Here is a 144,179-nt window from a genome sequence, read left to right as displayed (position 1 = left end):
CTCGCTTGCGCGGAGCTCCTTCAGTAATACAAACTTGCCTTACAGACGCCACGCTGCTAAGGAATTGTTCCAACAGAAACCCCCCGGAAACCGCCGCCAGAAAGGGGAGGTGCGGTGCTGGTGAGTGGCGTTTAAAGGCCTTCTTTTCTGTGCAGTTCGCTAGTTTCAGGAAAAGGAGCAAAAGGGAGGGAGTCATTTCCTTCACCGCCATTTTGTAATAACAAGATGCCCGAAACACAGACAAGATTCGCTTGAACTCAACCTTTAAATCGGGGGAATATCGAAGCCCGCCGCCGTGTATTACCATTATCCATCTATTCAAACAGCGGGAACGGTGCAGTTAGCGGGCGACTGTTAACATTACTTCGGTATCTATTTCGTGCTAACTGCTAGCTGCCACACTAGCGAGGCTCCTAACGTTGTGTGTTCGCCGGTCGCTTCACTTTGCTTTTACAGTCACGATTCAAACATTTTGCCTCTGTTTCAAACCAAACGATAACCATAATATCAAAGACGAGCAGCTTGGCTGAATTGTAATGTGTGAATCAGTTGTTTGAACGTACTAACTAAACTGTTTCCCCCCCTCCTTGTAGAGTCACAATGACCAACGAGGAGCCTTTACCTAAAAAGGTGAGTCTATATTGTCCTTTAGAATAATTCAGCTACTATTTTCCAATCTAAAATCTATTGAATTTCGACTTTTTTGTTTCCTAATCCAGGTTCGCCTCAGTGAATCTGACATGAAGACATTGACCAGAGAGGAGCTGTGCACAAGGTAAATATATAGTATATTTGGGCATAGTCAGGGCTGTCAACAGATTTGCAGGGGCTTGGGGACAAGAGACCATTATATCCCCCCACCCCACCTAGGGTTGCCACCTGTCCCTTGAAATAAGGGACAATCCGTAATCGGGAATTAAATGTTGCGTTCTGTTTTGAACCAGTACGGAATATATATGAATAGATACATTTCTATGCATTTTAGGAGTTTTGTGGATTACCCTTTTTTTCCCTTCTGCCTGTACAGCTTTGGGTGTGAGGGGTGGTGTCCCGTACTTCTAATTCTGAAAGGTGGCAACCCTACCCCCACACTACCCCTGCCACCGACTTGTCACGACAACATCCTTTAACGCTTTGCATATAATGACAGTGTGAATTATCAAATTATTTAATTTGAGATGGACAGTTAAATTTAACAGACCTTAATGTGATGTGACACAATATAAACAAACAATTTCCATCTATTGTCCCATGTAGGTTACCATACAATACAACTGAGAGTGCTATGCCTGTCTGCTAAGCAACTAAACAGTATAACTAAACATCCTGTGCCTACCTCCTCCACATCCCTGGGGTTATCAAGCCCTCAAACAGTGATAAGCCTAGATTTTTTTGACAGCATCAGGGAAATCCAGTTTTTGAGCAAACTCACACTCAATGGAGAGCATGGCTCGGTTGTTATTATTTTCATTTTACTGAAGGCTCGGTCGCCTCAAGCCACAGTCATTGGCAAAGACAAGAAAAGGCATGTGCGAGTCTGTTCAGCTTTGCGCACCTGCTCCCCACGGACTAACATATATCCCTGATCTCCCATCACTTTCTCTCTCCTCGGTTTAACGCGAGCAGCATGTCTTGCTATACCACAGCTAAATAGGCTACAAGCAGCCGGTGACAGACTGGAATCGGGCTTTGTGCACTGTGATCGCGAATGTAAACATTCAGTATTAGCGCTTAGCGGCTGTTGTTCACTTATCGACATCACCGTCCACAGCCAACTCTAGCCTTAATTCTCTGGCTTCTTGTCCCTTTTTTAAAAACGTCATTTTTTTCTCATTCACCTAAATGATCTTCATTTCTTTTTTTTTTCTGCGCACCAGATTTATGACGACTCGACATATTTAGAGTTTATGACAATTACAGATTATAATTTCCCGCTTCAGGGCACGTACGTAGTATAGCCTTGAGTGCGCCAGAGCGGGGTCAAGCCATTCTCTGCTAAGACAGAGGGGGTGGGGGCGTTGTGCAAAAAAGGGAAAAAAATATATATTTGAAATATTTAATATGTTAAAGTTTTTAATTATAAATCGAGTAGAACATTATATTTAATCAGACAATGATTTAAATATATAAGTGTAACACCATTCACCATTTACCATAAATACAAAAAGGAATATGTAAATGTAAAGTAAAAAAAATTAAGGGTCATTCAGAGGCCCCTATGGTCCTGAGGCCCGGGTCAACATACCCATATAACCCCCCCCCAAACAAAAAAAAATTCGTGCTATTGCAAGATCAAATGTAGAATGTGTAATTTTTCCTCACTGACATGTTCAGAACAAGTTTAAACTTGTTGAAATACATTTTGAAATATTTTGTAACCCTGTTAAATTCAAAGAAGACTCACACTTGCAGAGTACGTACTCTCCACTAATACAAAAATATAAGAAATGTTCTGTTGAAAAATTGCAACATGGTGGCAGTGAAATCGTATTGCGTCACAGTTGGGTGTTTTAATGTATTAGTGAGAAGTTCAAGCAACTGAATGTCACGTGCTCTCTTGTTATCAGGTGGAAACAGCACGAGTCATATGTGCAGGTCCTGGAGGCCAAATATGCAGAGCTTTGTTGTAAGTTCACACATTACCCAGCACATGATCATAATGTCGTGGGTTGTATTTTCCTGATGTTTTTGCTCTTTTGGACCGTCAGCCAATGACGTAACAGGCCTGAAGGAATCGGAAGAGAAGCTCAAGCAGCAGCAGCAAGACTCTGCACGCAGGGAGAACATCTTGGTCATGCGGCTTGCCACTAAGGAACAGGAGTGCACAGTATGTACATGTTTTTGCTTTTATTAAGTGTCATTGACGGTTGGACTGGGGTCGCTGTTAGCCCCCTCACTTCAAATGGATAGGCAGAAATGAACAAGATGAAGTAAAATCAAATATAAAACATACTCGCCATTCAATGAAAAACTACATTGCTATGGCGCGTTTGGTAGCTTGAGCTGTCCTGGGACCGAAAGGTCAATGGTTCGATTCCCGGCTACGACTGCCCACTGTTAAAGTGCTCTTGGGCAAGGCACTGAACCCTAATTTGCCCCCAATGGGTTGGAGTGCCTTGCATGGCAACAGCACCTTTTGTATTTGAATGTGTGCATGAAAGGGTAACTGTGTGCTCATGTAAAGCGCTTTGGGCACGGTAAACATTAGGCCTGAACGATATTGGAAAAAACTATTCTTGCGATTTTTTGGGGGGGGTTTGCGATATATTGCGATGTTATATTGCGATATTAAAATATATATATAGATATATATTTATATATATTTAAAGACATTTTCACTAGATGACTTGAATAGCTGTTTGGAAAGACTTTGGATGACTCACCGTGACTACAGTGATCCCTCATTTTTCGCGGTTAATGGGGACCAGAACCCGCCGCGATAAGTAAAAAAAAAAAGCAAAGTAGTGCAAGCCCCCCTGCCCCCCAATTTTTTTTGGTGTGTGTTCAATGTATTCATTCAGATTTAGCTTTTGAAAGATATAATTAAGACATGTTATTTCGCTTTTTCCCCCAAAGTATGATTTTTAAAAAATTATATTTTAATAAATGCTTTTTAAGCACGTCAAATGTAATAATTATGATCAGTTTTAAACATAACTTTCCTACCGAATCATTTTTAAACAAGAATAAAGTACTGTAGTAGAAAAATGCTTGGCTTTTTTATAGGGGCGCACGATATCCATTTTTTGAAACCGATATCGATAACTTCCTGCTCCTCTAGGCCAATACCGATAATATATATATATAAATTTTGAATGTATATTCACCTGAGTTTTTGAACACCTGTAGGTAAATACTAGTGGTGGATTCCGCTTAGATTTGCCTTTGAACGAACCAGAATTTTCATGATGACATGAACATTATTATAATGAAAAAAACGGACAGTAACAAAACTTTGCATACTGGAAAAACAGGAGTGGAAACGCACAAATCCCAATCCGACAACGTGCCAAAAATATTATTAATAGGGCCGATAATATGTTATGTTATCGGATTTATTGGGGTGACGTCATAATTCCTATTATCGGACAGATAATTATCGTGCACCTCTACTTTTTTTTTAATGCTTCCGTTTACCTACCGGGGCTGTGACTCTTGGAGTGACATGCGGAAATTACAAACTCCTCATGATCACTTGTGGCGTTTTTTGCCACAACACAACAGGTCCAGCTGCCTCGAACCTCTCCGCCCCACACACACACATTCATTCCAGCCTGCGCTTCCTTGCCGCAGCAACTATTTAACAAGTTAAACGATGATTGACAGATGCAGCGGTGTGAAGTCCGCTCCTCTGGCAACATCAAAGAAAACCAGCAATCAACATCGTTAACTTTAATAAGCAAGTGCAGCAGTGACTGAGGAACAAAGAGCTGAGGGAGGGAGGCTATGCGTACTTTTGTGGATTAAGAAATAAAAAAACTATCGCACGTCCTTGCAATGGGACTATCGCGCATGCGCACATCACAATGGCGACCTTTAAACGATATATCGTGCAGGTTTAGTAAACATGTAGATAAATGGCTATATAAGTACTCTCCATTTACCGTCTTACATTCAATGCAAATTGATTGTCTTTTTAACGTCGCAAACATTGCAACCCAATAACTCTTGTTTCCATCCCCCTTTGTAGACGCACATCCAGTACCTGAAGCAGGCCCAGCAGCCCAGTGCAGCCCAACTGCGCTCGTCCATGGTGGACCCGGCCATCAACTTGTTTTTCCTCAAAATGAAGGCGGAATTGGAACAGACTAAAGACAAACTGGAGCAGGCCCAAAATGAACTGAGTGCCTGGAAATTTACACCTGATAGGTAAAGACAATCAAAATAACACCCCCAACCACCATCTCCCCAATAGAAGTCAAGACTTCTGCACGCCCCCACCAACCTCACTCTCACTACAGGAACCATGGTGGGGGGAAAAGCTGACAAAAACGAGTCAAAGTACCCTAAAAAACAAAAAAAACTTTGGTGTTTTTCTGTGGCATCCGCACATCATTAACTTTACTTAAAAAAAGAGAGAAAAATGACCATACGGTCAGGTGACATTTGTGTCCTCCCCAACCACCGTCAAAGGAGTCCGGACTGTTCCTGAAGACTGTTCCTTTACCACAAGGACCTGGCCCCCTCAGACTCAGATAAAATAGGGGGCAGCTAGCACAATTGGAAGCCTTTAAAGACTATTGTCGTACACGTCTTAAAAAGACACTAAACTGTGGAACGTGCCACACGAGAAGTAAGACTTTAAAATTAAGACTATAGAAGCGCGGGCAGAGCCCCGCCCTTGTCCACTATGTACTTTTGGTTCAAAGCGCGAGGGTCCACTCGCTCCCCCCCGCCGCCGCCGCCGCTCACGGTAGTGTGTTTCCATGTTTTCTGTTTAATTTTGTGACCTGTTATCTTACCATTAGCCTCACTCGTGCCGATCCGCGCACGGGTACGTAGAAGGCTAACTGAATGATCATGTTTCGGTGGCACTGACGGCGATAGATGTCCAATCTGCTTCCACTGGCTCCCAGTGGAAGTAGATTGGACATCTATCGCCGCCAATGTGTTTTATGTCTGTCATGAAATTTTGAGTAATTGTTGTGAACTCTAGTTGCAGTATTGTACATATTAATAGGACTGTTTCAGCATTGTTTGTGTTGTTCTGTGTTCAAAGCCATGACCTCACAAAGCCAGGAAAGAATTCTCAATAGAGTAATTGCCATACATTTTTTTGGAATATGGTGATTTGACCGGACCAGATTGCAACATGTTGAATATTGAACAGAATATATTGAGGTGTTAACCATCATTTTAAGTGTTTACTAGCTTGTTTGTGGTTCTAGCTAACACAAGAGTGTTGGGAATACATTATTTTAGTTCAATGCTAAAGTGTTTTAAGTTTATTTGTTTGCTAATGATTGCAGTTCATGGTGTTGTGAGTCACAAGGGATGGTACATGTGTCGGTTTGCCTTTGCCGCCCTGTTTTTGTCTCCTGGTTCATCATGTGATGTCAGCCTTGTTTCCCTTACAGCCAGACGGGGAAGAAACTGATGGCCAAGTGTCGCATGCTGATCCAGGAAAACCAGGAGCTGGGGAAGCAGCAGTCGCAGGGACGCATCGCCCAACTGGAGGCCGAGCTGGCCTTGCAGAAGAAGTACAGCGAGGAGCTAAAGAGCAGTCAAGACGGTAAGAACGACATGCTCGCTTTTCGTTTTTCCCGAGTCAATCAATGATTAAAAATGCTGGTTTCCCCCTCAGAGCTGAATGACTTCATCATCCAGCTGGATGAAGAGGTGGAAGGCATGCAAAGCACCATCTTGGTCCTGCAGCAGCAACTCAAGGACAGTCGGCAGCAGCTCGCCCAGCCTCCTCAGGCGGGCCCAAGCAGGACGTCGCCTGCCACCGAGCAGGCCGCCGCGCCCTCCGACCCCGCGGGGAAAGACTTCGGGAGGGTGTCCAACGGGCCCAGCAAGCAGGCGCCTTCTCAGAAAGGAGGCGCCGCGCTCTACCGGGAGGTTAGCAGCACCGACGAAGACTTTGCCGTGTCGCCTGCCGCATCCAGCCCGGGGGAAGCCGAGACCAAACTGTCCAACCACTCTGAGGAAGTGTCGGGGAGTCAGAGCGGCGGAGCCCGGGCCGGAGCGCCTGCCGGTTTGAGCGCGGGGTATGAGAGCGTGGACTCTCCGACTGGCAGTGAGACCTCATTGACTCAGCACTCGAACGACACGGACTCCACCGCCGACCCCCACGAGGACAAGGCTGCTGCCCATGTCACCAAGGGCACCAGGACTTCACGGCACGCTCAAAACGGCCTGGACTCCACCACAAGCGACGGCGCCGTTTTGTAATGTACCTTTGGAGGGGTGGAAAAAAACAATGGTCTCGCTTTTTTTTTTTATACAGAACAAGATGACAAATGCATAGAGTGTAATGCAGAACTGCTGTCGGATGTTTTGTTTTCCTGCCCCTCCCCTTTTGCTTCTTGTGAAAAACATTTGGGAACACGGGAAATGGTTCATGTTAGACACAATTGAGTTTGATTTAAAAGAACAAAAATGCAACAAAAGTATGTTTCATTCTGCTGTTGATTTGAATCGGCCGCTCACAGCCGTTGTTGTAACAAGTCAAGTTTAAAAAAAATTCTGCGGCATAAACATCTCACTTAGATATTGACCTGTGTTTATATTTTTTATTTCAATTTTAAAATTTCGTTTTAAAAACAATTCAAAAGGTTCTGTGAGTAGTTTATAAGAGATGTTCATCTTCTGACTTCAGTCCTTTTCATGTACTGACCAAATACCAATAAAGAATTTTAATACTAAGGAAAGCCAGTTATTATGCTTGATCAATATATAAAATTTATAATTGCTGTTAAAACAGTGCTATTCTGACTTTTTATCAGAAAAATATAAACTTGTTCTCCAAGAACTACGTTAGTAGCAATCATTAAAGCAATTTAACGTACACGTAATTACATCATTGCCATAGGAACAACATAAATCCCCGTGACTGTTCCAAAATGAAGGCTGTAGCAACTCCGCTACACACGATGGCGCTGGCGGGACGTTCAACTCCATTAACAGAGAGGCAGTGTTAAACAGGATTCTGCAGCAGTTTACACGCAACTACTCATTACTGAATTGTCATAGCAAGCAACAGTAGACTGAAGCAAGCCACCATGAACAAAGATGAAATTGTCATCGTCTCCGCCGCGCGGACTCCAATTGGTACAGTGCACATAGCTTTAGCATTCATGTTTAATGCGTCTTCCATAATTTCATGTATTCTTATTTATTCTAGCTTGAACGTAGTTTGTCGCGCACTCGTCGTCCTCTTTGCTTAATCACTTCTAAACTAGTAAAACATCTGCTGTTAAAAGTATTTAATTTTGTCAAATTATTGTAAATGTGCCGAATGATCAGCATGTCCCAATACGATGTGAATTCGTGACGTTATATCAGGCTGAGTTCCTATTGGCTGCATCATAGTGTCCGGTCTAGGTCGAGAGTTGTGATTGGCCAATTATTCATAGAGCCACAGAAATGACACTCGTATGATTGGTTACTGAATACCTGGGAACACGTTGGACCAGGATAACGTCATTAATTACCGATAATGACTCAGGACTGCTCTTTTTTAATTTTATGTATGTATAATAAAAAAAAAAACCCGCATGTTTGAATTATATAAATAATGTTTCATTAAAAAAATATATTAAAATGTATTTAGTTGAGCAACTACTGGCCACAGACCACATACATATCAGAATGCATGATAAAATCCACGCAGTGTCAATTTACATCGATTAATTTTCCCTTTCAAAGGATCCCTGAATGGTTCCCTGTCCACGGTGCCTTTGCACGAGCTATGTTCTGTGGTGATCAAAGATGTCCTAAAGCGGGCCGCGGTAAATCCGGAAGAAGTTTCCGAGGTCATCATGGGCCACGTCCTGACAGCAGGTGACAGCAGTAGCCGGGAAAACTTTTCACACAGAGAACATCCCATCACTTTTCCTTTTATATGCCCTTGTGATTTTTGAGGTCACGGGCAGAATCCAGCGCGTCAGGCCAGTGTGGGTGCGGGCATTCCCTACTCGGTCCCGGCGTGGAGCTGCCAGATGGTTTGTGGCTCCGGCCTGAAAGCTGTGTGTCTGGGGGCTCAGTCCATCCAGACCGGAGAGTCCACGGTGGTAGTGGCAGGAGGCATGGAGAGCATGAGCAGGGTAAGGATGGCAAAACTACACTCGCAGCAATTGTATGATGGAGCCTTTTTGATGGAGCAAACTTGCAGAAAGCTGGGATTGAACGAACCCAGAACTGTGAGGTGGACGTGCTAACCGCTTTCCCACCGTGCTTTTTAAACACACAGAACAGCCTCTCTCAATTACACAATGAGTTGTGCTAAGTTGCAACAGCACACTTATGACTGGGTTGCAAGTTTAACAATGTTTAACACATTAGTCCCTTTGATATCTGGAAAGATCAAAGCTGCAAACTTGTCAATCATCGTTAACTTTAAGTACCAAACGCCAGCTGCACTGGACAGTTTGTTCACACTGGTTAGCAGGAGGGAGGGTGAGAGGCTGTGGCGTTGTACAAGCATGAAGCAGAAAAACACAAATATATATTTTTTAATTAAAAACCCGATCCTTTTAACCTGATTCCGATCCACTGAAAAATGGCGCGATCAGCCCGATTTCCGATCACGTGATCTGATCGGGACATCCATAGTTTTTATATTTTTGCTCTATATGGATATATTTGAGACATTTTATATTGATAAAAGGTCATATTTCACATCAAAATGTGTTTTTGTCTATGTTCATGTATTTTATTTTTGTTTTAATTATGAATTAATATAAATTTTAAATATTTTAATGCGGTAATATAGAATTGAAATTTGTAGTATGAGAATAGTGTTGCGTTGATGGGATAAAATGTGGTAATTAGTACTTATTCATCTTTCTTAATACTATAACAATTTAAACTATGTTCAACTGTATCAATATACAGTATATGAGGAAACGAATAGAATTAAAACATATACTAATATACTTAACATACTTCTAATTAGGGCTGCAGCTATAGAATATTTTAGTAATCGAGTATTCTACTGAAAATTCCATCGATTAATCGAGTAATTGGATAAAACGTTTTTCTTAGGTAAAGAGCAGTTATAAATACACGAGAAAAGACATTTCACCTATTATTGAACCATTTTTAGACAATGTCGTTATTGTAGATGTACATTGTTGAAAACTAGGGCTGCACCTATCGATTATTTTAGTAGTCAATTAATCGATGGACTAGTTAGTTCGAATAATCGAGTAATCGGATAAGGAACATAAAAAATTAAAATACCTGAGATGAGCCGGAAATGGTATAAAAAATAAAATAAATGAGGATCTAAGTACAACAAAAGAACGATTGGTTAACATAGATATCAAAAATCCGCTAGCTTAAATGCTATAAAATGCGAAGTTTTTTTTAATTTATTTACAATGCTCTTAACATGGTTCGAACACACATTCCCGCAAAAAAACAGCTAAATATACCTAGGAACTAAAAATGCATTAAAAAAACAGCAGCTCAAAGAAAAACTTAGCTTATGTTGGTCTTAACAGGGAGCAGCTGGATTCAGCCATGTGAAATGAGTTATGTCATATTCACGGTTGCAACGAGAGGGCAGTGTATCCACACAAACCAATAAAACTAAATGCAAACACTTTCAAAACAAACCATTACAACGCCATTTTAATTAAATTAATACTTAAAGCAGCAAAATTTATTTTGAATCTTTTTCTAATCTAATTACTCAAGTTAATCGATTAATCGTTGCAGCACTACTTCTAATCCTAAATTTTTAATGCAATAAGAAATATTTGATATTATCATCTACTACTATATTTTTTAACTCACTGGCTGTCATTGACAGCGATAGACGTCAAACATAGCAAAGATACCCCAAGTAAACTTAAAATGCAGTTTTCAACTCATTTTTGCAGGCTCCTCACACGCTTCACATGAGAGGCGGAGTCAAAATGGGCGACGCCTCCCTTCAGGACTCAATGGTGGCCGACGGTTTGACCGACGCTTTTCACGGCTACCATATGGGCATCACAGGTGCGTAAAATGAATGGTTTGAGTGTTTAATCCGCAATCAAACAACAATTTGTTGACTTGTTATTTACACAGTAAATATAGCAGTGTTCCATTTTCTCGATACAGCGGAGAATGTGGCCAAGCAGTGGGACGTCAGTCGAGAGGCGCAGGACGTGTTTGCCGTCCGGTCGCAGAACAAAGTGGAAGCGGCGCAGAAAGCGGGACACTTCCTTCAAGAAATTGTACCAGTTGTGGTTCAGTCCCGGAAAGGTCATGATTCAAATGAATTAATAATTAAAAATATATATATAAGTCAAAATGTATTTGACGTCAATGGTACTGAAAGATGAGCATTTACAGCTGGTTTTCCCAGTTTAAATGAATTTGACATCTATCGCCATCACTGGCATACATTGAGTTAAATACTATAGGAAAAAAAAATATTTAGAATGTTACTTGAAGCAAAAATCGGGGTGCATCTCTGCTTTTATTTTATTCATAATTATAAAACATACATAAAACATAATATGATCAATAATAACAATATCAATGATTTTTCCGTGGCCCTTTTCTGCTCCTTTCTTCAGGCGCTGTAGAAGTGAAATCGGATGAGTTCCCTCGGCACGGCAGCCATCTTGACAGTATGTCCAAGCTCAGGCCGTGCTTCGTTAAAGACGCCAGCGGCACCGTCACCGCCGGCAACGCCTCAGGTGGGCGCTTGACGTAGACTAAGTCGTGAATCAACTGTTTTTTTCAATGCGTTGTCATCACATCGCAGGTATTAACGATGGTGCGGCCGCCACCATTCTCATGAGCCAATCGGAGGCCTCCAGGCGGGGCCTACAAGCCATGGCCAGGATCGTGTCGTGGGCTCAAGCCGGGCTCGATCCATCCATCATGGGCACTGGACCCGTACCGGCCATCAGGAAAGCGGTGAGAAGTAGTTGATTTATAAGCCTGGTGGGTCGCTAACTTTTACAAGTTTTTGGGAAGAAACCCTGTTTCGTGCTGCATTCTGACACTTTTTATGCTCATAAGTGTCAAAATCATTATGTATTGCAGAGGTGGGTAGTAACGCACTACATTTACTGTGTTACATTTACTTGAGTAACTTTTTGAGTAAAATGTACTTTAAGTAGTTTTACCACATAATACTTTTGAGTAGATTTGTGAAGAAGAAACAATACTCTTACTCCGCTACTACTTGATAGTCGTTATATTTTTCCTCTTAATTCTGCATACTGACTTTATTTCTGCCAAATACCGACAGTAGCTATCTCAGTGAGCTTTGCATGACAACTGACCTTTGTAAACTGGAACAGGAGGTGACGATAATGCTCCAATATATCTGTCAGTGAAGGGGGTGAAGATACTGATCAGTGATCACGTCAGTGCAAGCAGACAGTCCTACAGTTTAAACCTTGTACACTGCCTAACTGCGTTCAACATTACTACTCCAGGTAATCCCCGGGTTACGAATGAGCTTCGTTCCACTATCGTGATTAAACCCGAATTTCCGTGTAAGTCAGAATTAACCCTTTAATTACCCCTAAATACCCCCTAAATCTCAAAATAACAATCCAAAAACATGTACTATATGTCATTGTACTGTCCTTGCCAAGATGTTGGAGCTAACTCCGAGCTAGACAGCGAGCTAAGCTCCCAAATGACAATGTCAGACGCCCGTGTGGTTTGCGGACTTTATTCAGCTTCTCATGACATCAACACTTGCAGAATGAAACCAAAAAAGAAATTAAATCAATTTCATCTTCAATAACAGCAATTCAAATGTGTGTTTATAACAAGCTGCTGATACAGCAATAACAATCCACACAAACGATTAGCATGTATCAGTTAGCGTCCGCACATCATCAAAAACAATCACACAAACTCGCCCCAAGTATTCGACCACAATCGAAAACTCACAATAAACAGTATAAAGGTTGTTGCCTCTGTGGATTCTTCACAAGCAACAAATGTCCGCGCAGGCTTGCAGCTGCAATCTGTCTCCTCTCTCACATTCAACTGTGCGACTTCATGGCAGCAAATGCGCTCTTTCTCGTGTGTGCGCGTGTGCTCTTCTTCGTGTGTACATGCGCTCTTACTCGCGTGCTATTTGTACTACCTGCTCTACGCTTCCCGCGCCAAAATAAAAGCATGCATCACAAAAAAAGTCAACATTATTTAAAAAAAAAAAAAAGCGATTGGAGACTCCGGCGTCGTAAGTCAAAATCACGTATGTCGTAACCAGGGGACTACCTGTACTCTCATGACAGCCTGAAGCGGTTCGCCATGTTGTTATTTGACCTTGTCAAAAGTGGAAACGGCACAAGAGAAGGTGTTGGGAAACCCCTCTGTTATTAAAAGTTAGTACGTTCCATCAGCCGTGGGAGTTAGGACACAGAGGGACTCATGCTATTTTTTATGGTGCTGCCCCCTACACATCGGGATTGGGAATGCATACTTGGCAAATTGGAGTTTCCATACACTTTTGTGCTTCCGTGTGCATGCAGTTTTCCCTACACATTATGGTCTGGTAAAGGCGAACTTAAAATAGCAGCAAAAAGCCACTTTTGCGTTATTGTACACGACAACGATCTTACGCACCAACTACATTATACCATTCAGAGGTAACTTTCTACACTAGAGGGCAATCATGCTCTTTGGACAGTTGATGTATAATAGTGTGGATCTGGTCCGTTCGATGATTTTTGTGCCACCTTTTTGGCCTAATATGGTCATGTAATAAGTTCTTACAGTGGGGCAAATAAGTATTTAGTCAACCACTAATTGTGCAAGTTCTCCCACTTGAAAATATTAGAGGCCTGTTATTAATATGGGTAAACTTCAACCATGAGAGACAGAATGTGGAAAAAAAAAAACAGAAAATCACAATGTTTGATTTTTAAAGAATTTATTTGCAAATCATGGTGGAAAATGAGTATTTGGTCGATACCAAAAGTTCCTCTCAATACTTTGTTATGTACCCTTTGTTGGCAATAATGGAGGCCAAACGTTTTCTGTAACTCTTCACAAGCTTTTCACGCACTGTTGCTGGTATTTTGGCCCATTCCGCCATGAAGATCTCCTCTAGAGCAGCAATGTTTTGGGGCTGTCGCTGGGCTACACGGACTTTCAACTCCCTCCACATATTTTCTATGGGGTTGAAATCTGGAGACTGGCTAGGCCACTCCAGGACCTTGAAATGCTTCTTATGAAGCCACTCCTTTGTTGCCCTGGCTGTGTGTTTGGTATCATTGTCATGCCGAAAGACCCAGCCACGTCTCATCTTCTATACCCTTGCTGATGGAAGGAGATTTTCGCTCAAAACCTCTGGATACATGGCCCCATTCATTCATCCCTTTACACAGATCAGTCGTCCTGGTGGCTTTGCAGAAAAACAGCCCCAAAGCATGATGTTTCCACCCCCATGCTTCACAGTGGGTATGGTGTTCTTCAGATGCAATTCAGTATTCTTTCTCCTCCAAACACGAGAACCTGTGTTTCTACCAAAAAGTTCTATTTTGGTTTGATCTGACCATAACGCATTCTCCCAGTCCTCTTCTGGATCATCCAAATACTCTCTAGCGAACCGCAGACGGGCCTGGACGTGTACTTGCTTCAGCAGGGGGACACGTCTGGCAGTGCAGGATTTGGGTCCCTGGCGGCGCATTGTGTTACTGATAGGAGCCTTTGTTGCATGGAGCCCCAGATCGAGGGAGATTATCAGTGGTCTTGTATGTCTTCCATTTTCTAACAATTGCTCCCACAGTTGATTTCTTAACACCAAGCATTTTACCTATTTCAGATTCAGTCTTCCCAGCCTGGTGCAGGTCTACAATTTTGTCTCTGGTTTCCTTCGACAGCTCTTTGGTCGTGGCCATAGTGGAGTTTGGAGTGCGACTGACTGAGGTTGTGGACAGGTGTCTACATACCGATAATGAGTTAGAACAGGTGCCATTAATACAGGTAACGAGTGGAGCCTCGTTAGAAGAAGTTAGACCTCTTTGACAGCCAGAAATCTTGCTTGTATGTAGGTGACCAAATACTTATTTTCCACTCTAATTTGGAAATAAAATTATTTAAAAATCAAACAATGTGATCCCCCCCCCCCCACATTCTGTGACTGTCTCTCATGGTTGAGGTTTACTCATGTTGACAATTACAGGCATCTCTAATCTTTTCAAGTAGGAGAACTTGCACAATTGGTGGTTGACTAAATACTTATTTGCCCCACTGTATAGATGAAGTTGTGCTGAGAACAAAAAAATACCGTTATTAAGAAAAAAAAAAGATGTTGTAAGCAATAGAGGTGTGCGAAATTTCCAATTCTTAGAATATTCGGGATTCGGCCGTGAAAGATTTGAGAGCGATTCACAATCACAAACATCCAAATTCCGATGATTGAATCATACCAGGTCAAGCGGAAATAAAACACAGCGCGGTCTTCGACACGCAATGAGGAACGGACCGAGAGTAAATATCATGTTCAACTCATGCCGCTAAAAAAACCCAAAAAAAAAACAATAATACCTGACTGCGGCCGTCAGCTGCTTCAAACAGCGCCCAGTTTCTACAAACATACGGCAACATACGGCTATGGTTGATATAACATATCTCTAGAACTAGATGTGAAATGACAGACGACAGCCGCGTTAGAACATGTACCAAGAACTAGATGCGAAATGACACTTTCCCGCGCTAGTAAACAGGCGCCATCTTAAAGCAGTAGACTTCTCTAGAAGGCCCTGTTGTAGCGAACCTAATTACTTTTTATCTTAAAAAACAAAACAAAACCCAAATCGGCAAAATCTTGACTCGAATCTATCTTTAAATGATGAAACAGTTTTAAAACGTTCACATGTCGAAAGTAGACAGAAAAGAAATTATGGAATAACGGGGGCAATTTTAACAACTTTAACAGTTGACTCACAACATTAGATTGATTGAAAGTAGTTTAAAGCTGCTGCTACAGAATAGGGACTTCAGTGTTTTATTTACTGTTTTTAACTGTTAACTTTAGTGCTGCAACGATTAATCGATTAACTCGAGTATTCGATTAGAAAAAAATATTCGAATTAAATTTTGTTGCTTTGAGTATTCGTTTAATTAAAGTGACGTTGTAATGGTTTATTTTGAAAGTGTTTGCATTTAGTTTTATTGATGTGGGTGGATACACTGCCTTCCAGTCTGCTTCAATTCACATGGCTGAATCCAGGTGCTCCCTGTTAAGACCAACATAAGCTAAATTTTGTTTGAGCTAATTTTTTTTTTAATGCATTCGTAATTTATTTTATAGATATATTTGGCCTATTTCTGTGAGAATATGTGTCCGAACCATTTGTTAAGAGCATTGTAAAAAAGTTAGCATTTTATAGCATTTAAACTAGCGGACTTTTGCGATGTAGGTTAGGCAATTGTTCTTTTGTTGTACATTGATCATCATTTTTTTTTTTTAATACCGTTTGAGGCTCAGCTCAGGTAATTTAATTTTTCATGTTCCTTATCCGATTACTCGATCATTCGAACTAATCGTTTATTGATTAATTGACTACTAAAATAATCAATAGCTGCAGCCCTAGTTAACTTGATACTAAAATAGTAGTTTGGTTTAGCCTGAGAGGATTTTTGAACAATTTTGGATCTAATGTACAAAACATTAAAAGCGTGGTAGTGGGGGGGTGCATCAATAATCGATTCATAATCGAATCGTTAGATGCCCAATGATTCCCACCTCTAGTAAGCAGTTACTTACAATATTACTCATTGTGTATTTTCATTGAATACCTTACTTGTACTTAAGTACCGTATATTTTTTAATTACTACTTTTGCAAGTAACGCTACTCTTATTTGAGTTAAATTTTTGGCTACTCTACCAACCTCTGATGTAATATACTTCATTTATCACTCTAGGTTGAGAAGGCAGGATGGCAACTGGATCAGGTTGATCTTTTTGAGATCAACGAGGCCTTTGCCGCACAGTCAGTCGCTGTGGTTAAAGAGCTTGGACTCAAAGAAGAAAAGGTATGGTTTTTGTTTTTTCACCAAACGCTTCCTCATGGAACAGACAATTCAATAACTGGAGTATGAGGTTACATTTTCTATTTTTTTTTCCCCTCCATTTGTTACCATTAAACTAATTTCTCACATCAGGTAAATGTCAATGGTGGTGCCATTGCACTGGGTCATCCCATTGGAATGTCAGGCTGCAGGATTCTGGTAACGTTGCTGCACGCGCTACAGAGGACACATGGAAAGAAGGGCGTGGCATCCTTGTGCATCGGTGGAGGGATGGGCATCGCCATGTGTGTCGAGAGCCTTTGATGCCATGCCGATGTTTAGTTTTTGGAATGGAACAGCAGTGTTCACCTGCCAGATACTAGTGACTTTGGAGCTCAAATAGATGCCTGCATTAGAAGGGGGAGGAAATACTACTGTAGTTTGTCTAACTTGTAAATCATGACTCGCACTGTAAAGCATTGCTCTTGGGTAAGAGTGCTATTTCTGGGAAATCCTCATTGTTTTGAAACTAACATTCCATTGTAGTTCCTGTAACAAATGGACTCAAAACTATATCGTGCCATAAACTTGCCTTAATTAAAATGTATACTGTACTTGGGATTCTCAATTTTTGGGGGGTCAGTGCCAGTGTTGTTAATAACGGCGTTACAATATAATGGCGTTACTAACGGCGTTATTTTTTTTCTGTAGTGGGTAATCTAATTAATTACTTTTCTCATCTTGGCAACGCCGTTACCGTTACTGAGGACGGAAAGGCATGCGTTACTATGCGTTACTATATTGGTCGAAAAGTCTGAGGGAGACGGACTCACCGAGTCGACAGAGCAGAGCAGGAGTGTGGAGGAGGCAAGAAAGTTGTGACGCCGAGCAAACGCGATGCTAGGTAGCTCCAATAATACATGTTGCAGCCGATAGCCTGCAAACTACGCCCGCATGTTATGGTAGATATGGTAGACATGGTAGATATCACATGTACTGTATGTAGATATAACTAGATGCAAAATGACAGACATGGCACTAAATGTGTTAGTAGACAGCCGCCATCTTGAAGCAGTAGACTTTTTAGGACGGCTCTGTTGTAGAGAACCTTCCTAGCGAACCTAAGTAACTTTTTATATAAAATACTTCTAAATCGGCAAAATCTTGACTTGAATCTATCTTTAAATGATGAAACAGTTTTAAAACTTTCATATGTCGAAAGTAGAGAGAAGGGAACTAATGCAATAATGGGAGCAATTCTAACAACTTTTAACAGTTGATTCAGGGTAAAGAGTAAATTAGGGTAAAGAATTGGGCTCGGGCCAATTGTACCAAAAATCTTCACAAAAAACTTCACATAGTGTGGCCAATGTTTTTTTTTTTTTTTTTTTTTTTAAATTGAGGAAAAAAGAAAAAAAAAGTAATTATCACCAATTACTTTGCCAAGTAACTACCGTAATTACTCTTACATTCAGGTAATTGAGTTACTAACGCAATTACTTTTTGGGAGAAGTAATTTGTAACTATAATTACTTTTTTTCAGTAAGATTAACAACACTGGTCAGTGCTCAAAACGCTACAATTTAAAGACGATATGTATGAATAAAAATGTCGATTCACAAATTTTTGGAGCAATACTTTTTGACTAGCCATATAATTTTCCAAAAGTAATTATATGTTGCAATGAACAAGCCTTTTGTTCAATGATTGAAAACATTTATGCAGGGTTGTCTGATGGGACGCAATCATAGAGCTTGCAATAGTTCAAACTAATTGGTTTAACATGTAAGAAATGTTTATAAATGATACTTTTCAGCAGGTTGTGTTATGTCACCTACAGTGGGGAGAACAAGTATTTGATACACTGCCAATGGGTTTTCCCCATTGACGGTGTATCAAATACTTGTTCTCCCCACTGTATGTGAAAATTGTCACGTTAAACCTGAAGTTTTAAGACCTATTTAGTCATGTACTTTCTGTATGGCGGAAAACACAGACAAGTCTGAAAAAAGTTTCTGCTCTTGCACCCCTCTTTAAAATGAACTATTTTAAGCCAAAAGAACTGTTGTCTGAAACACTGTCTATATGCCGTCAAAGCAGCTTCAAGGCGCATTAAGCCCCCGAACTATTTTTAATTTGTCCGTTTTACCCTGGATATTCGTTTACAGACACCGTGCAACCGCTATTGTTTCAACCCAGCCATAAAAAGGTAATTATATTATTCAAAATGTCATCATTTTTGGCTTAGAATAAAAAAATATATATATAAAATTCACTTGCATATTTTAAACTGTCACAAATGGAAAGTCACGGATATCTACCTCATAACTATCGCTTAATTTAATGTTTGAAATGTTTATTGTCATCATCATCGGTATCATTGACAGTTACAAAATGTGGAATAATTTGCCCGAAGAAAGAAATCTTGACCTCCGTGAAGTTGGCCCCCCATCAGACGCAAATTTATATAAAAATTATGTCAATCGTTTGTGCTATGATTGTGCTGGTTTGTGCTGCAAAAAGTTTCGTTTGTGCCATCATCGTTTTGCAGTTATTAAACATTGTTTTTTAGGTCATCCAGAGTTCACCCAGCCCCCCATCTGTGGCAGAATGGAACCCCGGTGGTGTCATTTGATTCTGCCTCGTTAGTGCTGGATTGTGCTGAAAAAAGTTTTGTTTGAACTGCTACGGTTTTCGAGATATTCATAAAAATGTACATTGATGACGTCACGCGCAGCCCCCCATCAGACGCAAATTTATATAAAAATTATGTCAATCGTTTGTGCTATGATTGTGCTGGTTTGTGCTGCAAAAAGTTTCGTTTGTGCCATCATCGTTTTGCAGTTATTAAACATTGTTTTTTTAGGTCATCCAGAGTTCACCCAGCCCCCCATCTGTGGCGGAATGGAACCCCAGTGGTGTCATTTGATTCTGCCTCGTTAGTGCTGGATTGTGCTGCAAAAAGTTTTGTTTGAACTGCTACGGTTTTCGAGATATTCATAAAAATGTCTAGTGATGACGTCACGCGCAGCCCCCCATCTGCGGCGGAATGGAACGGCGATGATGCCATTTTTTTCTTCGTCGTTAGTGCTGGATTGTGCTGCAAAAAGTTTTGTTTGAACTGCTACGGTTTTCGAGATATTCATAAAAATGTCTAGTGATGACGTCACGCGCAGCCCCCCATCTGCGGCGGAATGGAACGGCGATGATGCCATTTTTTTCTTCGTCGTTAGTGCTGGATTGTGCTGCAAAAAGTTTTGTTTGAACTGCTACGGTTTTCGAGATATTCATAAAAATGTCTAGTGATGACGTCACGCGCAGCCCCCCATCTGCGGCGGAATGAAACGGCGATGATGCCATTTTTTTCTTCGTCGTTAGTGCTGGATTGTGCTGCAAAAAGTTTTGTTTGAACTGCTACGGTTTTCGAGATATTCATAAAAATGTCTAGTGATGACGTCACGCGCAGCCCCCCATCTGCGGCGGAATGGAACGGCGATGATGCCATTTTTTTCTTCGTCGTTAGTGCTGGATTGTGCTGCAAAAAGTTTTGTTTGAACTGCTACGGTTTTCGAGATATTCATAATAATGTAAAGTGATGACCTGTTTTCAGCGCTGCGGGCCGCACAATCGGTTCTTGTCTCGTGACGTTTCTGGCGCAATGCATTGTGGGTTTTCGTGTATTGTACAACAACAACAAGCCCGTGACGCGATCCTTTGCTCGGCATCCATTCTGCGTGGTAATCGTTGAAAATGGTACACTCGTGTTGTTTGAAAGACTGCCATTCTAGGTCCCATGATAGAAACGAATGCAAAAAGGATGGGATACGTTTTTTTTTTTTAGCATTCCCGCCTGGAAGAGAAAATATGGAACTCCGATGAGTTGACCAAGAGGCTTGAATGGTTGCAGCGGTGAGAAGAAAGGCCATCGCTTTTCATTCATCAACTGAAAACATGTCGGTCTGTTCCCTACATTTCCATAAAGGTAAGTAACTGGAAGTGTTAATGTTCTTCGGACGCTGATACTGACTGCATTTAAACGCTTATGGCGTGTGGTTGTGTTGCTTGCTTTGGCTAACCACGCTAGTGTCTAAGAGAGGCTAACTGTAGCCCTACTGGCTAACTGTGCATAAACCACAGGCGTTCACCGTATGATACTAGTACACAAAAAAACAGTTCAAAGGTAACAAAGTAAGGGTATTAATGAAGATGTAACAGCACACCATGAATGATTATAAGTATGGGAGATGTGTTAGAAAAAAATGCTATATTTACCTCCCGCTTAGGCTACTGATATGCTTGACCAAGCAGTCTGTGGAGGAGACTACAGATCTACTAAATCACCAGAAGAAATCTTCTGCTTGTTTGTTATGCCTAATGATCAGTTAAACTTAAAAAATAAATAATTAATAAATTTAAAAAAATCTGTTGCATACACATCAGTGCCATATGAAGGCAGTTCCCACCAGTTTAGACACACTACAGAGCTTTAAAATCCAATTTAAGTAACTAATGTTAACCTGTTGTATGACTGATACGACTTTTGTAATTGCAGGAAAACCAGCATATGAAAGAAATGAGGCAGACCCTGACTGGGCACCATCCTTACGCCTGGGACACACATGTGTTCAACCCACCAACGTGGACCGCTCTTCTAGACGAAGTAGGCATGAGAAATTGAGGATGGAGGAGGACGTTGGTGCGCTACAGGAGGAGCCTTCAGCGCCCTTCAGATGCTCCTTCTGACCTTCATGCGCCTGCGTTAGGACCTGTCTGCACTACACATTGCACACATATTCCATGTTTCCCGTAAGACTGTGTACTGAGTATTCAATGACATGGTGCCCTTTGTACATGCTAATTTGAGACGAGCAATTGTTTGGCCCAACAGAGAAACACTCTATAAAACAATGCCTCACGAGTTTGTTGAGTCCTTCAGACGCAGAGTTGCAGTGATTATTGATTTAAAAAAAAATAAAATAAAATTACAGAGAAACCATCAAATATTAAGGCCCGTGCGCAAATGTTTTCTAGTTATAAGCATAACTACACCATGAAATACCTAATTGGAATCACACCAAAGTGGGGAATTTGTTTCATGTCAAAAGGTTGGGGTGGTTGCACAAGTGACAAACATATCACCTTGAACAGTGCTTTGCTCAATAACCTTTTGCCTGGGGACATTGTCTTGGCTGACAGAGGTTTTGATATTCAAGAACACGTGGGTATGTTATGTGCAGAGGTCCAACTCCCTGCGTTCACAAACGGTCGCTGTCAGTTAGCTGGTAGAGATGTGGAGGAGACTAGGAAGATGGCACATTTGAGGATCCATGTTGAACAGGTAATTGGTAATCTTTGCCAGAAGTATAAGATCCTAACAGGAACTATACCTATTAACGTGGTTCTGCCATGTGATGGCGAAGATTGCACATTGTTGTAAAGATTGTTTTATGTTTGCGGTGCCCTTACAAACCTTTGCCCAACTGTTTTGTAGTTTGTACTGTTATACGTGAAAGGTACCATTTAGTATGCTAACAGTTTCAGCCTTTCAAATTTAGCTGTTGTTGATTTTTTGTATTTTGTTGTGACTTGATTGTACTTAATAAAACATTGTCATCTTGAATCCTATTCTTTGTAAGTACAGCATTTGTGTCAATACTGTATTTTATGTATGTATGTATATATATATATATGTATATATATACACACACACACACGCATAATAATGTTTATACAAAGGACGACAGTTTACTACTTTGGCCAAGTACTTTTAATGTTGCCAAATTGTCAGTTAAAGCAAATCACAAACTACCAATCACCACTAACTTAAGTGGAGCACAGAGAGCAGAACTGACATATGTCTTTAGCTGTGTCATGTTGTGTAGACCAACACAGGTTAAATAATAATGGGGCAGTTCTCATTATCACACGCAACAAGTCATCTTTGGTCTTCAGACCACGGCAGAAGCACCATAACTGACAAATACCGATCTCTCGCTTCCTTTTCAAGCTTCTCCACATAAGGAGTCTTGTCGTTCTTCAGGCTTTTTTCCATTTTGATGTGACATTCGCGTGGCTGCTTCCCCGCAAAACTCAACAAAACAAACGTGACTGCGGCGGATGTAGTCCAGGTCACTGAGATACACGAAAGATGGCGGCTCAGGTGGTCGTGATGACGTAGGAGACAACAACCGATAGATCAGCGGAGAACGTCACTGAAACCTGTCAGTGGACGCAATCTTATTCCTGATCTATTGTGCGGCCCGCAGCGCTGAAAACTGAGGTCATCACTTCACATTATTATTAATATCTCGAAAACCGTAGCAGTTCAAACAAAACTTTTTGCAGCACAATCCAGCACTAACGACGAAGAAAAAAATGGCATCATCGCCGTTCCATTCCGCCGCAGATGGGGGGCTGCGCGTGACGTCATCACTAGACATTTTTATGAATATCTCGAAAACCGTAGCAGTTCAAACAAAACTTTTTGCAGCACAATCCAGCACTAACGACGAAGAAAAAAATGGCATCATCACCGTTCCATTCCGCCGCAGATGGGGGGCTGCGCGTGACGTCATCACTAGACATTTTTATGAATATCTCGAAAACCGTAGCAGTTCAAACAAAACTTTTTGCAGCACAATCCAGCACTAACGAGGCAGAATCAAATGACACCACTGGGGTTCCATTCCGCCGCAGATGGGGGGCTGGGTGAACTCTGGATGACCTAAAAAAACAATGTTTAATAACTGCAAAACGATGATGGCACAAACGAAACTTTTTGCAGCACAAACCAGCACTAACGATGAAGAAAAAAATGGCATCATCGCCGTTCCATTCCGCCGCAGATGGGGGGCTGCGCGTGACGTCATCACTAGACATTTTTATGAATATCTCAAAAACCGTAGCAGTTCAAACAAATCTTTTTTCAGCACAATCCAGCACTAACGAGGCAGAATCAAATGACACCACCGGGGTTCCATTCCGCCACAGATGGGGGGCTGGGTGAACTCTGGATGACCTAAAAAACAATGTTTAATAACTGCAAAACGATGATGGCACAAACGAAACTTTTTGCAGCACAAACCAGCACAATCATAGCCCAAACGATTGACACAATTTTTATATAAATTTGCGTCTGATGGGGGGCTGCGAGTGACGTCATCACTATACATTTTTATGAATATCTCGAAAACCGTAGCAGTTCAAACAAATCTTTTTTCAGCACAATCCAGCACTAACGAGGCAGAATCAAATGACACCACCGGGGTTCCATTCCGCCACAGATGGGGGGCTGGGTGAACTCTGGATGACCTAAAAAACAATGTTTAATAACTGCAAAACGATGATGGCACAAACGAAACTTTTTGCAGCACAAACCAGCACAATCATAGCACAAACGATTGACATAATTTTTATATAAATTTGCGTCTGATGGGGGGCTGCGCATGACGTCATCACTGTACATTTTTATGAATATCTCGAAAACCGTAGCAGTTCAAACAAAACTTTTTTCAGCACAATCCAGCACTAACGAGGCAGAATCAAATGACACCACCGGGGTTCCATTCTGCCACAGATGGGGGGCTGGGTGAACTCTGGATGACCTAAAAAACAATGTTTAATAACTGCAAAACGATGATGGCACAAACGAAACTTTTTGCAGCACAAACCAGCACAATCATAGCACAAACGATTGACATAATTTTTATATAAATTTGCGTCTGATGGGGGGCCAACTTCACGGAGGTGAAATACCGGACAGTCACAAAATGTGGAATAATTTGCCCAAAGAAAAAGGAAACCGAAGACAAAGGCAGACGGGAAAAGCATATGCTTATCAATACCCGTCCCCCTACAGCCAGGGACGCATATTTTTTGTTACTGTCGCATTTTCCCCGATATTTTAGATAATCGATCCAACCTAAGAAAAATTGGGGGAAAAAAACATTTAAAAGTGTAAATATTTGAAAAAGAAAACCTCGAACACTCCTTGATGTCTGCGATTTCTGCATTGCGACCCTTGTTATATTACCGTTTCACCCATAAAATCCCCCAAAAGTCCGGCTGTGGCCATCACAGCTGTGTCTTGACACTCGGTGAGACACGCTACATGGAGTTTTTGGATCGAAACAAGTACGCGATAATATTAAAATCATGGAGTCTTTAATTATGCGCTCTCATTCTCTTACCTCGAGTTAGGGTTTAGGGGTTTAAAATTTTTTCTCTATTAATGCCCTGTTCAAAATGTTTCTTCCCCCTGAAAATTTAGATTTTAAGCTTTCCAATGATGTATCTCGCATATAGGACAATTTTGAAATTTGGCCAAATTGGGGGTCTCAGAGCGGAAATTCAAGTCACCAGAGTGTTTTCCGCCATATATATATATATATAAAAATGGGCTAAGCACCAGTAATGATAAACTTGAAACAGACTGTCATCTTACAACCATTGGACCTTTATTGTCCAAAACAAAAGAGCAAATCACTTACAGTTGAAGAGGGTGAATAGTGGGGACTCCGTAAACAGGCAAAGTGCAAAGCCTACATACACTTAAGAGCAAGAGCCACTCAGGAGCTCTGACAGGTGAATTTAACCATTCAGAGATCCAGATTCGACGGCTTCTTGGTACGACTGGCCGCCCTCTTTGGGCTCGGGGAACAGCTTGATGAGGTCGTCGATGCGCAAGATAGTGATGGCCGCCTCCGTGGCGAACTTCAGGCTCTTAGTCTTCACCATGGTGGGCTCGTACACACCTGCCTGCCGATTATCCCGGGGTTTGCCGTTCAACAGGTCAAGACCAATCCTGAGACAGGAAAAGTGTCCGTTGCTGCCATCTAGTGCTTGTAACTCATACTGTGAGGATAATTATAGACAAGACTCTTTCCACACTCACCATTTTAGATTCTTGCGTTCAGGATTGACCTGCGCCTCGTTGTGAAAAGCCCTCAGTTTTGCCACCAGGTCCGTGGAGTCCTGCGCGGCGTTGACGGCCAGTGTTTTGGGGATGACCAGCAAGGACCGAGCAAACTCTGCGATGGCTAACTGTTCTCGGGAACCCTGAGCGAACAGCGCAAAGATAAATGACCACGTTTGATTTTTGTTTGTGACCATAAAGAGAGCTTTCCTCACCATGCTGGTAGCGTAGTTTTCCAGATAGATGGACAGAGCCGCCTCCACGGCGCCCCCGCCCGGGACAACCGACTTGGACTCCAGCACCCTCTTCACCACGCAGAGCGCATCATGCAGCGAGCGCTCCATTTCGTCACACATGAAGTCGTTGGCTCCGCGTAGAACAATGGAGGCGGACGTGCGCGCTTTGGTGCTGTGAGACGGAAGAGGACTGTCAAAAAAAATGATGAACAGCCATCACATTCAATCCACAGATGGGCGTTTTACTTCTTGACAAGAATGAGCTCGTCATCGCAGATACGTTCTTGAACGACCTCCTCGGCTTGACCCAACATGGTGGCCTCAAATGTCTCCTCTCCCTCCAAATTGGATAGAGATGGGCAGACGGTGGCTGAGAAAATACAATAATAATAATTAGTGGTGGGACTCGATTAAAATTTTTAATCGAGTTAATTACAGGGTCTGTAATTAATTAATTGAAATTAATCGCATTCTAATTGAAAACCATATATTGACAAAACAAATCATGTTCTCAATAAAAAAAAGCCTTTTTGAGCTTAACAACAAATTTATTACTGTTAATATGTAATGTCATCAGCAAACAATTGGTCAAAGTGCTTATCAGCTATTCAGGTTTCAAGTGTTTCAGGCACCCGGATTATTTATGTTCTTTGAAAACATTTTTCTTTAGATATGTAAACAGTTAAAAAACACTAACTAGGTACTTTTCAGTAATTACAAGATAAAACTATGAGGCATAAAATATTGCCAAACATTTTCTTTCAAATAGTGAAATGTAAACACTGATAATTAAACTGCAAGAAAATAACAAAGTGCAAGACTTCAACATTAAGTTTTTTAACAATCCGTACCAATTGTTGTGACTTTTCGTTCAATCTTCCAGGACTCAGCTACCGAAAAAAAAACTGGTCTGCACAGTTTACTCTTTAGCGTCTGTCGTTGGCTTTTTGCACAGTCAGGACAAAAGACACCAAATGCCATTCATTGTTGACGACTTGTATTTTATGTGCGGTCACTCCGAGATAGTTAGAATTGCTCAAGAAAGTCCAGTGGTCCCGTGTCAAACCAACATACTCGACAGACTTCAATCGGTGTTCTTTGGTCTGCTTTTCGTCATCGTATAGCAGCTTGCACAAGCGCCTGCCGAGGCGGCCCGCCGAGTGCAACCGTGACCGCCAAGCCGACCCCGCTGGGACCCTCGCCGCCGCCGCACCCTGGTTAAAGGCCGGGCGGCAAGAGTGGGACGAGGAAGGCGCGCGGCCACGTCGGCAGCTTGCACAAAATGATGCTCTTGTCCATTGTCCCATCAGCATGCGTTTTATAGGGGAAAACTAGCCCCTAACTGTCCAAGTAAAATGTCACCTCCCATCACTGCTGCTGTTAGCGTTTGTCTGTGTGCGTCAGATTTACCGGCGTACCAGAAACACATGAGTAGGTAGGTTCCGCATGCGGACAAATGAAACTGAAACAATTAATTGCGTTAAAATTTTTAACGCGTTAAAAGCTTTATAATTAATTAATCGAAATGAACGCGTTAAAGTCCCAGCCTTAATAATAATATAACGTCATGTATAAAAGCTTGGCCAGCTTTCAGTCTTACCTCCTGTTGCTTTGGCGATGCGTTTAAGGTCCCTTTTGAGAACTCTCCTCACAGCCATGGCGCCAGCGTCCACAAAGTACTTGAGGCACATGTCGTCAATGCCTCCAGTGGTCAGCACCACATTGGCTCCTGCCGCCAGGATCTTCTGAATCCTCTCCTTGGTAATGTCGGACTCCCTGTAAAAACAGCTCTATGCTTTAAACCCCCCACGAGCTCTTAATCATCAATTAACCAAATACTGAAGTGTAACACATTTTCTTAAAAATGTCAACCCCCTCATAGAAGAAAACAGCACAGAGTAAGCTGCACTCTTGAGTTGAAGGGGACGCCATTGCTGTTTCCCACGCGTATCACTGCGTTAACTACTAATCCAGCAACACAGCAAACTTAAATGGGATTTCGGAAGAACGTGGAGGAATACAAAACACTTGGCCACCTTTGTCGGATCTGGTCCAGCTTCTCTGGGTCGTTGATGACGACTTGAACTCCCATTTTCATCTTGGTCTTCTGCAGGCTGAAGTCAAGACAGGCAATCTTGGCGTTGAGAACTCGCTTAGTCATTTCTACGAATAAATAGATATTGTTGACTCACTCGAGAGTTTTTTAGTTGAATGTTACCTGTGCCACAAGGTATGTATGTTTGTGTTCCAAGTAAGGCCGCAACAACTAATCTATTTATAAATTATTTGCCAGCAACTATGAGCAGTCACGTTTGGGCCCTTGTTTGTGTGTAATGTGAGGATGCGCGCGCGCGAAAATTAAGAGTTCCCTGCTGCAACTGCTGCTGGGTTGCTGAATCAATAATAGTACGAAGTGTTGCGAGTTCAATATTCTTTTGTGTTAGAGCCAGTCTGCCTCCGTCAGAGGTGAGTAAATGAAGCCAACTGTATTGTTTGTATTCTTTGTTGATGAGGCGTTACTACTTAGCACGGTGCGCTAAGCTAGTTAGCAATTATGCGAATTGGTGTCTTAAGCAGTGTTGTCAATCTTACTTTAAAAATTAATTAGTTACAAATTACTTCTCCCAAAAAGTAATTGAGTTAGTAACTCAGTTACCTCAATGTAAGAGTAATTAGTTACTTGGCAAAGTAACTAGTGTTACTTTTCATGTTTTACACATTATTACATGATCCACTCTAAAATGTCTTTCACATTAAATATGTTTATATTAACCGATTGAATTGAACTGGGTTTTTTTTCTTCTTCCTTCATTTAAAAATAAATAAATAAAATAATATAAAATAAAATAAAAACCTAGGTGGTTTTCAAATGCTAAATTCAAAGGGTTTTTGGGACAATAGGCCCAAGCCCAATTCTTTACCTTAAACTTAACAAGACACAGCAGTATTGCAGGTACTGCGAAAACCTTAATTGTAACCTTTGCTATGTTTGGAACTCATTTAATGTTGTGAATCAACCTTTAAAGTTGTTAAAATTGCTCCCGTTATTCCATTATTTTCCGTCTGTCTACTTTCAACATGTGAAAGTTTTTAAACGGTTTCATCATTTAAAGATAGATTCAAGATTTTGGGATTTAGGAGTATTTTAAATAAAAACTCACTTACGTTCGCTACAACAGAGCCTTCCTGAGAAGTCAACTGTTTTAAGATGGCGGCTATTTACTAACACTGCTGAGTGTCATTTCGCATCTAGTTCTATATACATGTGATATGTACTGTAGCATCATGTAGGCGTAGTTTGTAGGCTGTCGGCTGCAGTCAGGTATTATTGGAGCCACCCAGCATCGAGTTTGTAATGACGTCACAACTCCCTCCTATCCTCCCTACTCCCGCTCTGCTCTCTCAGTTTCTCTCAACACGCACGTCATTTAAATAAATTGCAGTAAAGCACTAACGCACCCCTCAGTAACGGTAACGGCGTTGCAAAGATGAGAAAAGTAATTAGATTACTCACTACTGAAAAAAATAACGCTGTTATTAACAACACTAGTCTTAAGTGTCTGTTTGTATTGTGTTTTGGAGAATCATATTAGCACTTCAGTTATTGTTAGATGGCTCATTTTATAAAACCACACATAAAAACCCATTCATAAACAGCTTAGTCTCCACTCAACACAAAGTCAAACTGTAAATTGGCATACAATAAAGTGTGCTTTGAAATTGTATTTGGATTGTATTTATCAACAACTGTTTGATGAAGAAAACAGCCTCCACCTTATAAGATTTTGTTGTTTAGGTTAGAAAATAAATGAGTCATTGACACAATTTCTATCAGCGCTTTGGCCACAAGGGAAAAAAACAATCAGCAGCACTTTTTTATTTGAATGGACTTTTGTCTTATTTGTGTACTGAAAACCTTTTTAATTTTTATACTCAGGACTTTACTAAAAACGTTTTATGCACTTAAAACAGTACAGTTGTAGACTACACTACAACTAAGTCAGGAAGCTGTAATACATTTTTGAAGGAAAGTCATCCATTTTGTCTTCATTGTTACTCATAAAATGCCTAAAACAACTTTAAGTTAAATTGTGAAGGTAACTGAAAAAGTGATATTTATCCAATTAATCATTAAATTATTCATCCATTATTTTCCACTCAAGAACAAATCAAGGGATCAAACTTTCAGGATATGTTTGTGATATGAAACAGTAGAGGTGATTCAATTTTGAGGTAATGAGGTCAAAAGTCACATGGCCTAACTGAATTTGGATGCTTCGGCGGAGGTTTGCCCTCTTACAGTGCTCCTCTAAATTTTATTATTTGTCAGGCCAGGCAAGAGAGGAAGGTCAAAGGCTACAAAAACCAGTGACTGAACCACCAAAGCCATTTTACTATATCCCACGCGTATCACTGCAAATGTCATTACAAAAGACAAAACAGCAAAAAGAAATGGGACTGACATTGAGAAATTTCCATTCAAAGGAAGTGGCGTACCTTGTGAGCCCACCGTGCAGTTGAGCGCGTAGCCGTTAACCAAGAAACTCTCCTTCTGGCTGCGACCGTGCGCTTTCAGCACATTGACAGCGTTGATGGGGTATTTGGACATACCCTTGGCATCCACGAACTTGACAGCCATTGTGGCATCCACCACCATGTTGGCGAAGAAGTCGGCGTCACTGAGGATGGGGGTTAAGGCTTTAACAGTGCAGAGTGATTCGCTTGGGTTAAGTCTTGGGGCAGAAAGGATACACTCCGATGATCTTGGAGGACATAGAGGTCTTGGCTGCGTTGAGTAAGCATTCCCTGCCCAAGTCATCGGTTCCAATGGTGAGATTTTCATTGATGTAACGCACCGCCTCCCTGGAACACAAAAACATGGCAAATCTTCTAAATCTCATGTGTCAAATTCATGGCCAAGGCACCAGATCCGGCCATATGCAACATTTTCATTTGTGGCCCGCAAAAGCAAATCATGTGCATCGATTTTATGGTAAGAAATTAAAAACAGGTGTGGTGTAAGGCTGTCCCAGACGACAAATTTTCTCCAGCAGACTTTTTTTTTAATGATTAGTTGACTAATTTGATATATATATATATATATATATATTATTTTTTTTTACTAATCTAGCAATTAAGTTTTTATTGAAACTTATTACCGTACTGGCCCGAATACAAGACGATGTTTTTTTGCATTGAAATAAAACTGAAAAAGAGGGGGTCGTTTTATAGTGGTGTCAACAATAATCGATGCGGCGATGCATCCCGATGCGGGGCATGGACGATTCGATTCGATGCGGGCAACAAGCCGAATGGATTCAGCGCATTTTAAAATATATAAGTACGTTCAAAAATCTTCCCTGCGCAATTCCGGTGATGCAACGGATTTGGTTTCCCCATTTGTATTATTATTCTCATGTTTCATTTTTTACACACGCATAACTCTGGTCAAGTTTCCCACCAACCTCGTAGAAGCCAAAATGTCTCCAGATGTCTGCTTTCAATGTCTTAGGTGCATCAATAATCTTTTTCACTCCCTTTCTCCGTTTCAGCCATTGTTATGTTATGTCCTATCTCTTAGAGGTTAGATCTTGTGCCCGAACCAGCCCAAAATGTTAAGCATTCACGTTCGGGTCGGGTCGGGCCGCCGCGCCGACTAATAAATTATTAAAAAAAAAATTAAAAAAAAAAAGGGATAAAACCGAGAGCAGGCTCTCTGTATTGTGCATTTGCTTGTGCCCACACATGAATGCCGTGGCGCCGCCCGCTTTTTCTTCTTCTCCTCCCGCTGTGGCGCTTGCGATTCGTTACGAAAGAAACATTTATTTATGCACACAAAGGCAACACAAATGTGATCCTTTTGAATCTTCTCTGTGTGTCTGCAAAACCGCATGTTTTTTTTAAATATTAAACTTTCCCGGCGTTATTTCGTTGTGTAAATGCTTTTATAATTATCATAAAAATATGTAGACTACTTAAACATGAAGAAAACTTGTGTTTTTTTCTGCCAACTGAGAATTCGTTACGAATGACACTTTTATTTATGCACACAAAGGCAACAGAAATGTGATCCTTTTGAATCTTCTCCTCTGTGTGTCTGCAAAACCGTTTTTTTTTTTTTTTTTTTTTTAATATTAAACTTTCCCAGCGTTATTTCGTTGTGTAAATGCTTTTAGAATGATCATAAAAATATGTAGACTATTAAAACATTAAGAAAACGTGCGTTTTTTTTTCTGCCAACTCGAAGAAATGAAAATAAATTGCAGCTGCTGCGGTTTTTTTCCCCGCATCACTCCAACAAATAAAAAAAAATGTTTTTTTTCGGGCTGGGCCTGCAAATCTAGTTAATGGATTGGGCCCGGGCCGGGTCGGGCCTCAATACCAGCGGGCTGTGTCGGGTCGGGCTGGATTTTTTAGGCCCGATCGAACCTCTATTGCACATATATAGTGGGCTAGGCCTACATTTTACTTATGTTCTACATTGCAATTTAGTTGATGTTTTGTTTGCAACTGAACTGATCCCTGGATTGATATTGCGATAAAGATGCTGCTGCACTACAATATTTTCTTTGTCGTTTTCTTTAATATTTACTTGAATATTTTTATTGATGGGTCGTTGTGACTAAAATACAGTGACTGTTATTACTGATTTTGCACAGGAGTTCAGATGTTGCACTGTGTGAAAGGCTGCTACTGTGTGTAAAAAAAGCCCTGGTCTCATTCAAAGCACTAATTAAATGCTGTGATCTGTTTTTTTTAATATATATACATATATATATATATATGAAAGTATTTTCATTTGACTTCATCCAGGAGTGACACAAGAGCCAATAAAAAGTTGTTTAATGTCTGACCGCTTGTGCTGCCTCATGATTCACGAAAAACAAATTATTTTATGTATAAAAATTAAATTGGTGTTCAAAAAGTCTTTTTTCAAACTTGAGTCTTGAAAAAGAGGGGGTCTTTTTATAATCAGGGCAGTCTTATATTCGGGCCAATACGGTACTATTATAGCATTATAATAATTATTCACTGCCAATAAGATTTTTCATAAAGGGTGTCATTTTAAAGCTATTCCGACTAAAATCTCAATTCTGAAGTATGAGAGATTAAGTCCAGAAATGGTTATTTATACCCTCGTGAAGAAAAGCGGCATGGAAAATGAATGAATGAATGTTGAACATGATGTGCTTTTATTTTTAGATGTTCGTCGGAAGTACTTTCACAAAACCGCTAACCGTAAGCTTTACACTCCGCAAAAAAAGTGCACTTTTCGTCATTGCACGTTGTGTCAGTAATAATTTTTTTGTTCATTTTTCAGTTTGCAAATGCTGTTTACTAGCATTTTTTCATGTTTAAAGTGTCAACTTTTAACCGCAAGTTTGCATTTTGGAGAAGACTGCCAATGCCAGCGCTTTGCCCACATACAAAAAAAAAAAAAAAGTCAATCAACAGCACTTTTATTTGAACGAACAGGATTGTTGCCTTGTTTTTGTACTGAAAAACTAATGTTTTATACCAGAACCTTTATTAAAAACCAACACGTTTTACGTACTAAAAACAGTACAGTTGTAGACTGTCAGAAAGCAGTAATAAATGATCATTTTTGAAGGAAATAGTCATCCATGTTGTCTTACTTTGTTACTTATTTTGTGTTACTTACACAATCCCTAAAACAACTTCAAGTTAAATTTATTCAATTATTCGTTTAATTAATCGTCCGATTAATCAATTATAAAATTAATCATTAGTTGCAGCCCTAATCAGTAATATCATGAAAATGAGTTAATGGGCGAATATTTACTTTGCAAGTCAATTTACATTGTGCAGTTTGTGCACTCCTAAATTTTCCACCTGACAATTTCAGGTTATGGAGTACATACTTGCAAGCCAGACGATATCCGCTGATGACCGACGTTGGGTGAATTTTCTGCTTGACCAGTTCGTCTGCACTCTTCAGTAACTCTGCAGCAAGGATTACCTATCAGAGAGACGGACATTTTTTTTTTTTAAACATCAGGTCATTTCAGTAGAGATATGTCATATGTTCCATCTTTTCATTAGAGGCAGCAGAAGTGAGGCTGCGTAACCTCTTCAGACATAGATGGGAGTTTCTGTTTCCTGTTCGCATAGCCACACACCCGTTGCAGTAGGCAGATGTGTGGTACTATAACAGGAGGTGATCGATGAGCTTCTCGCTTACCACAGAGGTAGTCCCGTCTCCAACCTCTTTGTCCTGCAAGTCAGCCAGTTCGCACAGGACCTTAGCGGCTGGGTGCTCCACTTCCAGGAGCTTCAAGATGGTTGCGCCATCATTGGTGATGGTAACGTCCTACAAATACATTTCAATAAAATGAATTCCTTTCCACGTTAAAAAAAAAAAAAAAAAAAAGAAGGTTGCAAAAGATTTATAACTGACCCCAATGTCATCAACCAACATCTTGTCAAGGCCCACCGGTCCAAGGGAGCTCTTGACGATGTTAGCGATGGATGCCGCTGCCATGACTGAAATGACAAACTATGATTTTAAGCATGTACAGCCATAAAAAAAATGTAATCTGAATTGTAAAACATTATTAAGTGGTTATATGAATTGTTGCATTTTTTTTACTGAAAGATTTAAGGCAATACATCACACACAAAGAGTTTGTTCTTTCAACGGCGCATGCATTTAACACAATGTATTTTGCTAAATTGTTCTGTCAATTTATTGGGTGAGGAAACATAGAAGTTGCCACACCTTCAGACCATGACAGAGTTGTTCTATCCCATTAGCATAGCCACCCATTCATTGTTGTAAGAATGGAGGGTACTTAAATAGGATGTTCTCCATATTTGGATAAGAAGATTAGCAGATAAGATACAGCTAGGACTGCTAAACAAGAACTTCTCCAGAGCATGACAACGATTTTTAAGCTAGCGTTAGCAAATAGCCTCGCACGTGTGCTAATCACAAAGCGTTCATTTTAAGGCTATTACAGAGTGCAAAGGGCACAAAAGAGCAAAGCACACGCATTGCGTATAAGGGGAGACAACTCACCATTTTGGGTGCGAACGGACTCGCCAGTTGTTCGCTGGCCGAGAACGTTCAACGGACCTTCTAATAGCGACATTTTGGAGCACCACACCGACTCAACGGAGAAGAAAGAAAGCGGCGACGCAAAGCACCATGGGTAAACCGGGATACGTCAGAAACTTCGAGAAACCAAATCAATTTTAACTATTCCCAGAGCAAAAGTAACATGTATCAATGTTATTTATAACTATATATTTTTATATCGCATCCGTATAGCCTTGATTATAGCACTCAACTGGTTAATACCACGTTTTTGTATTCTGTTACACAGTATAAACTACAAGTCCCATAATTTCTCAACTCTTTTTCGTGATAGATTTTAGTGTAGGCTCGTTTCTGACAGTGCGCCACCTGCTGGTTTGATCATTTAACGTTTGTTGAAATGACTAACTCAGGCGTCGGCAACCCAAATTGTTGAAAGAGCCATATTGGACCAAAAAAAAAAAAAAAACAAACAACAAAAAAAAAAATATATGTCTGGAGCCGCAAAAAAATTGAAAGCCTTATATAAGCCTTATAACGAAGGCAACACATGTTGTATGTATCTATATTAGCCTACTATCAAAATGACCAAGTTGGCTACAAATTTGGTGCTGCAACTATTAAACAATTAACTCGAGTAATTTGATTAGAAAAAAGCTTCAAGTCGTTTTGTTGCTTCAAGGAGTAGACTTCATAATGATACTGACGGGACACGGGGCCGATTAATAGGGGGCCTGCAATGTTGACGTGGCTGTCAAAGCTGACCGAGTGGAATCACAGATAAAGAGCTTATTTTCTTTTAAAACTCTTGTGAATAAATGGTTGAATCCGTGAATTCTTTATAGATATGGACGCAAAACAGTCTCGATTCTTGGTTAAAAGCAAAAAAAAAACCAAAAAAACAAACAAACTGCATTTATCATAGTTTACCTAAATATGTCAAGGTACGATGCTCGTCTGTCAGTCAGTGTGGCGGCCGCCATATGTAAACAGAGCTTTTCTGGTGAAAATTCTTGTGAATAAAAGCTTAAATCCCTGAATTCTTTAGAGATAGGGATGTAAAACAGTCTCGATTCTTGGTTAAATGCAAAAACAAAACAAACAAACAAAAAAGTGCTGTTAGCATTTATTTTACGTAAATATGTCGAAGTACGATGCTAGTCTGTCAGTCAATGTGGCGACCGCCATATGTAAACAGAGCTTTTCCTGTGAAAATTCTTGTGAATAAATGCTTGAATCCCTGAATTCTTTATAGATATGAACGTAAGTAGTGCTGCAATGATTAATCGATTAACTCGAGTATTCGATAAGAAAAAAATATTCGAATTAAATTTTGTTGCTTTGAGTATTCGTTTAATTAAAGTGGTGTTGTAATGGCTTATTTTTAAAGTGTTTGCATTTAGTTTTATTGATTAGGGCGGATACACTGCCCTCTGGTCTGCCTCTTTTCACATGGCTGAATCCAACTGCTCCCTGTTAAGACCAACGTTTTTGTTTGAGCTAATGTTTTTTCATGCATTCATAATTTAGTTTATAGGTATATTTAGCCGTTTTTTTTTTTGTGGGAATGTGTGTCTGAACCATTTGTTAAGAGCATTGTAAAAAAAAAAAAAAAAAAAAACCTAGCATTTTATAGCATTTAAGCTAGCGGGCGTTTTCTATGTAAGTTAGCCAATTGTTCTTTTGTTGTACATAGATTCTCATTTTTAAAAAAAAGTATACTGTTTGAGGCTCAGCTCAGGTATTTTAATTTTTCATGTTCCTTATCCGATTACTCGATTATTCGAACTAACTAGTCCATCGATCAATTGACTACTAAAATATTCGATAGCTGCTGTCTCGATTCTTGGTTAAAAGTAAAGCAAAACGTGCAGTTAGCATTTATTTTACATAAATATGTAGAAGAATGATGCTAGTCTGTTAGACAATGTGGTGGCAGCCTTACAACAAAGAGCTTTTTCGTTGAAAATTCTTGTGAAAAAACGAAAAATATAATAATTACCTTGAATCATTGAACAAATCACTCCTGAGATAATCCTTCCTGTTTGTATGCGATACGGCTTTTGTACTTTTTCGACATAAATTTCGGCGTTGGATTGCTGCATTTGTCGCTGCGACTGACTGCGAATAACTGAAGCGGATTGTGGGATGGCCCCCTACTTGAAGGCATTGCGCAGTGAAGGTCGAAAATGACCCGTCAATATCATTATGAAGTCTATGCTTCAAGGATTCGTTAGGGTGGCGTTGTAAAGGTTTGTTTTGAAAGTGTTTGCATTTAGTTTTATTTATTTGGGTGTATACACTGCCCTCCAGTGGCAATAGTCAATATGACAAAACTCATCTAACATGGCTGGATCCAGTTGCTCCCTGTTAAGACCAACATAAGGTTGTAAGTTTTTGTTTGAGCTAATATGATTGCTTATGCATTCGTAATTTAGTTAATAAGTATATTTAGTAGTTTTTCGTGAAGATGTTTTTGAACGATTTGTTATGAGCATTGTTTAAAAAAAAAAAAGTATTTAATAGCATTTAAGCTTGCGGACTTTTGCTAAGCAAGCCAATAGCTCATTTGTTGTATTTCGATCCTCATTATGTTTTTTTAGACTGTTTGCGGCTAAGGTATTTTAATTCATTTTTTAATGCATTTATTGCTCTTGCGAAATGAAAGTGCAATCCTGCATAGTTTAGAAAAACGGTCAGGAATTTTATTTCGTATTTGCATGTAATGCTCTTTTGAAAGAGCAATCTTAGCAAGCCTTTGTTTTACATTTCCTAAAATTGATTCTGCAACGCATTAAATGTCCCCCAATCCAAGTACTCGAACTAATTGATAATCGATTACTTACGTAATCGATAGCTGCAGCTCTATACAAATACATGATGAGCCTCCATGATTAAATGTTTATTTTCCCTGCAGTGCATCCTATAGAGAATAACTCGCCACACCACTCACCACTCAAACATTTTAGAAAAACCTCCAGGGAGCCACTAGGGCAGCACTAAAGAGCCGCATGTGGCTCCATAGCCACGGGTTGCTGATACCTGGGTTAACTATTATGAATAACAAAGTATAATTCAAGTTTTCAATTTTGCATCTTATTATAAAGTTTAGTCATGTCATTAATGTGTGATTTTAAGCTTTAAACTATTAATTGCTCAATTTTCATAACATTTCATACCCCCACCCCCTTTATTGATTAGTAAAGAAAAGATTACATTACTGTTTTATAGTTAGCAATCCTGTCTGAGAGTCAAATGATTCCAGGCTCTCTCTGTGGTTGTAAACTAAGAAGTTTTATTTTTTTAACCCTGGTTCTCAGATTTACACATACACACCAAAAACGTTTGTTTGGTTTATTGAAGACTTAGTTTACATTGTCTAAGGAGCAGAATGAATATGAGCGTGAATGCTTGTATATACAGGGTGCCCCAAAAATGTATACACCCTTTAGCAGCTGATAACAAAATTGTTATTTTTGCAGATGAAACCCATTGAATTAATGATAGCAACCAGACTAAACTTTAAAGTAATGAAAAATGCGACTGGGAGTATGAAAATGCAGTTGAAGTATGAACATGTCACGTTATCAGCTGCAAAATGATATATACATTTTTTGGGGACACTCTGTACGTGCCTTGATTGCCTAATTTCGACCCAAAATGTCCGTTAAGTGGGAAAATAGATTTCAGGATCATTGTCCTTTTTACACTCATGAATGTCCTATTTGATCAATCATTTTCTACTAGTACATAACAAGAACAGAAAAAAAACCACAACATAGTTTAGGCTGAAATTTATTACCTCCAATACATTTTTGTTGAGCAATGACAACTAGGCCGTTAAAAAAATACAGTACACGTGACCTAAACATTAAAGCATTGTAAAGCATACTATGTCATACAAGAATAACTTTCCTAAAATGTACATCTTTACAAAGTGTTTACAAAGTAGACGTTTGAAGAAAAGTGCAAAAAAATAAAAGGAGTCAATGAGACTGATTAAACCCCACCGGTGAAGCAGAGGACAAACGTGTACAATGAAACAAAACATACTTCATATTACGAATGTGTTTTTTTCATGCATGTGTCTTGATATGAACAGTAGACCTTATCGTTGTGCTTTTTGACTTAACATTTGGATCTTGCATCAAGCAGTGCATGATTTAGAAACAAAAAAACTACCAATTCACAGCATTTGACTTGAATTTGGTGAACAAACACCCCCAAATGTCAGAATAATCTTTCAATAAATACATTAGTCTTTCATTTACAACCTGTAATGGACCTGCCCTTGCATGATTAGTCAAAAAAGACTATAGAGATGTTTTTGAATAAATAAAATGGTTTGAGTAGTCTGTATTAAAGTTGCTGCTGTATAAACTACACTGTTAAAAACCTTTTATCAACACCTCCCTAAAAGAATGGATATACTGTCTAATCAGTAGTGTGATACATTATTTGTAAAAATCACTCACATTCCATTTGATAACTGGTTGTTAGTTAAAGATTCTGAACTCCTGTTTCTATAGAAATGGAAATACTAGATTTGCTTGGATGTAGTTTTAACTTTGCTATTGTCCATCCCTAATATAGAAAACCAGTCTTCAAATCAACACCACTCAATGCTAGCCATCATGGTCCCAGAATACATGCTGTAATACGAAAATCCACGAGATGAGACATTGAGATGCATACATTTCAGATACAACATTTGCTCATGTTTAAAATAAATATGAATCCTCAAGTTTCTTATTTATAATGATTATTACCAGTAGGGTTCTTGTCTTAAAGCATATTAAATGCTGATAAAGTTGGTGAAGAGACTAATAGGGTCGAGTTGTAATTGCCAACATGTTATCCTGTTTTATTTGTGTTATATTTATTTGCAAGATACATGTGAGTGCAAAGTGCCAGTTTGCAAACATGAACATTTGGAAAGCGCGTTTAATGCTGTAAGCACAATTGTAAACATTAGCGTTGCAGGCTAGGTGCTGAAAACGTGAATTAAAATATGAGGTTCACCTGACAAGGTCCTCCAAAAGTCATCAGATCTTGTCCGGTTGAGCCCCTGATTGCATTCTACTGTGAATAATCAGTTACAGATGTTACAAGTGGATTGTCACTAGACCCCAGTGGAAGAAAACACCCACTCGTAGTTTGATTACTTCATAAGACTGGAAGTGCTAAGGCAGCTTGCATGCACAATTCAAAGCGCCATTGTTCACCGTTAACAACCTATGCATTTTACTTTGAAGCCTTGCACATAAAATATACTAGGTATTTACATATGTTAGGCGTTAAAAAATGCCAGTTTTGGCTTAAGTAGAACTTTGTGTTATATTCCCTTTTAAACTGTGTTTGAGTAGTTGTAGAAGTAGCAGGATCCCTTTAGGTCTAATTTGCATGGAAGTAGTGTGTTAATATATATTTAGCTTTTGGTTTTGAAGTCAACTTAGGCAAAACTACTAGAGCTCAGACACTGGAATTTTTCCCTTAGAGATTGGACGATGTTTGGCTGATTTTGCTGTGGTTCACTCCATAGGTACTTCTCCAGATGCTCGTGTTCCAGGGATCTCAGTGTGTTGTTAGAGTGCACAGGCGTGCAGGGTAAACTCCTCGTATGGATGAGACCTCGGTTTTGGTAGTTAAAACCGGCCACTGAGCTGCAATTTGTTTGGGCTGCCCTTCCCCGCTGTGGTTCCGCTTCGTCTTCCGAGCGGATCTCCACGTAGTCGTCGTCATCCTCGCCGTTGTCCTTAAAGTTGGCAAAGTAGTTCTGGGTGGCGGCGAGGAAGCTCAGGGCTGATGCTCTGTTCAGGACAACCACTTGCTGGCCGTCGTGTAAGGTGAGATCCGACTCTCCTTGGGTAGACCGCTCTGGAAGGCTACTCTGCCGGCCGACACTGGCCAAACTGGGACCGTGGAGTCTTTCTTTGGAACCATTCACAGTAGATCCATCACTTTTTAGTGCTGACAGGTTGTTTTTGTCTGGCTGCTGGCAATTCAGAGAGCTGGCCGACTGACAGTTCCTAGATGGGGAGGACTGTGCGTTTAAGGAAGGATGTCTCTTGATGGTACTGTAGACATGCTCCTCTTTCTCGCTAGGAGCAGATATGCAGGAGCTCCATCTCTGGGATGGGGGACTACTTGGTGAGGCCTTGGGGGTCTTGAGAGATGGGATGGAGCAGGAAGACGTAAGTCTGCGCTGAGGTGTAGAAGACGTCCGCGCATCGCGCAAGTCGCCGGCCGAGGAAATGAAGTTGGAGAGTTCGCCATTGCTATAGGTGGAATGGAGCCATTCCTCCTCCAGGGAGGTTTCAGGCAAGGACGGAGAAGAGGGAAGACCTGGATGAGAGTGGTGTATGGACCCAGAAGAATCCTTGAACACGACGTGGTCATAAAGCTGGGAATACTCGGCTATCCTAGCACCTGTGGAGAGAATACAGAATAAAAAGACAGATTATGCTATTTGTTAACATGTGGTCTTAAATAACAGTTTCTTCAGTGTATGACACAAAGTAATCCAAAGGCTGAACTTAAATAATGTTCTACCCCCAGAATATGACTCATTTGACTAAAATGTAGGTGTGTTTTAGTTTTGCAACATCCCTGGAGATGACAACACTGAAGTAATCCTAATTGACAAGGTCATGAACCACTAATTATAAGAATGGCAGGTTTTGTGTTACCTATAGCAGCTCCACCCTGCTTTTTTTCCTCCAAGATGGCAGCCAGATCTTTCTGCCTTCTGTCAGTCCTTGCACGATTACAAGAGTCTCCAGGATCCATGCTTCTCATACGCAGCAGCTGGTTGGCTTTCTTTATCTTCTGGCTGTATTGCCGTGCCATCAAAAAGACACGACTCTTTGTTTTGTCCATAAGTTCCAGAGGAAAGTCTACTGACTCTCCCAGCAGGAGAGAGGAAGAGGCAATTGGTGAGTCCATACCTGCCAATTGTCCAGGGAACAAATTATGGATATCCTTGATGGCACTCTCTCTTTGTGGAGGGAGTTTTGGAGGAAGTTCCACAAGGTCGTCGTCCTCTAGTCGGAAGCTACCACTGCTGAGGCGGGCCAGTCTGTTACGCATGCTCTTCACTGTGCCAAGCGCGGGTTCTGGCATAGCTGGTTGGGATACAGTAACAGGATTATGACTTTCGTCTTCGATGGTTTCGTCACTTTGAAGGTCAGGGAGGTTGATGTATGGGATGCTTAAGGATTGTGACGAATGCACAAGAGGGTGTTTAGGCAGGTGTGTAGAGGTACTCTTCGTGGGATGACTTGCCACAGGAGGCTTTTTTGTGGGACTACCTTTGACTGAGGCTGTCTGCTTGGTTGATTCACTGGCACTTACTGGGAAGGCTGCTGGCAGTCGGTCAGCTTTCTTTTCATTTTTCTTTATGTAGTTCTCCAAGTCATTCCAGAGCTCATCAACGTGCTCTGACATTTTATCACCTTTCTGTGATTGTTGGGAGGCCAATGAAGCAGATGAAGAGGAGTACTCTGGCTCTGAGGAACATAGGATGGGATGGGGGGAATCGCCAAAGTGAAGGCTCTCCTGTGATACAAATTCTCTAAAACTTCCAGTAAGGTCTTGCTCAGAAGCCATTAAAATTTCTCTTTTGGGATTCGATTTATTATCTGCATTTGTTCGCTGTACATCTGTAGATGGAGGATCCCTAAAACAAATGGTGTCGTAGATGTTCTCCTCTACTTTCTTGAGCTCAGGAGTCTCCACTGGTCTTCCTTTCTGAGTGGAAGACTGGTTGTTTACAGTGGAGGCACTGTCTAGTTTAATGATAGACTCTGAGACGTTAGAGTCATCTGGAATACTTGATGTCTTAGCTGCTTGGCTGTGGGAACCCTGTGCATTTGAATAAGGTTCTTTCCATGGATGGCATTCCTCAGAATCCCTTCTGATCAAGCCCATTCTCTTGAGGTCTTCATAGCTGATGTTGTCGTATACATTTTCAATATCGTCCATCGTCAGATGCTCGGCAGATGAGGATCCTGATATTTCATTGCTGGAGGACTCTGTATTTATCACTTCCAGGTTGCCACAAGCCTGGACATCGTCCGTCTTTTTGTGAGCCTCTGTGGCATTCTCGCCTACGCTGCTCGCCCTTCGTAGAACCCTGCTGTCACTGGATGGTGGTTCAACCTGGACAGAGGGGAGCTGCTCCACATGCCAGCTGCAAGGCCGGCCCGTCCTTGGAGACGACGGGGCTTCTGAATTTTCAGAAAGCGGCTCTGGTTCTGGCCCACTTGGCTCTGTGGGGACAAACATCTGATAGATGTCCTCATCGTCATCATCGGGCTGCGTGGTTCGCTGTCTGGTAGGGAACATGGCCCTGCGAGCACGATGATCTGCCCAGATGTTTCGGACAGAATGATCACTGTCTGTCACAACTACAGATGGGATCGGGGACTCTGGAGGTTCTTCTGTCACACGAGATGTCCTGCGGAGTGGCGGATGGCGACTACCGTCCCTTACAAAGGATTCTCTGGCTCTCTGAATGTCAGAACAGAAAGAATTAGACAAGCATCTAAATGTGGTGCGAAACCTTTTACGAACCGACCCATACCTGAAGATCTGAAGGACTCATGTTGAAGGTTTTCCACTGTTCTATACTGTCCACAGATGCTTGAGGGTTCAGTCTCTTCCGACTGCTTTTGCCTGGGACTCGCAACCTCTTTCCACCAGTCTAAAGGCAGAGTAACAAAATTTACCAACAGGTCCAAAACAATGTCAGACAGTGAAAACCAATTTACTATTCTAACAGAAACTTTGCAAACCAAACTGAATATTACAAATCAGTGGCTTAAACATACTAGGCCACTATCGTCCTCATCGTCAGCATCTTGTTGGTGTGGCTCCTCCCCTTCCTCTCTATCGCTGTGGTCGTAGTGGTCACTGGGGTCCAAAGACTCCTGTGATTGGTTGATGAGACTGCGGCTTCGGCCTATTGTGCCCAGAGCCAGCTGGGACACCGGAGAGAGTAGGGTTGCACCTAGACTTGTCCGCTAGGGAGAAGGAAATCAAAAGGGTCATTTCTGTTATGTATGCAAGTCATGTTCCCTAACCTTAACCTTTTTAAAAGACTTGCACAATTTCCACCTAACACATGGAGTACATTATGCATGTAAATTCCTACTAAGATAGTGAACTACATATGAAGTTCATGACCAACCTTTTCTCCATCGCTGTTGGCTGCATTCTGCTTGGCATTCTTTAGTAATTTTGAGAGCGGTTCTGATTGGACAAATTGATAATTAAGATTTTTTTCCCCCCTTGGATCAGGTTCAATTATTCAATATTTTTTCAAATAGATTATCACCTTTTCTGCGGCCTCTACGAGGAGTGGGTCCTTCTTTGGTCTGTGGGGAATCCTTCTTGTCACTATCAGGGCTGTAGTGAAATCCAGGATGGTCTGGAAAACAGATGTTTGAATTAGGGTTGTTCCGATCATGTTTTTTTGCTCCCGATCCGATCCCGATCGTTTTAGTATCAGTATCTGCCGATCCCGATATTTCCCGATCCGATTGCTTTTTTTGCTCCCGATTCAAATCCAATCATTCCCGATAATTTTTCCCGATCATATACAGTGCTGCTCGAAAGTTTGTGAACCCCACAGCGATGGTCAGATTTTTTGTAAAAAAAACTAAAATAACCTTATTAAATGTTAAGTTATACCCAAATCCACAATACTGACATTCCAAATAATGGACTGAAACAAAAGAAATAGTTATATTGTCATTCTTTATTTAACAAAAGTGGTTGATTTAAGAAAAACTCAGATATCATGTGTGCAAAAGTATGTGAACCCCTTCAGTTAATAGGATATTGCGCCTCCTTTTGCAGAGATTACCTCAACCAAACGGTTTCTGTAGTGACTAATCAGCCTCTCACATCTACTTTGGGGGATTTTTGCCCATTCTTCCTTGCAGAACGCAGTCAGTTGAGAGAGGTTTGATGGGCGTCTGGCATGAACTGCTCGCTTCAGGTCCCGCCACAGCATTTCAATGGGATTTAGGTCAGGACTTTGACTGGGCCAGTCCAGAACACGAATCTTCTTCTTTTTCAGCCATTCCTTGGTTGTATTGCTGGAATGCTTTGGATCATTATCATGTTGCATGATCCACCTTCTGCCAAGCTTTAACTTCAAAACAGATGGCGTCAGGTTATGTTCTAGGATTTGACAATATTCCTCAGAATTCATGATTCCCTGGACTATGTGGAGTTGTCCAGGTCCTGAGGATGAAAAGCAAGCCCAGATCTTGACATTCCCACCTCCATGCTTCACTGTTGGGAGAAGGTTCTTTTGGTGGTATGCAGTGTTGACTTTTCGCCAGACATGGCGGTTTTGGTTGTGACCAAACAGTTCAATTTTGCACCTACATCAGTTGATGAAAACTCTTTTTAATTTAGTCTCGACAACACAACTGTTAAAAAAACAAAAAAAAAACTACTGAATTGATTGATTAGGAAATCAGGTTGAAATAAAAGAAAATTCCAAAATGTTGAGGGGGTTCACAAACTTTTGAGCAGCACTGTACATTTTGGCAATGCATTAAGAAAAAAAATGAATAAAACTGGGACGAATATATACATTCAACATACAGTACATAAGTACTGTATTTGTTTATTATGACAATAAATCCTCAAGATGGCATTTACATTATTAACATTCTTTCTGTGAGAGGGATCCACAGATAGAAAGACTTGTGACTTTGTCTATTGTGACTAAATATTGCCATCTAGTGTATTTGTTGAGCTTTCAGTAAATGATACTGTAGCCATGCCCAAATGCATGATGGGAAGTGGAACCATGACTGTGCGTAGTGCCACCAATTGACATATCTTCTCTGCGTTGGGAAATAACATAAGGTGTTAAGAAAAAGATCAATTGCTACCTTGCTTCCCCACATTGCTTCCCATGATATTGCTAATCGTAGGGCGAAGGATTGTAAGGCTTTAGCCAATTAAAAAAAAGGCTCCAAAGGCTGCCAAAATTCACTCTGCTCATTTTACGCTGCCTTTTAGCTCTCTATATAGGTAAAACGGCGCCATTACAGATTGAGCGCGACAATGCGTGAGTGGGTCGTGCAACACATGCATTAATTGCGTTAAATATTTTAACGTGATCCATTTAAAAAAAAAAAAAATTACTTACCACCGTTACCGGAATAAATTTGATAACCCTACCTTAAGCCTAGACTAAAGACTCTGGATGAGTGTAACATATTATGTTTGTAACGTTAAATACAATTAGAAAACAATTTAATAAAAAAAAAAAAAATATATATATATATATATGTTAAAAAAAGGCATGGCCGATATTTTTTTGCCGATTCCGATACTTTGAAAATGACGTGATCGGACCCGATCGATCGGCATCATCTCTAGTTTGAATATCATGTTAATATGATATGAACATTTACAATGATTTTTCAAATGAACTTTGCATTATATTTTGGCACTTACGCATTGCATCCATCTCCAGGATGGCTTGCTTGGCCTAGAACGGGTAAAGTTTAGTAGGTTAGCAATGATCTTGGACTCTAGGTGACGCCAAAACCGTAACAGAAAGACAAGCTGTCCTCACCTTGGCAGGGATTTTGGCAGGGTGATTTTCAAGTATGAGTCTCTTGAGGTGTAGGATCCACATGCGTTTATCTTGCTGGGACTTGGCCTGCGGGTAGCGTCAAACGTTACAGGGATAATAGCTCACATGCCCTTTCAAAAAAGGACACCTGAGATTTGTTTGGGATAAAGCCCAAAAACGTTGGAACACTTCTTTCTTACACAATTACCATTTCTAGTTTTAGTGCAAAACAGCAGTTACGTAAGAAAAACGGCTGTTATTATCTTCCAAGAACATGTCTATGCAAAACACTATCCCAGTAAGGATTGCATTGTCATTTATAATAGTTTAAAAACGTCATTGCAGTACGCCTACAACGTCCGTGACCTATTATTGCCATGTCTGTGCTGACTTAATGTTATGGTACCTGGACAGTGTGCTGTAGTTTGGGGTTCTTGTAGTGAAACACACTGAAACTGAGCGGCTCTTTAGGGATGACTTCCACAAGCATTAGGTTGCAGCACTGCAACAGGAATTCAGGTTAAACATCTTATCAGTCATCTTGAAGTGTCATATAAAAAAGCTTAAACTGACCAAGATGTGAGCCTTGTACGTGAAGGTTTCTTCTCGCTTCTTCGTGATCAGCAGAAGCTTGTCAAAAAGGAAAAGCGTTCTCTCATTCTTGGCTCGCTGCAGACGAAACGTTCCTTCGAGGACCAGCTCTCCATAGCCGATCAGATCTGGACCTTTCCAGTTGGTCAGCAAGCTCTGGATTTCCTGCAAAGACAGCCGATTGATGGGATCACGTGGTCTTAAAAACATTAGTTGTGGACAGACACCTATAAGTCCACCATATCTCTCTGTAGGATGGACTAAATGCAACAAATGACATCAAATTGATATGATTGCAAGATGTTAATTTGCTCTAAATGCATCCTAGAAACCCCCCGCGCACATTCCTGAATTCATTTGACCATTCCGGCTTCCAGCTGATAGAAGAAACAAGCTGGCCTTTTATGTGCTCTCCTTATGCAAGGCCATCATTAGCCCAGTGGAAAACTGTGACTTGCGTAAGACGTGGGGAGGATCAGAGCCTTGGCTCAGTCCAACCCACTGTTCACATCATTCAACAGAACAAAAAAAATAATTGGCTCATTGAAGAGACTTGAATCGGGTATGTGATTGCAGCGATGAAAGCTGGTTTCACATTATTTTAATGGAGTAGAATAGATGTTTGTTTACTATACCTGCAATCTAACAGCATGTTCATGCTTCCTCTTCATGTCGTTAATATGCCAGGCCACCCGCTGCATGGTATCTATGGCTTCCTGCACAACTTCATATGTCTCTGTGTCCTTCTCCATATGGTTGGCTATCTCCTGCAAATCCACACAAACACAGAAAGTGAATGGCTGCATTTTTTCAACTGGGTATGTTTGCCCAACAACAAAAACACATTAAAATAAATGTACTTTGCTACATCCTCTTCTATTTACAGCATGGCATACACCCACAGGAACATTCACACTGAGTACCATATGTCTGGGGATTTGGCAAGAGCAATCACACGCAATCAAAAACCCTGCTTTTGTGGGTTTAAAGGACAGATTTTGTGCCATGCTAAGAGCAAATGCCTTTTAACCGTTCAAGAGAAACTCATTGAGTTGGAGGTGTCACATAAACGTACATGAAGCAGCAGATGGTACTTGAGGATCCTCTGCACGGGCTTCAGCAGGTAGGAGCCCAGAGGCAAGGAGTGGCGCAGAGATTCTTGGCGCTCGCGGAAAAACTTGGCCAACGCCTTGTTCCTCATGCACTCGGTGAGCACAGCCACCGACCTGTGGAGTTAAAACACAGCTATTATGGAGTAATTTGACAGTATATATACTGTAAGTGGACCGTATGTCCTGAGTTTTGGCGGGCCAGGATCACATCTAATGTGATATGTTGTGTTAACCTTTTTTTTTTTTTGCAATTGCGGTTGGTGGGTTTATGCATGTATGTACATATATGCTGACTGAACAGTCCAAAGAAGGCTTCAATGGGTCATTATTGACATGTGGATTGACCATGAAAATTGAGAGATAAAACCAGCCCCTTGCTGAGGCTAGAAAGATGATTTTAAGTCGATCACTGCTTATGATTGATGTACAGCTAGACCAATGAATATTAAATGACTGATGATTGTGTGACAAAATCGGGCAATCACTAGCGCTGCATGTCATGACATGACATTGAGACTGACCGATAAAGTTTTGACAAAAAAACCTATACCGTATTTTTCGGACTATAAGTCGCACCGGAATATAAGTCGCACCAGCCCAAAAATGCGCAATGAAGAGGTAAAAAAATACAGTCGTACCAGAGTATAAATCGCATTTTTGGGGGAAATTTACTTAATAATTTACTTGAACTCCAACACATAGAACAGATATGTCATCTTGAAAGGCAATTTAAAATAAAAATATAATAAAGAACAACATGCTGAATAAGTGTACAGTATAATAATGTTACATGATGCATGAACGACAAAATGCGAACGTGGCAGGTATGTTAACGTAACATAGCTATTAAGAGTTAGATAACTATAGCATAAAGAACATGCTAACAAGTTTACCAAACCATCAGTGTCACTCCAAAACACCAAAATAACATGTGAAATGATAAAATAAAGTGTTAATAATTTCACACATAAGTCACCTCAGAGTATAAGTCGCACCCCCAGCCAAACTATGAAAAAAAACTGCGACTTATAGTCCGAAAAAATACGGTAATTTACCGGTTCTGTGTCAATGAATGATATGTATTTTGACCGATGAAAAATTTCCAATGAAATTGACCACACCATTGAAGATATAAAAACAACCAGTCAACCGCCATTATGGCATGTATTGTAGATTCACCAAACCAATGATGGACTGACATAACTTTCCAATTAACCATAATTAAAAGTGGCCAATCACATGTGATGTGTGTAATGTTTGACATGTAACTGATACATGAGCCCCTTTTAGACTTATATCCCGGTAAATTCCCCTGTAATGTAATGCGGGATTTAGCAGTCATGGCTTTCACACATGGGGAAATGTCCCGGGAATATTGTGTGTATGTGTGAAAGTGGCTTGATTTATCTCTGGTTGGCGTCTCGGGGTTCTCTGTGCGGGGAGACTGGCCGGCGTGATTTTATAACCCGGACATTACATCATTTTTGGTCGGCATTTGCTGTCACGTTCTGTTGGTCGATCGTGTTTTGCTACGGAGCCGGTTGTGGGAGCGTTCCCGACGTCGTACCTGCAGCCAATACAAGCTCATCAAGCCCAGGCGATCCAAGAGAATGGTGCCGAGATATTAACTTGCTGGGCGCCATTCGACAACCTGTACTCTCGAATTTCGTCCATCTGCTAGCTTGTATGTCTGCCGCCCTTGTTTTGAAATCCATGTTATGCTGGTATTTGAGTGTATTTATTTTGTTGACTTATCGGCTCTCTGCTTAGGTGAGTATTAGTTATCACATCGAACTGCTGTCATGGACCCATTGTGTTACTCCCCCTCTCCTGCTATCGCGTGTATTTTTGTTTGCATTTAATAAACCCTTGAACGCTTCCCTCCAATGTTTTCTGCTTTTAAGGTACAACCTTGTTTCAGCAATTGCGGACCCTAACATCGGCAACAAAATAAACCACACATTTCCAAAGATGGACGTTGGACTCTCTAACTCGGCCCTATGATCCAATAGCAAAAAAGTTTAATTTAGCCATTTCCGAATTGCCATGTTAATAATTGTGATGTTTGTTTAACGCTTTTCGTCTTACAACAGAAGAAAGAGGAAATGACTATCGGCACGACATGATATTTACGTCATCAGCCGTCGTGCTGTGAACTGAGAATCAAACGCGTACTTTCACACATGCCTTGTCTCGGAAAAGTCATAATAGACATAATACTAAGACGCGACCTGTTAAATGTCTGCGTAATCTCTGTGTCAGTCGACCAGGGAAATTGCTTTCACACACAAGGGCTGCCCGTATAAATCCTGTGATTTTAACGGCGTTCAGGTATATATGAAAGGGGCTATAGATGCCTGATCTGTGTGATAAATGGGAATTGAGTGGTCCCAAACATCACTGTGTTTCTGCACATGCATTTCTGCATTTCCAAATTCCAGCATAGCCCTGTACAGTCTTCACATTGTTCTTGGAGGAAACCCGACCTTGAAGCCCGGCATGACCTCGATACATCTGCAGCCGCTCTATGTGTGTGCGCAAGAGTCTTCCATACGTCTGTGTGTGCTTGTCCTGTACGACCTAAACTGGGGTCACCAGCTGCGGTGTGGACACAAAGACAGGCTCTTGTCCAAAAGGCTTACAGTCGCCGCTTCACACCCGAGCAACTCTTATTTCTCGAATATTATCATAAACTACTGAGAGAAATTAGAGCCAGAGGGAAAGGTGTGTCGTAGCGTATCTTGGCATGAAGAACAGCCTCACGTTTCAAACTAAACAATCACATTATTTCATACAGGTGTCCCATAGGACCACCCACCCAAAGAAGAATAAAACATTAGCAAAAATGCGTCTCAAAAGATAACAACAATAATACACTGTCTGTCAGTAACGTGCGCTATAAGTCTGTCAATAAGCAGTGAATGGAAGAATTAAAGGGGGGAAAAAAGATAGGGAGGGACAAAGACCCTGAGGCGCAACCGCAAGCAGACAATTTGACTCCTTAGCGAGGAGCTAACACATTGACGGGCATACACAGCGGCGTTATATGAGACTCTGGGAAGAAACGTGGAGATGAGATCAGGGCCACAATGACAACGGAATAATGCTGTTGTACAGTAGAAAGAATTCAAAATAAAAGTGTCATCATGTGAAATGTCACACGAGACTTCAGCAATGTAAGCACCTGAAAAAGAGGTTTCATTCTGTTCTATTCTGCATTACAACAGATTAAAGTCTTACCTTGGGTAGTTGGTACAGTACTGGGTGTATATATGGAATTCTTCACTCTGAAATTAAAAAAAAGATAGGGCTTATTAAATGATGTCACCGGAAAGATGCAAGTGACTTACTTACACTTAAATGGCGTCTTGCTAATAGAATAATTTCAGCTTTGTGTAACTTATTTCTTCGGGATATTACTCATCAGCCTGTACTTAAAAACACTGTGTGAGTGAGGCCCTTCGTGTACAAATTGCTGACGGTGCAACAGCGTAGTTCGTATAGTTTGAAGTTCTTTCAAGTCAGCACTGGGTGCTGGGATTAAATACAACACCCCCATGAAACCACACCGCCCCTTTAATTGAGACCTTGCTTTCATAGCATGCCGCCTGTGAACATCAGACGTGAGACAGTGTGACTTCATCAAAAAGCTGCCTAGTTTTCCCGGCTAGTCATTTGCATATCATGTGACCGCTTCACTTTTAGCATTGGGTTTTGCAGACTAATTGTCATATTTTTATCCATAGTCTTCTGGTTCTGCGACTTATACGCAGGAGTGATTTATATATTTTTTATTTATTTAACAATAATAGCTGTAAGAAGGGCACTCTATGCGTGATGAAGACTTTTGTAGATTTGGTCGTAACTTGGAGTGGGATTGTTGTGTTGTTTGTTATCTCAATAACTGTTAATATGTTAACCTTTTTAGCCCTATTACCGTATTTGTCGGACCATAAATCGAACTGGAGTATAGGTCGAAATTTATTTGATGAAATCAAACACCAAGAACAGACACGTGACCTTAAAAGGAAATTTAACAAGGGCGTAGGTTTGGTCTCAATATTGGTTGGGATGAGAACCCTAACCCGAACAAAAATAAATAAAAACGGGGCCTTCCTTCAATTAAAACAATACTGCTTTTGTCCACAAGCACAGCCAAACTCAACAAACAATTGAAAGCTCCTTTGGGCTCCTTAAAGAACACATAAATAAAATAAAATGAAAACTGGGGAGAAGGGGGTAAACCTTGGTTCACTTCATTTCTTACAGTTTAATGAACATTAACAGTAGGAAACTTCTCTCAACGCGGCTTCCCCCTAGAGTTCGAGAAATTCATATAGATTAATGTTATGCTAACTCTGATGCTGGTCGGACTTTCATTAGCAAAATTAGTGGTGTGTTCCCCACCTCCACAACATTGAAGTCTTTTTACATTACTTACAGTGGCTGCTGCTGCTGGCGGAAAATAACTACTAATATCCGTCATCTTCGAAGGGGGCGGAGGAGGCGGCATGTTGTATTTCTGTTGGGGCTGTGAATGAGCATGTGTGTGTGTTTGTGTGTGTGTGTGTGTGTCAAGTCATCAGCCAATCAAACATGCGTTTGAGGGGAAAACATTCAGCAAGTGAAAAGGGGTCAATGTAAGTCTGAACATAATTAAGTACTGTACTTCACTTAATGGTAGAGTCATTTCTATCCTTACCACATATCCTATATACCTGAAGTCATTGTATAATGCAAATAAGGTTGCTTAAAAGTTGGTGGGGACAATTTCAGCATCCTGAAAAGTTGCTAGTGTTGTGTCCCTACGTCCCTATGCAAACCTACGCCCTTGCAATTTAAATTAATAGAGGACAACAGGCTGAATAAGTGTATGCTAACGTTACATGACGCATAAACAACGGATGGAAAACGTGCCCGCTATATTAACGTAACATAGCTGTTAAGTTATTCAGATAACGATAGCATACAGATAATGCTCACAAGTCCCTTACAAGTTTCTCGCCAGCTCCACACTTTCTTTGTGCCGCTCGATTACCGTTTTCGGCTGCAAATTTCACTACTTGCAGCTTGCAGAATATGATTTTCTTTTCGGTGACATTTTGTTCAGCCCTTCTCAGTTCTTTTTATAAGTTACCGCCAATGGTGAAACACAGGGCTTGAGCGCCCTCTTGCGGTTCAGTGTGAAAATAACATGTGAAATGATATAATAATGTATTAACAATGTCTAGTGTTGCAACGGTTAATCGATTAACTCTAGTAATTCAATTGGAAAAAAGCTTCGAATCAAATTCTCCTGCTTTGAGTATTCGTTTAATTAGAGTGGCATTTTAATGGTTTGTCGTTTGAAAGTGTTTGCATTTAGTTTTATCGATTTGAGTAGATAAACTGCCCTCTAGTGGCAACAGTGAATATGACATAACTCATTTAACATGGGTGAATTCAGCTGCTCCCTGTTAAGGCCAACATAAGGTAAGTGTTTGTTTGAGCTAATGTTTTTTTTATGCATTCGTAATTTATAGGTATATTTAGCTGTATTTTGTGGGAATGTGTTTGAACGATTTGTTAAGAGCATTGTAAAAATAACTTTTGCATTTTATAGAATTTAACTTTTGCTATGCAAGTTAGCCAATTGTTGTATTTAGATCCTCCTTTATTTATTTATTTTAATACTGTTTGAAGCTAAGCTCAGGTATTTTAATTTATTTTTAAATTAAAGTAAAATTCTGCATAGTTTGTATTTAGCATTTAATGCTCTTCTGAAAGTGCAATCTTAGCAAGCCTTTGTTCTACATCTCTCAAAATTTATTCTGCAAGGCATTAAATGTCCCTCATCAGATTACTCGAACTAACTACTTGATTACTAAAATAATCAATAGCTGCAGGCCTAATAATTTCACTCCAGAGTATAACTTGCACCCTTGGCCAAACTATATTAATAAATTTTTTTTTTTTTTTTAAATGCGACGTGTAGTCTGCAAAATACAGTACCATCATGTGTAATATTTATTCTTGGTCTTTGCTCAAATAAAATTCCCCCCCAAAAGTGTCACTTATTCTCCAGTGTGACTTTTAATGTTTTTTTTCCCCCTCTTCATCATTCATTTTTAGTCTATTTCAACACACGGTCTGAAAAATACGCTAATTAGAACTCACTTTATGGCAAACAATAAGATTTTTTTGTTTCGTATTTTACGTTTTCCCATCATTTTTTCAGTGAATAACAACACAGAAGGGTGTCTGTGTTTTTTGGTTTTGAAGTTTGTCCACCCAAGTTTTCCGACGGTTCGTCTCCTCGAGATGAACCCCCCGCGGTTGCATAACACGGGCAGCGTCTAGCCTCATTCTATTTGTGGCCATAAACACCGAGGGGGGCTGCAGGATGCTGACACAGGAAGCTACATCATAAACATGCAGGGAAGATCATCAGATATCACTCAATGTCCCCGGCGATGCGGACATAGAGTTCCATCTAGCCGGCTTTCCAACTTCATTTAAAGGACCTCAAGCCAATAATTCAGCAGAACGCAGCCGGAGGCGCTTCGTGGGAAAAGGACCCAAATTGAAGAGCAGAGGTCTCCTCCTCGTCTCCAGTAGTCTGCTACCACAGACTGGGCCTAAATACAACCAGATGTGTACGCCTTCCATTTTTTGACACACGCAGCGCTAATACATACTTGCTGAACTTTAGTGCATCGACCACAAGACATGTAAACCTTTTGATAGAGTACAAATTTGCAAGGGGGGTAGATATGGGAAAATGCATACAAACATACTGTATGCATACCCTCAAACTCAACCACATCTTTATGTCTTTATTTAACAATATGTAACATAACCCAAAACTAAATAACCATTCATTTTAAATGTATAGGTCACAAAGAATATGGTTGAAGTGTCCAAGTTTTGAAATGTTGTCATTAGAAGAGTGGAGAGTGAGCGACAAGGGTTAGTCATCTTGTAATTGTGTTTCAAGTGCCTCAGTTGAGTGACTAACAAACACTTTACGGGCTTACTCATCATCGTGAACCCAGAGATGTTTTTTTTTTGTCATCCCAGCCACTGAACTTAATTTGCTGCCTTCAAACAAAAACAAAGTTGTAGCTTGGTTACATTGTGGTTATTTTTTATAAATAGTGTTGCACCGATACAATTTTTCAGCTCCTGATACTTTAATGATACGTTTTTTTGTGTGTGTGAAAAATATAGATATATTTAATTCTTTTAATACTAAATTATCACATACTAGCAAACGAGGCGACAAAAGCTAATGCACTGAGAGCATCATATCTCATGGCGAATCGTATTGCTAAAGCTAAGCAACCTTTCACAATTGGAGAACTCATTATGCTTGCGACCATGGATATTTCGCGGCAATTTTTAGGAGAGGCTACTGTTAAAAAAAGGTTGATTCAGTGTTTATATTCATTTAATATTCGTTTTTAGCCTCGACGTGTTATTTTATATTTACTGTCATTTTCTGCCACACATTGCCGGTCTGTGATGCAAAACAGGTTAGGTCTAGGAGTGGGAACCTCTTGGTACCTCACGATATGATACGATTTGCGATACAAAGTTCACGGTAACGATCTGACGATATGGTGATGCAACGATTATCGATACACCGGTCAGGAAATCATCCTAGCATATTCTACAAACAACTAATAAACAGAAAAACAAAGCTTTTGCTGTGAATTAGAATGAGTTTAGCACTAGTAGACGTCCGATCCATTTGAACCGGGAGGGTGGCAGCGAATGAACATTCGTTCATTCGCTGCCATCCCTCCCACTTCAAATGGATCGAACGTCTATGGCCGTCAGTGGCAGCCAGTGCCAGGCAATAAGGTAATTTTGGGCGATTTAAGGTCATTTACCTGTTGATTTTCAGTTACTTCCTGTTGATTGTGGGGTATTTTATGGGTTACTTCCTGCTAATTTTGAGTTACAGAACAGGAAGTGACCTGGGAATCACCCAAATAAATAGGCAGTGACTCAAAGTCACCAGGAAATGACCTGTGAATGACTGTGAATGCTCTGGTTTCGATTGAACGAACGTTCCCAGTCTAAATGGATTGGGCGTCGACACCGTCAATGCAGCCTTAGAGTTAACTGAGACACTACTATGGTGGAAGATTTTGTTAGCAACTTGCGGGTTCTTTTTTATTTTTTTTTTAGACATTGGCACCCTTTTAAAACGATATCTCGATTCTTGGCAGGCACATATCGATAACCTTTTGGATTACAAAGTATCACGATAAATCACAATTTCGATATTATGTCACACCCCTAGTTAGGTCATTGGTCATAGTCATTTGTTTTGATGCCTCTGCATATGCACAGTTTTCTCTGCGCATGTCGGACTGCGAGTTCGTGCGCATGCGTACTACATTTATGGGCTAAATAGAAAAAGGCAGTCTGAACGGGCACGCCAAAAAAACGGATGTGTAGAAAAATCAAATTTGTGCATTAAGACCTGCAGTATGAACCTAGCCTTGGTCGCATGCCCAGCCAAACTGTGAGAAAAGTGTAATTTATAGTCCAGAAAATACGGTACTCCTCAGTCATCAGTACTGGCATCGGTGCATCACTACTTAAAAATGTATTTTTTCCCGTCACTGCACAAAAAACAGTAAGGTCAACATTCAATTTACAGCTATTTTAGGCAATAAATGTGTAATCTAGTAATACTTAGTGGTAATATTTAGACACAAAGTTCAGTTTTTGACTGACAACACCAAATCCACACCCAAATTTGACTAAAAATAATCGAAATTCCACTGTATTTAAAGCGATAGTAAAGAACAACGGGCATACAAACTCACTTAAGCCAGTAAACATAACATTGAGTCGTTTATACAAGCCTGACACAACTCTGGATTTCTAAATAGAGCCTCTGGTCATATGTATTTGTTTGAAAAAGTCTTCGACTGTAAATGCAAGACTAAACCACCATAAATAACATATACAGTATACAAAAATTACCTGGACTTGTGTGTTTCAGGGAATGCAAACTTGGTTATGTGGGTGTGTTGCTTTGTTTACGCTTCCACTGGAAGCGCTGCTGTGTGCCCGCAGTTAAACGGGCCTCTAACAACAATAGCCAAGACATTTGTGGACTTAGCTGGTGACGCAAAGGGAAGAGCTTGTTTCTTCAGCTACGGTCAAACTGGTGGCTTTGCGGTGGCCTGTGCGACGAATTGAGTTTTTAACGGCTCGTTTAAGGGGAAATGTCGGAATGCGGAATCATGGGGCATAATCCTGTGAGCTTTTTTACAGGAAATGGTTGGAAGAGGCATAAACACAACTTTGGGCATAAACAAAATCAGCAGTTTTTGAGTCTTAAAGATACATTTGGATAGTACTCAAATTCCTTAGAAATTCTTTCCAAGTACTGACCAATCTACCATTCATATTTTTGTCAAAGAAAAAACTTGAACATAAATTGGCTGGTTTTTGTATTCTGTCCAAAGTTTATGTGTGTGAGGGCATGCGGCAAATGCAGGTGTTGGAACAGGCTGCAACAAGCAAGTACTTTAACAGTGTGCACGTTAGGAAAAAGACTGTCTGGGATGGAGAAGGTGATGAAACAAACTAAAATGTGCACTCAGTAGACTTAAGGCAAGGAGGCACAATTCTAATTTATATGAGTGTCAAATTGTAAATACACACCAAGTGTATTTTGTATGAATGATTTTTTTTTCTCCAAAGAAATTCAAGAAAATCTACATGAAACTTTACTTTGTAGTTCATAAGTATTGAAATCGAAGTCCCCCTCATTCTTACGCAGTTGGTAGCTCGAGTTGTCTTGGGACCGAATGGTCAGCGGTTCGATTCTCGGCCCACTGTTGCAAAGCACTGAACCCTAATTTGCCCCCAAGTGGTTGGCAGCAGCACCATTGATGTATGTGCGTGTGCATTAAAGGGTAAATGTAACTCGCCTTGGGCATAGTAACAATATGCGCTAGGGTTAGGGTTAGGGTTATTTATTGCAAATTTGCAATTAGTACAAACATATTAGTGAAATAAAAAAGAATACCCTGTATGTTCAAGTATTTTGTTTTAAATCCTAATTGATTGTATAATTAAAGCAGACCCTCCACTTTGCCTTCAATTAGCTTAATGCTAACACACAATGCAAAATGCCACAGACTTGTTAACAATCAGCATAAATAGTTGCAGCACCCTTCAAACAATGCATGATTAAACACAAATAATGTAGTAACAAATGTAGCACCCCCCACCCTCCCTCCATTTTTTTTTTGTGTTCAATGTATTCAGATTTAGTATTGGAAAGGGATACATACTAGTATAAGACATGTTTTTCCCTTTTTTTCCCCAAAGTATAATAAAAAAAAATGTATATTTTACACTTCATACGTAATAATTATGATACGTTTTTAAACATGTTACTGTCCCCATCGAATTATTTTTAAACAATAATAAAGTACTATAGTAGAAAAATGCTTGGCTTTATTAAACGCTTCATTGATTGAGTCCACTCACTCCACTCCTCACTTACATACAATGAGTTGCCACAGCAAATATTTAACAAGTTAAACGATGATTGACGCATGTGGCACGTTTGAAGTTCATGACTCTGGCCAGATCAGACACAAACATCTGTCAACATCGTTAACTTAAAAAAGCAACTCCAGTGCACGGCTTGACGAACAAAGAGCAGGGGAGTGGAAGGGAGGGAGCGAGAGTTGGACTACGCGATCGGCTCCGACAGCTCATCTGTATTTCATTATTTTTTTTTAATTGAAAAAAATCCACGATGGACTGAGGGCGCAAAATTTGAAGAGCGAAGTGGCAAGCGATCACTGTAGAACAATACTAAAAAGGATATATGCTTAATCCTGTGTTAAAGCACAAAATAGTTGTAGTTGTGAAACTCTTCTTCGTTTGCGATTGCTCGCTTTTTAATTCTTTACATTCTCTTTAGTTATGATACAGTACAGTGGTACCTCTACTTACCAACTTAATTGGTTCTGGAAGTAGTTTCGTAACTTGAAAATTCTGTAAATTGAGACGCGTTTTCCATGTCAGTTGCCCTAATACGTTCCAAGCCCCCCAAAATTCAGATATAAATCTTTTAAAAAGCATTAAAAAAAAGCATCAAAACATGTAACAAATACATGTTACAATTAGATTATTGCACAATAAACATAGAATCAGTTATGCATAATTTAAAAAAAACAAGAGTATAGTAGTGCTGCAACGACTAATCGATTAACTCGTGTAATTAGATTAGAAAAAAGCTTGAATCGAGGATTCGTTCAATTAGAGTGGCGTTTTAATGGTTTGTTTTGAAAAGGTTTTCATTTAGTTTTATTGATTTGGGTGGATACACTGTCTTCTAGTGGCAACAATAACCATAAAATCGTTTTTGTTTGCGCTTATATGTTTGGGCATGCATTTGTAATTGAGTTTAGAAGTATATTTATTATTTTCTATGTGGGAATATGTGTTTGAACGATTTGTTTAGAGCACCAAAAAAATTTCAGCTAGCAGACTTTGCTACGCAAGTTAGCCATCTATTCTTTTGTTGTACTTACATCCTCATTGATTTTATTTTACCGTTTGAGGTAAATTCAAGTATTTTAATTGTGTAATGAAAGAGCAAGTCTACATAGTTTGAATAAACACTAAGGAATTTAGTTTTGTATTTACATTTAATGCTCCTTTGAGCATTAGTAAAAGCGATCTACAAATAAAATTCATTATTATTATTATTATTTTGAAAGTGCAATCTTTGCAAGCTCAAATAAATATTATTGCAAGCATATATATATATATATATATATATATATATGTATATATATATATTTTTTTTTTACATTTCCTAAAATATTAGATGTTAGTCTGCAAGGCATTAAATGTTTGGAATCCGATTACTCGATTATTCGAATTAACTCATCAATACATTATTCGATTACTTAAATAATCGATGGCTGCAGCCCTAGAGTAAAGAATAAAAGTTAATACAGTCATGTACAGCTGTCGGAACACGAGAGGCAAATGAAGAGGGGTACACACATACACATACAATAGAGGTCCCTCTTAGCCAGCTGGATGCCAGGAATGCTAGGCAATAGCCAATGGCAGAACAGCTATAAGTATGTTACGTTTAGTAAACTCTAGGAGCTGGGAGTACCAGCCATACTGTATTTTTGCCTTTCGTATCCTGAAATTTATTTCATAACAAGAGGCAGTATTTTCCCATTGAGGCGTGTCTTAACCTGAAAATTCTGTATGTAGAGACATTCGTAAGTAGAGGAACCTCTGTATCATGATATGCTTTTATGAAGTAAACCATCGTAGAGGACTGTACTATCATCCTTATTAAAGCATTTTTCAAAAGTTTTCTTTGGAGAGTGGTCGGGCTCTAATGGATTAATGGTAATTCCATTGATTTCAATGGAAAATATTTGCAATGTATTTTGAGTAACGAACATAGTTTTAGTATAACGTGACTAACGTCAACATTATCTTACCCTCAAACACACTTAATCATTTTTACCTTTGATACGAAGCATTCAGCGATGGCCACAGGGTCCGCATTGCACTTTTCCAGGTGGTGAAGCAAATCTCTGAAAACAAAAACTGATTTCATACTAGTCTGGCATGTTCCCATATCATATAAACACATGTATTCAATCATGGAATAATGTTTTGGTTTATTGTTTCTGACTATTGTGTTGGACTTCATAAGTCACACCGGGAAGAGAAATCAAGAAGTAAGGGCAGCTGCCTTTGAGAAACTTCCTTGAATTCAAAACCACAGCTCCTGTGTGCACAAAACTATCCCCTTGATGGAAAAAGGTCACTGGTGTAGTTATTGTTTTTTTTCATAACTAAAGCATGAGGTCACTGCTTTAAACTGCTTTTAAGCTTCCTTTAACTGGCCCTTTTTTTTTTTTTACTAACGACAGCTGACAAATGACTGGGTGGCAGGGAAGACGAAAGAATGTTTATGTCCAAAGACCACCATGATGCGCCACTGTCTTTTAAACTACACACAAAATAGTTCAGGTCACTGTTTCAGGAGGCAAGTATTTATTCAGATGGGGACTGACTACACGCGCGCATACACACACCTTACTAACTGCAACTGTCACTCTTCCTTGAAATCAGTTCACTTTCATTATTAGTAACCTCTTTCATTAATAAACGCAAGGTAATTTTATATCCATTGTTCAGTTCAAGCTGTTAAACATCCACCTGGCTGACATTTGATCAAGGTTTTTGATATCAGCTCCATATATGACGATTAACCCCGCTAAATCTTAAGCATTTGGATGACTTGAGGGCCCAATACCGATTTGATATTAACATGGCCACATGATGGAATAAAATCATCACTGGTGAGTGTAGTATCGTTCCAAAATATTGATGAATCAACTCCCACTTCAGAAACTTTCACTTCAAGGTTTGCGTCTAAAAAAATCAGAAAGATTAAAAAATGTCTAAATATGGTACACTGCTTGCCAAAAGTATTGGCACCGATGCAATTCTGTCAGATAATGCTCAATTTCTCCCAGAAAAGGATTGCAATTACAAATGCTTCTGTAGTAAAATCTTCATTCATTTTGCTTGCAATGAAAAAACACAAAAGAGAATGGGGAAAAAAATTATTAGGGTAGAGTAGGGTCGGTCGCCAACGGGCTTACACTCACAAGGGATTCACACGATTACTGGGTTCTAGATCACAGATATGATTTGTGTACACTGTGGCCCTTTCTATCACTTAGCTTATAGACTCCCCGACTTCCTTCCCCCTCTTTCCCTGGTCAACAGGCCCCCCACATGGTGTCAACCGGAAATACATTTAGCTGACGATAGCACCAACATATTAGTAGTTAGTGTAGTTAGGCGTTCAATGTATTTCTTGTTGTTGTGTTTCTTTTCTTTCTTCTCTTGTGTTTCTTTTCTTCTGTTCCCCCATAGCCCCGTCCTGTTCGCTGCTTTGTCATAATAAACGAGGTATGTTGAATGATGACAATGGGAGTATGTCAGACTCTCAATGTGAAACATTAAAACTGTTCAGACTATACGGGCACTTGGACTTCCATTTTCCGTGTCAAACAGCTGAACAGGACAGGTTAAAAAAAAAAAATCATTATCATTTTACACAAAACTCTTCATGTATCATGTAAAGCTTCTCTAATTTGTGTAATGAACAGCATTCGTTACTTACCTGTGGCGCATAACAGGCGGTGGCAATAACTAAATCAGACTTGCAGCCAGTTAAAATGGATTAAAGTTGACTCAACCTCTGTCCAGTGTCCTTGTGTGTACCACATTGAGCATGGAGAAAAGAAAGAAGACCATAGAACTGTCTGAGGACTTGAGGAGCAAAATTGTGAGGAAGCATGGACAATCTCAAGGCTAAAAGTCCATCTCCAAAGACCTGTGTCTACTGTGTGCAGTGTCATCAATAAGTGTAAAGCTCATGGCACTGTGGCTAACCTCCTTAGATGTGGATGGAAAAGAAAAATCGACGAGAGATTTCAACGAAAATTGTGCAAATGGTGGATAAAGAACCTCGACTAACATGCAAACAAGTTCAAGCTGTCCTGCAGACCGAGGGTACAAGAGTGTCAACCCGTACTATCCGTCGGCGTCTGAATGAAAAGGGACTCTGTGGTAGGATACCCAGGAAGAACCCACTTCTGACCCAGAGACATAAAAAAGCCAGGCTGGAGTTTGCCAAAACTTACCTGAGAAAGCCGTAAACGTTTTGGAAGAATGTTCTCTGATCAGATGAGACAAAAGTAGAGCTTTTTGGGAAAATGCATCAAAATAGAGTTTACAGGTAAAAAAAAACGAATGGCGTAGGTTCCCTGATGTTTTGGAGTGTGCATGGAACTATTAAAGTCTGAAGACTATTAACAAATTTTGCAGCATAATATAGGGCCCAGTGAGAAAGCTGGGTCTCCCTCAGAGGTCAGAGGTCTTCCAGCAGGGCAATGACCCAAATCACACTTCAAAAAGAAAATGGTTTGAGAGAAAGCACTGAAGACTTCTAAAGTGGCCAGTAATAAGTCCAGAACTGAATCCCATAGAATACCTATGGAGAGATCTGAAAATGGCAGTTTGGAGAAGCCACCCTTCAAATCTCAGAGACCTGGAGCAGTTGGCCAAAGAAGAATGGTCTAAAATTCCAGCATTGTAAGAAACTCGTGGATGGATACCAGAAGCGGTTGTTCGCAGTTATTTTGTCTAAAGGTTGTACTACCAAGTATTAGGCTGAGGGTGCCAATACTTTTGTCCGGCCCATTTTTGGAGTTTTGTGTAATAGGATAATGATTTCATTTTGTTTTCTTTTTTTTTTTTGGTGTTTTTTCATTGCAAGCAAAATAAATGAAGATATTACTACCAAAGTATTTGTAATTGCAATCATTTTCTGGGAGAAATTGAGCATCATCTGACAGAATTGTAGGAGTGCCAATACTTTTGGCCAGCAGTGTCTATCTGTAAAAGCCGAACCTGTTGAAGTGGTAGATGTCTTTGATGTTTCCAAATAGAGAGCCTTTATCCTCAGAGCTTAAACCCAGCAAAGCCTGGTTGTTGATACTCTCCATGTAGTCCTGCAGAGAGGAGAAGGAAGAAAAGATTTAGTATTTTTCTCCCAATGGGTTCAATAAACTTTTGATTCATTTTATGTACCGCTTATCCTGTTAAGGGTCATAGCAATAGCCTATCACAGTCGACAAAAGTAGTACAGGTTGTAATTTAGTATAAATCGTGAACTAACCAGTGGTTTTAAAAGTTTCCGTCATCTGATGTTTTAACCCCGCTCATAAAACCACATTAGGAATTACTTGCCGCTTCCTTATAATCTGAACTGCATTATCAATTATGCAATGTTACCCGATGTCTAATCTATAAATTCATGCAATAAAAGTTCCCCTATTCAGAGTTAATCATCCACTTGCCCCAGATTCAAAGTCAGTTGATCTTTCCCACTCGCTTCAATCCCTGCAACCTTTTTGTGGATTGAGTTAAAGATTAAAAAAAAAGGTTTAGACAAATGGGAAATCAACGGATAAACCTATCCCAATGCACAGTCTTATTTTTTCATGTTTCACTTCCCATTCCAGCCTATGTTTTGCCATTACACTTTAAATGTCGCTTTTCCCTCTGTAGCCTGTAATTAAAGTCAATAAAAATAACGTCAATAAAAATCAGAATCTGACGGCGCAGCTTCTTTTGGCAGTATCACCTCGCTTGTTCTTCTCTCTTAATGACAGATGGGTTTCACCATTGATTGTATCTGTTGCTACAAGCAACTTGGACAACAAAAAAAACACTTAATCCATAAAGAATGCTTGAACAAGTGATTCAAATGAGTTCCCGTATATAAGTGCACAATGAGGAAAATGTCTTGTGACTTATTTTTTAGTTATGAAATCAGAGATCAGAGAGTGAAGTTGTTTTTAAGGCTGCCAATAAAAATAAAAACATCTTGAAATAAACTGATCAGCTGACTAAGCAGTAAAGTTTGGACAAGCACTAAACACAGGAATTGTAGTTGACATGAGTGCTAACCAACAATGATACCACAGCAAGAAATGTTCACAGAAGAATAACTTAAATTATTTTGCATTAGACAGTCCATTTCGGGTTGTTTTTGAAAACATTATAAGCATGAATTTGACAAAAAAACACAATAGTTTTTGCACATAGGTGAATGCTGAACTGTTAACCAAGAAAAAAAGAAACACTTAAATAGAGCTGAAACGATTACCGTATTTTTCGGACTGTAAGTCGCACCTGAGTATAAGTCACACCAGCCATAAAATGCCCAACGAAGAGGAAAAAAACATATATAAGTCGCACTGGAGAATAAGTCGCATTTTGGAGGGAAATTGACTTGAGAAAACACAACACATAGAACAGAAATGTCATCTTGAAAGGCAATTTAAAATAAACATACAATAGAGAACAACTTGCTGAAAAAGTGTACGGTATGATAATGTTACATGATGCATGATGTGAACATGATGTAACATGGCTATTCAGAGTTATTCAGATAACTATAGGATAAAGGACATGCTAACAAGTTTACCAAACCATCAGTGTTCCACCAAAACACCAAAATAACATGTAAAATGATAAAATAATATGTTGATAATTTCACACATAAGTCGCTCCTAAGTATAAATCGCACCCCCAGCCAAGCTATGAAAAAAAACTGCGACTTATAGTCCGAAAATACGGTACTTGAATAATTTGAGTAACTCGATTTTAAAAATTGATTGAGGAATTTTTCTCCGCCTCGAGGAATCTTTTAATTTCACCAGCTTAACGCTTGACGTTACGGACTACTTTTAATTGCGGCACGATGCACTGAATCACGTGCGTACGGAAGAAGACAAAGGCGCCGGATATATTTGATTTTAACTATGCATGAATATAGAGGTAACGACGAAGAAGCCGACGAAAGCAAAAAGAAAGGCACCGAGAAAAAGCTGAAAATGTCAAAAGTGTGGGATCATTTCAAGCTGGAGACCAAGGCGAGCACTGTTTCATGTATTGACTGTAAGACAGCGCTTGCTTAACACTACAGCATGGCTTCAATACTGCAGCTCCACCGAAGGCACCCCGTTTACTCCGAGAGCGGAGGAGCGATACTCGAGACTCTCGAGGGATTGGAATCGAAAACTGGTTGTTTAAGAGAACTGGTTCCGAGTGGTCTGATTCCATGGAATTGTTTGGCATTTTATCTAACAACTCTCTTATCGGTTCTAACCAGCACGATTTATGTGTTAAAATTTACGCATGTTACATACTTTTGAATTAGCAAGTGGCAGCATAATTATCAATGGCGAGACTGCTCATCAAATGTATCCTGGAGAAAGTCGTTGCCGGGTGAATTTGCATTGACTTTTACAGGCTATGTCATTATTCATGAGACTACTTAAAGAAATGGGGATTTTTCCAAAAAAGTCTATCGTATTCCTCGTCGAATACTGTATAAGAAAAATATAACATGAATGCCTCTTAAATAATCCGAAACGATTTTACTAGCAATTTTAATACTCCTGTTAGAAAGATTCCATGGGTATGGGTTCGTTCCCAGAGCAACCAGTTAGTTCCTGTTATTGTCCAATGTCATGCGCGCTGCGTATTCTGGGACTGAGAATAGGCATAAGGTGTGCATTTCGAGCAGAAGACGGCCACCTGTTAGAGGATTAATCCGTGCGTCCATGAACGAATGTAAGTATTTCGTCTTCATGCCATAAAGTTCTTATGATAAGTTAGAGCCGTTATCAGCGCGACAGTTTCGTGTTTTTACTGTTACGTTGGCTGGTTGCTCCCGTTCGTTCTCGCTGCGTCGAGGAGAGCGTTGTTTACATTATATTCGCGTTGCACTTTTGTGTTAAGAGGGAATGTGTTAGTTTAGCATCTTAAAATGATGTTGTACATCCATATGAATGTAAAGTGCTTAGTTTTCGCCACTTTTATGGCCAAGATGACCGCACGTGCACGCAGCGTGCTTCCTAGTTGTGCGCGCACGCTCACGCCCCCCCGCCTTTGTGTCATTATAATACTACGAGTCATGTATGTGTGTTATTGACAGCTTTTCAGTCAATTTGCACTGTGTATTGCATCAGCACTAATATGATGTAATTTTCTTTCCTTTCAGAACCACACATATACCCACACATTCCAGTCTTCCACACACATACAAATACATCGACATCTTTCCACGCATGCTCTCATCTGCTCATTGAGTGATTGTCATATCAAGTGCCATTGCCTGTATATAGTTGTGCCTGTTGCCAAGTTGGATTAAAAGTGCCAAAGACCAACTCCATTCTCCGCTGTGTTCTAACAGACACTTCGAGGCGAATGAACCATAAACATATTGAACCCAGAACATCGTACAGTCCATTAGTCCAAATTAGAATCGATAAGGGAATCGATAAAGAATCGAATCGTTGAGCAATATCGATAATGGAATCGTAATCGTAAAAATCTTATCATTTCCCATCCCTACTCGAGACCATAGAAGTCTATGCTCGAGACAAGGTAAAATTAAGTTAACGTAGCGCTAATAAATGAGATTAACGTTACTGCACCTTGCTAACGTAACGTTAGCCCTGCATAGGGCTAGGTTTCTATTAATTACGACTACTGTCGATGCGTCGCTTTCATACAGGATTTATTTAATCTGTAAAAACAGCGCTGTAGAGTGATGAGGGAGTAAAATAAAAACATAATAAAGATAACTATTTTAGCCCAGTAATCATTGATGGATAAAACACCAAGTAGCACTGGTGCTTAATGTGTTCTAATACAGCAGGTATCATACATTTATTTTGAACACTGAAAAAAAAACAAAAAACAAAAAAAACCCTAAATCTTATCAGGATTTAAGATTTAGACTAGAACTTAAAATTAACTTGACACAAATGGAACTTCAAATGAAACTCGTGGGAAAAACAACTAACTTTTAAGTGATATGTTATCAAGCGTAATGACATTTTTAGTTAAGAAATAAGATTTCTTTTGTAATGAGATCTTAGGTTTTTTGAGTGAAAGCAGTGAATTTGTTGTTGTTTTTTTGTGGTCACATCTGAAATGGCACACTATTAGGTGAAGTGTTTTGTTTTCTCATGTATATTTATTATTGCTAATGTTTTTTCCGATTACTCGATTAATCGATGGAATTTTCAGTAGAATACTCGGTAACACTTTACAATAAGGGTCCCTTAATTAACATTAGTTAATGCATTTTTAGACAATGACTGTTTAAGTAACACTACAATAATTAATATAATTGCTTATCTAACATTTATTAATATAATAATTAACATGAGTTAATGCATTAGCTAATGCATTAGTTATTGCATAACCAGACAGTAACTAATGGTTTGGTAAAATTAAAAAAATATATAGGCCTATATAGGGTTAGGGTTTAGGGTTAGGTTTGTTAATTTAGCATTTATAATTTCTTAGTTAAGGGACACATGTGAGTTAATTAAGGTTAAGTAATACTTATGAGGTACGTTAAGTATTACTTAACCTTAATTAACCATTCCCGAATGTTTTTTGGACCCTTATTGTAAAGTGTAGCACACGTATCCCTTAACTAAGAAATTATAAATACTCAAGTCCCCCCCTCTTAACCTTTATTAACCATTACTGAATGCTTTTTGGACCCTTATTGTAAAGTGTAGCACATGTGTCCCTGCAGTCAGAAATTATAAATGCTTAAGTTAACAAACCCTAACCCTAAACCCTAATCCTAACCTTATATAGGCCAATATATATTTTTAATTTTACCAAACTATTAGTTACTGTCCGGTTATGCATTAACGAATGCATTGACTAATGAATTAACTCATGTTAATTAATATATTAATAAATGTTAGATAAGCAATTATATTAATTATTGTAATGTTACTTAAACATTAGTTATTGTCTTAAAATGCATTAACTAATGCATTAACTCATGTTCGTTAATATATTCATAAATGTTAGATAAGGGATTAAATGAATTATTGTCATGTTACTTAAACATTAGTTACTGTCTAAAAATGCATTAACTAATGTTAATTGAGGGACCTTTATTGTAAAGTGTTACCGAATACTCGATTACTAAAATATTTGATAGCTCTAGCCCGACACTCAAAATAGTCATTTTGTGTATTCATGTCTACGTTTCCACTTTGTTTGTAGGTCTTTTCTTTTGCAACCACATTTTTAAGTTTATGTTATTCGGGGTCATGTTAAGAGGTAATAGTAGGCAACGTGTAAGGCGATGCTTTATTAGTCACAGGGTCACGGATGTGACCCTCCTTGACCCGATTCACTCAACATGTTCACCTCTAGCCTGATCACGACAATGGGCAGCGCAAACGCGCACACCTCTCTGAAGTTACACTCCCTGCTAAGCATCAGACGCAACATGTACCAACTTGATACACTCTGGTGTTAACCATTAACCTCCTAAAGTGCACACTCATTTATAACCAAAACACTTTACTCTGCACTGTAGTAGGAAGTCATTACTCATGACAATTCCTAGTGTAAACAAGCAGATTTTCTAACTTTGAAAATGTCGCAGCTGACTTCTAAAGATTAACTTCAAAAGGCCTCCGTGCTTTTCAGGCGTCATCGTGCAAAAAAAATGAACCTGAAGGTGTTTTATGTATGACAGACTGGCTTCATGACAGACGTTGATTGGGAAAGTTAGCTTAAGAAGTACTGACTCTGCAAAATTAAATCACGCTTGCGAAAGACACTGTCATGCTGCCAATCAAAGTAAATCGTTTTTTTTTTTTTAAAGTGTTCTGTGTGAACGATACCTCCATTTAATTGAAGAAGGCGACTCTGCAATTTCCTGGCTTCACTAGATAAGTAGTAACAGATGATTTAAACTGACAAAAAACACTTATCCCGTAGTTAATATCGCCACAGTCCTATCCCTACCTCAGGGGTCAGCAACTCAAATTGTTGAAAGAGCCATATTGGCGCAAAAAAGAAAAAAAACGTCTGGAGCCGCCAAATTATTATTAATAATAATAATTATTATTAATTATTATATAAATTATTAGCCTACTATCAAAATATCAAAAGTTGGCTACAAATACATAATGAGCCTTCATAATTACCGTATATTCCGTACTATAAGGCGTACCTGAACGCCTTCAATTTTCTCAAAAGCCAACAGTGCGCCTTATGTGGTATGAAAAAGTGTTTGAATCTTTAATAATGTCATATTTCTGCATAAAATCACCAAATGTGACCTGATCTTTGTCAGAATCACACAGATGTAAAAAAAACAGTGTCTGCTTTAACTAAAACCACCCAAACATTTATAGGTTTTCAGATTTTAATGAGGATAGCATGCAAACAATGACAGAAGGGGGAAAAATAAGTAAGTGAACCCTCTGCCTAAGGAGACTTAAAGAGCAATTGAAACCAATTTTTACCAAACAATTTTATTATGTGTGCCCAATCACTGATGAGTGGTTTAAAGCTGCCCTGCCCACTATAAAACACACACCTGGTAAGAATTGTCTTGATGAGAAGCATTGTCTGATGTGGATCATGGCTCAATCAAAAGAGCCGTTTAAAGACCAGCGATCAAGGATTGTTGATTTGTATAAAGCTGGGAAAGGATACAAAACCATTTCTAAAAGTCTGGATATTCATCAATTGACAGTGAGAGAAGTTTTCTACAAATGGAGAAAGTTTGGCACAGCTGCTTCTCTCCCATGGAGTGGCCGTCCACCAAAGATGACACCAACAATTTGCCGCAGAATACTCAAAGAGGTAAAAAAAGAACCCAAGAGTGTCTGCAAAAGACATACAGAAATCACTGGCACTGTCCAATATCTCTGTGCACACATGAACTATAAGTAAAACTATGGCCAAGAATGGTGTTCATGGGAGGACTCGACAAAGAAAGTCACTGCTGTCTAAAATAAAACATTGTTACTCATTTAATGTTCGCAAAAAGGCACTTGGACACTCTACAGAATTTTTGGCAAAATATTTTTTGGACTGATAAATTCAAAGTTGAATTGTTTGGAAGTAACACACAGCGACATGTGTGAAAGAAAAATGGAACAGCTAACCAACATCAACACCTCATCCCCAGTGTGAAGCATAGTGGAGGGAGCATCATGATTTGGGGCTGTTTTGGTGCAACAAGACAATGATCCAAAACATAGAAGTTAATCAACTTTAGAATGGTTTCAGAAGACTAAAATACACGTTCTGGAGTGGCCAAGTCAAAGTTCAGACTTGAACCCCATTGAGATCCTGTGCCAAGACCTAAACACAGCAATTCATGCCAGACATCCCAGGAATCTGACTGAACTACAGCAGTTTTGTAGAGATGAATGGGCCGAGATTAGTCCTGATTGATGTAGCAGACTGATCTGCAGCTACGGAAGTTATTGCTGCCAAAGGGGGGGCACAAAATATCAAATGTGATGGTTCACTTACTTATTTTTCCCCCCTTCTGTCATCGTTTGCATACTATCCTCATTAAAATATGAAAACCTATAAATGTTTGGGTGGCTTTAGTTAAAGGTGACACTGTTTTTACATCTGTGTAATTTTGACACAGATCAGATCACATTTGATGGTGATTTTATGCAGCCATGTGAGAAATTCCAGAAGGTTCAGATACGTTTTCACACCACTGTATATGGATCAATATTGGTTAATCATGACATGACATTCCATTTAGCTCAGCTCCATCTTGTGGATGCATAACGCAACATCAACCACTACTACTACTACAACTACTACTGCACCTTGTAATGCAGTGTGCCCTATACATGAAAACGGTTTTAAAATAGGCCATTCATTAAAGGTGTGCCTTATACGCTGATGCGCCTTATATTTCGGAAATTACGGTGAATGTTTATTTTCCCTGCAGTCAATTCTATAGAGAATGACGCACCACGTGAGTACTCTGTTGTACAATGCCACCTCAAGTTTAACTTAATTACAATATTAATGAATAAGAAGAATGTTTGTGTCATGTTTGTCCTACTACAGAAATCATGTTAAAACTAAAAATATATTTCCCTACCCCATCTTTTTCCATTTTCAAAATTTTTGAAAAAGCTCCAGGGACCCACTACGGTAGCGCTGAATGCGGCTTGTGTTGAAAGTAACTGTCGCTGTCAGAAAAATATCAAACATGGGGCAGAGGAGAAGGTGACCAGGTAAATTTCCAGCTTTGAAGTCTAGCATCAGAGGCAGGACTGCACTGATATAAAAGGAAATACCCGGAAACACGGTGAAACATTTAACACCTGACACTGACTTCCCCTCTCATGCGTTGAAATCAGTTGTTGCTGTCCGATATTTCAGACAGTCCTTGGGGCTTTGAAGCTACAGAAACAGCACACGCGGGCTAAGTGCTGATAAATGCCAGCTCAACTTTTATAGAGATAGTGCATAATTTAAGAGAAAGTGATTGGATCGTGAATCTAAGGCAGGGGTCCCCAAACTACGGCCCGCCTCCACATTTGGTCCGGCCCCCTGAACAAAACCAGAGAGCATTTTGAATTTTTATTTTCCTCAATAGTGTTATTTATTTCCTGGTCTTTTTCTGTTATTTCGTTATTATCGATTTAATTAATAGTGTTATTTAGGGCTGTCAAACGATTAAAATTCTTAATCAAATTAATCACAGCTTAAAAATTAATCGTAATTGATCGCAATTCAAACCATCTATAAAATATGCCATATATTTATTATAACAATAAATCAACTAGATGGCATTAACATTATTAACATTCCGTTAAAGCCATCCATGATAGAAAGACTTGTAGTTCTTAAAAGATAAATGTTAGTACAAGTTATAGAAATGTTATATTAAAACCCCTCTTAATGTTTTCGTTTTAATAAAATTTGCAAAATCTTCAATCAAAAAATAAACTAATAGCTCGCCATTGTTGATGTCAATAATTACACAATGCTCATGGTGCTGAAACATATGTATAAAATCAGTCGCACCCAAGCGCCAGCAGAGGGCGACAAAACACCAAAAAACAAGTAACAAGTGGACATGACACTGTACTGTCATTTTAATCTGTTTGAGTGAGTGGGGCATGTGCGTTAAATGCGTCAAATATTTTAACGTGATTAATTTAAAAAATTAATCACCGTCCGTTAACGCGATAATTTTGACAGCCCTAGTGTTATTATTGTTTATTATATTAAATTATTATTTTATTTACTTTTGTTCCTTAAAGAATCCAGAAAGGGTTATTTGATTGTGGCTTTCTGAAAAACAATACATTTTTACATTTAGGCACTCCTGAAATCGTCACATCTTTTCTGTTACGAACTGACCCCGGCCCCTCATCAGAGAAGGGAAAAGTTATGTGGCCCTCACAGGAAAAAGTTTGGGGAACCCTGATCTAAGGGAACACATAACAGTTTGTACGCAGGAACGATATGACATAGCTTTGACCACCAACCGCACCCCTGCTGAGAGAGCTGAGCCCATGGGAGTCTGGGTAAATATTTGTCTTAAGCCTGTCACACCCTCTTTGCTCGCAGGAAGCAACATGGACTCAGGGATTATGGAAGAGGGGGTTATAATAATGCAGGGTTTGGTGACCATCAGATGGATGTTAATGTCGCTACTGATACAATCAGCACTCACTGGAACAGTTTTTAAAGAGGCAAGGAAAGTCTGATTTCACATATGTCCCGATGAAAAATCTCCTGTCATGTAAAGTGGTAGTCAATGAGTGGGTGGTCCATTAATGTGGACTGATGGTGGTCTGTAGGCAGGCAGTAGAGAGTGATTAAGTGCAGCGCTTAAGCCCTCTTCTGTGTTTTCTTAACCTGCTGTAGACACTCTTATCTCATAGCTAAATCCCTCTTCCTAGACTCCTGTCGAGCTGTCCCTTTTCCTCACCTCTGCATCCGAAAAGGACGAGGGGAAATACGAAGGAACTCGGGAAGCCGGAACATCAATCAAAAATGTCATGCGCAAAATTCAATGCCCCTACTCATCCTGGCTCCTGTAAGTAGATGGTTCCTGTTTTGAACCATTTATAATACTGGACAGTCACAATCATAGGTGGGGTTTGACTTTTGTGGCAGGGTGGGTAAAAACATGTTGATGACCCCGAAAGCGGAGTCAGCAATAAAATTAACTTACAAGATACTGTATATGCTCGGTTAGTAGCTTAGTCCATGCTTGTAAATACAGGCATCCCAGCTACAGTATTTGTGTGTGGATTTGCGTGCGTTTGCCAATTTTTGCTTTCGATGGAGATATCCAATTTAATGCCAAGTTTTTCCAGTCACTCACGCCCCTGCGAAACGAATCCTCACCGTGGCGAATTTGAAAATGGAGGCAGGCAAAAAAGAGGACGGCATCCTTTTTGACTGAATATTCCAGCCAGGAATATTTATAATTATGGCTGTCAAAATTATCGCGTTAACGGGTGGTAATTTTTTAAATTAATCACGTTAAAATATTTGACGCATTTAACGCACATGCCCCGCTCAAACAGATTAAAATGACAGCACAGTGTCATGTGCACTTGTTACTTGTGTTTTTTTGTGTTTTGTCGCCCTCTGCTGGCGCTTGGGTGCGACTGATTTTATGGGTTTCAGCACCATTGTGTAATTATTAACGTCAACAATGGCTCGCTATCTGTTTATTATTTTACAAATTTTATTAAAACGAAAACATTAAGAGGGGTTTTAATATAAAATTTCTATAACTTGTACTCACATTTATCTTTTCAAAACTACAAGTCTTTCTATCCATGGATCGCTTTAACAGAATGTTGATGTTAATGCCATCTTGTTGATTTATTGTTATAATGAACAAATACAGTCCTTATGTACAGTATGTTGAATGTATATATTCGTCTTATGTCTTATCTTTCCATTCCAACAATAATTTACAGAAAAATATGGCATATTTTATAGATGGCTTGAATTGTGATTATTTATGATTAATTAATTTTTAAGCTGTGATTAACTCGATTAAAAATTTTAATCGTTTGACAGCCCTCATAATAATACATTGAAAATGAGAGGGGTTTTTTTCTTGTTTTTCCATTTTTTTATGGGAATTCTAAATTAGGCGGCTTAGGACAGCTGTGCTTTTGGCCAAGATCGTCGTCCATTTTTATGGTGCGCCCGGTTGTGGCTAAGTTGTACAATTATCTTTAGTGGGACAAACTGAAACTCCGCTCACCATTTTAGCAGTGCTCTCCGGCATTTCATGGTCTACATCTTCAATCTTTGGTTCTCACTCAGTAGTTGTTGTCGCTTTTGAAAGCTTAGGTTTGGAAACAAAAAATTCATATGTCCATCTTGTATCTTCTGTCCTCAGGTGGTTTGTTTTGGCTATGCAAAGCAACTGACCGTCTCCAAGGTGCTAGTCACATGATCTTTTTGGAAAATAATTTTGATCCATTAAAGAAAATATTTTGTGTTCATTTTATTCATTTTTTTTTTTTTTTTTAATTCTTTACAACTTTAATAGACTGCATTTTACCAGCAAAGTCTTAATTTTAAATTCATATATTGGAAAGTCAATTACATGCAATGACATTTCAGCCCCTTAATCTCTGCATATGGTCACAATAGTAATCGAGACAGTTTCTCGTCGAGTTATGAGAGGGTCAACTAATTTTAATTTTTTCTGTTTCTGTGTCTTTTATGTCGGGCATCGTTTCAACTTTGAGATGCTTTGAGACGATAATCATTTATCTCTATTTGTGCACAACACGCCCATATCATACTTTCAAGGATGTTGTTGTGTGTTACTAGTCCAGTCACACTCTTCATCATTGTTGGGGTTTAACTGTGCTGCTGTTTTGTGCAAAAAGATCCAGACGCAGAATAGGAGGTAAGTCAACCATTGAATTTCACCGTATTAGGTATAAGTAAATAATAACGAAAATTTGATATGAGTGAGTGAAGATTAAAACCAGTGACTCATTTCTCTTTGGGCTGTTGCAGTAAGGTGCACCCATTTTCCTTGTCATTGTCTAAGTGCTGGTTCTACCCAAATGGCTCTCTGATGGGCCAACTATACATAAACACATTGTAAAAATGGCATCAGGTTTGATATCCAGTATGTTTCTTATTTCTCTCCAGATGTTTAGAAATTTGCATATTCTTGATGTTTGTCAAATAATCCAATTTTAAGTGTGAGCAGTCATTTTGCGGTTCTCAGTTTGCACCATATTGGTTAAATTCATTAGCTTTGAAGTAATAGTATGCAGTCACAAAGCAGTGTTAACCAGAGAATGAAAGAGTCATGAAGATATGGATGTGGGCAAAAGTATACCAAAACAACACAATAAATTCAACCAAAACTAGTAAACAGACATGAAAAATGTCTCACATTTGCTCGACACATTTGAGAGCAAGAAAGTCACAATAACAATGAGAATGGGTCAAGCAAGGTGAACCAACTACATTACCAGAGACTATCTAAATCGACGTCCACGAATGTCTTAAAGTTGAGAAACACGATCTATTCACCTCTGAGCTAGACTTTAAAAAAGGGTCCATTTGTCTAAACATGTGTGTACAGTGAATGTGGGGGGTGTGCCTGTGTAAGTGTATGTCTATACAGGTTTTCAATGTGCGTCTGTTCCTGCAGTACAAAGGCACCGGTGTCGTGTAACTCAACCGAACCTGAAGGCTGCAAGCACAGGTGACCCTATTGTGTTGAAAGTTTCTGACAGACAACAAGCGGCGGTGTGTATGTGTGTATTTGTTTGTCACGTGTGTGTGACAAGAAGCACCAAGACCTAAAGCATTTCTATGTGTCTTTGTTATCAGCAGATTCAAATACACCCCTCACCCCCCAACTCTTGGGAAGGGTAAAGTCAGTGATCCGGAGAACTAAAACATTTACAGCCGTCACTCTAGACTCAACTGACTTTGACCTCGTTGAAGTTACAAAAAAAAAAAATCAAAGTCAAGACTTTGGGTTTTGAATCTTGTGTGAGTTTTCTTCAGGTATTCCTCTGTCCTCCCACATTGAACACCTGAGAAGCTGTAAAAATGCATTTCTGAAGACCATCTGTTTAGATAATTTCTTGTAAATACAGTGTTTAAAGAAGTAAAAGCAGACATCAAGTTGACCTGATTTGTAGGTCAACTTCCACATCTGTTTGCCTATGTTTCTGCATGTACAAACCTTTAGGAAATCAGACCAGAAAGTAGAAATACGAGTGAATGATTTTTGCACTTGACTGGCAACAATTCCAGGGTGGACCCATCCAAGTCAGCTGGGAAAGGATCCAGCTCACACATAACGATTCAGAAGAGGATAAGCACTACAAAAAGGATGAATGTGACTAGAATATTACTTGGAGACAGGGAAAGTTGAAATTTGAGATATTAAAATTCTTCCAGACAGTTTGGGGTTTCTCCAGATATTTCAGTTACTGTACCTGTTGCATGCTGTATAAAATTTTAAAATCAGCGGTTCTTAACCTGGGTTCAATCAAAACCCAGGGGTTCAGTGAGTAAGTCTAAGGGGATTGATGAAGGTAAAAAAAAAACGCAGAGCCCTTTTTTTGTACGGTGATTAAATCCAGGCAAAGTGGCATTTTAGACCAGGTTTTGGACTGGTTTGCTCCCAATTCATAGGTTTAATCCATTTCTTTTAACTCCTATTCCCCAAATTGATGGGAGGAAGAACTGGTTTGCTCAGTGGAAGGTTGACTCACCCTTGGTATAAGGCACAGGTGTCAAACCGATTCCAGAAAGGGCCTAGTGGGTGAAGGTTTGCTTTCCAACCAATGAAGAAGACACTTTTTCACCAATTAGATCTTTCACATGTGTAATCAGGTGCTGCTTGTTTCAGCAGGAAGTTCATTGGTTAAACTCTCTGCGCGTTATCGGTTGGAACAAAATCCAGCACCCACTAGACCCTTTCTGGAATTGGTTTGACACCTGTGGTATAAGGGAATACAACAGAACAATGGGCAGCGTGATCTCAAACTTTGAACTGTTTATAAAACATGCTGTCAAATTGAGAAGAATTTTGAACTGGTATTTGCTAAATTATTAGCTTGTTAGCTTAGATATATTGGTTTTGAATCTGAAAAAAAATTGCTTCATTATAGGGCTGTCAAAGGATTACAAATTTTTAATTGAGTTAAATCACAGCTTAAAGATTAATTAATCGTAATTGCAATTCAAACCATCTCTAAAATATGCCATATTTTTCTGTAAATTATTGTTGGAATAGAAAGATAAGACACAAGACAAACATTCAACAAACTGTACATACGAACTGTATTTGTTAATTATAAAATAAATCCACAAGATGGCATTAACGTTATTAACATTCTTTCTGTTAAAAGGATCCACGGATAGAAAGACTTATAGTTCTTAAAAGATAAATGTTAGTACAAGTTAAAGTAATTTTATATTAAAACCCCTCTTAATGTTTTTGTTTTAATAACATTGGTAAAATTTTCAATCAAAAAAAATAAACTAGTACCTCGCCATTGTTGCCGTTGACGAGCGGGACGTCACATTGGCTCCCTGCCGTTCTTCCACAAGGTCTTTAACTACGCAAGGTAGTGATTGAAATACATAACAAGGTGTCAATGGCGGTTTTAAATTACCTAGAAATCAAGCCAATGAGTGTGTTTTGTCCCTCGACTAACGCCGTAGTTCCCTGTTGACTGGTCCATACATTGTACACCGTCATTTGAGTACTGGCTTCACAACGTACGAGACCTCTGATAGTTTGTATATTGTGACTAAATATTTCCATCCAGTGTATTTGTTGAGCTAAACGAAATGTTTGAATAGATTTTGACCAAAGTTTTTTTTTTTTTTTTTTTGAGAGAGAGGAATATTATTTTTGTTGTGCTTTCACTAAATGATACTTATATTTTTTGTGAAGGAGTTGCCGAAGCTTATGCCAATAAACGGCGCGGTCCAATGAACGCCTGTGTCCACTCGCCTTTCTCTGCCTCTTAGCTCTTAATGTGCAATGTGCAAAAAAACGGCGTCATTGTAATCTGTTTGAGGCAATGCATGAGCGGGTCATTCTGCGCATGCATTAAATGCGTCAAATATTTTATAGGGTTGTTCTGATCATGTTTTTTTGCTCCCGATCCGATAGTTTGGGTATCTGCCGATCCCGATATTTCCCGATCCGATTGCTTATTTTTGCTCCCGCTTCAATTCCAATCATTCCCGATAATTTTTCCCGATCATATACATTTTGGCAATGCATTAAGAAAAAAATGAATAAAACTCGGACGAATATATACATTCAACATACAGTACATAAGTACTGTATTTGTTTATTATGACAATAAATCCTCTTGATGGCATTTACATTATTAACATTCTTTCTGTGAGAGGGATCCACAGATAGAAAGACGTGTGACTTTGTACATTGTGACTAAATATTGCCATCTAGTGTATTTGTTGAGCTTTCAGTAAATGATACTGTGGCCATCCCAAATGCATGATGGGAAGTGGACCCGTGACTGTGCGTCGTGCTACCAATGGATATATCTTCTCTGCTTTGGGAAATAACTTAAGGTGTTAAGATCAAGATCAATTGCCATCTTACTTCCCCACATTGCTTCCCATGACATTTCTAATCATAGGGAGAGGGATTGCAAGGCTTTAGTCAATTAAAGAAAGGCTCCAAAGGCCGGCAAACTTCACCCTACTCATTTTGCGCTGCCTTTTATCTCTCTATATAGGTAAAACGGCGTCATTACAGATTGAGCGCGACAATGCGTGAGAGGGTCGTGCAGCGCATGCATTAATTGCGTTGAATATTTTAACGTGACACATTTTTTAATAAATTAATTGCCGCGTTGTCGGGATATTTTTGATAACCCTACCTTAAGCCTAAACTAAAGACTCTGGATGAGTGTAACATATCATGTCTGTAACGTTAAATACAATTAGAAAATGATTTAATTAATATATATATATATATTTATATATATATTTAAAAAAGGCATGGCAGATATTTTTTTGCCGATTCCGATACTTTGAAAATGACGTGATCGGACCCGATCGATCGGGAGTGATTGGAACATCTCTAATATTTTAACGTGATTAATTAAAAAAAATTACCGCCCGTTAACGCGATAAATTTGACAGAACTACTTTATTATCGAATTCAGAAGGGTTCGGTGAATCCACATGTGAAACTTGTAGGGTTCGGTACCTTTAGCAAGTTTAAGAACCATTATTCTAAGTCATCTCTTGGTGTGAGAGTATGAAGCAGTTGTTTGGTTGCATGTGCCCTGCAACTGATTGGAGACAAGTCCAGGGTGTGCCCTACCTCTCGCCCAAAGTAATCTTGAAAAGGCTTTAGCTCACCTATGACCCTAAAGGGCATAAGCACTGGAGAATAGATGGAAATTCTGAATTCCTCTCTACTTATATGATCTCAAAGTGATATGCTGTACAGTATATGTGAGACTTACTTCTACAATGCTCCTCAGGTCCTGTACGTAGGTTCTCTCTGTGTCCAGTATCTCCTGCACCACACGGTCTACATACGTCCGAGGTCCTTGCACCTGACTGATCCTTTCTATACCCCTCTCCAGATCCAGCTCCGGTTCTGAGTGATCAGTCGGCGTCTGTTCAGTGCCCTTCGTCCCTGCCTGTCTTCCTGTTTCCATCCCTCCATCATCCCTGGGGACCTCCTCGCTACATCCCAGCTGCCGGGCGGGAACCAGTTCTAAACGTATAGCTCCGGAGTCCTGGTCGGAGTTCACAGGGTTACAGTGAGGGGTGTGGACGAGGGTGGAGCGGCTGCCCAGTGAGCAGTGACTGTCCCGGGAGGAAGCAGAGGAAGAAGTGGAGCTGTAGCTGACTGGTCTTTCGGCACTATCAAGAGAAGAGTCCATGCTGTGGGCTGAGCAGTAGCGCAAAGAGGCGTAACGGAAAGCCGTGTTGCGGAGGCAACGGTTGGGGATGTCGCTGGAGCTCAGGACCGAGCCAGAGTCCGGGATTTCAGGTACAGGTGGCAATGCATCTGGTAGATAACTGTAGTCGTCTGAAAAGAAAAATGAAAGTCATTGATGTGACAAAGTTGAAAGCTCAAAAGATGCACTGTATTAAAGCTCCAAAACAAAAGCACGTTCATATTCTCCACAGATCTGCTTACAAACATAATTCCTCACATTCCAGCTGACCACGGCCTAGATGACCAGCCGCCAAACGAGGAGCGCTAACTGTTTTGCCTTGAGACACCACTGAAAGAATTCTATCAGGACGAGCCAGCAGCTACCACTGTGCCAAGTGAGATAATGCACTCATTAAAAGGAATTCAGAGCATTTAGATGAAGAGATGTATTAAGATACCGTACAGTTTGAATCTGAGCACTCGCCTAAGGCAATGAATGTTAGGCCTATTTCCACAAAGACAGGCAGGTTTGTGTTTGCGGCTATTTCGCATCAGGACGGTGCCAAACTGGCTCATAGCCTCGTGTCTGTGGACGGAGCCGTTAAGATGGGATCACTAACGTTCGCAGTACAGCAGTCAAGTCAGCTAAAGTGAAAGCAGTCACAACTGAATCAGGTCAAACAGCCCAATAACAACTCATAACATCTCCAAAGTTTCTTCAGACTACAATTGAGTCCGGAAATTGGAACACTAACCTACGCTAACACATTAGTAAATCGTAAAACTGCTCTGATTTAATAAACCATCTAAGTAATCAACCATCAATCACAAAGCCAACATTTCCTCATCATAGCGGCTCACTTACGATCCCTCGGGTCCAGTATTCCAGTAACACTCCGACATGCGATGCCCTTTGCGCCGCCCTCTACCTGCCAAACGTCTGAGGCTTTTTCACATCAAAGCCACCGAGATCACACACTCGCCTCCACAAAAAAAGAAAAAAGTAACATGAAACGGAGCGCAGCCTCAAAAGAAAGCAGTAGAGCATACACACACATATACTCTCACCTTTCTAGTAGGTACCTAAGAGGGCTCTCTGCCACGCTGACACCTCTTTTAAGCACACTTTGGCAGCTGTCCTGCTTGTTGAACTGGTATATGATGAGAGTATCACTGCTTGGACTGATAGTAGCAACTGCAACGGGAGGAGGCACCTTTAAGCCAAATAATCTATAGGCAAAACTGCTGACATATCACCCTGTAAAGTTGCTGTTGCATGTGCCTCTGCTATTTTAAGACAACCCTATAAATCTACTGAATTATTGCATGAGTGTTTCCAGAAGAATATACAATGACGTAAAGTTGTTCAAGCATCCCTAACTTGAGTAGATATAGCTGTGCTTTGAGTCTCCATCTTTTTCTCGTTAACTCTTTTGCCAAGCAAAGCAGGAAATCGAATATGACATAAAAATGCATTTGGAAAACCAGATGTGATTGACAACAATGAAAGAGTAAGTCCGACCTACTTTTCAAGCAATTACAAATACTGTAAGACTATTACAGTAATTTTAGCACTATAGGGCACACCTTACTATAAGCCGCCACCCACCAAATGTGACACGAAAACAGCATTTGTTCATAGATAAGCCGCGCTGGACTATAAGCCGCAGCTATCCTTACTGTATTATGGGATATCTACACCAAAGATATTAACCGGCATCGTACAACTGCCATAAGACCAAATGAACCACTATGAAACTTTGAACCAATTGGCTGCAAAGTTTCATTGCTTCAAGAAGCTTCATTTGGCCATCACTGCTCCCTCAGGGGAGACAGTCAACCTCGGCTGCCACCTGGTGTCAACACTGTTGTTGTCCAGCATGCCTCCTAGCATGCATTGCAGTGCTACTGATGTAAATAATAATCAAAATTCATGTTCTGTGCCAATTATTTCTTCAGTTACTGTTCCAGTCATTTCATTAATTGCGAATTATGGTATTTGGTAACACTTTATTTGACAGTGGTACCATAAGACTGTCATTAGACAATCATAATTATGACATGACACTGTCAAGAGCATTAATGAATGCTTATAACGGGTGTCAATTAGTGTTATCCAGCAGATTTTGAATGGATGTAAAAGATCCGAGCTGGACATAAATGGAGTTAATGATGTAATTTGCCCGAGGACACTTAATGACAGCTGTCATAAACATTCAGTAATGACCATGATAGTGTCATGTCATAATTATGATGGTCTAATGACAGTCTTATGATGCCACTGTCAAATAAAGTGTTGCCAAATATCGTAACTAGCAATTAATGAAACAATTGGAAATGTAACTGAATAAATAAGTAGTACAGAAGATGATTTTTGATTGCTATTTACATCTGCAGCGCTGCAATGCATGCTAGGAGGCATGTGTTACCAATTAACTTAAATCAACAAATAAGCCGCACTGGACTATGAGTTGCAGGATTCAAAATGAAGGGAAAAAAAGTAGCTGCTTATAGTCCGAAAATTACGGTATAATGAATCAAGTGGATGAAAACAATCGCAGAAATAGTGTTGGAACATTCTAATATGCAACAGAAGTACACAAAGCACAAAGGGCTACAATATCACTGATGTTGATAATGGCTAACTGACCATTTCCTTTGCCCTTTAACAAATGTACGTATAACACGCTCATGCTTATCAGTGAGAGCAATATACTTAAACAATGGCATGCGTGTGTGTGTCACTTAAACCAACTTTTATTGCCATGGAGATAAGAGTAACTGAGTTAATCACCCTGATATCGTAGGTATTCTATTCCGATATGGTTAGGCAGCAGGCACACGCACTAACATACTTTTAAAGGGTTTCTAATGGGCGGAAGACACATTTTAGCATTTTCCTTATGAGGGTCAGTCAAAATGTCCCAACTAGTGCTGCAACGATTAACAGATTAACTCAAGTAATTCAATTAGAAAAAATTTTTGAATCAATTTTGCTGCTTTGAGTATTCGTTTAATTAGACTGGTGTTGTAATGTTTTGTTTTGAAAGTGTTTGCGTTAAGTTTGATTGATTTGGGTAGATACGACTTTAACATGGCTGAATCCAGCTGCTCCCTGTTAAGACCAACTAGGGCTGCAGCTATCGATTATTTTAGTAGTCGATTAATCTATCAACATATTAGTTTGAATAATCAAGTAATCGGATTAGGAACATTTAATACATTGCAGAATAAATATTAGGATATGTAGAACAAAGGCTTGCTAAGATTGCACTTTCAAAAGACCATTAAATGCGAATACAAAATAAAATTCCTGAGTGTTTCTTCAGACTATGCAGAATTACACTTTCATTTAAAAGTAAAATAAGTGAGCTTAGCCTCAAACTGTATAAAATAAATAAATAAATGAGACTATTCTAAGTACAACACAATAACAATTGGCTAACTTGCATAGCAAAAGTCGGCCATCTTAAATGCTATAAAATGTTATTGTATTTTCACAATGCTCTTAACAAATCAGTCAAACACATATTTCCACAAAAATGCCTAAATCCATAAACTGAAATACAAATGCATAAAAAAAACATATGCTCAAACAAAAACTTAACTTTTTCTTAACAGGGATCAGCTGCATTCAGTCATTTTAAATGAGTTATATCATTTTCACTCTTACCACTAGAGGGCAGTGTATCCACCCAAACCACCTAGTCAATAAAACTGAATGCAGACACTTTTAAAACAAACAATTACAACGCCACTCTGATTAAACGAATACTCGAAGCAGCAAAATTTGATTCGAAGCTTTTTTGTAATCAAATTACTCAAGTTAATCAATTAATCGTCGCAGCACTAAGACCAAAATAGGTGAGTTTTTATTTGAGCTAATGTTTTTTTTATGCATTCGCAATTTAGTTTAGAGGTATATTCAGCCGTTTTTTGTGGGAATATATGTTTGTTTTGTTAAGCGCATTGTACAAAAAAAAAAAAAAAAAAAAGTTTGCATTTTATAGCATTTAAGCTAGTGGACTTTTGCTATGTAAATTAGCCAATTGTTCTCTTGTTGTACTTAGAGCCACTTCAGGGCCGGCCCAGCCTATACGCAGACTATGCAGCTGCTTAGGGCCCATGACCACTAGGGGGCTCCCAATTGTTTAATTTATATTCTATTTTGTTTACTACAGTTTGCTTTATTTGACTTTTGTGAGTTTTGATACTTGATTACAAACTTAAAGGAATAAAAGTTCTTCCTTAACTTCTTTCTTTCCTCTTTTAGAAAAAGGTTTGGCGTAGAGCTGAAACGAATACTCGAGCAACTCGAGTAACTCGAGTTTAAAAACTGATCCGAGTAATTTTATTCACCTCGAGTAATCGTTTATTTTGACAGCTCTAAGCATCACGTTTTGCTAGGACTACTTTTAATGCGGGACAACGCGCTGTCACGTGCGGAGAGGAAGAAGGGGGAAAAAAAAAAAACTTACCGCAGCCGACAGCCGCCACAAACGACGCCGACGTTGCTAAATACTAGCCCGCACAATGCTACATTGGTAACAGATAGCATCTGGTGCGTCTCATAGAGATCACATGTATGTTGAACTAGATGCACAGTGAAAGACTAGGCCGCGTCTGGGCAGCGTTAGCAAACAGCCGCCATCTTAAAGCAGTAGAGCGCTAAGCGCTAATAAAGAGCGTTAAGCGCTAATATATAAGATTAACGTTACTGTCACTACTAGCTCACCTTACGTTAGCATTGCGGAGGGCTAGGTTTCAATTAATTAAGACCGCTTTCGATGCGTGGCTAACGTGTCTTTCATACAGGCTTTACACAACATAGCGTTGTGGAGTGATGAGGGTGTCAAATAAAAACTCAATAAGGCTAACTATCAATTTTAGCTCAGTAGTCATTGCTGGATAAAACACCAAGTAGCACTAGTCCCTAATGTGCTCCAATACAGCCTGTATCATACATTTATTTTGAACAGTGCAAAAACTCAAAATCCTATCAGGACTTACAGTTTAGACTAACTTAAAACTTAACTAGAACTTAAAAATGGCTTGACACAAATAGATATTTAATTGAAAAACGTGGGGAAAAATCCTAACTTTTAAGTGATGTGTGTTATCAAGCGTAAAGGCATTTTTAGGTGTGTTTATATATATATATATTATATAATATATATATACTTTTAAAAAATAAGATTAAAGGTTTTTTGAGTGAAAGCAGTGAATTAGTCATTTTTTAAAATTCTAGTTACATCTGAGATACAATTGTTGGCTGTTTTTAACAATATACATCAAAAATAAAGACATTGATTGACTGAAAATGATAAAATGTCTTGTTTTCTCATGTATATTTATAATTGCTCTTCACCTAAAAATATATTTGTTTTATCCGATTACTCGATTAATCGATAGAATTTTCAGTCGATTACTCGATTACTAAAATATTCGATAGCTGCAGCCCTAGTTTGGCGCCATCTACTGTAAGTACTGACAATCATTTGGGGTGAGAAGTTTGAAGTTTGCAGTGCAACAAAATCTGATTAATATACAAAATATGGACGTGTGGGTTGGATTGCATGTATGGGTTTCACAGTACACTGTGATGAAATGGTGGGCCAAAAATATGGGCCCCTTTGCATTATTTTGCTTAGGGCCCCCAAATGGCCTGGGCCGGCCCTGAGCCACTTATTATGGTTATACCATTTGAGGCTAAACAGGTATTTCAATTTATATTTAAATGATTGAAGAAACACTCAGGAATTTTATTTTGTATTGCTCTTTTGAAAGTGCAATCTTAGCAAGCCTTTGTTTTGCATCTCCTAAAATTTAATCTGCAACACGTTAAATGTTCCTAATCTGATTACTCGATTGTTGGAACTAACTAGTTGATAAATTGATCGATTACTAAAATAATCCATAGCTTCAGCCTTAGTCCCGACAAAAACTAATTGTGCACACTGGTCGGTCACACAAGACAGGCAAGTACAGCAAAAGCATACATTTCCTTTTGCAGTGAAACCCAAACATGAAGTTGCTCCATCTTGTGTTTGCCCAAGCCCTCCTTCCCACCTTACAGCCTCATGTTTGGAACCCACCCTGCACGTTTCCTGGGTGAATTGGCTTGTGTACACACACATAGGGAGACATACAAACTCAGAGCTAACACAAGGGAGCTCTGATTACCTCCTCCCCAGATTATGTTCAACCTGATCCATGTAAATGATCGCTAATTAGGCTTTTAAGCATACAGGTTGGGACTTTTCCCCTCCAAGTGTGTGTATGTTTGTTTCCCTCCGCACCAGAAAAGAAAACTCAGTGACTCATCGCAAGCTAGCGTAGCAGCCAAGCGTCAATCTCTGCCTTTCATTTAAGTAGACAAAGACAAAGAGCAGAGGGGTTTGTGGATGGAGGTGGGGGGTCGGGTGCACCAGACAGCTTTAATATGTTTAATAACATCAGGCCTGTCAGGAGCCAAAGCAGCAAGAACTAGCATGAAGACAATAAGCACTGCACTGACATAAGAAGCATCCAAATGATGAATTCTACAGTTGGCATTTGGGAAAGCAACTATTGCAAATCATCTGAAAAGTCTTTTCCATAATCTGTATTTTAACCAGAGGTGGGTAGTCAAAAAATTGACTCAAGTAAGAAGAGCGTTACTACAAAATAATAAAAGTAATGAGTAACATTGTAACTTTCTTTTTAAAACAGTGGGTTTTTTTAAAATTAGGTTATGTATATGAACTAGGAGTGGGAACCTCTTGGTACCTCACAATATGATAAGATTCGCGATACAAAGTTCACGATAACGATGATCTGACGATATGGCGATACAACGATTATCGATACATTATTCTAGAAGGATTTCCTGACCATTCTACAAACAACTAATAAACAGAAAAACAAGCTTCTGCTGTGAATTGGAATGAGTTTATCACTAGTAGACGCCCAATCCATTTGAACTGCCATCCCTCCCACTTCAAACGGATTGAACGTCTATGGCCGTCAGTGGTAGCCAATGACAGGCAATGACAGGCAATGAGGTAATTATGAGCCATTTAAGGTCATTTACCTGTTCATTTTCAGTTACTTCCTGTTGATTTTGGGGTATTGGGGAATGGTTCCTTTTTTTTTTAAACATTGACACCTTTTGAAAACGATATCTCGATTCTTGACAGGAGCATATCGATAACCTTTTGGGATACAAAGTATCACGATATATCACCATTTCGATATTTTGTCACACCCCTAATATGAACTGTCATTATTATATCTATTGCAAAAAAATCTTTTAATTTCGGCGAGAGAAAAAAAATCTGCAGAACTGAAACATCATTCGTCCAAAGAGCATGAGTGCCCTCTAGTGGAGAAAATAGTTCCTAGAGTGAATAGTTAAAACCTTGGAGAGAGGTCAAAATCTGCGCTTTCGAGTCATGTTTTGGGCAGTGCTCTATGTCAAATACTTAATTTTTTACGGTGCTTTAAAGATGCCACGTGATTGAACAGGCCGGTGTGATCATAGAATGGCAAGCTTTACTCTGATTGGTATAATGGAGTCATGTCATTATTGTTGCGACATCTCTTTGGTGAAACTGGTACAGCTGCTGTCGGTGTCGCTGGAAAAAAAAAAAGAAAGTAAAATCTAATATGTTGAATAAAGAGGAAAAATGTAACAACTCTTGTGAAGCCCAAAGTAGGAGAGTAAGAGGAGCGTTTTTTCTTCACAAATCTACTCAAGTAATAGTAAAAAGTATGGCTTCGCAAAACCAATCTTAGAAGTACATATTTCTCAAAAAGTTACTCAAGTAAATGTAACGGGTTACTACCCACCTCTGTTTTTAACACAAATTTTAAAAGGCAAACGTGTTAACCACTCACCAAAGTGTGGCTCCTGTCATTTCATGTAAAGTATAGGGGCTTCATAAAGTAATTTCAGTCAAGGGTTCAACTCAGGTCAGCCCACATGCCACAAAGTCAACAGCCGACTCCACAGCAAAGATGCAGTTCGAGACTCCTCTCTAGCTTTACCATCAGTCAGTCCACTTGTGTTACACTTCAATTCACCGCTCAATTGCACACTTTACGGTCTAAGTTGAAGTGCTCTTTATTCTCGGAGTGGCCATCAAACAGCGAGCCTTTCGTCTGTTTACGGCCCCCTTTGGAGACGGTTTGCGAGCGGCTTACGACGGCCAGCTGAGGATCTGCTCGAGAGATTTGAAATAAAATAGCAAGAATGATGTTGCTAAGGTAACTCGGCATTTTGTTTTATACAGTGGGGCAAATAAGTATTTAGTCAACCACCAATTGTGCAAGTTTTCCTTTTTACAAAGATTAGAGAGGCCTGTAATTGTCAACATGGGTAAACCTCAACCATGAGAGACAGAATGTGGAAAAAAACCCAGAAAATCCCCTTGTCTGGTTTTTAAAAACATTATTTCCAAATTAGAGTGAAAAATAAGTATTTGTTCACCTACAAACAAGCAAGATTTCTGGCTGTCAAAGAGGTCTAACTTCTTCTAACGAGGTCTAACGAGGCTCCACTCGTTACCTGTATTAATGGCACCTGTTTTAACTCATTATTGGTATAAAAGACACCTGTCCACAATCTCAGTCAGTCACACTCCAAACTTTACTATGGCCAAGACCAAAGAGCTGTCGAAAGACACCAGAGACAAAATTGTAGACCTGCACCAGGCTGGGAAGACTGAATCTGCAATAGGTAAAACGCTTGGTGTAAAGAAATCAACTGTGGGAGCAATTATTAGAAAATGGAAGCCATACAAGACCACTGATAATCTCCCTCGATCTGGGGCTCCATGCAACAGCTCACCCCGTGGCGTCAAAATGATAGCAAGAACGGTGAGCAAAAATCCCAGAACCACACAGGGGGACCTAGTGTAAGAGCTGGGGCCACAGTAACAAAAGCTACTATCAGTAACACAATGCGCCGCCAGGGACTCAAATCCTGCACTGCCAGACGTATCCCCCTGCTGAAGCCAGTACATGTCCAGGCCCGTCTGCGGTTCGCTAGAGAGCATTTGGATGATCCAGAAGAGGACTGGGAGAATGAGTTATGGTCAGATGAAACCAAAATAGAACTTTATGGTAGAAACACAGGTTCTCGTGTTTGGAGGAGAAAGAATACTGAATTGCATCCGAAGAACACCATACCCACTGTGAAGCATGGCGGTGGAAACATCATGTTTTGGGACTGTTTTTCTGCAAAGGGACTAGGACAACTGATCTGTGTAAAGGAAAGAATGAATAGGGCCATGTATCGAGAGATTTTGAATGAAAATCCCCTTCCATCAGCAAGGGCATTGAAGATGAGACGTGGCTGGGTCTTTCAGCATGACAATGATCCCAAACACACAGCCAGGGCAACAAAAGAGTGGCTTCGTAAGAAGCATTTCAAGGTCCTGGAGTGGCTTAGCCAGTCTCCAGATCTCAACCCCATAGAAAATCTGTGGAGGGAGTTGAAAGTCCGTGATGCCCAACGACAGCCCCAAAACATCACTGCTCTAGAGGAGATCTGAATGGAGGAATGGGCCAAAATACCAGCAACAGTGTGTGAAAAGCTTGTGAAGAATTACAAAAAACGTTTGGCCTCCGTTATTGCCAACAAAGGGTACATAACAAAGTATTAAGAAGAACTTTTGGTATTGACCAAATACTTATTTTCCGCCATGATTTGCAAATACATTCAATAAAAATCAAACAATGTGATTTTCTGTTTTTTTCCCACATTCTGCTTCTCATGTTTGAGGTTTACCCATGTTGACAATTACAGGCCTCTCTAATATTTTCAAGTGGGAGAACTTGCACAATTAGTGGTTGACTAAATACTTATTTGCCCCACTGTAGCTGAAGAATGAATTGAAGCTGTGAATGTGAAATATTCAACAATGCTGCAGTGGCGAGTGGCCTTCAACGTTTTCCTGCCATTCAATCCGTCTCACCCTTTTACCATCATTCAAATGTGCAGTAGGCATATTACCACAGTGCATTCCTATGGGGTCGGACCATGCCTCTTAAATCATATGCTTTACCGTGTAAAAATACCCACGTGCTGTATTTGACTGCGGACCACCAAGTAGCACACATGTTAATGCAAGGGCACTTACAAATATGAGAACATACAGTAAGCATGCACTTTCACAGTTGGAGTGCAGTGATTGACTTTGAACACAAAAGGGAAGGCAGAGAGAATTTGTTGAGTTTTCTTTGCATACGTACTTCGATAGTGAATGGAGAACTCACAGTCAAGTGCAAGTTGGAACTGCTGCACTTGACACAATGTTATTTGCCACCAGCTGACCGCTAAAATACAGCTCTGCGCAGTCCAAGAACATTACACGCACAATTGCCTTTAACTATTATACGGTACAAAACAACGCGTAAGAAAGCCAAATAAAACAAGGGTGAAATGTGAGAAATGATCAAAAGACAGCCAACCTAACTATGTAGTACAGTGGGACCTCAAAGGATGAAAACAATCCCTTCCAAGATGCTGGTTAACCACATTTTTACAGAGAAAATAAAGGAAATATAAATGAATTTTGGTCCAGGATAAACTGTCTCAGCTCATGTAGTTTTTTTAAAGACCATGTAAATTGAATTCTGAGATTTTTTTATCCTAAATACTTTATAGTGAACATCTGCCTACATGCTGTTCAGGACCTGAAAATTCAACTATTTACACATTTTTGGGGGGTCATTTTTCAGGGGGAAAAATATCTATATTAGGATTGTCCTGATCACATATTTTTGCCTTCAAGTTAGAGATCGAGGCACCTGATTTTGAGGATCTGCCAATACCGACTACGAATCTAATACCTTGGCAATATATTGAGAAAGAAAAAAAATTCAAATGTAAAATATTTCCATACTTCAAATATTATCACGCTTGCAAGATGCTATCTTTTCGTTAGCCACCAGTGACAGCTAGCATAAAGTTCTCATACAAGCACTGTTTATTTCCACTTTCACTTTTTCTAGCTCTGTTGTAATGTTGCGTACTACAAACCAGCAAATTAATTTTTATACAGGAAATAATTATGGTACATCTAAAACAAATGATTACAACAATATTTTTGAGAAAAAAGCATGTTATTTTGCCTCATTCAAATCTTAATATCTGAACATTTAAGTATGTAAACTAAAGTGCAATCACATTCGTAAATGAATGGCTTCTAGTTTTTGAAATATAAATATAGTAAACCAATCTATTGTGATAAAACAACAAAATTGCAATAACTGCATTAACCATCAAAGTGAAGTCTAACTGTAACTAGTTTTGAAACAAATCTGAATAAGGAAAAACATTGCAATAAAATAATGCAAACTGGTTAAACTAGTAGCTGAGATCTGTCATGACAGAACATCGCTTCAATGATATCTGGCGCCATCTAGCATCGTGAGTGGGGAGAGTAGCTGAGATCTGTCATAACAGAACATCGCTTCAATGATGTCTGGCGCCATCTAGGATCGTGAGTGGGGAGAGTAGCCGAGATCTGTTATAACAGAACATCGCTTCAATGATATCTGGCATCATCTAGCGTTGTGAATGGGTATAATGTCTAGACCGCGAATATAAAACGACCCCCTCTTTTTCAATCTTATTTCAATGCAAAAAACACTGTCTTATATTCAGGCCAATACGGTAAATTGTTTCTATTTGATCATCTACAAACGTAGTACTCTAGTCCTCACTTATAGAGATACTAGAAGTTCGGCCCGACGTTGCTTGGTATACTACTTGTGCTGGGTTGTTGGGGCAAAGGTTCGTTAAAACGACACGTAAGAATCCTCGAAATCAGGGCTTCCCCATGATTTTTAAAAAATGTATGTATAAGCAGTATGGCCCGGCGTTGCTTGTGTGAAAAAGCGAAAATGGACATTTTCTATGCTAATTTTTTGAGTTCCGAATTAATTTTCCACATTAAATGGAGGCCTACAGACATCAAACTCATCTTAGAACACTCCCAGAGACATAAAGTAGAACTGTGTAAAATTTGGTCAAGATGCGCCAAGCCGTTTCGGAGTCCATAGGGAACGAACACACACACACAGACACCCCCTGCTTATACAGGTAGTCCCCGGGTCACATACGAGTTCCATTCCTACGCTGGCGACGTAACCCAAATCTCCGCATAAGTCGTAATTAACTCTTTGAAAAAATAACTGTCCAAAAGGTCCAAAAGTGTTTTGTTTAATGATGGAGGATCCACTGCCCTCTGGTGGCAGCGCTGGGTGTGGCTGGATTGTCGCCCTGGCTTCTATGACTGAGTATGAGACTCGTCTGACATGGATATAGGACAGCTGCCCTCTCGTTCGGCCCACATAAGGCTATAGGTTTTTTCAGCTAGTACATGTTTGTGTAAGCATTTTTAATTAAGTTTAGAGCTACAGTTTGTGGTGTTATGTGTGAGCGATTGGCTTTGAAAATTGTAAATATGGTTGCATCCGTAGCATTTAAGCTAGTGGACTTTTTGCTAGGCAAATTAGGCTAATTTAATCTACTAAATTCACATTTTGATCAGATGAGATGGACGTTTGAACACCAATTGTTTTGTGTCAGGCAGGGGCGGACTGGTAATCTGTGGGTTCTGGAGAATCACAGAACGGCCGGTGCACTGGACGGCCGGCGGCCGCCATTCATTATTCATCACTGTTTTTATCCCCCCTAGCCTCTGATTATCTACAGTTCGCATCCAATCCGACAGGTGGCAGCAATGCGCCTGGCTGTTAGAAGAACGAAGGAAGCACTGAGTAGCCTTCATTGGTTCCTTCTGCAAGCAAAATAGCGACGAGCGTTAATGCACAATATGGATGGTGGTGGCAAAAAAGAAAAAGAGAAGGGTGGCGCGGACAAGTTTAGGGAGAAAAAAAATTAAAGAAACTGGAGAGCGAAGCATTAAAATGTCATAAGTTGACAAATATTTTCGCAAGCAGCAGTCTGGCTGCAACGGCCAGGTCGGGTAAAAGCAGCCCAGTCCCCGGCGATGGTGAGAGGGGGAGCGGGAGCCGCTCTGTGACGTGCAACCGGTAAAGGGAGAGAGAAAAGAAGAGGAAGGGGGCAATGACAAGCTGGTGGAAGTTCCTCAGACAAGCGCAGGGCAAGTAAAAGGGATGAAGAGGGTCACTTGCTCGGTGTACTGGCAATTGTTATCCACCAGGTAGCTACATTTTAAATGAAATAAATGACAATTAAAGGGTTAGTGCCAGTGAGTCCATGTACCCGTTTGCAATCGTGTCAAGTTAGCTAGTCCTACTATCATTCTCCTCAGAAAAAATATTTTAGATGTAAAACAACGTATGCACACGCAGCAGCAATATTAATTCAGAAGAAATATAACAAAATATTAATAAAATGAATGGTTTCACTTTAAAGTTTAGGTAGTTAAATTGATATGATATATATTTTTAATCATTTATATATCGTTTTGTTTTCTGGTTAATACTTTCCAATAAAGGTTATGTATACAGGATTTGTCTTGAAATGTTTATTGTATTTTCATTGAAATTTATTATTTGTATGGCAAGATTAATTATAGCAGGGGTCTCCAAACCGGTCCTCAAGGGCCGCTGTGGCCCTGGTTTTTGTTTCAACCATCGAGTACCAACAGTTTAACCAATGAAGTTTCTGCTAAAACAAGCAGCACCTGACTGCAATCAACTGATTACACTTTTAAGACACCAGATTGGTGCATAGGTGTTGTCTTGTTATGTAGGAATTAAATCCTGCGCGCGCTGCGGCCCTATGTGGAATAGTTTGGAGACCACTGAATTATGGCATAAACAATGAAATCATTTTATAGACAGAGATATGTAGAGATATATTATAATCCATTGGATACATAAAACTTAAATTATAAGAAATAAATTATTTCATTTGTTTATTCAGGTTGACCATAGAGCTAGACCAGAAAATTAACCCAACTCCAGTTCAGCCTTGCAGTACTTTAAGTGCCCCAAGTCAGAGAGTCACAGGCTAGACACATTTTCTTCATTTTCTCTCAAAGTGCACGAAATTGATGCATTTTACAATAAAATGTTTTTTAAAAATTTTTTTTAATCGCCCCTTGGGGTTGGGGGGCATGCCCCCGGACCCCCCTAGGGGGTCTGTGTTTCCCTTCGTATAGTGATTCTTGTGGGCTGGGCTGAGTCAAAGTCCAGGGCTGCTTTTTAGTCCCAGTCCGCCCCTGGTGTCAGGTGTTTAATTGTTAAAATGTGTATCGTTTTGAACATAAGCGTATGTGTGTGTGCTACAGCGTTACAAAATGTCAAAAGGAAAAGGCTTCAAAAACCACAACTGCCTTGTTTGCTGTCTGTCAAGCTCAAAAGTTTCACATTAAAGAGCATACTACACGAGAAAAAAAAAGTCTTAAATAGCATTTTTATGTGAATTAGAATCATCTTTTGAGACGATTCGACTATATACAACAATTTAGCAAAGCGCAGATGACGAGAAATTAGTCTTTTAATCTGCCGGTTAGCCACGCCTACTGTTATAGGGTTCTAGAGTCCCCAACAGGTGGATGACGTCAGCGGGAGACTGGGCTCATCGGTTTTACTATTCAGCCCATTGAGGGGGAATTATTCAGAACGAGGAAAACACGACGAAGAGAGCCGCAAAATGTCATTGTTTCAGTCTCTCTACTCCAATATTTTTACAGGATATTCTTTTTATCCAAGTATTTTTCCCCAATAGCTAAATAAATGGCATGGTCATGACAAATAACAGTTTTGTGCTAAATGGAATATGAAATAATAAAAATGCACTTATTCAGGACGACATGGCAAAATTACTCCACAATGGTCAAAACTGTCGACTTCACCTTTACTGTCGCACCTCCCGAACGATATTTTATGACACCTAAATCGGACATATGTCATTTCCCTTCCCCGGCTTTGGAGAATGTAAACAACCCAAGAGGTGTGACAGCTAGCCGACATGCTCACCCAAACCGAGTGATGTTTCAAAGTCTTTGAAGCGAAAAATCACACATAACTAGCCCGGATTATTTGACATGACGACTGTGTTGTCGATTGTTTTCGCGGATCGGCAAACCGCCCGGCAGAGAGCAATTTACAGTTCGTTCCCCGGAGGAGGGCGGCTGCAATTGTTGTGCAGCTAACGTGCAGTTAATGTGCATGAGGAGAGCTTTTTATATGCCTATCAATGATCAAACATAAGTAGTCCTTTATTTAAAGAAAGTTTGTAGTGTTTACTTTGTAATCGCTGTATTCGTATTTGACATATTACAAAACAAGATGTTTACTCACTTCCTCGTAAGTCAAATGGTCCCACAGTAGTAGGGCATGTTTTGGCCAATATCCACGGTGAATGGGAACCTTTTGAAACTCCAAAAAGTCGCACACGCCTCTCCCTCATAAAGCAAGATTTTTCTGCAGCCGTTTGGCTGGCGTCATGCGAAAAATAAACGTATTAATCCGCAAAATCAGCTGAATCTTTAGTCCTCATTCACAGCAGTACGACTGTTTAGTGAAGAGGACGCCTTCACCCGTACACGTCACAGCGCCCTCCTCCTCAATGCAAGACCGAAGCCGGAAGTCACTCATTTTCATGGCGCTGGATTAAAAAAACTAAATAAGTTAATTAAGTTAAAAAAAGAGATACTATGTGGTACAATAAGGTACTGTTTATGCAGTTTAAAAAAAAAAAAAAAAACGACTGGAGACTCCGACGTCGTAAAGTCAAAATAATGTAAGTCGAGTCCGTCGTAACTCGAGGACTACCTGTATATAAGTATATAGGTTTTAGATTTTTGGGGGTGTGGCTTAAAGGTGCACAATATAGGAACGATGGCCAAATATGGTACTGCAACTAGATCAAAATATTGACTAGCACAAAAAGCCAGAATACCACTTCACATTGGACAACCTGACGGAAAAGAACTTTAAGTGGCAAGCGATGAGTCCTCTGCGGAGGTACATCTTATTTTTAATTTTCATGCAAAATATTTTCAATGTAATTATGCCAACATTTAGTCATGATGATTAAAAGAGCCATAATACGAGGTCGAAGTTAGTTTATGTCGCCGTGACTGAAGTGAGGGAAGGCTACTTTTCTCAATATATAAGCACACTGGCAAAGAAATATATCATTTGGCATATTTGGAATATTGACAACATTCACAAAGATGATTTCATTGCTCCATCCATTTAAATTTAATTACAGACTAAATATATACACTTATACACGCGTAAAGATCTTTGCCCCGGTCAATGAACAGGGACGCTAAACGGGAACAAATTTCCGACGCGTAAATAGTTTTTAAAATGGGAAAAACTCCTCTTAACCACTTAGATCTGTTTTAAAAGTATTTCCAAAAACATGTTTCTTCAATGCCCATTGAAATATGGCAATTTCGTGAATAATTGAAATGCAAATCTTATATTGTGCACCTTTAAACAGCAACATGTGATGAGAAGCCGAGCACTTTAATATGCATCAACAGTTATCCAACACAATTGCAACAACTGGCAGTATTGTATTCAAGCCACCTGATGAATACATGCTCTAATAAAACCATTATGAATGATAAATGCTGGTGTAGGCAGAACTTGAATGCATTTAATCCCAACCTCTCCATGGTGTTTATTTACTAAACAGTGGATCTCACTACATGCTGTGTGCATTTCATTGATATTTAGGGCAACCTAGGTGATGATTGTATGCTCTTTATCTAGGTCAACTGAGCTCATCGTCTAAATATGAATTATAAGAAAAGATACGGTAATATTGCAAAAATGTGGAATATGTGCAAGAGTGAGAAAAAGAGGCCCCGAAGAATGAAAGTAGGAGGAAAATACGTAAAAGGAGGACTAAAGGTCAAACACCACCCACACCCTTTGCTTTCCCCTCCTCCCATGTTTCCATTCTCCCATCCATAACAATCCTGCATTTTGAAACCATCCACTAAAAAGTCCAAATTTGTCTTCGCCCCCCGCGATAGAGACGCAGGCTTGATTTCAACTGACGCTAAGGACCTTAAAGTGTCACTCAGGATTTCACAGGAGCGCCCAGAGGCTGAGGCCTAACAGAGGAAAGAGGGCAGAGGTGGGAGAGGCCAATGGTGGGATTGTAGTCAGGAGGTGTGGTTTCCTACATGGAGCAACTTATCATCTGTCCTAACAAAGACCTGTTGCTGACTAGACAATCAGTTACTTTTTTGGGGGGAGCTTATGGGGGGAAATATTAAAGCTCTCGCTGCATGTTTTATCTCCCGTAATTTTTGGACTATAAACCGCTACTTTTTTACCTCATTTTGAATCCTGCGGTTTATAGTCCAGTGCGGCTTATTTGCTGATTTATTTGGGTTAATAGATAACACTTTATTTCACAGCGGCGTCATAAGACTGCCATAGGACCGTCATAATTATGATATGACATTATCATGGGCATTAATGAATACTTATGACCGATGTCATTAAGTGTCATTCGGCAAATTATGTCACTAACTCCATTTATGTCCAGCTCGGATCTTTTACATCCATTCAAAAGTGAGATAATTTGCCGGATGACACTAAATGACATCTGTCATAAGTATTCATTCATGCTCATGGCAGTGTCATGTCATAATTATGATGGTCTTATGGTGCCACTGTCAAATAAAGTGTTACCAAATTCCACAAATAGCAATTGATGAGACAACTAGAACAGTAACTGAAGAAATAATGAACACAGCACATGAAATATGATTTGTTATTTACATTTGCAGCGCCACAATGCATGCTAGGAGGCATGTTGGACGACAGCAGTGTTGACAGCAGGTGGCAGCATAGGTTGACTGTCTCCCCAAAGAGAACAGTGATGGCCAAATGAAAATTCTTGAAGCAATGAAGCTTTGCAGCCAATTAGTTCAAAGCTTCATGGTGGTTCATTTGGTCTTATGACAGTCTTATGATGCCGCTGCCAAATAAAGTGTTGCCGGTTTATACCTTTTGGTGTAAATATCCATAATACATTGAGGACAGCTGCAGCTTATAGTACAGTGTGGCTCATCTTTGAACAAATGCCGTTTTCGTGTCACATTTAATGGGTGGCGGCTTATAGTCAGATGCGCCTTATAGTGCGAAAATTACGGTATATGTTAAAATATATGAATGAGTTGATCACTTGTAGACGTCCAATCCAAGTTCATTTGCTGCCACCCTCCCTGTTTAAATGGATTGGCTGTCTAGCAGAGTCAATGGCAGCCTATGAGCTAATTTGTTTGCACGCGCATCGATATTCGAAACAGAAATTATTTGTGATTGTGTTAAAAGAAATAATTACTCTTTTGAAATATACAACTAGATTCAAATACTAGTGCTGATATAATATCCAATGAAAAAGGCTGTGCAGTGGTAGCTCTGTCTCCATACCAAGTTAATTTGCTTCAGGACCTTGTTTGTAAGTCGAAATGGCCGTATGCCGAGCAGGATTTTCTCATAAGAATACATTATAATTCCATTATTTTGTTCCACAGCCCGAAAACCTACACTAAATCCTTAATAAATACTGCAGGTACTATTGCAAATAGCAATTACACAGAGCAAAACAAATAATTTATCAATAAAAAACGGAATTAAAAAAAAGTAATAAAAATAATAATAATACCTGGAATATTGTAACAAATAGGGTTCTAATGTTGCGGATGTGTTTTGCGTGGTGTACCTGAATGCACCGCGTGGCTGAGTAAGAGAGATGCATTAGAGTTTTTACTTTCACATTTTATGTTCTGTTGTTGGCGAACTTGGCGTCAGCTGCAGCGGACAGTAGGTGTGTTGTGCTGCACAAGTTAAATGAGTAAAAACCTGACAAAGGTAGTGATTTTTTGGCGATGTTACCACAATAATAATTGTCAACTTAACTTATAAAGACTGGTGAACCGGTGTCAGAGGAGGACCGTCGAGGTCGTAGACATTCTACGGCCGTATTGTCGAGCAAGTTCACGCCACGCACATATTTTTTTATCATATCAATCTTCATTTTACTAGTAAGTGTCACTTTTTTCCTTTTTTTACCACCTGCACTAACATTCTTGGAACCCATGTTGATTTCTCTCACAATAAAATCCGCCGCGCGTCCGTCTTGGGTGAAAACAAAGAAACTGCAGCGCTGTCATAAATCGTCGTATTTCGAACATGTCGTAGGATGTAGAAACAAATGGCGATTCTAAATTCTCGTCTGATGTCGAAAAGATCATGTGTCGAAGCGATCGTATGTTGAGGTACCGCTGTATTTAAAATTTTACTTTTACATATTTAATCTTAAGTATTTCTGGTGGTTGTTTGTTCTTCTCCTCTTCTGTCCGCTTCCTCCTTTCGGTCCCCCCATAACCCCTCCCTTCAATAAATACAACATAATGAACAACCACAATGGGAGTATATCAAACTCCCATGTGATACATTAAAACTGTTCAGACCATAAGGATAGTCCGATTCCTATTCTCCATGTCTAAGCAGCTGAAAAAGACATGTAAACAAGAAAAATAATGAAATAATAAAAATTTTACTTTTAAAGCATAAAACAAGATTTAAATACAGCACATATACACCTAATGGTGTAGAAAATATCCCATAAAAAGCCTGTATTGCAAAAAAAAAAAAAAAAAAAATTCTTGGTGATTTTTAACATCAGTGTATACATTTTCAAGTTTCCATAAAGCTAATATATACAAGGGTGCTTTTATTTTGAAGGCCTGACTTATAACAGCATATGTTGTGCCAATGTTTAACCCACTTCCTTGGATTTTTTTGCCAACCAAACCGGGTGAGTTGTTACCATGGAATAGTAATAAAAGCTTCCGTTGTGGAATACTTCTTGCTATATGTTGGACTACTTTTTCGAAAACGTTCAGTGCCAGAAATTGATTGAAAGTGAAAAAAAATGTGTTTTTTTAAATTCATAACTAATTTGAGACTTTTAGACTTGCAGTTTTTATCGCCAGGTTAAAGTAAACATCCAAACAGAAGCTTCTACTGCTAATTTGCTACAAAAAAACCCATTTCCTGGCAGTGAACGATAAAGGTCAACATGCACATGTGCGCTGAGTCATAAATTCTCAAATCAGCTTCACTAAGTTTTACTTTTGATTTTGACGCGCAGATGAAATCTGCAGTGTGTCGCTCTGGTGGGAAAATGTCCCAGCGCAAAGTTACACCGCCTATTTTTAGGGATCGCCACCCTTTTAGGACACCCGTGCGACCTTTGCCTCATTCTCTGACCTGATTGGATTTCAGCCCAGTGGAATACCTCTCCGCTGCGTCCAACCCCTGACATTTTCCACACACTTAAAAGAGCGCTTATTGATTGGAACAAATGATTCCGAAAGGGACGTGCCCTCTGTTTTGACCCTTCTTCTTCACCCACTCATGCAATAGCTTGCCTGATGTGATGTGGTAGCAGGGGGTTAAAGGGGGAGGTAGAGAGGGATGGACGGTGGCTCACTATTGTCTCCATCACCTAAGAACCAAATAGTTTGCCCTAAACAGTAATTATACCCCCTTCTTCCTTGCTTTGCCATTTGTAGCCCCCCCTTCACCGCCAACCCCCTCCCTTCTCCAATACGGTTTCCCTTAAGGCTCTAATTTGGGTCACAGGCTGCAGAATGGCATCCCAAACTCCCAAAAAGAGGAAGCTGGCACATATTGGCTGTCAGAGCAATAAGCTGTTTAACTCATAAAACTGTTGTCATGGTCTTGATTACTTTATTGAAAGAACAGATGATTTTGGACTTCCCCAATAAAAAATTAATTATGTTTCAGGGGGGCTCTCTCTTCAGTCCACCAAATGGACCAAGCCCCCCTGCTGACTTTCATGTACAGCAGTGCCAGTTTGTGGTTGTTGTTGCTATACAATATCAAAAGGGATGTAAAAATAGGTTTTAGAACAGGCTATGTTTCACTCGAGCCAACATTTTCCCACGGTTACAGTTATGCTAGATGCTACTTAAATCCTTAAATTTTAAAGGGGTTCTTTTAAATACAACGGTTAATTCAAAGTAGGATGTAACCACTTTGCAAAGTCATTAGAGGATCTGAGTTGATTTGTATCATTTCTAACATCACAACGCTGCTTTTTAGCTTAGCATCTCGTATTAATGCATATTTCATTTTCTCAAAAACTAAACATTTTTCTCATAAATTAAAGCAACACCAGGTAACTTTTCAACATTTATAGAATATTTTCATAACATTTTTGATGATATATCGACTGAAGACTAGTTAAATGACACTTCTTTTAGCTCTTGAGGGGGTCTGTATCGCTTTCACCAACACTAAATAACTTTTAGGAGGGTGGCAGGAACCCTGCCATACAAAAAAAAACTACAAATGTGCTGACTGCTTCACCCTTTCGCGCAAATTCTGCAAAGATGGCAGAGCAACAAAAAGGACAAAAAGTTTTGTCTGAGGAGGGAAAAAAATAATGGAGGCTACCAGGATACTAAAGAATAAACATTGGCCCGGCGTTCACTCGCAAGCTGACCTCAAAGTTACCGAATTCAATTAGACCCTCAAAATCACGCAAATCTGACTAAAGAAAATCAAACTAGGCTCAATTGCTCTATAGCAGGGGTGCCCAAGTCCGGTCCTCGAGAGCCCCTATCCGGCTTGTTTTCCATGTCTCCCTCCTTTAACACACCTGAATCAAATGATCACCTCATCAGCAAGCGCTGCAGGAGCCTGAGAATTATCCGGATTATTTGATTCAGGTGTGTTGGAGGAGGGCAACATGGAAAACAAGCTGAATAGGGGCTCTCAATGACTGGAATTGGGCACCCCTGCTCTATAGAATAGTTTTTAATTTTTTCATTTTTTTTTTTTCAAAATCAATTCAAAACCTTCCATTAAAAAAACAAGATAACATCATTAAATTGTCTTGTTTTCGCCGTAAGATCCATCTAATTAGGAGCAGAATAAAAAATGTTAAGATCACTTCAGAACAAGGGCGTAGGTTTGCATAGGGACGGTAGGCACATAACACTAACAACCTCTTAGTATGCTCAAATTGTCCCAACCAACTTTTAAGCAACTTTATTTGCATTATATAATGAGTTCAGTTGTAAAGGTAATTTAGATTGTCTTCCCAACTGTTGTTAGTGAATTACTTTCATTAAGTTCGGACTTACATTTACCCGTTTCCACTTGCTATTTACCTTGCCGGTCCATTTTTTCCCCCCTCAAACGCACGTTTGATTGGCTGATGACTGGAAGCCCCACATTCACACAATCATGACAGAAATGCATGTCAGTATGCCGCCTCCTCTGCCCCCTTTGAAGAGGAGGGATATTAGAAGTTTTTTTTCCCAGCCAGCAGCAGCCACTGTAAGTAATGTAAAAAGATGTCAATGTTGTGGAGGTGGGGAACACACCACTAATAATTTTGCTACTAAAAGTCCAACCAGCATCAGAGTTTGCATAACATTAAACTGTGTGAACTTGCTAACCTGTAAAACTCGAGTAGGAAGCTGTTTAGAGGGGTGTCTTCCTGTATGTTTTGTACTGTTAATGTTATTTAAATGTGCATTTTGTGCATTGATTCAATAATTAAAATGTATTAATTTTCTACATCATTTAAAAAAAAAGGAAACATTTTTATTTGAAGCCTACGCACATAGATACCCCCCCCCAAAAAAAAAAAAAACTTCAAAAGCACAACCACTCTAAATTTCCTTAACATGAAGCATGCATTTTGAAAAATGACTTTCTCCCTCTGAAAATAATGTTAACTTTTTGTTATGTAGGAACCAGCCATTTTTGAGAAATGTACCCAATCTGTTTGGTCTTATTAATGTCCCATCCCCAGCAAAAAGTGTACATGCAGGCTATGCTGTTATAGTGTCCCTACCAATTTTGAGACCAGACCTACGCCCTTGCTTCAAAATAATCTAATAAGATTATTGAATGCCACCACAGACAACCACAATCCACCCCGTGCATTCTCCAGCTGTTCACTCTAAAAGCAACTTAATAAAACAATCAGACATGATTAATCAAGACCATGTGGGCATCTCACATACTAGCACAAAATCCACAAATGTGCTCAAAACAAAAATACACTGTGACTGTAAATTGTGTACACGCATCCCCCATTAGGAATCAATATCCAGAAAGTTAGAAATGATGCGTTTCTTGTTAAACCTGCAAACGCGCTTCTTTCAACGCCCCCTGTGAGAAAACAAGCGCAGGGACGGTCTTCATACAACAGGCCGGACGCTGTGGAGCCACTTCACACACAGCTGTCAACTGAGGACTAAATATCACATGCACACACCAACAAAGAACTACATGGCAAACCATCACACACACTAATCATGCAATAAACTAGCGTGTCATTTTGTAATACTACAAAGAGTCTCATCATTTAAGTTGTTTGATGACCTTTTTCTCAGTTTAAATCACACTACAAAGTCATCAGTAGAGTGTTGTTGTGCTTACCAGTCGGCATGATGACAAATAAAAGTTCTAAAAGCAATCTAGTGAAGTAGTTCACATAGTCCGAGTATTCCGAGAAGTATTTCCAGCCTCATAAGTCCAGCATTCTTCCTTTCATAGTGAATCCCTTCTCCCGGGAGCAAACCTGTGGAGTCATACATACACTGACTGGCTACTGTGTCCTTTGGTTCAGTGCAATTTTGAGGGGGATCCCTTCCTCGCTCCGCTCTTCATCCTTCCCTCCTGTGGCAACACATCCACCGCACGCACGAGTGTGTCTAAAAGTGTTCCCGAGTGGCTTTGAATGCATGTGTGTTTCAGTGTGTGAATGGCCTCTGCTCCTTCCCTGCTGGCTCATTCCCCTCCCCCTGACTCCGCCCCACCCAGCTCTCCCAAGCAAAAATGGCAAGGAGTTCCCCATTAAGTTCTCTCCTGTCGCTTCATCTTTTCTCCCAACGGCCAAGGATTCAAGTATAATCAAACTGGAACTCTTGGGAGGGATCGCACGCTTTACATGGTTTGCGTCTGTCTAAGGGAGCGGTTGATCAATAGTCCAGTTTGAACAAAAGCTTCTCGTTCTGAGGCGAGAGGCGGCATTGTGTTCAAGATCAGAGAAAATTCAACATGCACAAAGAAGTATAAGAAAAGAGGCGGGAGGCCCAGACGCATCATGTACATGAATGTTAGGTCTTGGGGGCAAAGTAATGACCCGCATCAACACTAGTCCCCAACAATGTTCAAATTCTAAAATGTAACTTACTATATTTGATAATATACGGATGAGAAATTCCGTCGATTTATTATATTGTTTTACGTACTAAGGTCATAGGCAGGGGTGAAAGTGGGCAGGAACCAGGGGTCGCGTTAACCGAATATTTTCCGTCGTTGACCGTTTTTTTAAAACGGTGACGGAAAAAAACTGAAGTCCATCTGTCATTTTGACAGGTTGCAATTCACACCCCAGACCACAGGGTGGCGAGTGAGCATATTAATTAGCTATTTTGCCTTACTCGGAAAGATGTCAAGGCAACTGAGTGTCCGAAGTTTCTTCAAAAAGCCCCAAAACAACGATGGTGTTGATAAAAGAGGTGCAAAAAGAGGGACTGCACAAGCGGGCACGCAATTCAAGTCCATGCGCACCAGGAGGAAGGTGTGAGACTGCATTCAGGCCACAGCAGGTTACCTGTTAATTTCATTGTTCCATATGTAGCCTACCTACTGGGGCCACAGTCAGCTGTTTTTGTCACTGCGGAGAAAAAGTTACATATTCATCTGCTTGATGTGTGATGGCACGGTGTGGATTCTCTGTTAAGCTTGTTCGGACAGAATATTAATTGAAAATGAATGAAAACTAAATATTATTGAATATGTCATTATTATCATTTTAAAAATTTAAGTGACGGGTAAAAATAGATTATGACCGGATTTTTATGACCCTGTCAGTCAAAATGACAGACAACGAAAAAGTCTAGCGCAACCTCTGGCGGGAACGGTCAGGAACGCAGTTCCGGTATAAGATTCAGGGCCGGAACGCAGTTCCACAATAAGATACAGGGCCGGAACACTGTTCCGGTATATGGTTCTTTGATTCCCAAAATATGATGGCAACTGTCAAAACGCTATGTTAACAAAAAAAATACAAAGCTGCCACACATGCATTTCATCTCCAAGAAAAAAACAATCTACCAACACCAGATTTACATACACAAGTGTTAACAACAAGCATAATAAAGTGCTTGTGTAGCGTAATCCGTTATTTTATTCCACGGGTGACATGGAGGTTGCCCCAGCTGCTGCAGTTATCTGAGTCTGACAATGACGAGTCACGTCAATGTGTGAATGCACGCAGCAAAGCAAAACGCCTGGACTCATGTATCCCTTAAATTGGCTGACATATTGACATGTGATCACCAGAGATAGTTAGCTGTGATTGGTTCAAATGTACATGTTTTCTGAAACAGCAGGGAAAAAAGGGCAATACAACAGAAAATGGATCAAATCTTTCAGAACAAGGAAAGAGTTAAGGTGGCTTATTTATCATATTTAGCTTTATTTGCTCTGATGGGGAGGTTCAGAACATTTTAGCTGTCAATGTGCACTTAGGACTTATATTTGTTCAATTATGTTAAGCTACTTATTCATTTCCTTATGATTAAAAAAGTCAGTGTTTGCATGATCTTTAAAATATATTCAATTTCACTCTGCATAAAATAAGTCATTTGTTCATTTATGTTAAGCTACTTATTCATTTCCTTATGATTAAAAAAGTCAGTGTTTGCATGATCTTTAAAATATATTCAATTTCACTCTGTATAATATAAGTCATTTGTACTTATTTTTCTGAATGTATGTTACTTATATCTTTATTATTAAAAAACACAACAAAAAGTAAATGTTTACATTATCTTCAATTTTAATATACATCCTATGTTCTTAAGTAGTTAAAATTTAGATTTGGCATTTAGTATGTGAGGAAATGAGGGAAAATAAAAATTAGGAGATGGAAGTTGGGGTTATAGCTGTTTTTGTTAACTTTTACTTTGCAAATCATTGAAAAAATACAATTTTGACTGAAAATCAGTTTTTGGATGTGTTATAGAAATAACTGACCAAAACAGTTTTCTTTGCATTTCAATAGTTTTGAAAAAAAATAAATAAATAAATAAAATTTCTGGCTCCGTGGCGACCTTCACGTTGGGGAGTTCCAGCAAGAAATTCTAACCACTTTCACCCCTGGTCATAGGTCAACTGTATGTACACTGAACTGGTCGCCAACCAATCACAGGATGCATATGGGGGAAAAAACAGACAAGGCTGAAAAAGCTGTTTCTGCTCTTGCACCCCTCTTTAAAATAAACTGCTGTATTTTAAGCCAAAAGAACTGTTGTGTTTGATAGAACAATATTTCTAGATGCTGCCATAGGAGATTCATGGCGCAATAAGCCCCTGAACTATTTTTAATTTGTCTGTTTTACCCCGGAAACCGCTGTTTACAGACGTCGCGCAACCGCTCTTGTTTCAACCTAGCCATAAAAAGAAGGTAAGTAATCGTATTTATTATTCGAAGTGTCTATCATGCTTAGCTTAGAATCATTAATTGATGTCTAATATTTGGTTTAAAAAAAAAAAAAAACGACTTTAAAAAAGTGTTCACTCGCAAATTTTAAACTTTTAAACAAATTACGTCACAATGAAAAAATTGGCGTCTGTAAAAAGGTCACGGATATCTACCTCATAACTATTGCTTAATTTTATTTTTTTGTTACTGTCGCATTTTTCCCAATATTTCAGATGATGAATAATCCATCCAAACAAAGAAAAGTTGAAAAAAAAAAAACATTTAAAAGGGTAAATATATGAAAAAGAAAATCTCGACCACTCCATGATGTCTGCGATTTCTGCATCGCGACCCTTTGTTATATTACCATGTTTCACCGATAAAATCCCCCCAAAATCCAGCTGTGGCCATTCACAGCTGTGTCTAGAGTAGACACTCGGTGATACATGCTACATGGAGTTTTTGGATCGAAAAGGGGTAAGTATGCGATAATATCTTGTTAAAGTCATGGCGTCTTTAATTGTACTCTCGCGTGCTTTTACCTCCAGATCGGGTTTTGCTGTTTAATTTTTTTTTTTTAAATGCCCTCCTGTACAAAAATGTTCTTCCCCCAGAAAATTGAGATTTTAAGCTTTTCAATGATGTATCACACATGCATATCCGACAATTTTGACAGTTTGCTAAATTGGGGGTCTCAGAGCGGAACTTCAAGTCACCTGAGTGTTTTCCGCCATACACAATGTATCACAAAAGTGAGTACACCCCTCGCATTTCTGCAGATATTTAAGCATATCTTTTCATGGGACAACACTGACAAAATGACACTTTGGCACAATGAAAAGTAGTCTGTGTGCAGCTTGTAGAATAGAGTTAGTTTATTTTTCCCTCAAAATATAGCCATTATCGTATTGGCCCGAATATAAGACGGCCCCGATTATAAGACGACCCCCTCTTTTTCAAGACTCAAGTTTGAAAAAAGACTTTTTGAACACCAAATTAATTTTCATACAGAAAATAATAACAGTACATCTGACACAAATGATTACAACAATATATTTGAATAATATATCTGAAGATTTAAATATGTAAACTAAAGTGCGATCACATTCGTAAATGAATGGCTTCTGGTTTTTGAAATGTAAATAAACCAATCTATTGTGATAAAACAACAAAATTGCAAGAACTGCATTAACCATCAAAGTGAAGTCTAACTGTAACTGTAGTTTTGGAAACAAATCTGAATAAGGAAAAACATTGCAATAAAATAATGCAAACTGGTTAAACTAAAAAGAGTAGCTGAGATCTGTCATGACAGAACATCGCTTCAATGATATCTGGCGCCATCTAGCGTCATGAATGGGTATAATGTCTAGACCCCGAATACAAGACAAACAATTTTTCAGTCTTATTTCAATGTAAATAACACCGTCTTATATTCGGGCCATTACGGTTATATCTAAACCCCTGGCAACAAAAGTGAGTACACCCCTTGGAAACTACATCCCTAAATGTCCAAATTGAGTACTGCTTGTCATTTCCCCTCCAAAATGTCATGTGACTCGTTACAGGAGTGCTGTCAGCATTGCTGCAGAGATTGAAGAGGTGGGGGGGTCAGCCTGTTAGTGCTCAGACCATACTCCGTACTCTACATCAAATTGGTGTGCATGGCTGTCAACCCAGAAGGAAGCCTCTTCGGAAGACGGTACACAAGAAAGCCCGCAAACAGTTTGCTGAAGAAATGTCAACAAAGCACATGGATTACTGGAACCATGTCCTATGGTCTGATGGGACGAAGATTAATTTGTTTGGTTCCGATGTTCTCAAGCATGTGTGGCGGCGACTAGGTGAGGAGTACAAAGAAAAGCGCGTCATGCCTACAGTCAAGCATGGTGGTGGGAATGACCCCCCCTGGGAATGACACCCCCCCCACCCCCGCACACACACCTCTTCAATCTCTGCAGCAATGGTGACAGCACTCTTGTAACGAGTCACATGACATTTTGGAAGGAAAATTACAAGCAGTACTCAATTTGGACATTTAGGGATGTACGTAGTTCCCATGCGGTGTACTCACTTTTGTTGCCAGGGGTTTAGATATTAATGGCTATATTTTGAGTTATTTTGAGGGGAAAATAAATCAACTCTATTGTACTAGTACATTTACTTGGGTTCTGCATTCACAAGCGAGGCGCATGATGGTTGGACAATGTAAAGAAGCGTATGTGTCTCTTTAAGGAGAACAATAGTGTTGACGAAGACAGACGGTAAGACTGAGAGATTGGTCTCAGCAGCATGTGGCCTCCCCCCCAGCTCCCTACCAATACAATAATCAAGACCCCGTATACCATTCTCTGGACCCCAAGAAGCGCGACCTCTGAATTGAATGGCCTGAAGGTCCATTGACCCGCAAAGGCCTAAAAGCTCCACTCCCAATCCAAACGCCCCCCCCCCCCCGAGCGTAATGAGCACCTCTAACTTTAGTAAACACACACGGCGGCGACAGTCCGAACGCCTCGCTTCAGTCGAGCGTGACCAGCTGATGACAGAAAAATGCAGCAACGGTCTGCTTTATCTGATGGCCGATGTGCGCTCCCTGAAGGATGTCGACCTCATAGCTACTTTAGTTCATGACTTCACAACACGTAAACACAGGCAGACAAATCGTTCAATACTTCATTCTACTGCTGCAATGATTAATCGATTAACTTGAGTATTCAATTAGAAAAAAATATTCTAATTAAATTTTGTTGCTTCGAATATTCGTTTAATTAAAGTGGCGTTGTAATGGTTTATTTTGAAGGTGTTTGCATTAAGTTTTATTGATTAGGGTGGATAAATTGCCCTCTGGTCTGCCTCTTTTCACATGGCTGAATCCAACTGCTCCCTGTTAAGACCAACATAAGCTAGGTTTTTGTTTGAGCTCATGTTTTTTAATGCATTCATTATTTGGTTTATAGGTATATTTAGCCGTTTTTTTGTGGGCAGATGTGTCTGAACCATTTGTTAAGAGCATTGTAAAAACAAAACACCCCCCCCCCCCAAGCATTTAAGCTCCCGGACTTTTTCTATGTAAGTTAGCCAATTGTTCTTTTGTTGTACATAGGTCCTCGTTTAAAAAAAAAAAAAAAAAAAAACCTTTGAGGCTCAGCTCAGGTATTTTAAATTTTTCACGTTCCTTATCCGATTACTCGATTATTCGAACTAACTAGTCCATCGACTAATCGACTACTAAAATATTCGATAGCTGCAGCCCTACTTCATTCCAGTCCATTTGGACGACCAGTTAAAATGGATTGTATGTCTACTGCCTGTCAATGGCAGCCTAAGTATTAAAATGTTCCACATGCCCTGCCCTGACATACCCCAATTTTTCATGTCCTCCCTCTTGGCAGATCTATTGCCATCAATGGCAGCCAAAGAATTAAAAGGAAATACAACGCCTTCATCGTGTCCATCCCAATGGAAAGAATCTTGTTTATTAAATTGAAAAAACAGAATTTCATTTCTCTGATGTCTAAAGCGTTTTTAAACACGACCATTCAAATATTATTTACTCCATTATTAAAAGTCGTAGAAATTAGCAATTTGCTTGCTTTAATACTTTGAGCAATCGCCTACAGTGGTATGAAAAAGTATCAGCAACATTTGTAATTTGTCACATTTCTGCATAAAATCACCATCAAATGTGATCTGATCTTTGTCAAAATCACACAGATGAAAAAACAGTGTCTGCTTTAACTAAAACCACCCAAACATTTACAGGTTTTCATATTTTAATGAATGTAGTATGCAAACAATGACGGAAGGGGGAAAAATAAGTAAGTGAACCATCACATTTGATATTTTGTGCCACCCCCTCCCCTCCTTGGCAGCAATAACTTCAACCAGACGACTCCTGTAGCTGCACATCGGTCTGGCACATCGATCAGGACTAATCTTGGCCCATTCTTCTCTACAAAACTGCTGTAGTTCAATCAGATTCCTGGGATTTCTGGCATGAATCGCTGTCTTTAGGTCATGCCACAGCATCTCTATGGGGTTCAAGTCTGGACTTTGACTTGGCTACTGCAGAAAGTGTATTTTGTTCTTCTGAAACCATCCTGAAGTTGATTTACTTTTACTACTTGCAAAACATCCTGATAAACCTTTGAATTCATGCTTCCATTAATGATTGCAAGTTGTCCTGGCCCTGAGGCAGCAAAACAGCTCCAAATCATGATGCTCCCTCCACCATACTTCACTGTGTTGATGAAGTCTTGGTGTTGGTGAGCTGTTCTATTTTTCCTCCACACATGACTTTGTGTGTTATTCCCAAACAATTCAACTTTGGTTTCATTGGTCCACAAAATATTTTGCGAAAACGTCTGTGGAGTGTCCAAGTGCATTTTTGCAAACATTAAACGAGCAACAATGTTTTTTTTTTAGACAGTAGTGGCTTCCTTCGTGGAGTCTTCCCATGAACACTATTCTTGACCATAGTTATACATATAGTTGATGTGTCCTCAGAGACATTGGACTGTGCCAGTGATTTCTGTAAGTCTTTAGCAGAGACTCTAGGGTTGTTTTTTACCCCTCTGAGTATTCTGCGCAGAACTCTTGGCGTCATCTTTGGTGCACAACCACTCCTTGGGAGAGAAGCAACAGTGCCAAATTCTCTCCATTTGTAAACCACTTCTCTGACTGTCGATTGATGAACATCCAAACTTTTAGAGATGGTTTTGTATCCTTTCCCAGCTTTATATAAATCAACATTCCTTGATCGCAGGTCTTCAGACAGCTCTTTTGACCGAGCCTTGATGCACATCAGACAATGCTTGTCATCAAGACAATTCTTACCAGGTGTGTGTTTTATAGTGGGCAGGGCAGCTTTAAACCACTCATCAGTGATTGGACACACACCTGACTTAAATTGTTTGGTAAAAATTGGTTTCAATTGCCTTTTAAGTCTCTCTAGGCAGAGGGTTCACGTATTTTTCCCCCTTCTGTCATTGTTTGCATGCTATCCTCATTAAAATATGAAAACCTATAAATGTTTGGGTGGTTTTAGTTAAAGCAGACACTGTTTTTACTTCTGTGTGATTTTGACAAAGATCAGATCACATTTGATGGGGATTTTATGCAGAAATGTGAGGAATTCCAAAAGGTTCAGATACTTTTTCTTACCACTGTACATGAATGTCACTTATACGAGGTGTTGTCTTGTGCTTTAAAATGTCAGACTCACACTCCCCTGTCATACCCCAGTCTTTCCTGTCTCCCTTTTGGACATTTATTGCTGTTGATGGCACTGAGTGAGTTAATAGTGATCCCACCATTGGAGTTTAGCATATACAGGGTACATTTACTTCTCTTAAGTGTCAAAACAGTTGTTTAGGATGTTAGTCTACGACCCAGGATGGAATTTTGTTAAAGCCTTTGAAAACAATATAAGTGAGGGTTACATCTGTTGGGACTTGATTTTTTTGTCAGCTGTCCCTTGTGAGATTTACCACCTGGCATGCCAGCATTAACTCCAAGGCTCAATAATCCCAATAATTGCAGAATCAAATGTTACTTTTGGCTCTTAAAAGGTTGACAGCAATTTTAATTTTCTTCCTGTTTTCATAGTCACAGGTCAGTCTTGATGCATGTACATCTAATAGTTAAAATGGATTATCTGGATTTTTACATTTACAATATTGATTGACAATGTTCTCACTAGTACAAATAACATTCTCAACCGTTGGAATTATTATTCAATAAATCTGTGGTGTATTTTGACTGTTATGAATGCAGTTTTCATCATTCATTTAATTGGGTTTCTATGGACAAATATCTAGAAATCAGTTGAATTTTGAATATCCCTCATGATGAACTCCATACATGTGAATGGCATGTTCAAGATGAAATTACATTGTAGGTAAGAACTCAGTTACAGATATCAGAAATGTCTTTTTTAAAAGCGAAATTGAATCACATAAATCTACAACCCATATTCAATCTACCAGTTAAATATTAAAAGTTGCCGTGCTGGTTATCTCGAGTGACTTCTTTTGCCTATACAGTAGTTCTCAGCATTGCTATGGCAATCGTAAGCGTTCATCTCTATGGCAAAGTGTCGTGGTGTGAGGATACAGCCAACAAGCTACTTCAATCCTCATCACACTGGCCAGTGTTTACACACACACACACAGCCTATTCAACATTTACTGGCGCACACACATATACGATATTTGCTTTTGGAACATGTAGTAAACTGAAACTTGAAGCTAACGTCCTTTCCTAAGTGTTTTAGTGTGTGTCACGAGACATAAACAGCACACACACAGACCAGTGTATGACATGTATGAGTCAATAGGACACGTGAAAGCGGCAGAAGAACGGATGCGAAGAATGAGCGAGACTGTGACTAATGACACGAGTTTGCGGGTAGTTGAGGTTCGAGAGGGCATTCATATACAGTTTCCCCCTCCCTTGGAGACCCTCGCTGTGCTTGTCACAGACAAGATGGATCGTCTACTGGCACACATCGTTTTCATTCCAAAGAGACATACACAAAATTCACAGGGCTCTTTGTTGTCATAATCTTTCATTAATCTCAGCTTTTGCCTGCTCATCCCTCGTAAAGGGAACCTCGGTCTCTTTTATTGAAATATGTTAGTAGAAAACACATAAAATATTGCCATTGATTTAAAAATCTATAATATTTAGTACATGTTTTGACCTACGGAGGGCGCCATTTTTTATGCGCGCAATGGACGCTCGAGGTGATGACGTAGTTGGCCTGGCCTGGGAGAATAGCAGTGCTAGCTAGCAAGCAAAGCTAGAGTGACGACTTGCATGATTTTGTCACATTCTGCTGCTGGTCAGATTGTTTGGTAACACTTTATAATAACTATCCATTTTACTAGTTAATAGATCATTAGTAAACTGTTGATAAATGATTTATTGTTGATTTGTGAAGTATTTGTGAACAGTTTGTTAAGCATTTACAGCGTGTTCCAATATGGTTGACCCCATTCTAAATGCCCATGCTAGTTGATGGATCTTAATAAAACTATATACACTTTATGTTGAAGGTCATACGTTTTATTGGTTAAATATACAAAGAAAAGTACAAATATTTGTTGGTTCTATGGCAGATTTTAATAAATGTGCAACATGAGTGCTGCCTGCAAAATGCCTTATCAAAATGCCTTTTCTTTTGAAGTGAACGGCATTTCTTAACCTGAAAAGATAGAAATGCCAAACGTTACAAAAACTGGAAACGTTTCTACACAAACTGTGTTTCAGGTTAAGAACACCCTGTAAATGCTTAACAAACTGTTTACAAATACTTCATAAATCAACAATAAATCATTTATCAACAGTTTACTAATGATCTATTAACTAGTAAAACGGATAGTTATTACAAAGTGTTACCAATTGTTTTGTTATAGAGCTGTGGGATGAGTTCCCGGCGTCGTACCTACATCCAATTCCAGCTCATCAGCAGTGTCTTTTAAACCGATCCTAGGCAGGTTGCCGAGATATTGACTTGCTGCCATTTGACAAGTTTGTATTCTCGATCCTTTCGTTGGTTGCCTTGGTTTTTTTACGCGGCGAGACGTCCAACACGTACACACATCGGTTAAAAGTGGTGAGTACTTGCTATTTGTGTTTTTATTGAGCTTTTTATTACCTTTTCATTGCCTCAAAATACTTTTTGCATGTGTTTCGCTCTCATACTTTTAAGCATTGTGTTTTCTTGTGGTAGCTTTAAAGCAGATTGTTGGTCTGTCCACATTAGTCATGTAGCATATTTAATACACCCTTATTTGATATTACTAAGTGTAATTATTTTCTTAAGGCATCTTTAGTATGTTCTGTCTGTATGCATCTAAAAAAACAAGCTGAAAGCGCATGGGAGTACTTTGGGTGTCAAATTTGCCTCTTGTAGGACGTTTTGCCAGTGTAGCACATTTGGCAGAACACCAGTTTTGTCCAACTCTCATCTCGTCTCATCTTGTCTTTCCTGTCCATTTTGCTTTTGCTGCTTGTTTTGAGAAATATCGACACTACTGTCATGCTCATTAATGTTCCTCTCGGGTTCAAATTGAAAGGGTTGAACAGATGACATGTTTAAGTTACGTCACCGCCATGCGATATAGACAACAATGGCGACCTACTACTTCAACTAATTTTACAAATTGTATAAAAACAAAAACATCAAGAGCGGTTTCAATATGAAATTATCAAAATAACGTTTATCTTTTAAGAACTACAAGTCTTTCTATCTGTGGATTCCTTTAAAACTTCAATGCTGGAGCACCATCACTATTTCTAAATCTCATGTTTTCAATTGTCACTCCCTCAAATATTTAAGTTTATATATTTGAAAGAATAATAGGTTAATATGATAATTCAGTTAAAGCATTCATTAAATTCCTGAGTCCTGTATCGATTACTCTTTCCCAGATTATATGGCGCTTCCAGATTCTCATATGGTATTCCCCCAGGCTGTCCGCTTAGAGTGCCAAGACAAGTTCAGGAATTTGGGAGTCTTACCGTCCTCCCCAAACAGTTTTCAGTTAAAAGAGAATCATAGTCCAAAGGGAAGTAAAAGGAATGTCCGGCAGACTGAAGAACAATCCTGGTGGAATATACGCATAACAGTGCACTGAGAATAACTATCAGGGTGGCACTATGGTTGTATCATAGGAAATGCAGAACTGATGGCAGGTGACAGTTTTAAGAAAGATTTTCCCAGGCTATCTTATCTTGAAAGGCATATGAAACCCTGGACTGGTTAACATTCATTCATGAAAAGTGCATCATGTAAGCATACAAGGTGAACAACTATTGAAAAAAGGCATAAAGAAAGACCTCATAAAAAATCTATTATGCCGCACGAGTTACGAATTAAGCGTGAGACAAGTGATTTACTATTATGGTCCTAGGTACTGGATATAGTTTCCACAGTTGGTATGTTTTAGGGGTATGTGAGTTATGGAGCGTATACAGTGGCGGATATGTGGAGGAAGCTCTGTTTGGCCTGAGATTATAAATGCGACACGGGGTTCCAACTACAGGAAAAGGAGTCCAGCAGAGTGGGGAGCGAGGGACTTTTCTTCTATCAAAGGGAAACACGTGACACGTACTAGAATATCATCGTATGTGTTCGTATTAAAACCATGTCACCTATGATTAAGTAGAAATTTAGTCTAGAGCAGTGGTTCTGGGTTGTTCCGATCATGTTTTTTTGCTCCCGATCCGATCCCAATCTTTTTAGTTTGAGTATCTGCCGATCCCGATATATCCGATCCGATTCCTTTTTTTTTTTTTTTGCTCCCGATTAAATTCCAATCATTCCCGAAAAATTTTCCCGATCATATACATTTTGGCAATGCATTAAGAAAAAAATGAATAAACCTCGGACTAATATATACATTCAACATACAGTACATAAGTACTGTATTTGTTTATTATGACAATAAATCCTCAAGATGGCATTTACATTATTAACATTCTTTCTGTGAGAGGGATCCACGGATAGAAAGACTTGTAATTCTTAAAGGATAAATGTGACTTTGTATATTGTGACTAAATATTGCCATCTAGTGTATTTGTTGAGCTTTCAGTAAATGATACTGCAGCCATTTAACTTCTGCCCAAATGCATGATGGGAAGTGCAACCATGACTGTGCGTAGGGGCACCAATTGATGTATCTTCTCTGCGATGGGAAAGAACATAGGGTGTTAAGAAAATGATCAACTACTACCTTTCTTCCCCCCATTGCCTCCCACGTTATTTTTAATTGCTGAGAGAGGTATAGTACGGCTTTAGCCACATAAAAAATGGCTCCAAAGGCTGTCAAAATTCTCTCTACTCATTATACGCTGCCTTATAGCGCTATCTATAGGAACGGCGTCTTTATAGATTGAACGCGACAATGCGTGAGTGGGTGGTGCAGCGCATGCGTTAATTATTTAACGTGATTAATTAAAATAAATTAACTACCGCCGTTAACGCAATAAATTTGATAGCCCTACTTTAGGCCAAAACCACTCTGGATGAGTGTAAGACATTTTGTCTGTAACGTTAAATACGATTAGAAAACGATTTAAATTAAAAAAATATATTTATTAAAAAAAGGCATGTCCGATATTTTTTTTGCCGATTCCGATACTTTGAAAATGACGTGATCTTTAGTTCTTAACCTTGCTAAAGGTACCGAAGTTTCACATCTGGATTCACCGAACTCTTCGGAATGAAATAATAAAGCAATTTTTTCAAATTCAAAACCGATATACCGTAATTTTTTTAACTAAAAGGCGCACCTGACTATAAGCCGCCACCCTCCAACTTTGACACGGAAACGGCATTTGTTTATAGATAAACCGCACTGGACTATAAGCCACAGCTGTCCTCACTGTATTACGGGATATTTACACCAAAAAATACTAATCGGTAACAGTTTATTTGACAGTGCCATAAGACCAAATGAACCACCATGAAGCTTTGAACCAATTTCCTGCAAAGCTTCATTGCTTCAAGAAGCTTCATTTAGCCATCACTGCTCCCCTTGGAGGAGACGGTCAACCTCTGCTGCCACCTGCTGTAAACACTGTTGTCATCCAATATACCTTCTAGCATGCATTGCAGCGCTACAGATATAAATAATCAAAATTCATGTTCTGTGCTAATTATTTCTTCAGTCACTGTTCCAGTTATTTCATTAATCGCTAGTTATGGTATTTGGTAACACTTTATTTGACAGCGTCGCCATGAGACTGTCATAACACCATCTTAATTATGACATGGCACTGCCACGAGTATTAATGGATGCTTAAAACAGGTGCTATTTTCTGTCATCCAGCAAATTATCTAACTTTTGAATGGATGTAAAAGATCTGAGCTGGACATAAATGGAGTTAGTATGACGCCACTGTCAAATAAAGTGTTACCTATTAACCCAAATAAATTGACAAATAAGCTAGACTATAAACCGCAGGATTCAAAATTAGGGGGGAAAAGTAACGGCTTATAGTCCGAAAATTTAATGTAAGCAAGAAAGGTAATAATTTAGCAAATTCTTCATTTTGACAGAATGTTTTATAAACAGGTCAAAATTTGAGACCATGCTGCCCATTGGTCTGTTGTATTCCCTCATACCAAGTGCGTGTCAACCTTCCACTGAGCAAACCAGTTTCTCCTCCTATCAGATCGAGGACTAGCAGTTAAAAGAAACTGATTAAGCCTGTAAATTGGGAGCAAATCAGTCCAAAACCTGGTTTCAAAAGCCACTTTGCCTAGATTTAAACAGCGTACGAAAATAGGGCTCTGTGTTTCTTTACCTTCGCCGAACCTCTTAGACTTACTCACCGAACCCAGGTTAAGAACCACTGGTCTAGAGTAATCATGCACAAAAAAATGTCTATAAAATAGAGTGCTTACGTTTATATGTGATTTTAAACAAAATTATTGCAAAAATCTTCTTCACAAAAAATGTAAAACTTTATTTTCGGGAGTATCTAATTGACTGAATGAAATGTTCTAATTAGCTTGCTGCCACAATGGTGTCAACCAGTCAGCCACAATAAGTATATCCCCTTGGTGTGTGTCCTATTTGTTGCTGCCCCAGTTCAACAGAATGGGGACATGAGGGTACCCAAATTGGCCCGTTTACATCACTGTACTTCAGGTAAGGATAGAAAAGCACTTTGAATGAGTTCCAAACAAAGACAGGTATAGATCTATCAAGGGTGCGCTGGTTATGTTAAGGAAACAAAATGTAACAGAATGACTATTTAACTGGCCTCAAAGTGCATGGGAATCAAAAGGGTTATAGAAAAAGTGTTACTCTGCCATGCTGTCTAATTAAATGGCAGAGGTGGCATTTATGCTAAATTGAAAGTTTAAGCTACACAATTAGAGCGGTCCAAATCTCTTTGATGCAAAAGCTACTGTAGATCTATTCTCAGAACCGACTAGATGAACTCAGTTTGTTGTTTTGCACTTGAACAACACTCATTTTGCTGCAATCACAAAAACGATGACAAGCTGTCACTCACCTCCGGGCGAAAATTCCCAGGACTACCCTTGCCTCTGTCGCCAGTATTGCAGTATCCTTTCCTGCGTTAATCCCATGTCCGAGGGTTTGAAACAGTATCACTTGGAAAAAGTAGACATGGTCCTTATTATGGCGATCCGATAAGTGCTGATCCACACCTCTATGAGGTCAGCTCCGATAGTTTGAGACACTGGGAGAAAGTGAGAGAGCAAGGGAACTGGTTGAGAGGGGATGGATATGATGGAAGCAACTGAACTGACTGCCCACTGACTGGGAGGAGAAGGCGGTGGGGATGGTGGTGGTGGGGAACAGGGTGAGAGGAGCTTGCGAATCCAAGCAGCCCACTTCCTGACCAATTACTGCTGCAAGACTGGCTCCTCTCACTTTGACTTACTAACTGACCTTCGCGCTTTCCTCCCTGCTTTTGTGCGGTTGGGGGATGGCTGCAAAGAAGCGGGCTGCAGCCAGGACTGTGGTGGGCAACTGACCTAAAATGTGACAAGGGCGATCCAAATTTATAAGTCATGTGGAAGATGAAGGAAAGGAGGGCATGCTGCCAAACTGATTTCTAACTCGAACCCTGAGATCTGCTCAGGATCATTGACTACATTGGGGACGGAATTAGCCAACACAAGACTCAAAATCTTCAGTTTACCAAATGTGCATCTGACTGTGAATATTCTCATCTTGTTCTCAGGGAAATGAATTGATTGCAACTCTTCTGTTCTGGTTGTCTTAGAAGATGTTGCGCCTTTCAAGCCTGATTGTTGAATGTCTAGCCTGGATGTTGGGTTTCTAAGACAAGACTTCTAAGACAACTAGATCAGCTACATGCATGTTATTGGATTTGTACCTGAATTGAAGTATCTGAAGAGAACCCACATAAGCACTGGTAGAGCATACTCCTCATTAGTGTTGTTTTGTGCCTAGACCTTAACCTGCCAGAGAACAGAGCTGACCAAGACAAGATAGGAGAAAAACTAGGTAGTTGAGACCAAGTCAAGAATAAGACAGACTTGATCTGAGACCAGGAGAAGCAAGGACCATGACCAGACTAGGACCATAAATCATTGTGAATGTTTCTATCATTCCATCTTGACACTGGCCAGTCCCAGTCTAAATCAGTCAACATGTCTTTGAAGACAGGAAGAACAGTCCAGCTACGATCAATTCAACGATAATGAATTTATTTGGATGTGGGAGAAAGTATCTGAAGAAAAAACACATCACTGATAGAGCATACTCCTCATCGATGTTATACTTAGAATCAAGCCAGATGAGACATAAACTTGCCCAAGGCCACAGCTGACCAAGAATAGTGAAAGACTTTTGGTGCTGAAACCTAGAAAATATCAATACCTTCGAAATATAGTCACGAGACCTGTCTCAAGACTAAAGACTTGAGCGTCTTGAGTGAGTATCCACACTGCGTCCTGAGTGTTACAACACTACTCAAGAGAGGAAAGGAGGGAATAAATCTTTTGTTGATATGGTTCCCCATAGAACTAGTTGAATGCAAGAAATACCAGCCAGCAAAGATTAGGAATCGCCCTGCTTGGAGGCGCACATGCAACCTCCTGTGATCAATTGTGTGCAAGCTTGTGATCATTGTGCATGTGCGAGGGAGACTCATGTGTTCATTGTTCTGCGTCCCTAAACCGAGCAGGATGGAGGAAAGTCCCCTCAATGGGAGCCGGTGGCTGCTGTTCCTGCCTGCTTCCTGACACGGATAAAATTCTTCTCAATGTTTGTGCCGTGTTTTCCAGTAAAAACAGAAGTGCACGTGTGTAAAAATGCAGATGGTGTCACACCTCCAAAAACTCCCAAATACATAGCTTCAAGTGTATTGACTCTTGAAGTCAGGAATAGACGTGACCGGTGTAAACAGAGGAGATGCGGGTCAACGACAGGCTGCTATTATCCCAAACCTTTAAATCCCACAAACAGCTACATAGCGCCTTAGTAACTTGACGCCACACCTTCCACTCTTAAATTGAAACAAAAGGCGACAATACAACGTGATAATCTCCTATATTATCACTATTTATTCCCTTTAACTTGTCAACAGACAGATGTGTTCATGTTGCAACCCTTCCTATATGAGAACTGTTTCTGCAAACAACAGGAAGAATAATCACCCCACTGCTCCGCCCTATTTCCTGCATGTCTCATTTAGTTGTTTACAGATGAAGCTATCAAACAGGATGCAAGATCATTAGGCAGGTGAATCATGCTCATATGATGGCCACGTCAACAACTTAGATATCAGTGATGGTATCGCCCTTGTTCTCGGACTTCCATAGGACATACATTGTGATGATCTATACAGGAAATGTTGACGGCTTTGTTGTTTCGTCACTGTGATTTTTTATTATGGACTCCTCCCATGAGTCACGAGTTCACTAAGATAACGTAATAAAGCCTAAAAACAACCTTTGGTTTATAGGTAATGAATGACAACATGATGTCATAGTCTGAAGAAGTCGATCAAGAAGAAAGGTCTTTATCCGCCCTGCGCTCCGGCGCTGGTCGCTGGCTGGATGCCGGTGTATTGGCTGGGTATTGCTAGGTCCGGCGGGGCGTCCTGCTCTGGGCATGGTGGGCTGTTGGGGGTCCCGCGATGTGCCATGCCAGTTGGAGGGCTGCAGCTGTGGCTCGTGGGCCAGGTGGGCGGGCGGGAGTCGTGGTGCGTCCCCTTATCCCATCCCTAAAGGCCGGTTGATGGGGGCGCGGGTTGCCCGGGGGACCACCCTGGATCCCTGGGGGGTGATGATGGCCCCTTTGCTGGGCTGCGGGAGGAGGAATGGGCTGTGCTGTTTTGCCTCCCCCACCCCCTGAATTGGAGGGAAGGGCCATGTCCCTGGGACGGCACTTACGCAGCATCTCCACTCGTCTACAGGACTATCACGTTAGATGGGACTCACGCATGACTAGGTAAAATTGGACACACTCAAATAGAAAACCTCGGTGTCAGGATTAGCGATGAGACAGCATAAAATAGGATGCCAACATACTCACACTCACATGGGATTCACACAAATATTTACACAAAAAACAGCAACTTTTCCTATTTCAAGGAGTAGAGGGAATTATAATAGCCATGTAAAGAGTTTTATTAATTTCAGTGAGAAAGTAAATACGGTAGTTTTTTGTTGTTGTTGTTGTTTGTGAACTACATTTTCACACAGATGCACATCGAGGTGGCATTTAGCTAAGCAAGGAGAGGTATGAGAGTCATTTTTCGCGTGTCCCAGAGCTCGCGAAACATTTAAAAAAGCGCATTTATCAAGGTTTCGTTGGCTGTGAAAACAGCCTGATAGCACAGATATAAGTACGCATGTACCCCTGCTATTGAGTGCATTGTTGGATGTCAGTGCGGCAGCGCTCTGACTGTATTTTGGGCCCCGCCTGTCACTGCAAATTCATTCAAACTTGCTTTTGCCCCGTCCACCGCTCACTTTCGCTGAGAAGTCAGCTCCCACATACACAATGAACGGGTTGCTGCTGGACCCTTCACACTAGGCTGCTGCTATTTCGAAACGGCCTGAAGAAAGTCATTAAGCGGTCTTGTTAGTCTCCAGACCTCAACCCAAAAAAACACTTGTGGAGGAAGCTTAAGCTTTGAGTATCAATTGGGAAATTTGAAAAATCTACACAAGTTCTGTTAAGAAGAATGGGGCAAAATCCTCCCTGAGGTGAGTGCAAACAAGGCAACGATCTTACCTCTTTCTGTGCCATTGATGATGATAGCCATAGACTTCACAATCAGTTAACAAGACAGCTCCCACAAACATTGCGGCACGCATTCCCGTAGGAGAGCATTTGGCTTTCACTGTGATAAACTCAAACACATGCTGCATTCAAACGCCGGATTTAGGTGGGAAAAGGATGAAGGTTTTACTGCATACAATCAGGCAGGAGTGTCTCAAGATTGAGTTGGTCGAGGATTCAAGGTTATTATTATATAAAATAGCCCCATGCAAGCACTTTGAAATGTGAAAAGAATGCATGGGGGAAAAAAGTATAACTTTAGCTTAAAATAACTCGCATTGCTCGTAAAATGAATGATAACTGCCTGTTTTTTTTTTGCTTTCAACCACAATCTAAACTGTTCTATGTTCATATCTAAAGTTTTTTTTTTACAAGCATTTATTTACAAGAATTTTCAACTTAAAAAGCTTTTTTTTTTTGGTGATGATAGCCATGTATCCATACACAGTAGCGTAAGTTTACATTGAAATGATCAGGTAATTTTTGGCCAACTGCCTGTTTTTTGGCAAAAAAGTAGCAATTTAGACATTTCTGCATCTGTACGAAAAAGAAAAAAAAATCACCTTTCACGTGTTTTATTTTATGTTAATTTCAATCTAAAAACAACGAGGGCCAGATAGCCAGCAAGACGTGCTGAGGCAATAGTAACATCAGAATTCAACCAAAATAAGTTGTGATTGTATAAAGAAAAATGTAAATTTTGCTTTTGTTGAGTAAAATTAAGATGATTCTGCATGCTTTCGTCAAGTATTAAGTTTTTGATATGAAAATTAAGTGATTTATTAGCTGTTAGTTTAAGTTGCTAGTTTGGCCAAAAACTTGTACTGTATGATATGTTTAACATTGTTATTGATCCTGTAAATATAGGTGATTATCTCTGCATTTGGTAATTTTTGTGCATCAAGCGTAAAATTATAGAATTTTATAGCCATTTTAAATTTTGTTTTGCTTGTATAAAAAAAGAATTTATCGTAATTTTACTGGAACGACTTTTGATTTTTTTGATGTCGCTGCTCATTGAGACTCATATATGCCTAAGGGAGGTGCCTGTTTTGGTTTTAGGTCGCTAGTGGCTTTGGTTTTGAAAATAGGCCCCCTATGGATCGGTCCCGAACCCCGTGTCCCGTGAACTGATAGTGAAGACTATGTGCTAGCCGTCCAATCCTTGCTCTTTTCAGCCTTATGATGCAAAATGAAATGAGTTTGTCACTAGTAAACGTTGAATCTGAGGTTTAGCGATAAATAGAAGAATCAAAATTTCAGTTGTTATTTAGGTTTTGGCCCACTTAACCTGCATGTTACTACAAATGTATCTTAATTTTTTATTCCAGGTCACCTTCACAATTAAAGGACAGTTATTTGAACACAGAAGCTTTAACGGCGACGTTGACATCTTAACCCACACCGATGCAAAAATTCACGAATCCTCTTCCCCCCAAAAAACGGCCCAATATGAAGCTGAATGAACCCGACTGTGTTGCCTACCTCCATGGAGAGCGTGTTCGACAGTTCAATTGCAGCCTCCTTGTTATTCTTGACTCAAGTCATGCTTTTCATCTTAATACTAAACACATGAACTCACCGTAGCAGGGGAGACTGTGTCCGCTACGATCTTCAAACCGCACCAAGAAAAAATCATTTTAAACTTCCTCTGTGAGTTCCAAAGCTGCCAACAACAATCCATAGCCTATGATTTTAAGGCTTTGGGATGATATTCCATTTAAAAGCCACTAATTGAGGCAGTCGTACTACTACTTGGAGGTCTCCTCTGAAAGGGTTTGGGCTCATTTTGAAGGTTAGGTTTGGTTTAGTTGCAGATAACTATCACAGTGAAAGCAATTTGATAGTCTACATTCACTCTCTGTAAAACTAAAATTTTGTGCATGGCAGCACAGTCAAAGGTTCTTCTGTGTTGGATTGGGAATTCTCTTCTCCCCTGGAGGTTACACTGTATTGACATTGTTCAATCTTTTTTTTTTTTTTTTGAGAAGGACTTAAGAACAAATTTGATGGCAGGATTGTTGAAACTTTAATTGAATAAAGCCACGGGTGAGGAAAGCTGTGTGAATTATTAGTTGGTCTCCTGCCTGTGTGGGTTTTAGTCGGATAAAGAGGCAGGAGAGTGTGTTGGCAGCTTCCCTTTGACCTGCCCCGGCTTACTTTCCCTCATATTCATATGGTGCTAATACTCTGCGGTTCCCATGCCAAGCTCAAGCCCCGCACTCTCTCTTGAGGGAACCTAAGATGTCACGGCGCACAAAAGGAGCCGTGAAAGCCGTCCAACTCAAGCGGGGGCTATTATTTACAGTAGCAAAAGAAAATGGCTCCACTCTCAAACACCAACTCCCTGTCAGACGTCTGTCTCCTCGTAATGCTCCCCCTATTTTGCCCTTTTCCAATCCCTCTCTTTCATTCGCCGTCCTCCTTTCTCAGCCTCGTTGCTCTTGCCAATCAATCCTTAGTCTCAGCGCCTAGCCTCGTCTCCCCGGATAATAATAAGGTAAGTGGTGGGTTTTGTTGCCAGTGAGCCCAAAATTAGAGGTGAGCCCTCAACCAAGGCTTTGCAAATCTTCATTGAGCCCTATAAAACCTGACCCCATCCCAAAAAAATCCACACTGATCAAGGGAAGAAATTCCTCAAGCTGAATTTAGTCCAAAACAAATAAAAACTTTGCATTTCTTAAGTTATGGGTCTTAAGTACTTCTACACCAAACTCATCCAAGCATGCCTTTATGGGCTTTTTATTGTGTACTCTCAAACTGGAAGTGTAGAATTGCCCAAGTTGAGTTGTTGAGATGAGGAAATCAGATTTTAGTGACTTAATTATATAAATACTGCAACATCTTCTATTCATTTAAAATGAATGACATAACATCATGTTAAATGTCAAAACTATATAAAACAACAACTGACAGAGACAAACAATCAGTCACATTAAAAAATACAGCCAATTTGGAGTGTTCAATCAACTGAGCATGCATGTGATTGGGATGGGGGAAAAAACTGGAGTGGATGTACAAAACCTACGTAGACGCAGGGAGAACATGCAAACCTCACATTGGAAGGCGGATTTTCAGGGGGGGGCCTTCCCCCCCCCCCCCCCCCCCCCCGGTGGCTGAAAAGTGTCATTGCATCTAACTGACTTCCCTATACAGTATATGATTTTAAAATGAAAATTGTCCAGGAAAATATCTTCTATAAAATATGTAAAGCAATAAAACAAACAACAAAAATGAATGAAACGAACAAAAAAAGATATTTTTATAATGGGTCAAAATTATTTTTCGAACAGATCATGTGACTAGCACCTTAGACGGTCATTTGCTTAGCTTAGCCAAACCCACCCGAGGACCGAAGAGGCAAGATGGATATACATAATTTTTTTCAAACCTAAGCTTTCAAAAGAGACAACAACTACTGAGCAACAACCAAGGATTGAAAATGTGGAACATGAAATGCTACAGTCCACCGACAAAATGGTGAGCAGAGTTTCAATTTGCCCCTCTAAAGATGCTAATTGTACAACAGAGCCACCACCGGTGTCTTGCCAATGTAGTTACTCCCATCAAAAATTGTGTCCCCTGATGCGGGAGCGCACACAATCACATTAGTTATGAGTTATGTCGACCTAAACAATTAATTCAAGCCAGAAAAGAACCACAGTTATATATTTTGGACATTGACGTTTATAAAACTGGAGAAACTCCATACAGGACTTGAATTACAGTAATAAAAGTTATAGGTCATCCTATGAGTAAAACTGTGAAACATGGCCTGTTTTTACATTCAGTACCTATGTATGTTATGTTATGTTATGTTATGTTATGTAAGTTTATGTTATGTTATGTTATGTTATACGAAAGAAAAAAAAGTTGTTGTTTTTATGGATGGGTCATGTTTTGAAACCTCGTATATAACTACATCACCAAAACACTGTAATCAAGCAAAGCAGTGCAGCGCAGTGGCTCCGCCCAGGGGATACAGTTTTTGACTGGGGTAACTACATTGGCAAGACACTTGCGGGCGTACCATATTCTATGGATGACAATCTTGGCGAAAAGTGTAGCCTAAGCAGCCGGATTTGGAATTTCCCTCAAGAATGATGGGAAACAAAACATGCTCATTTTCAACTTATTATTATAAATATTCTTGTAAGTTAATTTTATATCTAACACTGCGCCATCATCATGTTGTGGCCCCCCCTTGCCCCAAAAGTAAATCTCCGCTTATGAATTAAACCCAATTGAGCTCAGAACTGTGTGGCATAATGCTAACAAGTCATGCTAACCGCCTTAGCCAAAAATATATTTACCGTAATTTCCGGACTGTAAGGCGCACCTGACTATAAGCCGCCATCCACCAAATTTAACACGAAAACGGCATTCGTTCATAGAAAAGCCGCACCGGACTATAAGCCATAGCTGTCTTCGCTGTATTATGGGATATTTACACCAAAAGATATTAACCGGTAACACTTTAAGACTGTCATAATTATTACACGACAGCCAGTGTTGTTTTTGGCAGCCCTTTTATTTTCCGTCTTAGTCTTTTGGACTATAATACGTATTAGTCTTTTCATATTTTAGCCATTTCAAAATGTGTTTGTCTAGTTTTTGTTGACGAAAACTCAAGACAAATTTCGTCTAATTTTAGTCAAAGTTTACTAAAAATGTTTGGTCTGTAAAATTTAAAAACTTTACTCCAAAAATAAATGAAAAATAAAGAATTCCAACTATTTTGAATGAACATTGACAGACGAGCACATATTGTAGCATCTACAAGGAGCCAACTTGGTGATAATATACACTCATTAGGAAAACAGTACATTACTTTCAATTAATCATACCCACCTGGACACCACGAACTGTATGTAAAAAAAAGAAAATGTGAATGCTATGCTAACGCTACGAGTTACATTTAGTGTGTGATGCTCACTCATCACAGACCTTCTAATGTTAGCAGACACTGTACTGGTGAGTGAGGGGCGCAGCACGTCACACATTGTAAACGTGATGGAAACTTTTGCACATTTTTGTCTCATTCACGTCTCATCAGACGAAAATTGGCATTAGGTTCGTTATGTTTTAGCCTCCCAAAACACTTTTGAATGGAAGTAAACGATCTGAGCTGAACATAAATGGAGGTTGTGACAAAATTTGCCGGATGACACTTAATGACATCTGTCATAAGCATCCATTAATGCCCATTACAGTTTCATGTCATAATTATAAAGGTTTTATGACAGTCTTTGACACCGCTGTCAAATAAAGTGTTACATTTCAACCTATATAAATCAACAAATAAGCCGCGCTGGACTATAAGCTGCAGGATTCCAATTGAAGGAAAAATGTAGCGGCTTATTGTCCAAAAATTACGGTACAAATACAGCACTGTATATTAAAATTGAAATAAAAAGATTTTTAAAGATAAAGATTTTTCACTGCTGTTTAGGCTGAATCCATATGTTAGCAGCAAGTCTGAACTCATCCCAAACATTACTTAAAAAGATCGGTCCCATAAACACACCCCCATAAATGCTGACACAGCACCTTCCACTCATTATTTAAATGCAGTGGGCACACGTTATTGGACTAACTATACTTTTCTTTGTTCTGTTATCTGTCTTTAAGCTAACTGCCCACTTCACTGACCGGTTTGGATTTCAGATGAAGTGTCCTGTTAATATAGGCCATCAGCAGTTTCACTGACAACCCCCGGCTGCCTCGACCCGGCCCGGACCCCAAACCTGCAACACACACACGTACGTGAACACACATCCCTGTGGAGCTGTAACAGAACCCAGAATCTAGGACGCCTGCCCCAGAGAGATACTGTCTTGAAATTGAAACCATCACTCAAGAAAAGAGAGGAGACTCTATGTATGTAACCCAATTTAAAAAAAATGGGAGAGGAAAAAAAGCTGTTTCATACATGCCAGACCAGTATTCAGTGATATCACCAACCATTAGCCATAAAACTCCCATTCAAGAGCTTAAAGGCTTGTAACATCTTGTGAACGCAAGTCAACATGTTTACTCGGGATGATGTGCATTACTCTGCGTGGCCTGCTTTCAGGAATGTGTGCCATAAAAGAGGAAAAAGATGCCTTTAATTTTCTAATGGTTACCCTGTGTTTTCATATTGCGTTTGAGACGTCATTGCTCATGATGAACTGACAGGCTTTTAAGTAACATTTTGAATCTCGGTCTGTTATTGCCTGAATGACCCAAATGCGTGGGCAACCAGTCAAAGAAAAATAACAAACAAACAGTCAGTCAACCAAATTTCATTTGTCTGGCAGACTTCACCATTATTTGGTTTGCAGAAAATATAGACGTTGACCTCAAATATCCAAAATATATACAAAAGTGCGAGAGACACTAGACTCTACAATTAAATTCCTCTGAGAAACTCAACGTTTTCATACACGAAATATGATATATATATTTTTAAACCCTTACAAGGCACTCATTTAATTCACTGGCTGTCTTTGACATCGCTATACCTCCAATCCATTATGACTGGGAGGGGCAAATGAACGTACTGTTGTTGGAATGGTGTTCTCCTGAACAACCCGAATGTGTGTTAACCAGAACGTTCTTCACATTAATTCAACTCAGACACGATCTATTTGCGGCTATTTTGATTAGCAATATGGTAAGACAACACAGTTTCAAAACCGCAAAAAAAAAACCTACGGTATTAGCTACAGTGTTATGAAAAAGTATCTGAACCTTTTGGAATTTCTCACATTTCTACATAAAATCACCATCAAATGTGAATTGATCTTTGTTAAAATCACACAGATGTAAAAACCGGGTCTAATTTAACTTAAACTACCCAAACATTTATAGGTTTTCATTTTTTAGAAGGTGAAAAAATAAGTAAGAGAACCATCACATTTAATATATTGTGCCCCCCGTTTTGGCAGCAATAAGTTCAACCAGATGCTTCTGGTAGCTGCAGATCAGTCGGGCACATCGATCAGGACTAATCTTGGCCCATTCTTCTCTACAAAACTGCTGTAGTTCAGTCAGATTCCTGGGATGTCTGGCATGATTCGCAGCATCTCAATGGGGTTCAAGTCTGGACTTTGACTTGGCCACTCCAGAACGTATATTTTGTCTCCTAAAACCATTCTGAAGATGATTGACTTCTGTGTTTTGGATCATTGTCTTGTTGCAGAATCCACCCTCTTTTGAGCTTCAACTGTCTGACAGAAGGCCTCAGGTTTTCCTGCAAAACATGCTGATAAACGTTTGAATTCATTCTTCCATTGATGATTGCAAGTTGTCCAGGCCCTCCACCATGCTTTATGGTGGGGATGAGGTGTTGATGTTGGTAAGCTGTTCCATTTTTCCTCCACACATGACGTTGTGTGTTACTTCCAAACAATTCAACTTTGGTTTCATCAGTCCCCAAAATATTTTGCCAAAATTTCTGTGGAGTGTCTAAGTGCCTTTTTTCAAACATTAAACAAGCAACAATCATTTTTTGAGACATCAGTGACTTCCTCCGTAGAGTCCTCCCATGAACACCGTTCTCGGCCATAGTTTTACATATAGTTGATGTGTGCACAGAGATATTGGACTGTGCCAGTGATTTCTGTAAGTCTTTAGCAGACGCTTTAGGGTTCTTTTTTACCCCTCTGTGTATTCTGCGCTGAACTCTTGGCATCATCTTTGGTGGACGGCCACTCCTTGGGAGAGAAGCAACAGTGTCAAACGCTCCATTTGTAGTCAACTTCTCTGACTGTCGATTGATTAACATCCAGACTTTTAGAGATGGTTTTGTATCCTTTCCCAGCTTTATACAAATCAACACTCCTTGATCGCAGGTCTTCAGACTGTTCTTTTGACCAACCCATGATGCACATCAGACAATGCTTTTTTTTGCAATGCAATTTTTATCAGGTGTGTCTTTTATAGTGGGCAGGGCTGCTTTAAACCACTCATCAGTGATTAGACACACACCTAACTTAAATTGTTTGGTAAAAATTGGTTTTAATTGCTCTTAAAGTCTCATTAAGCAGAGGGTTCACTTACTTACGTATTTCCCCCCCTTCTGTCATTGTTTGCAAGCTATCCTCATTAAAATGTGAAAACCTAAACTTTTTATGTGGTTTTAGTTAAAGCAGACACAGTTTTTACATCTGTGTGATTTTGACAAAGATCAGATCACATTTAATGGTGATTTTATGTATAAATGAAGGCTCAGATATTTTCTCATACCACTGTATTTTTATATCCCAAAAATGCAGGGAAAAATCCCTCGCTTGCAGCCGCAAGGGTCAACCCTCTCCCACCGGTTGTTGCTCAGTGTCAGTGAGTCAGCTGTGCTACACGATAACTGGAGTAGTTGACACTCCTGAAATTTTTCCCCTCATAGAAGAAAACAAAATCGCTGGTATGGGAATACCTAGGATACAGAAAAGTTCAACCCAGATATCTCAAAGTAACATATTTTAAAGCTGTAATTGCAAAACCGTGATACCGTTATATTTTTGCTTAAGGTTATAATACCGTCAGAATCCAGTGCCGATAAAACCCAAATTTTATTTACACGGAAGGTGCTGCTGTTTTGATAAGCAGTCACATTTTATTTTCTTTTACTGTAAAAGTCTAAAAGTAGCTGCTCATTTGTTTCCCCCAACGAGACATTTCTAAACAAATCAAGTTATGTTGTGATTTGTGAAAGTAACCAAAACAATGCGAACATACTGTATTTCTGGGAAATGGGAAATACTAGCTTGATATTCAAACAAACTGCACCTGTGACATCTCAATACAGTGCGACTTTCTACTGTACAATCCGTTCACTTCAAACAGGAACACCACATGTACGCGTGCGCGCACATTGCAGTAGAGCTCCACTCATGCAGACATAAGGGGCTATTTATACACCACTTCCTTTTATTTACCCTGCTCATTGTTCAGAACACATCTGTTGAGGGCCAAGGGCACAATGGCCGGTCCGGAGCTGACCACACACTTACAAATGCACATACACATAACGCACAAAGAGTACAACAGAGGCCAGACGCGAGCCAGCATTTGAAAATATCCACTCCTTTTGTTCAACCGCTGAGTGGCAACTCCAATAGCTGATACCACCTGTTGGACATTCTTTCGATGAGACACGCACACGCACATTGGGGGTGTTGGCATAGTCTGACATTTTGCTGAGTGTTAGAGATGACAGCTCGTTATATTCCGCCTGTTTCACGGCAGCTTTCAATACAGACGGAAGTCAGTTAAAAAGCCACAGGTCAAGGTTGTAACCTTCATGGCTAGAAATGCTATCAACTAACAAGACAAGCAGCACAGTCAGCAGTGGTTGGGGTTAACAAAAGGTACATACATTGTTACTGTACTGGAGCAGACAAGGCCATTTCCCCTAGGAGTACATCATTCCCCGTCCCCATAAGTGGATTCTAAGGGGGGGCCAGGGCCCCCTTGGCAGCCGGAAAGTGTCATTGCATGAAGTTTGGTTCTTTTATGACTTTATTCTGGGTGAACAGAAAAAAGTGATCAAATCTGCTGGGTCAAAAATATACATACAGCAGCGCTAATGTTTGCTAACATGTCCCTTGGCCATTTTCAATTCAATTAGGCGCTTTTGGTAGCCATCCACAAGCTTCTGGCAAGCTTCTGGTTGAATCTTTGACCACTCCTCTTGACAGAATTGGTGCAGTTCAGTTAAATTTGATGGCTTTCTGACATGGACTTGTTTCTTCAGCATTGTCCACAAGTTCTCAATGGGGTTTAAGTCAGGACTTTGGGAAGGCCATTCGAAAACCTTAATTCTAGCCTGATTTAGCCATTCCATTACCACTTTTGATGTGTGTTTGAGGTCATTGTCCTGTTGGAACACCCAACTGCGCCCAAGACCCAATCTTCGGGCTGATGACGTTAGGTTATCTTGAAGAATTTGAAGGTAATCCTCCTTCTTCATTATCCCATTTACTCTCTGTAAAGCACCAGTTCCATTGGCAGCAAAACAGCCCCACAGCATAATACTACCACCACCATGCTTGACGGTAGGCATGGTGTACTTGGGGTTAAAGGCCTCACCTTTTCTCCTCCAAATATATTGCTGGGCATTGTGGCCAAACAGCTCGATTTTTGTTTCGTCTGACCACAGAACTTTCCTCCAGAAGGTCTTATCTTTGTCCATGTGATCAGCAGCAAACTTCAGTCGAGCCTTAAGGTGCCGCTTTTGGAGCATGGGCTTCCTTCTTGCACGGCAGCCTCTCAGTCCATGGAGATGCAAAACACGCTTGACTGTGGACACTGACACCTGTGTTCAAGCAGCTTCTAATTCTTGGCAGATCTACTTTTTGGTGATTCTCAGTTGAATCTTCACCCTCCTGACCAATTTTCTCTCAGCAGCAGGTGATAGCTTGCGTTTTCTTCCTGATCGTGGCAGTGACAAAACAATGCCATGCACTTTATACTTACAAACAATTGTTTGCACTGTTGCTCTTGGGACCTGCAGCTGCTTTGAAATGGCTCCAAGTGACTTTCCTGACTTGTTCAAGTCAATGATTCGCTTTTTCAGATCCATGTATGTATATTTTTGACCCAGCAGATTTGATCACTTTTTCTGTTAACCCATAATAAAGTCATAAAAGAACCAAACTTCATGAATGTTTTTTGTGACAAAGAAGTATCTGTTCCAATCACTCTATCGGAGAAAAATCAAGAGTTGTAGCAATAACTGGAAACTCAAGAGAGCCATGACATTATGTTCTTCACAAGTGTATGTAAACTTTTGACCACAACTGTATTTATAAAATTTGTTAAAGGGATCCTCTATTTTTAAGACAAGTAATTCTTAAAAGATAAATGTTAGTATGAGTTATAAAAATTTGATATTAAAACCCCTCCTAATGTTTTTATTTTAATAAAGTTTGTAAAATTATTTTAAGTGATAGGTCGCCATTCTTGTTACATCGCAGTGCGTGACGTCACCGGGCCCGTTGCCGAAATTCCAGCGTGTCACTCGTTAGCTTTCCCAACATGTCGTCGGTTCTACCCTTCCTATTTGAACCAGATCTGAAAAGTGAGGAGCAGGACAGCACTGTCGGTCGTTCACAAGACGATTTCAGGGAAAAATGCGTGCAGCAAATACCTGATAAGACACCGGGTCATTGCTAAACTGGGGGTACAGATTAGTAAACTGTGGGTAAAGTTTAGTAATCTGTTGGTACAGTTTACTAAACTGTGGGTACAGATGACTAAAATGTACCCACAGATTGCTAAACTGTGGGTACAGTTTAGTAATCTGTGGGTACAGATTAATAATCTGTGGGTACAGATTGCTGAACTGTGGGTACAGATTAGCTATGATTTTTTTTTCTACCCTGGCACCCGGGGGGCTCCGTACGGTTCAATATATTAGAAGCACATTAGAGCAGAGGTCTCCTTGCGTTTTTGTGTCACGAAGAGTAAGAGAGGCGATAGGCACAATCGAAAGAGAAGCAAGGTAAGATATTGTATTTTTCTATTTTCCTTTGTGTTATGTTCTATTATCTACTTCATTACAGGTATTAACGGTTACGTTAGGTATATGGAATGATTAATATGTGTTTGGCTGTTGTTTTAGTCCGGTTTTACCACAATTATAAAAAAAAATCAATTTGGCATTTCAGTAGTGCATGGAACAGATTAGGGCATTTACATGGAAAACGCGTCTCTATTTACGGAATTTTCATGTCTCGAGACTACTTCCAGAACCAATTATTTTTGTACGTAGAGGTACCACTGCACTTTGTATTGTTTTTACACAAGCAAGTACAGATTGTGGGTATTTTTCCCACCTCCGACAGTCAGTCACAACAAGTCAAAGTCACATGGAGCATTGCTGCGGAAATAACAGAAAAGTTCCAACAATAAAAATAGCCATTTATTTATACGGCACCAAATCCCCATGAAGTGGTTATCTCTATTTCGGTTTGCGTTGTCTCTCTTCTCGCTGTCCATTTACTCCGAGTTATTTCCGATGGGGAAAAGTGGCACTGAAGGGTAAACAGCTCTGATTGTTATCGTCCTGATGTGTCCACAAGCGAGACGTTGACGTCGCAGTGTTAGGAAAGCGCAAAAGGAGGTGCAGGAAACCAGTGTGCTATTTTATTTTTACACAGCAGCCCGCTTCTTTCGAATGTGCTATAACTCCAGAACCACAAATATGGGCTGGAATCCACATTATTTCAAAAGCCACCAACTCTGGCAACACTAAATGCAAAATTGTGATGTTTTTAACAAGATGGAATCAAGATGACAGATCTTGGAGTTGAAGTTGACTTTGTGTTTATCAGGATTAGGTTTTGTTTATGAAGCAAGCAAATCGCATATGTATATTTAAGAAAACATATAAACATTTTGGGAATGTTCACAAGGTCAAAGTAATGTGGTTGATAACAAAGTGTCACTACCTCATCCATCCATCCATCCATCCATCCATCCATCCATCCATCCATCCATCCATCCATCCATCCATCCACTGCTTAATCCAGGGTCAGGTAGCGGGGCAGCAGCTTTAGCAGGGAAGCTCAGGCTTCCCTCTCCCCAGCCACTTCAACCAGTTCCTCCGGCGTATCCAAAGCGTTCCCAAGCCAGCCGAGAGACATAGTCTCTCCAGCGTGTCCTGGGTCGTCCCTGGGGCCTCCCGTTGGTGGGACATGCCTGGAACTTCTCTCAAGGGAGGCATCCAGGAGGCATCCGAACCAGATGCCCGAGCCACCTCAGCTGTCTCCTCTTAACGCGGAGAAGTAGCTGCTCGACTCTCAGTCCCTCCTCGATGACTGCGCTTCTCACCCTATCTCTAAGGGGGAGCCCGGACACCCTGCGGAGGAAACTCGTTTCAGTCGCGTCTCTCTGGGATCCTGTTCTTTCGGTCACGACCCACAGCTCGTGACCATAGGTAAAGGTAGGGACGTAGATCGACTGGTAAATCGAGACCTTCGCCTTTTAGCTCAGCTCCCTATTCACTACAATGGACCGGTACAGAATCCGAATCACTGCGGATGCTGCACCGATCAGCATGTCGACCTCCCACTCCCTCCTACCCTCACTCGTGAACAAGACCCCAAGATACTTGAACTCCTCCACTTGGGGCAGGAACTCATCCCCGACCTGGAGAGGGTACGCTACCCTTTTCCGACTGAGGACCATGGTCTCGGATTTGGAGGTGCTGATCTTCATTCCAACCACTTTACACTCGGTTGCGAACCACTCTAGTGAGAGTGGAAGATCATGACTTGATGAAGCCAACAGTGCCACATCATCTGCAAAAAGCAAAGATGTAATGCTGAAGCCACCAAACAGGACCCACTCAACACTTCGACTGCACCTAAAAATTCTGTCCAAAAAAGTTATGAACAAATCGGTGACAAAATTCTTTAAACAAAACATTAGCGGACTCCAACCCTCACTGTGAACAAATCTGACTCACTGTGCGAACAAAACTCTAGCACTGGTCGTACAGGGATCGAACAGCCCTTACCAGGGGGGCTCGGTACTCCATACTTCCAAAACACACCCCCACAGGACTCCCCGAGGGACACGGTCGAATGCCTTCTCCAAATCCACAAAACACATGTAGACCGGTTGGCAGAACTCCCATGCATGCTCGAGGACCTTCCCAAGGGTGCAGAGCTGGTTCACTGTTCCACAGCAGGGACAAAAACCACACTGCTCCTCCTGAGTCCGAGATTTGACTTCCCGATGGACCCTCCTCTCCAGAACCCCTGAATAGACTTTACCAGGGAGGCTGCAGCGTGTGATCCCTCTATAATTGGAACACACCCTTCGCATTGGATTACTGTTTTTATTGTTGGAAAAGTATGCTTTCTAATAGATGATTTTAAAACGCATCGGACACAGCACACACAAAATTACATTTAGCACCTGACGGGTGGAGCAGCGTCAGGTGTCTGCTATCACCATCTACCTGCTTAAGCCGGCTAGAGCTCCACCACGTCACTGGATCGTCTCTTTCAGTTCACTGCTCGTGATTTCTCGCATTGTGAATATTTCCAAGACCTGAATACCTATATGATCATCAACCTTTTTGCTTTGTCCTAGGATCTCGCCTACGCCTCTCGTCAATTGGTACCTTCGCCCAGGCTCTCCACGCCAAAGACCTCCGGCCCTGTATTAAATAAATTGTTTGACTGCCTATCATCGCTATCTCACGTGCCGGTTTTGGGGTTCTCTGCCCACAAACATAACACTAACAAGAACTTAAAGACACAAAGGAACTCAATACAAGCCATAGACTTCATAATGATATTGACGGGACACATTCCCCAGACAATGCGCCACACCTTCAAGTAGGGGGCCGTCCCACACTCCGCTTCAGTCGGTCGAAGTTGGTCACAGCGATCCAACGCTGGATTTAGGTTGAAAAGGTACAGCGATCCAACGCCAGATTTAGATTGAAAAGGTACGAAAGCTGTACCGCATACAAACAGGAAGGATTGCCTCAGGAGGGATTTGTTTTAGGATTCAAGGTAATTAGCATATTTTTCATATCATGCACATATTTTGAAATGTTGTGAAAAAATCAATGGGAGAAATTAACCGCTACGGCATTGGCGTCATAATTCGCAATATTTATGTAAAATCAATGCTAACTGCCCAGTTTTTTGCTTTTCACCAAGAATCGAGACTGTATTACGTTCATATCTATAAACTATTCTGGGATTTACGTATATATTCACTAGAATTTTCAACGTAAAAAGCTCTTTGTGGTGATACGGCAGCGCCACAGTGGCTTAAAGACTAGCAGCACATCCAACATATTTACATAAAATAAATGCTAACTGCCTGGTTCTTTGCTGTTTTAACAAAGAATTGAGACTGTTTTACATCCATGTCTATAAAGAATTCAGGGATTTAAGCACTTATTCACAATAATTTTCAACGTAAAAAGCTCTATGTGGTGATAAGGCAGCGCCACAGTGGCTTAAAGGCTAGCAGTACATTTGACATATGTACATAAAATGAATGCTAAATGCCCGTTTTTTGTTTGTTTTTGCTTTTCACCAGGAATCAAGACTGTTTTACATCCATATCTATAAAGAATTCAGGGATTTCACAAGAATTTTCAACGTAAAAAGCTCTTTGTGTTTTCACTCGGTCAGCTTTGACGGCGATAGGCCCCCTATTAATCGGCCCTGCGCCCTGTGTCCCGTCAATATGTTTTGAAGTCTATGTACAAGCAAAGTGAGACACATCTGGACAAGACACTCGTGGTTTGGACAAGCTGATTGGACAACAGAAAGGAAGGAGTTGACGAGATAAGATGGAAACCTAATTAGTAGACAAACCATGGACTTGAAATACAGGAAAACAAGACAAAAAAAACAAAACTGTTCAATGTGCTTAATTGCTGCTGAGCGGCTGAAAATGGGCTGCATTTGGGGAATTGTATAATAGCATGGCGCCGGATAAACAGGTGTTAAGAGCTGCACGGCTAGCCAAAAAGTAACGCCTTCCGCAAAGCTCATTTGGTAGCCAAACCGCTGCTCCTAATCCGACGTTTACAGCCGAGCATCCGCACTCCGAGGGAGTCGGACCCCCTGTCCCGGTGCAGACGAGGGGGGCGGGGTGCCAAACTCTGCCAAACAATAAAACAAAGGCATCATAGTGCGGCTGGTGCGGGGGGAGTTAGGGAGTGCGGAAAGTGAGAGGAACAGCTGCTTAGTGGGAGCCTTGGATAAAAAGGAGTTGGTGGCGGGGCGGTTGAGGGAAGCTGGAGGAGGGGACCTTCTCTCTTTTCCATGTGGGGGAGATAAATTGCTTTTATGTTTGTTGTTAGGGTGAGGCCGCCCCTCACCAAGCCACGCACACAGTGACAAGACTACAAAGACGTTGAAGACCAAAACCCAAAGCTGACCTGTCGTCATAGGGGACTGGCAACACATTGTCATAGGCATCGACCTCAATGAAAGCAAGCTGAGCGGCAATTGTTGGAAGGAGCCCTCAAAGGAGATTCCTTAATGAGGTGGTTAGTACTGACTGACCTACAGCGATTTCTGTAGATATGAGCACGCTGGTAACTAAAGACACTCATATACGTATGGATTCATCTTTCCCCATCATTGATTAGCAATCCAGGGAATGGATGTAAAAACGTACAGAAATCACACATTAAGTCTAAAGACACATGACAATTTTTGGCATAGTTTTTGCTTCAATTCAATGTATATTGTGCTCTCACTTCTACTGTACATGCCTTTGAAACCTGGGGTTAAATGTTACAGATATGTTATACTTGGAGAATATCATTCTTTGCCTTGGATTATTGTTTTAATTTTCTGTCCCCAAGTTGCTCCACCATTTGTGTTCAGATATCCATTGTTCGAGGACTACGATTCTCATTTAAATTTAAAATTGACTTTGGTTTGTTTAGGTTGACTGTGAACTTCAACTAGGCGAGACTTTAAAAAGCTAGTTGTGGAGGTGGGAAACACACCACTAATTTTGCTACTGAAAGTCCGACCAGCATCAGTGTTAGCATAATATTAAACTGTGTGAACCTGCAAAACTCAAGTAGGGAGCTGCTTAGAAGTGACCTTCTGTTTGTGTTTTCTACTGTTAACATTAGTTAAAACTGTGGCAAATGTAGTGAACTCTGCTGGAAACTATAGAGCCCCGAAAAATGTGAGCAAGAAGCTACATAACCCCATATGTTGCTCACACAACACAACATACACACAACATAATCATCATGAACTTTGTACATTGAAAAAAATAAGAGTTTTTTTTTTTTTGTGCCGCGAGCTACCCACACTAGCGTTGCGATTGACTGGTCGATCATGATCGACGTAATGAGCACCCCTGATTTAGCATACAAATTAATTGGGTTCATATTGGTAAGAAATGTAGCCCTGACCCCCGTTCACCCAATCTGTTTGGTCCTATTAATGTCCCATCCCGAGCAAAAAGTGTACATGCAGGTTATACTGTTATACTGTCCCTACCAATCTTAAGACCAAACCTACGCCCTTCATTTTACCTGTTCTTCCAAAGCCCCCAAGTTTAACATCAAAATTTACTAATTATCATGTAATAAGGAGCCCGTTGTGAAGCACCCTGTTGTACGAACAAAACTAATACTGTGGGTACTAGGCCATGCTACAAGTTGAAGTTCAGAACTTTTAAAAGTGACCGTGCCAACGTTCAAACACAGCTGCTCAGCCCACGCAGCCAGCTGCGAAGAGAAAAGCAGCCAAAAGCAAACGTTCGCCACCAGAGCCTCAAAAACATTTATTTGAGCTCCTTCAGATCACGTAGTCTGCCTGCTCTCTAATTTAATAGGGCAGCTAAATAAATCGAAATGTTTGCCAACTTTCTTGCCACTGCCTTTAAACTGCTCATTATGACCGTGTGCCTTTCTCACGTAAGTTCAAATGAATGTTCAGACAGGAATAGAGCGCCGTATTCATGGAGACTTTAGACATAACATGAGGGAGGAAAGAACATATACAAGGCGTCACAGAGGGGACACTGGAGATCGGGAAGGGGGCTTGCAATGCAATCTAACTTTGAATGGAAATTAATGTTCGCATTAGCATAGAGCAGGGGTGTCCAAACGTATTCTCCGAAGGTCGCTTTCAGAAAAAAATCAAAGGCCAGCATGAAATCCTTCCACTTTAATTTGTTAAACAGAGGATCAGAATCGGGTGAAAAAGATTGGGCTTTTAAAATGAGTTTTTTTTAAGTATTTGTCAGGGAAACGCGGGAATGCAGGTGGTGTGGACCCAATTGCAGGGAAACAAAAAGCAGCAAGGCAGGTGGCAATTCATTTAATTTCTTTTTTTTTTTTTTTTTTAATTAAGGTGAAAGAGGAGGAAACAACACAAAGGTTAAAACTTAGAACACATCAGTAATATATGAATGGGATAACATACGCGGTGGCAGAGCGTGTCCATGGGTGGGCACTGCCCACACCTGTCCCCCCCCCTCGGTAGCGCCCCTGGCTACAAGCAACAAAATAATCCAGAGCAGAGGCGGAACAAATTTGAACAGGGCCTGGGTGCGATGAGATAGATATTTTAACACTTAAAACACTATATTACATCATCTTACCTTTCTATTTGACCCTCCCCTCGCCCAACTACCCCCACTTTAAGCCCGCAAACCTGGGCCCCTTGAACAAAAAAAAAAAAAAAAAAAAGGGGGGGGGGGTTGTTCAATGTATTTATTCAGATCTATCATTGGAAATAAATACAAAGTGTAATAAAAAAAAAAAAAAAACTTTTATCTATACATATGTATTTTAATTTTAAAAAAATATATGCACTGTAAATCTAATAATTATGTGTTTTAAACATGTTACTGTCCCACAGAATTATTTTTAAACAAGAAAAAAAGGCTTGTCCACTGAAATCCGATCCAGCTGCTCACTTACACACAATGAGTTGCCACAGCAACTGTTTAATAAGTTAAACGATGATTGACGCTTGAGGCCCTCTGAAGGTTGAATCTCTGGTAAGATCAAAGTTTAAACGTCTGTGAATCATCGTTTTCTTAATAAGCAACTCCAGTTCACTCTCTGACGAACAAAGAGCAGGGAGAGGGAAGGAGGGAGCAAGCGTAAGACAATAGGCTCGGGACAGCTCATCTTTATTTATTTATATATTTTTTTTTGTAATTGAAAACAAACCTGCGATGGACTGAGGGCGCGAAGTAGCGAGGGATCACTGTATATGTACAGTATATGGCGGAAAACACAGACAAGACTGAAAAAGCAGTTTCTGCTCTTGCACTCCTCTTTAAAAGAAACTGCTGTATTTTAAGCCAAAAGAACTGTTGTGTTTGATAGAACAATATGTCTATATGCTGCCATAGCAGATTCATGGCGCATTAAGCCCCCCAACTATTTTTTATTTGTCCGTTTTACTCTGAAAACCCCCGTTATAGACGTCGCGCAGCCACTTTTGTTTCAACCCAGCCATAAAACGAAGGTAATTCATTATATTTATTATTCAAAATGTCTGTCGTTTTTAGCTTAGAATCATTAATTGATGTCTTATATTTCGTTTAAAAAAAAAAAAATCGACTTAAAAAAAATTATTCACTCACATATTTTGTACTTTTAAACAAATTACGTCACAATGAAAAAAATGGTGTCTGTAAAAAAGTCACGGATATCTACCTCATAACTATCGCTTAATTGTTTTTTGTTGTTGTTGTTGTTGTTACTGTCGCATTTCTTCCGATATGTTAGATGATAAATAATTGATCCAAACAAAGAAAAATTGGAAAAAAAAAAAAACATTTAAAAGGGTAAATATATGAAAAAGACAATCTCGACCACTCCTTGATGTCTGCGATTCCTGCATCTCGACCCTTGTTATATGACCATGTTTCACCCATAAAATCCCCCAAAAATCCAGTTGTGGCCTTTCACTGCTGTGTCTTGACAATCATTGATACATGCTACATGCAGTTTTTGAATCGAAACAAGGTAAGTACGCGATAATATCCTGTTAAAGTCATGGCGTCTGTAATTCTGCTCTCGCGTGCTCTCGCCTCCAGATAGAGTTTTGCTGTTTAAAAAACATTAAAAAATAAAAAAAAATTTTTAAAAAGCCCTCCTGTTCAAAAATTTTATTCCCCCAGAAAATTGGCAGTTTCAGCTTTCCAATGATGTATCACACATGCATATCGGACAATTTTGAAATTTGGCCAAATTGGGGGTCTCAGAGCGTAACTTCAAGTCACCTGAGTGTTTTCCGCCATATGTAAGTATATTAAGTACCCCTAAATAACCCCCAACTCTCAAAATAACTTTCCAAAAACATGTATTATACATCATTGTACTGTCCTCACGAAGATGTCGGAGTCCTAGTCCTAGCTAGAAAGCAAGCCAAGCTCCGAAATGATGATGTCAGACATCCGTGTGGTTTGCTGACTTTATTCAGCTGTTCATGACATCAACACTTACAGAATGAAACTAAAGTAAAAATTAAATCACTTCTTCGCGTGCGCAAATACATTCTTCTTTACGTACATGCGCTCCTACTCATGTGTGAAAGTACTACTGTAATTTGAAATCACGCAACTCTGGTACGTTGTAAACCAGGGACTACATGTAGTAGAATTCTACAGTTTCTTACATTGATTAGAAATCATGGAGAGGCTCTGTTTAAATGACCAGCTCCATCTAGTGTTAAAGATGAGAAGTGCAACAGAATATAGGCTGAATTTAAGCTTCTTATGTGGGCCATATTCAAATGATATTTTCATCATTTGCTGGGGGCCCATCAAAACTAGGGAGCGGGTTTGCCCGTGGTACGTTGTATGGACACCCGTGGCAAACAGGGTCTCTGGAACAAAAGTTTGTATTTCTGTAATGATGGGTATCTTTTTACAAAAAAAATATATATGAAAGAAAATCAGAGGTGAAGTAGCAATCTGGAGAAGCACATGTTAGTCTTAAGATATAAAAACCATTGTTCTTTGGGACAACCTGTGTGAATAGGCCAGTCTCAGTGTATCATATAATTTACCAGCAGAGCTGTTGAAATTTAAATGAAGGTATAATCTCCGGCCAAATCCCCCTTTGACAGACTTTAATCTTTCTAGATCATATCTGATGACATCCCAGATTTCAGGTGGCAACAAAGAAGCCCTTACACTAGAAAAGGTTGAACAAGTGGGAATTCATACATTATTGCTATTTTAACATTGCAATGGGACCTTCGTCATGCCTTACAGAACAAAGGGGCACTTCGATGCATAGCAGCTAAGGTAAGGATTCTTCACATGTTCTCTGCAACTGGCCTGCTTCTGTCAGAGTTATTTCAGTATCACCCGACCAGTGACCTCCTGCTACTTCAGTTTGCCCGGCGACAACCTCCAAGAAGAACTGGGCCTCGTGGCAGTGGTCAACACTTTAATATTTATCACTGTACTGTATAATCTACTGTATGTCATGGTCTTCTTTCAACACCACTTGACTGTTTAACTGCAGAACAATTTTAACCTCTTCAGACCCACATTTTTTCTGCGGGGCAAAAAAAAAAAAAAAAATCTTCGCTGATTTTTACTCAAATACCAGAACGAAGTGCAATTTTTTGGTCAGGGATATTTCATGCTTTTCTTGGTAATTTCTAATGTTAATGTTACAATTTTTTGATGAGAAATGAGCTGAAAAGTTTTGTCCAATCATCTCCCAGAAGTGGCAATATCAACTAAATTCAGTGCATTTATTGATTTAGAGACGCGAACGCGTCATGTCCTTCAGCATTATGCTCAGGTCTGAAGGGGTTATAAAAATGTATACCAACTTACTATGTTATTACTAATTGCAC

The 144,179-nt window shown here is 39.9% G+C and overlaps 4 protein-coding genes, 1 long non-coding RNA gene and 1 other non-coding gene across 7 annotated transcripts in view; 3 read left to right on the top strand and 3 right to left on the bottom strand.

Moving 5' to 3' along the window:
• Positions 1-7,373, top strand: part of wtap (WT1 associated protein) — a 7,458-nt gene extending 85 nt beyond the window's left edge. Inside the window, exons 1-8 of the mRNA XM_057822917.1 lie at positions 1-120; positions 594-630; positions 720-775; positions 2,568-2,626; positions 2,709-2,827; positions 4,691-4,869; positions 6,078-6,232; positions 6,305-7,373. The exon at positions 1-120 is cut by the window's left edge and continues 85 nt beyond it. Coding sequence (XP_057678900.1) covers positions 601-630; positions 720-775; positions 2,568-2,626; positions 2,709-2,827; positions 4,691-4,869; positions 6,078-6,232; positions 6,305-6,894 — 1,188 coding nt within the window. The 5' untranslated portion in view covers positions 1-120; positions 594-600 and the 3' untranslated portion in view covers positions 6,895-7,373. The remainder of the gene's footprint in view (positions 121-593; positions 631-719; positions 776-2,567; positions 2,627-2,708; positions 2,828-4,690; positions 4,870-6,077; positions 6,233-6,304) is intronic.
• A 234-nt stretch (positions 7,374-7,607) lies between these two features.
• acat2 (acetyl-CoA acetyltransferase 2) lies at positions 7,608-18,475 on the top strand. The gene is made up of 9 exons (XM_057822016.1): positions 7,608-7,773; positions 8,371-8,505; positions 8,587-8,768; positions 10,551-10,668; positions 10,774-10,917; positions 11,235-11,357; positions 11,426-11,580; positions 16,562-16,672; positions 16,802-18,475. The coding sequence occupies exons 1-9, from the start codon at positions 7,725-7,727 to the stop codon at positions 16,970-16,972; spliced, it is 1,188 nt and encodes a 395-aa protein (XP_057677999.1). The 5' UTR covers positions 7,608-7,724; the 3' UTR covers positions 16,973-18,475.
• A 1,214-nt stretch (positions 18,476-19,689) lies between these two features.
• On the top strand, positions 19,690-22,300 carry LOC130907287 (uncharacterized). Its single transcript, XR_009061439.1, has 3 exons — positions 19,690-20,401; positions 20,490-20,630; positions 21,201-22,300. It is a non-coding gene; the product is annotated as an uncharacterized LOC130907287 (long non-coding RNA).
• Positions 22,301-25,082: 2,782 nt separating this feature from the next.
• On the bottom strand, positions 25,083-34,996 carry tcp1 (t-complex 1). The gene is made up of 12 exons (XM_057822020.1): positions 34,839-34,996; positions 34,218-34,303; positions 34,002-34,130; positions 33,682-33,779; positions 30,551-30,661; positions 30,296-30,477; positions 27,835-27,961; positions 27,399-27,574; positions 26,045-26,168; positions 25,778-25,970; positions 25,542-25,705; positions 25,083-25,451 (listed from the first exon to the last, which is right to left on the bottom strand). Exons 1-12 carry the CDS (start codon positions 34,909-34,911, stop codon positions 25,238-25,240), a joined length of 1,677 nt encoding a protein of 558 aa, XP_057678003.1. The 5' UTR covers positions 34,912-34,996; the 3' UTR covers positions 25,083-25,237.
• Positions 34,487-34,623, bottom strand: LOC130908086 (small nucleolar RNA SNORA29). Its single transcript, XR_009061572.1, has one exon. It is a non-coding gene; the product is annotated as a small nucleolar RNA SNORA29 (small nucleolar RNA).
• A 3,639-nt stretch (positions 34,997-38,635) lies between the features above and the next one.
• Positions 38,636-119,349, bottom strand: LOC130907542 (pleckstrin homology domain-containing family G member 1). 2 transcript variants are annotated; one of them, XM_057822767.1, is made up of 17 exons: positions 119,081-119,349; positions 80,117-80,691; positions 63,657-63,757; positions 60,688-60,757; positions 51,405-51,451; positions 48,128-48,278; positions 47,688-47,819; positions 47,035-47,217; positions 46,868-46,963; positions 46,462-46,548; positions 46,341-46,374; positions 44,194-44,286; positions 44,047-44,108; positions 43,688-43,879; positions 43,441-43,560; positions 41,546-43,367; positions 38,636-41,285 (listed from the first exon to the last, which is right to left on the bottom strand). In XM_057822767.1, exons 2-17 carry the CDS (start codon positions 80,540-80,542, stop codon positions 40,309-40,311), a joined length of 4,593 nt encoding a protein of 1,530 aa, XP_057678750.1. In that variant the 5' UTR covers positions 80,543-80,691; positions 119,081-119,349; the 3' UTR covers positions 38,636-40,308. The 2 variants fall into 2 exon arrangements, with proteins under 2 accessions (XP_057678750.1, XP_057678749.1); XM_057822766.1 differs by lacking the exon at positions 119,081-119,349 and adding an exon at positions 103,993-104,340.
• Between the last annotated feature and the right edge of the window lie 24,830 nt (positions 119,350-144,179).

This window comes from Corythoichthys intestinalis, chromosome 19 (assembly GCF_030265065.1).
Source record: "Corythoichthys intestinalis isolate RoL2023-P3 chromosome 19, ASM3026506v1, whole genome shotgun sequence".
Classification (NCBI taxonomy): Eukaryota; Metazoa; Chordata; class Actinopteri; order Syngnathiformes; family Syngnathidae; genus Corythoichthys; species Corythoichthys intestinalis.
This window is presented reverse-complemented; position numbering and strand designations above follow the sequence as displayed.

Bases quoted from the DNA above. Each gene is read 5' to 3' on its own strand.
- LOC130907542 (XM_057822766.1), bottom strand. The intron at 47,820-48,127 runs GTACGTTTATGT...GTGGATTTGCAG, and splicing joins AGTACCATCTGCTGCTTCAT to GAGATAGCCAACCATATGGA. The intron at 46,375-46,461 runs GTGAGGACAGCT...TACCCGTTCTAG, and splicing joins CTGCCAAAATCCCTGCCAAG to GCCAAGCAAGCCATCCTGGA.
- acat2 (XM_057822016.1), top strand. From the start codon at position 7,725: ATGAACAAAGATGAAATTGTCATCGTCTCCGCCGCGCGGACTCCAATT. The intron at 8,769-10,550 runs GTAAGGATGGCA...TCATTTTTGCAG, and splicing joins GCATGGAGAGCATGAGCAGG to GCTCCTCACACGCTTCACAT. The intron at 16,673-16,801 runs GTATGGTTTTTG...TTCTCACATCAG, and splicing joins TTGGACTCAAAGAAGAAAAG to GTAAATGTCAATGGTGGTGC.
- tcp1 (XM_057822020.1), bottom strand. From the start codon at position 34,911: ATGTCGCTATTAGAAGGTCCGTTGAACGTTCTCGGCCAGCGAACAACT. The intron at 30,662-33,681 runs GTATGTACTCCA...TTTGTGTTCCAG, and splicing joins GGATATCGTCTGGCTTGCAA to GGAGGCGGTGCGTTACATCA. The intron at 25,971-26,044 runs GTAAAACGCCCA...TCCGTCTCACAG, and splicing joins GAGCTCATTCTTGTCAAGAA to CACCAAAGCGCGCACGTCCG.